This window comes from Cyprinus carpio, chromosome B3, assembly GCF_018340385.1.
Source record: "Cyprinus carpio isolate SPL01 chromosome B3, ASM1834038v1, whole genome shotgun sequence".
NCBI lineage: Eukaryota > Metazoa > Chordata > Actinopteri > Cypriniformes > Cyprinidae > Cyprinus > Cyprinus carpio.
The window spans coordinates 17,017,692-17,125,202 of record NC_056599.1 but is presented as its reverse complement, the minus strand read 5'-3'; the positions used below and the strand labels follow the sequence as shown (position 1 = coordinate 17,125,202).

Below are 107,511 nucleotides of genomic sequence, written 5' to 3'. Positions count from 1 at the left end.
AATAGTCCTTTCAAACTTCACGTGTGAAATTGCGTACACGGCACACGGTCTGTTTGCACGTGTGTACGTGAGTGCGTTCCAAACACATCGAGTCGACAAACGGACGAGGCAGACAGCCCCTCTTTCATAGGAAATGAGGCCCTTTGACCTTTGCCATTCAGTCTGTCTGGAAATGCCGAGCCTGGAATCGATCAACACCCCCTTGCCCAGAAATGCACTCACCACCTCCACTCTTCTGCCCGCTCCCTCGATTCCTCCTTCCCCCTTCCATTTTTCTCTTTCTCTCCAATCGGCAGCCCCCTGTTCCCGCTCACTCTCAGCTCCTGCTCCCTTCCCCCCACCATCAGATAATAGACCCCACAGAGCTCATGCTATACTGTGCTCGCTTCCCTGTGCATATGACCAGATCTCCACTGGCCGCAGTGCTCACGCAAAACTTCCCCCCAGAGCCTGTGAGTGCACAGTCCCGTATGGCCAACAAATATTTAAAATTTGCTAAATGTAGGCTGGAAAAAAGCATGGCTGTTTTAGCACAAACCTTCAAATGACATATATTTAGCATATGTGTGTGTGTGTGTGTGTGTGTGTGTGTGTGTATGTGTGTGTGTATACTATATATATGCAGTACAAGTATACAGTATATACAGTGTGTGTGTGTGTGTGTGTGTGTGTGTGTGTGTGTGTATGATAAGTTTATTTGCAAAAACAGATAAGTTTATAAAAATTTTCAAAAATCATGTTTTTATTATGTTTTTATTGTCTTTTGTTGTGTTAGTTAGCTGTATTTCTTTGTTATTTTTTTAACTTAATCATGAAAAAACATAATTTAGAAAATAGTAAAAAATGGAGTTATCTGTTTTTGCAAATGAACTCTTCATATAAAATAGTAAAATGAAATGGATATATATATATTATCTATTTTATATATAATATATAATATATATAATATTCATATATATATACACACACACACACACACACACACACACACACACACACACACATACCACATATATATATATATATATATATATATATATATATATATATACACACATATACACATACATACATACATGTAAACATACTTTAGACATTGTTCTTTTATGTATCTGCAAAAAAAAAAAGTTTTGCTGTATGGGATGGATTGTTGATTTGCTGATGTGCATTAATGAGGTTAACATAATGAAAATGGAGAAAATGTAATTAACTAAAACTTATTAAAAACATTTGTATCAATACGGTTGTGTAAATATATTTTATACATATCTTTTTTTTTTCTTTTATATATGTGTCTGAATTTTTTTTTGCTTTATGGCATGGGTCATTGATTTGTTGATCATAATGTGGTTAACATAATGAAAACTACTTGGGGTGGGAATGTTAACAAAAATGTCAACTTTTAGTGTGCATGTCCAAAACCACACAATTCCAGCAGTATCTGATGTGTGTGTCAGGCGAGTCACAGTGAACATTCAACGCTGTCGGTGAGTTTGCAACTGAGAGAAACCATCGAGTGTTGAGTGTACCCTGCCCCTCGAACGTACTCCAGCCACACAGACCTTCAGTGTGCCAGTGACTACATGTGAGTCCATTTTGTTGCTGAGCTGGCCAAGATGGCTGCTGTAGCGTCTCTGAAGCTGTCCCAGCTGATCAGTCAAGCGAGAGACTGTATTCTGCATCTACTGTCACAGCTCTGGGTCCTGATTCACATTCATTGCTGTCGGTGGGTTTTATCTCTTCGACTCGCCGGACAATGAATGAGAACTATGGCCCCTCCTGCACTTAAGACGAAACTATGGGTTGTGAAAATAAGGACTGTTAATCTTGTCCATTATTAGACGTGTCACTCAACACATGTACATCAAAGAAAGTCAATAAACAGGATCTGAAATGATACTTGGGAATCAGTTGTTGTCTTTTAAATGCATGTTGTGTGAGTTAATTTACTAATCATCCACTCATCCTCACGTTCCAAAATTGTATGGAACACAAAAGAAGATATTATTCTGTATTATTCAAAATATCATCTTTCAAAGAAAGTCATAAAGGTTTGGAATAACATGAGAATGAAAAACATGACATAATTGTTATTTTTCGGGTTAACTCTCCATCTCTGAATACTACAGAGTATGTCTTCTTTTCAAAAGACTTGTATGTTCATGGTGCCAGTGGTTTGGAAACCACAGTGTCAAAGGAAAACCCTAGAGCCAGCAAACCGGCTCACTGACCAATGTGACCCACGCAGACAAAGACAGAGTCAACATTACTCACAGCACAGTGTTCTTCCTCGGGCACAGTGTGCATGCAGCTAAAAATGGTCTGGCGAATCTAAGAGGTGGCTCACCAGGGAAACTGTCATGACTCTACAGAGGATATACAAGCGTACTGAACTCCTCAAAAGAAAAGCTTTGAATTTTGAGACTAAATAAAGGAGCTCTTGAGGACCCGTGTGCTATTATTAGGTTCCCTGTGCGCAAAGAGAGTACAGGATTTAATGAATGAGCCCATATGTTTTAGGGTTCTGTGCAGAGCTGTTCCCACACTGTGAACAAGAGCTTCACTTTACCTCCCAGCAGCAAGCCATTAGAGAACTACAGCTATGAGCAAGATGGAATCGCAATCTTCAACCAATTACCACCACAATTGCCCTACCCAAACAATAATACATTTATGCCGCATGCTGTGTTACATCAGAACATAACGACATATAGCTGTGAGTCTTTGACCCAGTGCATTGTGCCGGCCAGTAGGGTCAGCAGCCAATTAGAGTGTGACTCCAGTAATTGGGTTGGCTGGACTGGACCAAAGGCATTGTGAGGGAAACTGATTGGAGCAGCCAGCTGTCTGATCTGATTGAAGACTCCACTGTAATCAGCAGCGCAGGACTCTCCACTGCACTCTCAAGAGACTGTTCTCTGCCAGTCAGAAATATATCAAACTTACACTTCTTAGCACTATACAGATCTGTGTATTGTTGTTGAATTCCCTCTGAATTCATTCATTTCTTTGTTACAAATAGTCTTTGTCTAGCTTACAAGCAGCTCCTTCAAAAAAGAATGCAGTTGCATATATATATATATATATATATATATATATATATATATATATATATATATATATATATGCATTTCATAGTCTTTTTATTTCTGTATACTCCATTGTTAATTCTTATTATGTCAAGTGTATTCTCTTGTATTCCCTTAGTTCATCTTTGTAGTTAGTACACTAGCAAGATAGTCTATTTTACTCATTTTTGACTGCTAGCTCACATTCACTTTCAGGTGTTATGCCCAAAATCTCAAAATCCAATCAATAACCATGTCATAGAACCAAGTCTTGTCTTAAATTTCTTTTATTTTTTCATAAACTGTTACACTTGATTTATAAGTCACAACATGGACCAAAAGATCTGTTGCAACTTTTGTTTCATCACATCTTTAAGGCTGCTCCAAAATCACAGCAGAAATGTTTGCTCAATAGAAATTCCCAGAATGCACTGGTAAAAAACAAGATAAAGACAAATAAAAGAAGTCAAAGCCTCTTAAAAAAAGCCTTTAAAGATACTGTTTTTACTAAAAATCATTTAATAATCATTTAAAAACAGTATTTTTTTATTTGCCTTTTGTTTTATTTTCTTTATTTTTTATCTATATTATGCAATTTATTACTTGTCAATGCCATTAAACTGTACAATATCATTTTTGCTTAATTAAAAAAAATGCACCAAAACCATGTTTCATAATGACTCTGTAAATTTTAACTGCAACAATTAGCATGCATGTGTTCTATAAAGCAATGTTTTCAATAAACACCAGCTACGCTTTAATACAAAAACCTCACCAACAATGTTAAGTAGATCTGAGCCTCTGCTAGTGCCTATTCATGTTAACTGTATCCTCATTCATACCAGAGTGAACAGAATGAAACACACCCATAAATTTAAAATAAACATATTTTCTCCTCCAAACACAGTTCTCATTATCTTCCTTCATATCTTCATGTTTTGTACACTCTCCACTAGTTATTATATAATTTCTATTCTCTCTGGCAATCTCCAGGTACTTTGTTACCTCTGCTTTCACCCACATTTCCCGGGTCAATGCCGCTATCATCCTGTGAGCATTAGACACTTGGGAGAGAGGTGAATGCAGGTCAGAAACACTTTGTCTTGTCATCACACGCATCCATATCTCAGACAGCGTCGAAAAGCACTCCTGTCAGTAAATACTTTTCTGGTGTGCCACTTGTTATTAGCAGCTGAACACAGACAATATAGAAAGAACATAAATACCCTCAGAGCTTACTGTGTTTAAAAAAAAAATTAACTTAGAGGAAACTTCACAATGTCTATGAACTTTGCTGCACAAAGATATAATCAAGAGATCTACAGTCCCAACACAAAGAGTGCACACAGTGTATGGGCTGTGACTGGGTTTCAACTGCAATGAAGGTACAAGGCTCGAGGAATTTGAGCCTCCTGTGAATTCTAGCCGCAAATCCTCTCGGCCACCCCATATAGAAACATATGTCAACAACAAGGGACTGTCTAAAATTGGAGCCATCATTTCAACTTAGCACGGGGTGAGAGTAAAGCCAGCAAACAATAAACATTCATAAGATGGTTTCATAGTGACTGAGCACCACATGAAAGCCTAAGTGAGAGAGAGAGAGAGAGAGAGAGAGAGAGAGAGAGAGAGAGAGAGAGAGAGGACAAAAAGCGCGTCACTCTTTAAACTGTGCGAACACAAAAACAGTTTTTGAAAAGGCGATTGGAAACATTTCAAGAGACTGTGCTGCTCTGACACAAAGCTTCTGCAATTTTGAGCAACACACTGAGGCACAATCGCACACAGGCGGATGACAGATTTGTATTCATTATCATGGCAACAGAGTGGTGGCGAAGAGAGAGAGAAGTTGAGACCACGATCTGGGCAGGCCTGCAGGGCTGTTACTTCTGCCTGCGCTGATGATGAACAGTCACTCGGTCATCTCCAGTCTGCACACGCACCAGAGACCTGCATCACAACACGGTGCGGGCATCCGTCGCATGCACGCAGTCATAATTCATCCCACTGGCAGCTTGCAGGGGTCATCACAACATAAAGCGCCGCACAAATGAAACATTTTGTGATGCTGGAAGATGTGCATTAGAAACCAATTCCTTCAGAAGGACTGCTCTCTCTTCACTCCAGAGGGAACACCCATTTGTCTTGTGGTCAAAAGATAAGAACTGCTCACTGCTTTAAAATACAGGTGTATGGGCAGAGCAGGCAGAAATATAGCAGGTATTTAATCACAGAGATAAGATAGGAGCCTTCACAAGAATAAACAAATGGCTTTATGAAAATTGTGATCTTAATCAATAAAAGCCTCTAAATTGGTCTGAAGCAGATCTAATACAGTGGCACAGTGGTGGAGTAGCAATGAAAAAATATAAAAGATATGGTCTGTGTATAACTTAACACCAATCTTTTTGACTGGTATATTGTCAAATTTTACTTAATTTTACTAAACTATCTAGTTTTGTAAAATTTTTTAAAGGTGTGCTGCTAAACAATTCACACAAACCCAACCCAATAAAATGAGAAAATGCAACAATTTTACCTTTCGGTGAAATGTTGGTGAATTCATACTTTTTTAAATTTGTACGAGAACACAGTAAAAAGTATTGCTGAAGGTCCACCCCTAAACCTAATCGTCAGTGAGACATAAGCAGATTGTACAAAAAATACAAATGAGATTATAATTTCATATGAATTCAGCACAAACTCACCACAATGTAAAATAGTTACGAATTTCCATAAGAGTGTGTTGAGAGTATGTCCTAAACAGGTAGGACAATTAAATAACACTTAATTTAGCCATTGTATATCTTCCAGTACAACATATGCAAATGATTAGTGATTATAATGATTTAGTCAGGGTAGACTCTAATCACTATGTAATTTTACAGCCATGAAAACAGCACTGTGAGGGACTAAAACTCAATTTGTTCAGTAGTTTGTGCTGGGTTTACCTTGGAAATGTTGGAAATATGTCATGCCATTAAAAGATCATAATTTAAATAAATATTTCAGCATTTATTATAAATACTTACATTTATATTTTCCCTTTTAAAAATCATATATACTTCAACAACAACAATATCAGAAGCTCAAGCTATGATTTGTCTCGTTATACATTACATCACCCCATTACCTCATCTCAATAACAGAATAGCATAATAAAACAAACCAGAACAGAACATCCACTTCATTACCTAAACATATTTACAATTAATGCTTCTGTCAGGAGCTTCACTGTTTGTGCGTCACCTTTCCCTATCATTACAGGGGAAATTAAAGCCTCTGTGGCATGTGTAGTGGAGGAGAGAGGCACTGAATGCTGAAAAGCAAGCATTTTTCTCCTTGAGAGAAAATTATATGTTTGCCGCTTCTCTCTTGTTGGAAAAAAGCCTGAGTATTTAGGGTTTAGATCTCAATTTTATTTCCAGTCTCCATTGTACTTTATAAGGTGCAGTGTGATCATGATAATAATGTGTTAGATTTTCAAATGAAGATGCTCAAGGGGGTGGAAAAAAAATGAGAAAAATACAAGACTCGGGGCTTGTACAAAGTACTGATTTTATGGTAATATTAGAAACCTCCAATAAAAAAAAGGTCTGAATTTCTCATAAAGTGCATATTGAACCGTGCCATTCCAGCTCATTATAATAAATGTTTCTAAGCATTGCAGTCTAATTATGTATTTATGTCCGCAGGCAGGATTCAATAAAAAGAGAGAGGGCAAGACTTCATACACTAAACAGATGTAAACACGCTATCTCAGCCACCCACATCTAAATCTTACGGGGGTGTGGTTTGATAGATTCACAGTAAGCTCTCTTATTCGTCTTCACTGTGCTATTGCTTTGATAATGCTGTATTTTGGGCCTAAGTCCAACTCCGAGAAACATCTCTGCAATTATATATGAATACATCATGTAAGCCAGGACAATGTACAATCAGTTAGTCAATTTTGCAAAATAAACCCCAACAATGTGATCAAAACATACACTATAAAAAAGTAGATAAATAATAGATAAATAAATAAAAATCCTCTGAGGTCATTTTCACTCCAGTCGATAACTAAGACGTGAGATGCCATCTGGATTTGTATGAAACAGAAAGTGAGTCTGCAGTGTGATACTAGAAACAAGAAAGTATCACTGGTTATGAGCTACATATGAATGTGCAGACACATTTACTGTTGTTCAGCCAATTTTCACAGACAAAATCTAGTCATTTCAAAAGAAACTACTCGATCAGGAATTTTGTGTAAGAGTAAAATTCTGATTTGACCGGTTGACCACCACAAGCTTGCTTGGTTTGAAAGTTACTTCAAGATCTGTGCTTTATACATCACTACACTATTGTCAACCTTTTTGTCTAATTTCACACTAATGTGGCCGCACCTTGCATCTATGATTTTTCCCGACATTGCACACTGTGATATAGCTACAGCACCATCATGGGGTGGATATACTGAATATTTGATATATTTGCAAAGTTTTGTGACAATCAACTTGTAACTGAATATACCTGATGAAAAACAATGTTGAACATTTACCCCGAGAAGCCTTGGACATTGCTTACTGGGCACAGGAACATAGATCCCTAATCGAAAAAGAAATATAATTGCTACTGTGGTCCTATTATAAATTTTTCTTTCTATGTTTTTTTCTTACCCATTCTGAAAAGAGAAAATAATAAGCCAGTGAAAAGGATATTTGTCTTACTGATATACCAGCATTAAACAACACATCCACAAGCCAATCTGATTGTGAGCTTAGTCAACCCTGACAACACCCTGCTGCCAACCACAGTCTGGTTGTGTTTTGGTTATGCTGTCACGAAGACTCAGTTTCTAAACCGAAGAAATGTCACAAACATTCAGAGCTGGTGACACCACTCATTCACATCATAGCTCAATATGATCTATTACATTAAAACAATGCCATTCATGATGAAAAGCACTCAGCCACTTCATAAATGTGATGTCTCTCAGTCAGGTTTGATTTACAGTTGGCTATAGATTAAACATTTCCAAAGACTGGAAGTGAATTAGCTATTGATCCCTCACTGGGCTGGGTCACATATAGTGCTCGAACTGTGAAGTTTTAACTGGTGGAAGAAATCTAATTACTGTATCCTATTAAGGTTAAGAAAGGTAATGATGTAGATGAGTTTCTTCAGATTTCAACCGACGTGTGCTCTTGCAGGCTTTCATGATATGACAGGCATTTTGTTCTTCCTGTTTTTATGTGCCTCGTATTTGGACGCCTCACAAAAGGAGAATTTAAACTGGCTGCTGTCCAAACTAAACAGACTGGAGACACCGCACTACTACCTGACAGCCAAGGTACCACCTGTTTGTCACGGCCAGCACACATACTCCCACCCCTTTCATCCTCTCGTTCTCTCTCTTTTCCTCTCTATCTCTCGCCGAGCTTTTGGCGTGCATTCTGGATGGGCATCTTGGAGCATCTGTGCCTGCCTGAGGCACTGGACTGTGGTAGATGTGGGTCAGAGCTGTAAATCCTGTGTGGTCTTGTACCAAACAGCCATTGTAACTTCAGGAGACGAAGCAAAGCTAGATGCCAAGCGTTGCTGATGGATCGCAGGAGCCGCCTGCAAAATAATAAGTCAATAATGAAGGTCATAAGTCAACTTAATGGTTTGTCTCGTGCTTGGCCCCCCCTTTCAGAAATGAAATCCACAGCGGAGGCATCCAAGTGAGGAAATTCCAGTTCATTACCGCCACCTCCTGGTCATTTTTAGACACTTTACTGATATAATAATACACATGCATGTCTCATAGTCGCACTTTTACCCCATGAAAAACATAAGATAAAGTGGCTTCCTCAATTGCCAAAACTAGTAATCCAGAAGCACTGGATCTCTATTTGAGCTTTTATGGGTGCACTTGGCATAATAAAAAGTGAGGGCTGTGAGAAAAGAGAACGTGGAGAGCCTGCAGTTGAAACAGTATCTCACGCTGAGGAGCTTTGAGGGCCGAGGGCTGTTAAATGAGGAGGGAGATAATGAGAGAGAGGCAGCAGCATGGTAATCAGCAGGCCTCAATTTCCTCACTGATGCTCCAGATTAGCCCAGCCTCACAGGCTCCCTTAGGCATGTTTCATCTTCTCTCTTGCCTCAGAGAACACTTTGGATGAAAGGCAGAGCTTCTCCATCCAGTCTGCTGATGAACCCATGCTGAGGCCACTGCGCAACACGCTGCTGATAATCAAGAGGTTTTTTTTCTCTTCTCAATTCATTATCTTTTCCATTGCTCTCTGGTTCATTAGCCACACTTTATGCTCAAAAATAATTGTGTATGTAGCGTGTTCCCTGTGTTTTATGTCTTCAAATACACACCATTGATTTTAACTTCTACAGTTTCCACAGTCTTACTAAAAGCAGATGAAAACCAGGTTTTATTACTGTTTGTGTCCTTGAAGGATCTATGTTGAATATGATCAACCACAAGTTGGCAGGCATCTTCAATCAAAATACTGGCAATTAACAATAAACATATTTTATTTTACTGTTTAAAGCTTTGAGGTTGGTAAAAAAAAGTCATGCTTTTGAAAGATTTCCCGTGTGCTTGCCAAGGTTGAATTTATCTGATCAGAAAACTACATTAAAAACAGAAATATTGAGTAATATTGTTTAATTACTTGTCTATTTTAATATATATTTAAATATATTTTATTCCTGCGATGTCAAAGCCGAATCATTACTCCAGTCTTAGTGTCACATGATCCTTCAGAAATCATTATGATTTGCTGAGTTCTTATTATCATCAATGTTGAAAATTGTACTGCTTAATATTTTGTGGAAACCGTGATATATTTTCAGGATTGTTTGATGAATAGAACGTTCAAAGAACAACATTTACTTGAAATAGAAATCTTTTTTATCACTATGAATGTCTTTATTGTGACTTTTTAAAATCAATTTAATGTATCAGTATTAGTAAAGTATTAATTTCTTCCTAAAAAAAACTGACTTCAAACTTTTAATAATAAATAATAAATAAAATATTTTTATATTTTGATAAGCTGTGACATTATACTTGAAGTTTGTTGATGGAAAATGACTTTTACGTCGATCAAGGAAATTGAACATTTGGATCCCCCTTGTGGCCTTTTGTGTAATAAATATTACTATTCTGGAAAAAAAAAATTAAACGCGCGTTCTCAAGTGCAGAAATCTACTGGTTGTTGATAATCACTTTTAGTTTGGTTTTAAACAATTTTTCTAACCTGGAGGCATTATGAAGCAGCAAACTGATCTATGTGCCCTGAGAGGTGGATGTAAGGCATGCAAAAAAAAAAATAAAAAATAACTAAATAACTAAATAAATAAATAATTGTTTTGAATGTGGCCAGGGATGTGTGACAGTGACATGATTTTGACCACAGCAAACAGCAGTAATTCGTCTCTGCCATAAAGCTATTGTTGAGCAATAATTTTAAACACAACCCTCAGGATCCCTGAATTGTTACATATTAACAATATTTAGGAAATATAAATTATGTAAATGGATTACTTGTACCAGGAATTTTGTACCATATTAGCCCTGGACCATATTAGTAAACATTAACTGAACTTTTGTTTGCTAAAAAGGGATTGAACTGGAAGCAAATTCATGTTATAACTATCATGATAAGATACATAAACTGAATGGCATTTATGAACACGTTTATGAATACTGATTTGCTCTGTGCTCTTGTCTCTGCTCACAGGTGGTGATATTCAGTGCCAGAGGAGGTTGCCCTGGATACAGACAAAATAATCTCTGCATGCTTGCCTGCAAAGCACTATGGGACACTTCATGTTTCTTGTCCCTCTGTCTGTTAATATGACCTGAAGTGTGGAGAGCTCTGTCTGGTATGCCTTAGATGGCTGCGATGGTGCAGACATGACAAATCAGAAAATACTGAACAGGAGAATAGAGTCCTTCAGATGGTTTTCGGTGGGAGTCGGGAGTGTGATTGAGAGAAATCATTTGTCATAGCCAGAAAACCTCTGTGAGGGCTGTGCCAAGAATGACCGTCTGGGATTGTCTACCTTTGTACTTTCTCCTTTTAACACCAATCAAATAAACGTTTGTAAACGAGAGCTTAGTATGGCTCAGAAATACACGGCACAAAAACACCCCCTTCTTTTGTTTCGTATCAAAGCAGTGCTGCTGGTGACAGGTTCAAAGATTTGAAGTTCAGTTCTCTGATGTGTTTTTTTAAACCATGAGTAGGCTGTTTTTGAGTTGTCTATTGTAGTCTGGTGGCCTGAACTATGTACTGTAAATGAACAGAGCTGCAATACAAGAAGAGCTATCGACTCCTTGCCATTCACACTGCACTGGTAATTATGACAGAAATTAAAGGGGCTCGGGTAAAGACCCTATTCTCTATGTTGCACATGATAAATAATTAAATTAATTCAGTATAATTGAATACAGTAACTATATCCTGCATAAATGTGTATCTGTAAATATTTTTAGCGTTAATAAGAAAAAACAATATGTAAACACAAATTCCATAACATCAATATATGAAATTAAATTCATTTTATATCAGTCCGTTTCTTTGTTTGAGGTCGACCTTAAATTCAATGCAACCCATGAGATATATTTATCGTCATAACAAAATCCTTCAGTGGGTTCCCTCTAATCGTGCACTATCCTGCAAGTGTTGACTCAGTAGTTTCCATTCATCCCACAGCATCACACTACAGAGGGTGTACGTCACCTGCACCCAAAGCACACCCTATTCAGCAAAGTGGTGTGCTTTTAAATTACTGGGAACCATTTGCCTGATAAAAGAAAATAAACAAGGAATTGTAGGCCTAATTGTTCTGTGTATGATTGGTTGCGTTTTTTTTTTTTTTTTTTTTTTTTTTGAGTGAGATCATTGGATTGAACTTGAAATAGCCCACCTGTATGATGCACTTAGTTCCCTTACAAAAATGATAGTAAAAGTGTAAAAAAAAACGTGTGTGTTTTTGGCATATTGATTCGTATAACCAAAGTTTTACAAGTAGGTACCATGTTTAAACTATGGCTAGTGTAGCGGAACCATAGTTAATTTGTGGTTACCGTGGTTTAACTACACCAAGGTTTTTTTTTTTTTTTTTTTTTGTAGTGAAACCATGGTTACATTTCCGATGAAGACTGAAAGTTAATCATCTCCGCGCGTTCACTACGGCGCTCCCTAGACCCCTAGAGGAGGTTACTATAGCAACACGCTACTGACGCGCTTTTCCTTGGGAAAAGCCTAACATTTGGCAACACAAGATAACCTGTTGTAATTACCTATAGTTTTAAATATACCAAACATCTAAATCGACCGTTCGCGAAATGTGCGCGTGGTACAAGACGAACACACGTAGACGACGTAGAAGCCAGTGAATAATCTGCACACTGCTCGTAAATAGCAGGCAATCCATGACACAGTATCGCTCCTCGGGGCGCGCTCTAATAGAGTTGGGACACCCAGCCCTTCCCTTGAGATCTGTGCAGCGGCGACGGCACTCATCCTGCACACCACGATCAAGTGAGCAAAAGACGCGACTCGTAAACCTGGTGCGAGCGACAACTGAGCGTTGGATGCGGAGATCTCCGTCGCGCTAGGATGCGGTAACCGCTGCAGGCGGCGCTTGCGCTTCGATGGAGCTGGGTTTGAGAGAACCGGTGGAGCAGACACGGGGATTATTACTTTAGCCAGAGGGGCAGAGGTTTAATACTTCCTGGATTAACTCTGCCGTAATCGGCGCGGGCTGCAGTGGAGCAACGCCGGTGCGCCCGTTTAAACGCGTTTCTTAACATAGACCGAGGGGGACTCTGACAGGTGAACGAGGCTATATATCAAGATTTAACCGTTTTTTATTTACCTCAACCCATAAATCCTCAAAGTGGTTTTCTCTGAAGAAGTAGGCTACTGTGTTTTGGGAGGTGGGATGGTCTGCCTGCTCTGACTCTCGAGGACAGATCTGCCCCGCATTCACCGAGAGCTGGTTCATATGGGCGAAGCGAGGAGTCGGTCCCCTTCGTGTTGGACATGGGCTCGCTGTCAAGATAACGGGGTGTCCGATCCAGAGCGGGAGAAACGATGGGCCGAGCTGTTCGATCAGCTGGATCTAAATAAAGATGGGAGGATCGATGTGAATGAGCTGCGCTCCGGACTGACCGCCTGGGGGATCAGTGAGGTGGACGAGGTGCGTCGCTTTCTTTGGGAAGTTGATCGCTGTTCACCATAAACATGTTCATTTCTGGGAGATGAGCTGTAAGGTGCGGCGGATTGCAAATATGAAACCCAAACATATCAGGTCTAATTTTTGGTAAGACCACCCCTTACGAAAATTAACCATAGTTTTACTACAAAAAAAAAAACAAAAAAAAAACTTTATTATTGTTAGATCATGGTAACCACAAATTAACCATGATCTTGCTACACTAACCATATAGTTTAACCATGGTATTTGTACTAAAATGCGCCAAAGACATGGTTACTAAACTTTTACTATAATAAAACCATGGTTAATTTTCACATCATGAACTTATAAAGCGTGTGGTTTTTGTACTGCTTACTCTTAGCAAGATGAAACTCACCCCAGTCGTGTCTGCGACCAAGGACAAATGATCCTGTGTAATTTATTTAAGAGTTAGACTTCTCTTTCCACTCTGCAATAGTGACAAACCTCCAGACTAAAAAAAAGTCTAATTTCGTTGCTTGTGAAGGGAGTCTGGGGTGAGATGTGACTTCAGTGGTCTAACCCAGTGCTTTGCACTGAAAACTGGATATAACTTCTGACATCACAAAATATATCATCGTATATATCACCAATATATTAAATTAATCACATTACAGCAATATATTTACAAAAAACAAGCTGCTTTGTCATTATTATTCTAAGGGGCCTCACTTCGGAAATTGTGTTGGACTCCAGGGCCTTCGAGTCAAAAAGTTTGAGAACCACTGGTTTAGCCAAACTCCATCCTTCACTATACATGTGTAATTATTTTAAATCTGCTTTTATAACTTATTTTGTGAGCGTGTTAATTAAGGTTAAATTAACATCTCTCAGGAGGTTCTTTTGTTAATGTCATACAATAATGCGGTCACACTTTATTTGAAGGTCTAATTCTTACTATTAACAAACCTTTAACTACGACTTTTTCCTCAGTAAACTCCTAATTTGCTCCAAATCAATCACTAATAAAAAGCTTAGGGATGTCGAATGTGGTCATGCAGAATATGTGCTTTCATAAAAACAAATAAACAACAGTGAGAATTGGTCTCTATACTAAAGTGTTACCAGTAATGTTATAATACATCTCTATACTAAAGTGTTACCAGTAATGTTTTTATACAAGTTTAAGTTCAAGTATTATGCTATAGCTGCCCAGATGCAGAGAGTTGCAATTGTAACACTTGTAGCTCTACTGGACTGCATAGAACATTGCACAGAATAAAACATGCACACTGTCTGTTATGTTTTTAGAGATTATTAGCATATACAGTATAACAATTATTTGTGGTTGTAAATTTGATCCACATAGTAAAATTGATTAGTGAAATCCCCTGCTATTTTAGAAAGTGATGTCACAGGTGCTGCAATCATAAACTGCAGAAATAAATCTGCACCACTGGTTTAAACTACAGTGGAGGACTGTAAGTGCTACTGAGGAACTGCAAGTGTACTTGATCTGCAGTTTTTTGTATAGTCTGTATATTTGTACTAGTTCCACTAAATAATCTTTACAAATCTGCAGTAAAGCCTCATATAGTATGATGATTGAGACCTTATCTAATTCTATGCATTATTCTATAATGCAATTTAACAGACATTTTTATTTAACTTGCAGCATGTTAGCACACGAAAAAACAAACAAACAAACAAAAAAACAGTTTAACGACATTTACATTTTTAGTCATGTTGTAAACATACTCCTTCCTGCAGAAGCAACTTACAAGACTTACTTCAGCAGGTAGCTAAGGATGAAACCATGAAAGTGCCATTATGAACGTAACTTGGAGACTTAAAACAACATTATGTGACAGTGGTATGTCTGTGCAGTTGGGTTGTGTGACTGTTAGTCATGTGCTGTGATGCAAGAGGAGAGATTAGCTCTAGTTCACAATGTGTTTGCGATTGGAGTCGCCAGACTGCTGGCAGGGCTTTGCACACAAACAGAAACCTTGCATCTGTAAGCTTAGAGCAATGCCTTCTCTCTCTCCGTTTTGTTTTCTGTTAGTCTCTCTTTGTTCCTCATTCTACACAGGCATGGCTACAGTTAAATAAAGTGCACATATAACTCCTCCAGCCCTCACATTCGTGCCCTTAAACGTGCACTTTTCACTTCCTCCACCCCTTAGATTGTACGTGTGAGTGACACCAATCATGACGGCCAGCTGGACTTTGAGGAGTTCACACAGTATCTGCGCATGCACGAAAAAGAGCTCAGACTCATGTTCCGCAGCCTGGACCGCAACAACGATGGTCTGGATGATCTTTTCACAAATTATAATCTTACAACTGTAACTTCAACCTCACAATAGTTCCTGGAAAATGCATATTTCCAATTTGCATGATTGCTTTTAAAGTGTTTGTGAGAGTCATCAGAACCTTTGTGGTTCTCTGTTTTGTAGTGTGTGTCATACTATCATTCAGTTTAGGGTCAAGCAGCTTTCTTTTGTTAGAGAAATTAATATTTTTATTGAGCAAGGATGCATTGAAGTGATCAAGAAGGACGGTAGAGACATTTATAATTTTATAATGTTACAAAATGACTTCTATTTGATAATAAATGCTGTTCTTTTGAACCTTTTTATTCATCATTGAAACCCCAAAAAGATTATACTGTTTCCCACAAAAATATTAAGCAGCACAACTGTTTGTAACATTGATAGATTTCTAGAGGATAATGTGACATGAATAAGGACTGAAGTAATGATGCTGAAAATTCAGCTTTGCATCACAGGAATAAATTACATTCAAAATATATTCAAGTAGAAAACAGTTGTTTCAAATAGTAATAATATTTTACAATGTTTACGTTCAGTAAATGCAACCATGGTGAGCATAAGAGACGTCTGTCAAAAACATTCAAAAACTTAGTGACCCTAAACTTTTGAACAATAGTGTATCCTTTGCTGCCCATGTACAGAATAAGCATTGGAGTATTTTATGATTTTAGGTCACATAGATGTTGGAGAAATTCAGCTCTCCTTGCGCAGCCTTGGAGTGAATGTATCCACAGAGCAAGCCTCCAGAATCCTGCAGAGGTAAGAGCACTTCAGCTTTTCACAAAACACTGTGTTTTTTCATTTTTTAGTGCTTAATCAATGTCATATACACACTTACCTCCCACTCTGGCTGTGCTTTCAAAGGAGTTTGAGATGTTGCTGTGAAGCACCCACATGTTGAGTCACACATATAGTTTCAATGGGCATAGAAAACGCTTGTTTTAACTATTTTATGTTCTCTTTGTGTGCCAGCATAGACAGAGATGGCACTATGACCATTGACTGGAACGAGTGGCGGGACCACTTCCTGTTTAACCCCTTGCACAACATGGAGGACATCGCCCACTACTGGAAACACTCTCTGGTCTACTTCCAGCTCTTTTCAGAAATTAGATTGTAGGCCTGATATTCATAGCAATTTAGGAATGTAAACTTTAGCTGTCCTTTGAGTCTAAAATGTATGCGTTTCAGATGTTGGACATTGGAGAACATCACACTGCCCCATAAGATCTCACAGAAAAAGAGCCGCTCACATGTGTTGGTGTGGAGACAGCTAGTGGCCGGGGCAATGGCAGGAGCCGTATCACGAACGGGAACTGCTCCTCTCGACCGTCTTAAGGTTATTCTTCAGGTTCGGTCAACTCTTAAAAGTATTTGATTGAAGATTTATTGTTTCAATCAGTTATTGTTGTATCAAATAAACTCAACAGAAATAAATAAATCTTACGTTTGCAGTTCTGTTGCGTAAAGTACAATACTCATAATTGAAAGTGGATTTTTCAACAGGTCCGTGGCTCCAGTGGTATGAGTTTGTTTGGTGGCTTGCGGGGAATGGTGCAGGAAGGAGGACTGAGGTCCCTTTGGAGAGGCAACGGCATCAATGTCCTCAAAATTGCACCAGAGTCAGCTATCAAATTCATGGCTTATGAGCAGGTAAACAAACCAGAATCCAGTAGCCACTCTGTTTTTAACTAGGCCTGAGTGGCAGACTGTCTAATGCAAGTTAACTATAATAAATGTCTTGTGTAGATCAAATGGCTGATCAGAGGCAGTAAGGAGGGTGGCTCTCTAAGAGTTCAGGAACGCTTCATTGCTGGATCACTGGCAGGAGCTACAGCTCAGACTATCATCTACCCCATGGAGGTGAGAGAGGAAGAGGAAGTGAGAGACTTTTTAGCTCTATATAATGTAACAACTCATACCACTTATTCCATTCATACTGTAAAGCGAAAACTGGCTTTCTAAAAGCCCATTAGAAATTCCTGAGGGAATCCTTGGCAGATTAGCCTTCTGGGTTGGCCTACAAATTGACGTCATTACTAAATAGCTCTATAAAGATAAGACCTGAAGAATTCAGTCGCCTTAGTTTTGTACTTATCGTCTTTTTTATCATAAGCACTTCTACAGATATTGTATAAAGTAGATGGATATAAACAGAAAGATCTGTTTATATCCAGATCTTTTGCAGTTTCTGTTCATCAAAAAACAAAAAAATAAAAATAAAAAAATAAATCATGGTATCGACAAAAATATTAAATATTTTTATTATTATTTTTAACATTGATAAAAAGAAATATTTCTGAAGGATCATGTGACACTGAAAACTGGAGTAATAACTGCTGAAAATTCAGCTTTGTATCACAGGAATAAATTGCATTTTTAAAACATAGAAAACAGTTATTTTAAATTGTGATTTTATTTCACAATATTAATGTTTTTACTGTATTTTTGATCTAATAAATGCAGCCTTAATGAGCACAAGAGACTTCATTAAAAAAAATAAAAAAAATAAATGAAAATCAAACGGAATCCCAACTTATAGAATGGTAGTGTAGACATAATATAGTATAACAGATATGTCCAAGTGCATTATGTTGATTATTACAGAAAATATTTTTTAACTTGTGTTTTGCATTTTTATGGGTAAAAAATAGGTTGAGTAAGACACTTACAATAGCAAGGTAATAAATAATAATAAAAATAATAATAATAAAAGCATAACTACAATACAATACAATACTACAATGCATAATGTTGATGTCTAGAAAGATGATTTGGATTATCAAATGAAATCTTGTATTGGACCTGGAACATTCCTTTAGTGATCTTGCTCATATAATGCCTGGCTGTAGAAGTATCTGTTATCTCAAGTAATGCTCATAGCTGCTAACGTAGAGTACAAACACCAGAGAGTCAAGTAACAGGGGAAGTTATTTAACAAAAGTTGTTCCTAATTGCTGTTTGCCTGTTAACACACATTGTTCTAAATGCACAAAAAAAGAGTCAAAAATGAACTGGGCCTGCTTGACAAATACACATACAAATTGTCTTTCTATTCCTGGTAGGTTTAAATTCAGAAAACCAGCTTCTTTTCTGGCTTCTAATATGTATTTAATGAGGCAGATCAGCATCACATTTTGGAGGCCAAGTCCTGCATTTATTTATGCTGGAAGGAGCTGCTGCAGCTTGAAGTTACCAGTGACCTCCAAACGTACAGTATATTGCTCTATACTCTTAATTTTTTTTTTTTATCTTTATTTTGTTACTCTATTCCTCCTTACTTACCAGGTGTTGAAGACGCGTCTGACCCTGCGGAAGACAGGACAATATTCTGGCATGGCAGACTGTGCCAAACAGATACTGTGTAAAGAAGGAGTGCGCACGTTCTACAAAGGCTATGTGCCCAACACACTTGGCATCATCCCGTATGCTGGCATTGATCTGGCTGTGTATGAGGTAGGCTGTGTGTGTATTTTAACACATTTAAATGTTTGTGGATCCCTGCTGTCACTGTCAAGCTGTGGGAATTCATCATTCTCAGTTGCTATGGTTGGTTAAATGAGATGTTATGTATTTATGTTGTTGTGTTCTATGGTCTCCTACAACTCACAGATCTTTTCAGGTAAATCTGTTAACCCCATTTCATTCTTTCCCATGTGGTAAAAAAAGCTATCATTTTATTTGGCCAAGGATACATTGAATTGATTAAAAGTGAACGTTAATACAGTTATAATGTTACAAAATATTTATATTTTAAATAAATGATGTTTTTAACATTCTGTTCATTATAAAATCCTAAAAAAAGTACCATGGTTTTCACAAAAATATTAAGCAGCGCAAGGCAGCAAATTAGAACGAATTTTTGAAGGATCATGTGACACTGAATTCAATGAAATGAAATAAATTAAAGTATACTAAAGTAATATACTTAATATACTAAAGTACATTATTGTAAAATATACAAAAAAGGAAAAAGTAATAATATAAAATAGTAATAATAGTTCACAATATTGTTTCTTTTTTATTTGTATTTATTAAATTTTTTACCAAAGTAATACAGCCTTGGTTATCATAAGAGACTTCTTTTGAAAACACTGAAAAATATTACTGACCCCTTTTGAAAGATGGTATATACTGTACACAGCATGACTTCTGTCAAATTGCATATATATTTGTGTAGATCTTCACTTCAAATGCCAGAATATATTACAAAAAAAAATCTTATTTTAAAATACATTTTGAGTAAATACAAAATGCATTTTTAAAAGGAAAGATATATATATCTTACAGATGTTTGTGTGTGTGTGTGTGTGTGTGTGTGTGTGTGTGTGTGTGTGTGTGTTCTGGACAATATAAATATTTTTAGATTGAAAATATTTTCTTAAAAATTGCCAAAAATATGAGGAACTATAGTTAACTAAAACGTATAGAAAATAAATGTATGCAAATATGGTATAACATCTATATTAAAACATTTTTTTTTTGTATATTTGGAAAAATATTAAAAAATCTATCTATATTGCTCTTTTCTGTCTGTTTTATTGACAGACTCTAAAGAACGCTTGGCTACAGCGGTACTGCATGGACTCGGCTGATCCTGGCGTCCTGGTGCTTCTTGGATGTGGCACTGTGTCCAGCACCTGTGGGCAGCTGGCTAGTTACCCGCTGGCTTTAATCCGCACACGCATGCAGGCTCAGGGTGAGCGAGACGAAACAGATTCACAGAATACTTATTATGTATCATTCTGCTTATTTTCTGATCCTTTAAGAAGCACAATATGTTCACAACAATGAAAACACACACACAAAAATGATATTATAACCTCACTCCTTCTTCCTTTCTTCCTAAAAGCCTCAGCAGATGGCACTCCTCAGCTGTCAATGGTTGGCCAGTTCAAGCACATTGTGTCCCATGAAGGCGTTCCTGGACTTTACCGTGGCATTGCCCCCAATTTCCTCAAAGTCATTCCTGCTGTTAGCATCTCTTATGTGGTTTATGAGCATATGAAGAAAGCACTGGGAGTGGGATCTTAAACTAAGACAGAATCAGAGTGAAAAAGAAAAAGAGAACCTGTATTAAAAAGAGGACGATGAAGCTTCTGAACCTCGTAAAAAGAGCCTTTGGGAGGCACAGAGGACCCCTAGAGAACAGAGTAAGGAAGACGTAGTCAATGAATGACCTAAAAACCTCTACATTGTACGCAATCACATTCCCATGGCAATTTATATTTTAATAGGATGGAAAGATAATTTTGGGCTGAGGTTGTGTTCTGGCAGCTCGGAAATTTCAGGTTTACTGTATTACATCTATTTACCTGCAGTTCCACATAAACAACTTCTTATCTGCAAAGGTGAACACCTTCATTTTGCAAGGAATATAATGTTATTTCTGTGGTGATAAATGTGGGGTAATTGTGTAAAGAAAGATACCTAAAGACAGGGAGTGATGGTGACATGTTGGGCCTATTGCAGTATTTGTAGGAGGATTAACAAAGGTGTTTTATTATTATTTTTTTTTATGATAACCAAAGTGTCCCTCCTAAAAGTGACCAAAATGTTGAAGAAGATGTTTTAATGTACACATGGGAATGGGATATTTTAAATAGCCTCTTCTGGCTGATGTTTGATGATTTATAAAGCATGTTTCAGCAGGGATTTACACTGTTTTACAGCTCATGTATTTTTGTAAAGGTCAGTGAGAGGTAAGCGTGTTATTTGCTACACTTTAACGATCAAAGGATTTGCACTCTTCAAATGATTGTTGAATTCATATCTTAAACTGACTTGTGATGGTCTTTTATGACATCTCTGCTGCTTTGCTACTTATTTACAGTTTTAGTCTTTTCAGATATTCCAGTCTTCATTGTTAAAGTGTAGAGTGAAACACAGGATTTAGTGTTAAAATGAAGTAAATGGTATAAAAAACTACCTTGAACAACTTGCAAATGGGGCAACAACAAGGGTTTTAGATCGAAAGGGGAGTTTATTATATTAAATTTGGATACTTTGTGTTTATTAAGGAATGTGCTGTGGTGAATGCTAAAAAAATGTGTCTGAAAGTGATTTTTTAATCTATACACGAGGGGCTTTTGAGCCACAGGTAGTGCATGACGTCAGTGATTTAAGTGGTTTGGCAATATGCATGTTTTATGTGTTTCGAAAGCTCTAATCCGTATAAGAAATATGCAAAGCACGGTTATATTTAAAGCTGACAAGAAATGTGTGTTTAACATAAATCATGACTGCTGTTACCCGACTCTGTTTATCAGAAACATATTATACTTTTTTTTTCTTTTTTTTTTCTCAAATAATTGAACTGGTTAGTTGCATCTAATGCAGATTTAGTTGACACTGAATATAAAAATGCCTGCCTTTAATTTTGAATATGAAATATGATTTTTAATATAAATACTGTTTGAATGTAGTTATTTGAGATATGTATTTATAGCCTATCTTAGAAAAATAAACACCTCAAAATATTAACTGAATTAACTTAAATTACTTTTATTTCTTTAATGCATGAATGCATTCAATTAAAATAATTTGTGTGCCTTGACATGCTGTATTCACTTTATAAGATGTGCATGCTGTTTTTATTGAGGCAATGCTTTCTTTAAATATAACAGAGAATAAATAAATTTAAGGCTATTAATGATAAAAAGAAAATTGCAATCTTTGAATCTTGGGTTGCCAAAAAAAAAACAAGAAAAAAAAAAAAAGAACTTTGATTTATCTTACTGGTTTTCTCACATCAGACTTGTTTTTAATAAAGCATTAAACATGCTGAGCTTTAAAGTTAAAATGTGGTTCTAAAAAAAAAAAAAAAAAAAAAAAAAAAAAAAAAACATAAAATTTTACTTATATTTGACTTTATCTAAACCAATATTTGTTATCAGATAATGTCATCACAATCAAAAGGCTATTAAAACAGATAACACTGATTAAATAATGCCAATAAACAACAGTGAGGTCAACTCTGAACTATATATTTATGTTTTATATCCTTCCTATTTTGTTAAAGGGTGACTAAGCGATGAGAAGGAAAGTGAAATAAGGATTAACGTGCAGTTATGCAGAATTATAAATGAATGAATGAATGACTGAATTAAGTAAATTATTTTGTTGTTGTTGTTTTGTTTTTAACCATTGCTATCATTTAAAGACCAACCAGATTCCAAGTTGTGCACCTCCTGTCCAGATGGAGGCGGTATTCCTTGTGATGCGTTGTCAGTGCGTGGAAAAAGCCGTCGTCATGTCCTTTTTACTCCATTTTAGTTTTGCTAATGTTTTGGTAGGCGTCGGTGTGCTGTTCGCGGAATAAGCTGGTAAATAAATCATGGGGAGAAAAAAGAAGAAGCAGTTGAAGCCCTGGTGTTGGTATCCTTCTTTAAAAGCGATCGTACCGTTGTTTAATATTGTTCGAATTGTTTAGTAGTAGGGAATGCCCACTTCCTGTTTACGCATTGCTAATGTATTGTTTCTCTGATATGAAGGCCGCGTCTCAGCATACTGAGCTGTCTCTCTGTACATCATAGAACCGTTCGAAAGCGTGTGTTCTGTTTGAACGTTCGCGAAGAGAACACCTAACGTCACTTAATGAATCAGATTTAAGTAAAAATTATTTGATTGTCTCTCTATAGATGTGGATTAGTTTTACGCTTCCACTAACAAAATAGACCACTATGTTGGCAGCGTTAAACAAGAAAATATCCAGTAACGTTAGTTAAAAAAAAAAAACTAAAAATAAAGAAATTTCTCACTCAATAACTCACTGATTTTTTTTTCTCTGCAGAACTAGGATTCCCAATGTCTTTTTAAACACATCATAATTTTTAAAAGAAATTGACGTAAAATAATAACGTTTTGTTATTTCGTAAAAATGTAATGAATAAACTTCATGAGCATTTTATTGAATATACAAATTTCTCTGAAGTTTGTCTCCGTTAGAAGTTGTGATTGTGGAAAAAAAAAAATCTTATTCTTAATCCTTGTTCAGCAAATCAGTAAAAAATAGAAATGTCATGGGGCCTTTGGATATTTTGGGGCAGGGCGGGGGGAGTTTGAGAACCACCTTACTAGGGTTTATTCTATATAGTAAAAGAAATGTGTAAAAACTAGTTTTAAGTTTTAAGCATCCTTATGCTGACAGTGTTGTTCATTTCTGTCCCTTCTGCTGTTCTTGGTGTTTTGTTATGATTTTTTTCTTGTTTATATGACTTTAACTGCAAACTCAGGTATTGCAACAGGGATTTTGATGATGAAAAGATTCTCATTCAACATCAGAAGGCCAAGCACTTTAAGTGTCATATATGTCACAAGAAGTTATATACTGGTCCTGGTCTGGCCATCCACTGCATGCAGGTATGTAGTAATTTTATATACTGTGTGTGTGTGCATGTATATAAGTTTTATTTTCCGTATGTTCAAATCTGTTTTTGTTTGATTTATTTAGTTCACAAAGAAACCATTGACGGTGTCCCTAATGCAATACCGGGAAGGATTGACATAGAGTTGGAGATTTATGGAATGGAGGGTATTCCAGAGAAAGACATGGAGGAGAGGAGACGGGTGCTTGAACAAAAAACACAGGGTAGAACATTTAATTTCCTGTTTACTCATCTGGGCTGCGTTTCCTAAAAGCACCATAAGCTTTAGTATATCATAGACCCATTGAAACCAGTGGAGCTATGATCAACTTAGACTTACAATGGTTTTGGGAAACGCAGCCCTGTTCTTTTTGTAGCCCAAGGAAACCCATAGTTACTGTATTCTCCTTTTTTTTTGGAAACAGAAAATCAGAAGAAAAAACAGCAAGACGACTCAGATGATGATGATGATGATGAAGAGGCTGGTCCCTCCTTCCAGCAGCCAGCAGCAGCCGTACAGCCTCAGGCAGCCTATGCCCCTATGACCCAGCCAGGAATGACCCCTGTCCCAGCGCCAGGGATGCCACCTGGAAGCTACTCAGGTGTGCTTTCTAATAATACAAAACACACCGTTTAAGATGTTATGCAGAGTATGCTTATTATGTGTCTCTTAAATGGTTTCTCTCAAAGGAATGCCCCCAATGATGCCTGGTATCCCCCCGATGATGCCAGGGATGCCTCCTGTCATGCCCGGGATGCCTCCAGGGTAAATGTTAATAGAATTGGAATAGTTAATGTTTTGTGATTAATCCATGCTTATTGCATTAAAAATGTCCTTCCGGTTGTTTTTAACTAATAGCATGATGCCAATGAGAGGGATGATGCCACCTGCACATGGAATGCCCCCAATGATGCCAGGCATGCCACCAGGTGCCGGAACCTTCCATCTCATTACATATATTTATTTATTTATCTTTCTTTAATATTTGTTCATAATTCTGTCATTGTTTTGCTCAGGAATACCTCCTCCCATGGGACATCACCCTGGCATGCCCCACATGGCTCAGGCCCCTCCAACCACCACCCGGCCGGCTGTGCCTGCCACAACAGTGCCCACGCCACAGCCAAGTGTCTCCAAGCCACTGTTTCCCAGTGCAGGACAGGTACGATGCCCTTTCTCCACACATTAAACAGCTTAGTATATGAACTTTTTGCCACTAAGAATTTGCTAGTAAATATCACAAATAACAAAGAAAAGGCAAGCATCACATTGAATTAAATGTTACACTAAATTAAATGTTACAACATAAACCTCAAACATAAAATAAGATAAATAAACCAAAAAAAACAAAGAAAAGATATTAAAAAATTTAAATAAAACTAAGTATGAAAATGTTTGAATAAGACTGTCTCCTCAAATAGATTCAGAATACATGAATGCATAAGTGCCATAATGTACATGTTCACCAGAGCCCTTTCATAATAAGATCTCTGTTTACATGCGTGTTACTTGTTATGAACATGTATGTTTAATTATGTCTTATGATCTCGTCAATGGAGGAGAATATGTACTAAATATTTGCTAAAGCTAAGCTTTACTGACATATTTTTCAGCTTTCCTTTTACGTATGTCAGTAAAGCAGAAACAATGGTTATGCTCTCAGTAGCTCTGGTGACATTATAGCATAGCAAGTTTTGTCTTTTAATACATAAATGCACATGAAATGTAAATAGCAGATTGAAAACATTAGTGTTCAAGTAAAAAGAACATTCAGAATCAGAAATTAGACTGATTAGAATTAATGCATGTAAAGAAACCTATTGTTGTCACTTCGTGCCACTGACATTGATGCTTTCAGGGTTGCAGATGTGGTCCTAATACAGAGGTTTTAAGTTCAAATGATCTAAGAGCTGCTTGTGAAGTGCTGTTTTATCACCAGAGATTAGCCATTGGTTTCCCACAAGTGTATTCATTATTATATTGTTAAGTCATTGAATTTCTGATGCATATATAAAGTGTTGCTTTTACATTACATTTACATTTATGCATTTAGCAGACGCTTTTATCCAAAGCGACTTACAGTGCATTTAGGCTAACATTTTTTACCTAACACGTGTTCCCTGGGAATCAAACCCACAACCTTTTGCACTGTTAACGCAATCCTCTACCACTGAGCCACCTTTTATTTACATTTAAAAAATAAAATTGATATCGATTATTATTTATGTTGGACCAATGAAAATGTTGGCAGACAAAAAAAGAAAAGGAAAAACTGAACTACTATCCTGACTGGACCAGCAGTTAAAAACCTCTGTTTAACCCTCTGAAGACCTATAAAGACCCATGAAACCAGCTTATGAAAACTGAATCATGGGCTGTATTAATGGATGAACTTTTAACACTTGAGGATCCATTAAAAAAACCTTAGAGCTGGTAGTTTGAGAGCATCATTATAAACAAACTGAGGTTCAGTGTTAAGTGTGTTGATGATCGTTTTGGTGAGCAGCAGTCATGTCCAGGGTCTTTATTGTGTGCTCTCTCTTCATACTGCAGATGGGGACTCGAGCTCCAAGCACAAGCTCAGGCTCCTCCAGTCTGGACAGTTTGTCAGCATCCTCTAAACCGCTGTCCCAAGTATGCAGTAGCTTGCTGACTCGGTGAAAGAGCTGCTTCATAAAACTATTGATGGCATGTAACAGCAGACAGACCTCAGACTGCCTCCTAGAGTAATTGACTGTGCTCTAGAGGACATCTGTAGTGCTTCGAAATAGATTGATTTCATCTGAGGCTGAGAAATGACAGTCTGCTTAATTATCTCAGTCTGTTTCTCTCTCCATTAGTTTTTGGTTGTGTAAAACCCACCTTCATAATCACGTTGTCACTGTATGTAGGCCCTTGATCGTGATCCACCTAAAGTCTAACAAACCTAGCTTTGTTGGGGATGCACTGATGTCAAAATTATAATTCTGATCAGACTAAATGTTAAAAAAAAGCTAATAACTGAAATCAATAGTTTTTATGTATGTGAATTTACATCCCACTATTAGAATGTACTACATTTAATATATAGTGTTATGAAAGTATTAGTGTTTTTAAATGTTGACTTTAAGTGAGTATTGGACAGCACTGGTAATAATTTGTATGCACGATTAACTGATTCATTATTTCTAGATAAAGTAAATAACAAAACATCAAATCAAGTGTTATATTGGCCAGAATTAGTTGAATTACTGAGTGTGTCTAATTGGTCTCTCTCTGCAGGTCCAGCAGGTTGGTTCTGGTGTAGCGGTGAACTCCTCTGCACCACCTTCTGCTGCTCCCAAACCAACATTCCCAGCTTACACCCAGTCCTCCGCCGCTGCTGCGGCCAACACCAGCAGCACTGTGGCCAAACTGGGCACCCCAGTCACAAGTAAGCCTGCCACCCTCACCACCACCAGTGCAACCAGTAAGTTGATCCACCCTGATGAAGATATATCACTGGTAAGTGAACATGTTTCTGTGATCTTAACCCTATCCATAAAAAAAATATCAGCTCAGCAACGGAACATTCCATCATTTCATAAAACAAAAGCACCATTATTACAAACCCACAACTTCCGACTGTCACTTTTCTTCTGCGGAACATAAATTTGAATAATTTAGTCAATGCCACTAAACCAACACTAGATCACACTGACGTCACAAAATCTTTTGTTCCACAGAAGAAATAAAGCAAGCAAAGAAGCCCATATTTATGTCTTACCAGCTTGTGTGTTTTGTGTTATGTGTTTGACAGGAGGAGTTGCGAGCACAGCTGCCTCGCTACCAGTGTAAAGTCCCCAGTGCAGGACAGGCCCACGTGACTTCCCCACCAGTTGCACCGATGGGGGGCGTGTTGCCCCCTCAGCAGGGCATTCCTGCACAGCAGCCAGGTGTTAGGCATCCCATGCAAGGTAGAGTGCATTTGAGGGCTTTCAGATTGTTGGAATGCCCCCTGTATTTCAAAATAAGAGAGGACATGTCTTGTTACACTACTGTTTATAAATTTGGGGGCAGTGAGATTTTTAACACTTTCATTCAGCAAGGAGAATCCTGAAAAAAGACCATTTCCATTCAACTATTAAACAGCACAACTGTTATCAACATAAGAAATGTTTCTTGAGCAGCAAATCAGCATATTAATGATTTCTGAACAGTGTTAATTTCGTTGATGAATTATTTTAGTCATAAGTAAGCAGCGCTTCAGACTGCTTCAGTGCAGGTTGTAATCAATGAATAGTGCACATTTATGCCTAGCTAAGAGTCATGGTGTATTTCAAGCTTTTTTCATGTTCATTATTGATATTTTGGGTATATTCAGGTGCATCTCAATAAATTAGAATGTTGTGGAAAAGTTCATTTATTTCAGTAATTCAACTCAAATTGTGAAACTTGTGTATTAAATAAATTCAAAGCACACAGACTGAAGTAGTTTACGTCTTTGGTTCTTTTAATTGTGTAATGATTTTGGCTCACATTTAACAAAAACCCACCAATTCACTATCTCAACAAATTAGAATATGGTGACATGCGAATCAGCTAATCAACTCAAAACACCTGCAAAGGTTTCCTGAGCCTTCAAAATGGTCTCTCAGTTTGGTTCACTAGGCTACACAATCACAGGGAAGAATGCTGATCTGACAGTTGTCCCAGAAGACAATCATTGACACCCTTCACAAGGAGGGTAAGCCACAAACATTCATTGCAATAGAAGCTGGCTGTTCACAGAGTGCTGTATCCAAGCATGTTAACAGAAGGATGAGTGGAAGGAAAAAGTGTGGAAGAAAAAGATGCACAACCAACCGCACAGAGAACCGCCTTATGAGGATTGTCAAGCAAAATCGATTCAAGAATTTGAGTGAACTTCACAAGGAATGGATTGAGGCTGGGGTCAAGGCATCAAGAGCCACCACACACAGACGTCTCAAGGAATTTGGCTACAGTTGTGGTATTCCTCTTGTTAAGCCACTCCTGAACCACAGACAACGTCAGAGGCCTCTTACCTGGGCTAAGGAGAAGAAGAACTGGACTGTTGCCCAGTGGTCCAAAGTCCTCTTTTCAGAAGAGAGCAAGTTTTGTATTTCATTTGGAAACCAAGGTCCTAGAGTCTGGAGGAAGGGTGGAGAAGCTCATAGCCCAAGTTGCTTGAAGTCCAGTGTTAAGTTTCCACAGTTTGTGATGATTTGGGGTGCAATGTCATCTGCTGGTGTTTGGTCCATTGTGTTTTTTGAAAACCAAAGTCACTGCACCCGTGTTTACCAAGAAACTTTGGAGAACTTCATGCTTCCATCTGCTGACCAGCTTTTTGAAGATGCTGATTTCATTTTCCAGCAGGATTTGGCACCTGCCCACACTGCCAAAAGCAAACTGATCACCTCCATTCCACGCCGAATTGAGGCAGTAATTAAAGCAAAAGGAGCCCCTACCAAGTATTGAGTACATGTACAGTAACATGAAAATACTTTCCAGAAAGCCAACAATTCACTAAAAATGCTTTTTTTTTTTTTTTTTGTCTTGTGAAGTATTCTCATTTGTTGAGATTGGTGGGTTTTTGTTAAATGTGAGCCAAAATCATCACAATTAAAAGAACCAAAGACTTAAACTACTTCTTCAACTGACATTAAATTTATGTAATACATAAGTTTCACAATTTGAGTTGAATTACTGAAATAATTTCAGTTTTCCACAACATTCTAATTTGAGATGCACCTGTAAATTGTATTTAATTTAACTGAATTGCCATTTATACATCTAAACTTGTTTCATTTAGTTTGAGCTTTAGCTTAACCTGATGCACTAAAATAACCAAAACAGAAATAAAAAAATAATAATGCATTACAGTTTAACTAAACCCTTTAGAATTAGTCGACTAAAGTTGTATGATATCGACCAAAACTAGACTAAAGCTAAAACAATTCAGATGGGTAAAATTTGACTAAAACTAAATGGCATTTTTATAAAAAGACTATGACTAAAACTAAATCAAATTTTGCTGTCAAAAAGAACAGTTTCTGGGGGATCATGTGACACTGAAGTCTGGAGTAATGATGCTGAAAATTCAGCTTTGCATCACATGAATAAATTATATTTTAAATATACTAAAATAGAAACCAGGTTTTTTTTTAAATAGTAATAATCTTACTGTTGTTGCTATATTTTTGATCAAATAGACGCAGCTTTGATGAGCATAAGAGACTCCTGTCTTTCAAAAATAATGAAACCGTCTTACCAACCAACCAACTTTAGAACAGTAGTGTATATTAATGAAAAATAACAGCGAAAAAGAGAGAAAACCATCAGTTTCAAATGCAGCTAATCAATTTCCTCTCATGTAGGGCCATTCGGTGCTCCGCCGCAGGGAGTGCCTGGATACGTCCCAGGAGGAATGCCTCCTTACGGACAAGCCCCACCCATGGTCCCTCCCTACCAGGCCGCTCCCCCTCGGCCCGCCCTAGGCATGAGACCTCCTGTAATGTCTCCTGGAGGCCGATACTGAAGCGTCACCACTGGTCTTCATTAGGTTTGGTGATTCAACCATTTTGCCATCTAGTGGCGTGCTTTACAATCCAGATCAGTAACCGTAACCCTTCTTGCAATGAGGAGATGGAGTAAACAAACAGTGTAACGCATGGGACAATTTGATTTTACCAAGTCTATTATTTGGACCTACCCTTTGTTGCAGATCATACAGTCTGGCTTTTTTCTCATGTTTTGTTTAGGTTTTTAGAAGTGAAGTGTAGTAAATATGGTTCGTATTAATTTGAAGCGGCTGGAGTTTCGTACAGCACCTTTATCAAGGCAAGTCACTGTAAATATACTACTACTGTACTAAAAGTGTGAAGCCTTCGCAGCACCCTTAGGTGCTGTTGGACGTCCCGTCCCCAGCGTTGCTTGGTGAGGGCTTCAGATAGCAGTCAATGTTGGATTGATTTTTCTAAATCTGCTTGTCCACATTTACAGTGTTCTCTCTATAGGGCCAATAACAAAAGACCCCTGTGAATGCTGTCTGTACTGTTCCACTGTTAATTGTAATAAACTATTGAAATCTAACGGCTGTTTTTTTCATTAGCAAGTAAAGGACAACCTCACAAGGTTTGTACTACAAATGCTCAACGTGATGGCTGTTTATTTGTATGAAAGCTGTGTGATTGCAGTGTTTGTGGATGAGAGGGGAACTGAAGCATTTGCATTTCCTTTCATATACAAGTTTGGATTTAAAGGGGTCAAATCATGAGGGATCAAGTTTTCCTTGATCTTTTGAGATAAATGAGTTTACTACCATCATGTCAACTTGATTTAACCATTGCAACACAAAACGTCCTCCTCAGTCCAAAAAAGACCATCATCATAACATCTCACAATTTCATTGAACAACAGACAAACTAACAATATAAGAGTTTGTGCTGCAGCAGAAAGAGACTCGGTGATAAATGATCATGGAATAAACAAAGTATGACTAAAAATAACGTAGTGGACCCCTTTAAATTTTCAGCTTCTTATGCAAGGACATATGGCTGCCAGACGAAAAGAAAAACAACCATTCAGATAGCAGTTTCCTGAAAATCACAGTCTTGAGAGACTGAAATAAGGCTTGTGATCCTGAGAATCATTTATGTCCAGGCTGAGGCTCATTACTTGTGGTTTTCAGGAAGAGGCAGGTAAGAAGGTGACTGTAGTTCACTGTGGTTGTTGTCCTAAACTGAGGATTTCTCTTCTCCTTGTAGCGATGCCATGGGACTGGCTGAGGCAGAGTCTCAGTGTTGCCCTGCACAGGCTGAGGCAAGTCTCACATTTTCTCTCTTTCCTACCTGTAATCAAACTGCCGTTTCGAAACACCCACACCTTTACCTAAGAATAGCAGCACAAACACATATATCTGCTGGGATTAAACTGCACCTTTTACACACACAAACCTGCAGTTAAACTGCACCTTTTACACACACAAACCTGCAGAGTAGGAGCTGCTCCAGCCAGCCACCAGGCCCAGGGTGTTTCCGCCCCATGTGGACGAGGGCTTGGTGTTGGTCAGGCCTGGAGGTGGCCGTGTGGGAGCCGTCGTGTTTCGGGGTCCTTGTGGGACTTTCCAAAGCTCGTGAGAGAGAGAAGCCTGGGTGTGCGAGATGGGCCCCGAAGACCAAGTGGACTTCATGTCAGACAGCTTTCCTGTAGATCAGAGATATAAATGTGTGAAAAAGGGCAGAGGAGGAAACACTAAAAGAGTATCCCAACTGACATCTTATCTCCTGTTTCTAATTCTGTGCGCCCCAGAATTAGTCAAACAAGTGGTGAAAGGTGTTCTCACTGCAGTCACAGTCACTGGGGTGCCACCGCAAACAGGAAAAAGTGGGCAAAGGGCCATGTGTTACACTGGAAGAGTTTATTTCTCACAAATTAAAGAATGCCTTCTCACCACTTCCACCTCACAAATATCACATATAGCCAGTGACCATGCTGTACAAAGGGACAGTGTGTGACTAATAGCACTGAGGGGATGTACAGATGAATGTAGGCGGGACAGAGCTCTCTACGGGGGACAGGACCACATTTGGCCCCGTTTACTCCTGGTATTAACATGCGTTTTTCATCGATCCGATCACAAGTGGACAACGCTAAATACAAGTGTAAACTGGGTGTAAAATGTTTTGAACTTGTCCACTTTCCACCACATCCAGAGTTGGTCAAAAATGCATTTGATCAGATTGCTGTTGTAGTGTAGACGCGCATGTGGTCGAATGTGTTCAAGCAGCTGCTAAAGACTGCCTACTGACCGAACACGTAATCATTGTGGGACGTGTTGCTGGGAAGCACACTTGTTAAATGAGATTTAAACGCCAGGTTGAACTATAAAGTTTATTTCGAAGCACTAGAGAAACACAATGATCCTCGTGGTTGGACATCCAGTGAGACCCGGTGCCTCAGCTCAGTCTGGGCTGAAGAGGCGGTACAAAGAAAACTTGGCGACTCGCATCGTAACCGTGCAGTTTTTGAGACTATTACAAAAAAATGTCAGAAAGCAGTTACAAGTGATCATGGCAGCAGTGTCAGTGAAAAATAAAGTACTTAAAGCTTGCTTACAGGAGGGCAAAAGACACCAAGGCAATTAATGACTCAAAGGTGACGAGATGTTGATCAGGATGCAGGAGAGACAGCATGCCCACGAGGAGAAACTTTCTGGGATGATGATGCAGTCCATCACATCACTGGTCTCAGCACCTTATCCCTGTTACCCATCCCACCCTACAAATCATTTCACTATCCAGCATTTACAAGTGAACTGGCTCACGCACACCACTTCAGACATGCTGCACTGCAGCACACCTGTTTTCAGATCTCCTCAACCGGACAACAGATAAAAAAAAAAAAAAAAAAAAAAAAAAAACCACTACTCTATAAGACACTACATATCTATGTTTTTGCTAAACGTGTGCAGTGATAAATATAGGTGGATTTGTATTTCTCTATTTCTAAAATGTTAACTTTATTTTATATTTTTATCAATAAATATTTGTGATTTATTTGTTTGCTTACATTGTGCACTGATACAGATATGTTGATTTTAATTTTAAACTTCTAAATTCTTAACATGTCTTTATTCTATACTTTTTTATATATAAATATACTATCTTCGAGATCTGTGTGCTGTTTGTGGTTTACTTCTCAGTGTTGTTTACCTGTTGTTGCCTAATATCTTAAGAAAAGGTGACTGACAACAATCACCTGACTGTAGCCTTCTAGTAACCCTTCAGACCTTGATTAGCTTGTTCAGGTGTGTTTGATTTGGGTTGAAGCAAAACTCAACAAAAACTCTCCAGCTCCACGACTCTCCAGGACTGAAAAGATTATCATAAACCACTGGGATAGACCCTTCCATGGTGTAATTTACACATTAAAAACACTGCATAGCCAGAACATACACATTAAGTTTATGGCCAATTAAAAGATGATCATAAATTCATGAGGACCATGTCTCACATCTTGTTCATACCTCTCATATGAATATGTCAATATAGATATTGACAAACAAGATATGTCAAAGAAGTACATTAGACATAAATAAATGGGGTCTTGACAAATCAAATAAAACAGACCCTTTTATGCAACTTTATTGTCATGGGTAACATAAAACAGTAACAAGACAAAAAAATTCAGTAAAGTTAAATTTAATTTCTTATTTAACTGTAGTGTTCAACAAACTCAGTAGTTACAACTCTGTCTGGAGAAATAACGTGAAAGTGCCTCTCTAACATGCAATGGCTGTTCTCCTCTCTCACGTGGCATTGGAAAGCCAGGTGCCTTCAGTTCAACAGTCTCCTTCACATCCTGCATCCAAGCATCCAAAAAACTGTCAGTGTGCAATGCACACAAGTTGTGTAGGACACAGCAGCAAACATCACCTTCCCTTCAGCTGCCCAAATGCACATTCCACAGTCATGTGTGCATGGCTCAAACGGTAGCTGAAATGCCTCTGTTCTCTAGACAGATTACCAGTGTCTGGAAATCCCTTCATCAACCAGCTCAAGAGTGGGTATGCTGGGTCTCCAAGAAGCATACTGGGGACATTTACACCCTCAATTTCCTGTGTGTCCTAACAAACCAACAAACAAACAAACCAAAAAAGCAAACACATAAGTTACAATACTCAGAAAGCCTGAAACACCGCATAAGCTATGTAGCATGTGCACAATTAAAATAATACAGTCTTACTGCTGCAAACAGTTTGCCATTCTCTGCAAGGTGAAACAGGGTGGAGTTCTGTAGCACTGCCAGGTCATCCCACACTGATATTGGCAAACCTGTTCATAATGTGACAGACAGTTATTTTAACTTGCTTACATATAAACAGCTGCATAACGCAGCAGCTAAAACAAAGCCGATTAATTACTGTATGCATACAGAGTTGCACTCACAGTGAATTGTGATCGACGACAGCCTGTAATATGATGGAATAGCTCCCTTTTCTGTTGAAATAGTCCTTAGTATCTTCAAAAGGAGAGGTGACAGGTGATCCATCAATTGCTCCTGCACACTGAGGAAAACCCCATCTGTTCTTTAAGCCTTCAACGATTGCCTGAAGCTTCTCTCCTTTAGGCAAATTAATAAACTGGCTTTGCATTTTGTGTAGCTACACACACCTCCCACACAATGTGGTGCACAGTGGCTTTGCCAAGACCAAACAACTTGGCCAAAGTTCGGAAATATGTGCCAGTCGCAAGATACCAAAGAGTAACTGTAATCCTCAGCTCTTTAGAAACAGTCAGACGTAAATGACTTTGTCTTCAGTACAATAGCAGCTGCAGTTTCTCACACAGAACATTAAATGTGTGTCATCGCATACAAAAATGTTCAAGCCACTGGTCATCAGTAAACATACCGAGCACAATATTCTTCCACCAGTCTTGACTTCTGGCCCAAGTCCACATCGTTCGGCGAGGTCTTGTGGCTAACACTGCAGAAACAAAAGCTGCTGCTCTCTTCGTCTTTTTCCGACGTCTCATTTTGCGAGTATACAACAGTTGTGTGAGCTTATTTTGTCCGCTGGATTGAAATAAATGAAAAAGCCCATACATAAACATGCACAGCACATTGTGGAGCATCTTGGTTTGATAACAACACAAATAGCTGGACTGTGCGTTTAACCCTCCCACTGTAGTTCCAACGAAAGCAGAGGGACCTGCCCAATAGACCCTCCCCTCGATGGAATCAGGACAGAAGTGGTCGAAATTGGACAAAAGAGATTAATTTAAATGCCAGGGGTAAATGATAATGTGTCTCCTTTGTCCACTTGCGGATCGACGAAAACGCATGTTAATACCAGGTGTATATATAGGGCCTTTGAGTTGGATGCACTAGATATACAGGAATGCGACCACCATTTGGGGCCCCATGCTAGGTTGAACAGTAAGCAGTAAGAAAAAAGTGTGATGAGCAGGACTGAGGGCAGGAAGGGGTTTCTGGGAGTTGTACCTGTGCTGTCTGCCTCGGGGGAGGACAGACTGAAAGAGCTAGTGACTGGCCAGTCGCTGGAGGGAGGCAGAGCCTCACCCTGTGAGGAAGTTGGGGTGGAACCTACGATGTGTCCCAAACAAAGCAGGCAAGTATTCAAAGTGGAAATCAGAAAAATAATATACGTAGAAAATACAAAGAAAAGAAAACGAAAGAAAAAAAAAACCTACGGCATTCTTAGTGGTTGTATTATGTGAAAAACAAAGACATTCTAAATAAAAAGCAATACTGCAATACGCAATACCTTTTATTCAGAATATATACAAATATTTAACTAGGCATGGTGTTATGGGATTTATTCAGGCTTTGTGCTTCCAGTGTCATCTGACAGATCATTTCTTTGAGGTGAGAAAGAGATTTGTCCTCTTACCTCCACTTCTGTCTCTCAGCAGGTAGCGGTTCACATCCTGAATGTTGGTATTGATGGTGGGCCCACTGGGAACGCTCCCTGGGGTCACATTGGGGTCAGTCTCAGGGTCAATATTCTGCAGGCCTTTCCAGGGCACTCCTGGACAAAACTCTGGGGGATTTCATACAAATCAGATCAGTTTGAGACATTGTCTGATACACACATTAAAAATGAGAGATTGTCTTTGCATTATATAACATTTATTCAATCTAGGGACTGATTTCATCAGCTGAAACAGTTTGACCTAAAATATTTACTTGAAGCCCCATTGAGATTCCAAGTTAATATTTTAATAATTTAACAACATGTTTGTATGTTCACAGTTCTCTGATGTCAGCTAATGATCACATGACATGCAGGTAAACTAATAAAACATTTGAACTTTTTTTCTTTTTGATTGTTTTTATATAAACATTTTAAAAATGTATTTGAATTTTAATGTTTTTATTATTTGAAAATGTTTTCGAATGCTGCAAAACCTCAGTTTTGGAAACCTTGAACCAATCAAAGTCATTAATTAAAAAAATATATATATAACAACAGAAAACCTTAAAATATTTTTAATATTAAAATAATTTTCACATTATTACATTCAAAAAATATATATTTTGTCAAACAGTGGATTACGTCCATATTTAATTTATTGAACTACACCTCATTTTAAAATGTTATTAAATTTTTTTTGCAGATGCTACTTGGTTTGATATTGTTTTAATCTAGTACAATGACATTCAGTTGTTTTATAAGTGTACAGCTTTCATAAGCCTACTAGTCCAAAGAGATTTAAGAGATGCCAGTTAGTCACCTGGAGGCCAGTTGACATTAGTCCCATTGGAGATCTTGTCATTGGTGTTCTTCCCCTGACCCCAGCTATCATGAGGTGCCAGGGGGCTGGCAGGAGACTCGGAGCTGGGAATCAGATTGTAGGGACTGTAGGAACCATCCAGAGAGGGCTTACTTGGGGGACCCAGACTAGGGCCTGCAGAGATGGCACCTGTATAATATTGGTGATATGGAAAATCATCCGAATCAGGCCTGATATTAACTACATACCACATGTTCCAGGATGACTATAAAAGTGATGTTTACCATGCTTGCTGAAGTTGGCCTCCATTGGAGAGGAGTTGCCAGAGAGGTTCTCCATGGAGTGTGGGTGTGTCCACTGTGACAGGCGTGACTGAGGCTGAGGAGAGTCCTTCATGGACAGGCCACCCACCTCCATGCAGTTTACATTCATGTTAGGGTTTAATCCAGCTACAGAGTAGCACAAGAATCAGTGGGGTTGAGAAAATAACCTGACTTTTTGAATTATTTGTTAGTGAATGAGGGTTTTTAAAAATCATTATGATTCAGACCTATTTTCCAATAAATCATTTGGTTTGATTTGTGAACCGGTTTGACAGACTTATTGAAAAGAATATATATATATATATAAGAATATAAAGAATATATATATATATATATAAATAGAATATAAATATATACAGATTTGCTCACAAACCAGTTCATCTCATCAATAACAACATTTTAGAGCCAACTTGAAAAAAATATATTCACTATAGGGATATGCATGAAGTTTTTCAAGACTTTAAAAATTCTGTGGTAATTCCAGGTTTACTAGGATTGTGGGAACAATGTATAGAAGAATATTTGGATCTTCACTAGTCTGAGCAGAAAGTGTTGGTACAGTAACTCACAAACAGGGTATGGTGAGAAGGAGTTTGGAGAAGACTGCGGCTCTTTGGTCTGAAGGTCGGAAACAGAGAGGCTGGAGGCTTGGGGATGGGCTGGAAATGAGTCCAGAGATGATTTGCCTGCGCTGGGATGCAGACCCAGGTGTGAGGAGGGTGGCTGCTGCTGCTGCTGCTGTTGTTGTTTCATCAGCAGAGCCTGAGCCAGCTGCCTCTGGTGCTGCTGGATCTGTTGCTGCATGTTATTGATTGTACGTGCAACCTGTGAGAAGACATGCTTGTGAACATAGAACACCTTTATAGAAATGTGATAACTGAACTTAAAAGCAAACACACAAATAAACAAACAGTATAGGTTGACCCTAAGCTGTGGGAAGGAACTGCTCACTTGCTGCTCTTGCTGTCGGATGGGGCCAGAAACACTGCGCTGTGCCTGCAACATCTGCTGCTGAATTTGTAAACGCTGGTACGCCTGCAAGATCAAAGTGACAAGTTGTCATTACAATGAAAAATAAGGAGTGAAATTGAAGCTTTCCGACAAACAAAACAGATTCTTTAATTACAGATCAATAAGATGTCGAAAGACTGGCACTTACCAGTTGCAGCTGATAAAGTTGGTTCAACAGGGTCATATGCTGAGGGTTAATTGGTGAGGTTAAAAGTGCAGGGTTGAGACCAATGTTTTTTGCTGCAAACTGTAAAAGCTGTGCTTGAACCTGTCAGTAAACAAAATTGTCAGATTTCATCACTCCCACATGTAATCAAGTGGTGAAAAACTATGTGTCACCAAATGAAGCCAGTGTCGCAATAAGGTGCTAGACCACACGCGACTGCGTCTGTTTGCACACCTGAGGGCTGAAAAACTGAGGCACTTGAGCGCGTAGACTAGGCTGGGATGAGTTGAGAGGTGGCACTGACGGCTGGGGAAGGGGCTGCTGCTGCAGGGCCCGGGCTTGTGCTGCTCCGCTACTACCAAACACTCCACTCTGCATCTACACAAACACACATAAAACAACTCATTCAGAATTGGACTTTGAGGACATGATCAAATGTGTCATCCCCTCATACTGCCAGTTTAACAGTCAAGATATCAGATTCTTGACAGCCAGATGGTCGATGATTAACACAATGCTGAAATACAAAATACACATAGATCCTCATAAGCTGCTTTTCCACTGTCGGGCCAGTGCGAGCCAGTGCTTTAAAAGGGCCGTGCGGGGCTAATAGCCTCAGGCCTGTAGCACTTTACACGCCTCTCGGGAACAACGTCACGCAACCCCATCATTTTACCGACAAAGAGAAGTGAAAAAAAGAAAACTAATAAGAAGTAAGTCACTGGAACTAGCGTGATCACAAAACGAACGTGATAAAAGCGGCCGTTTGTTTGCATGCTTTGTTAAATATTTAAATCCAAAAGCATCTGTGTTTTTGATCATCAATTAATTCATCAGGATTTAAAATTAGTCACACAGAAATAAAGCGTTATGAACATAGTCTGCTTATTCAGTCGAGTCGGTTTCTGTTTATTTGTAGTCACATACATCACATTTAGAAAGAATTATAATTTCTATATTTTTTTAAAAGCTCCCAAACAAAAACTTTATTATATTTTGATGACATGCTACGCGGAGCTAAACTCTCGAGACGAGACTTATGACAGATAAAATATGTTAATAAATAAATACACAAATGATATAGAAAAAAAAAATCACATCTCTTATCTCCAAAAGCTCTAATATATAACATTTACCTACTATGGTAACGTTAATGGCTAGGGCATAGTCTTTTGCATTGCTTATAAATATTTCTGACCTTGTATGGTGATTATAATCCACATCAGATCAAGTTATTTCAAACATTCGCTGCTGACTGGAAGTGAGTTTTGAGTTCAACTTATTTTAAAAAGTTTTTAATGCTGGTGTTATAGCTGTAGCTTTATGAAATGATCCGCGGTGCTGACGCACTCCAGATGTGGAGAAACTCCGCCTTTGTTCATAACCACTCCTCTAGCCCCAGCTGGCCCTCTTTGGCCCAAGGTTTTCTTCGGGCCAAAAAACCCTGGCCGTTGGCCCCGAGGAAGCACCGACGAGGCACGATCAAGCACCGGAAGTGACAGTGGAAACGCTACTGGACCTGGCACGCACTAGCACGCCCGCTTTTGACCCGACAGTGGAAACGGCTATTGACCCACCTGTCTGTTGTTCAAGTTTTGCATCGCAACTCCAAGGCTCTGGCCAGGGAGTGCAGCACTACCCAATGGGAGCTTCAGGCTCGGAGAAGGCATAAACGGTGAGGTTTGGGCATCATCTGCTAGCCCAGCATCCTAAGGAGCAGATAACAAAATAATTGAACAAATAAATAAGACAAACAAAATCCAGCACAATGTGAAGTCTTCTAGATGCAATAACTAAAATGTACTGACTTGTAATCGTGAGAAGCACATACCTTGTCCAAGAAGGGGGGACGATCTGAGGAGGATTCTTTGGAGATGACTGAAGGCCTGCAGCCCATTGGTTTATTGATTAGGCCATTGTTATAGTCAGAGATTCCCATCCCCCGTTTATCTAGTTCGGTCTTCTTCTCCAACAGGGCACCTACCACACAAATAATATTTGAATATAATATTCTAGCAAAGAAGCTCTAAAGGAACTGAAGATTTTGCAGGTATAACACCTACTCATGGCCTGATCCAAGTTCATGTTGTTGCTCTTGAGAGCCTCTTCTGCAGGGTCTCTCTGTAAAGGCAAATAAAAAAAACACACAGTACACACCATTTGTATTAATCCTTATTACAAAAATTGATTTTAATAATCTGATTCATTTGAGCAATTGGATAATGGATAATGTACAAACAGGCAGTCAGTATCGTAAAACTAACCCCAGGGACAACAGTCAAATATACAGAGGGAGAAATGCTCTTTTATGAAAGATAAGCAGTACTCACAGGGAAGCCCATGTCAGTCAGCTGCTTGATGAGACGATTCATTATCCAAGTATCATCCGGTTTGTTTGGGACTTTTCCCTTTAAAGAAAATCACAGATAGATGAGCTGCAGCATGACACCTACATTAAACTTAAGTAGGTGGTTTTTTGTTTGTTTGTTTGTTTGTTTTTTTACCTTTGGTGGGCCCTTTTTGGGTGGGTTGCCCCAGGAGCTGCAGGAGGAGTTGCTCTCTTGAGATGCAGTGCTGTTCCACATGTCACCCTCATCCTGCTCCCACTGCCCTGCAGACAGGCCCATGTCCTCTCCACCACCCCAGCCATCTTGCATAGATTTAGGGGCTGTAGGAACAAAATCACACATTATTGAAAGTGTCCATAGTAGAAACACAGATAAACATTTGCAATTGGTTATGTTTACAAACTACAGAAATAACTAATTTGTCCTTACTGAGATACCAAAACATGTATAATCCTGTAGTGCATTATTTACAACAACAGGGGGCCCTGTTGTTACACATTTCAAAGCTCTGATATGCCACCTGACCATCATTGACTTCCAACACAATTCTACTGCAACCGAATAACTGCATGTGATTTTTTTTTTTAAATCACAAAATCATGCAACTAAAAATATTTTTACTCAATAAATAAATGTACATTCATAAAACCAACCAGGTTTGCAGGGGGCAGATCCAGGGGGTCCATTGCCTCGACCATAGATCTCAGGGCCATTATCACCCCAGCCACCTTGGGGTTTACCCCATGCTGAAGTGCCATTGTCCACACTTGCTGCAGGGGCGGCTGACTCTCCCCATGAGGGCTCAGGTTTTGAATGGACATTTGTCATCTCGCCCCATCCTGCAAAGAAATACAACAAAACTCAGGACAAGTGCGCCTTTAGTTTTCACTGCATTATAAGCCATATACTACATGCCATTGAGGTTGGCAACATGTAGTATATACAGTCTGGTCTGAAAGTTTATTTTCTATTTTTATTTTTTTTTTCTCTACAAATAATATTATTAGCATAACAATTGGAGTACAAAGTTGAATGAAAAAAATAAGATGAATTTCACAATTTATTTATTTTGAGATTTTTATTTTAATTAAAACTTTTTGCAAAAACAAGTCACTTTGTAGGCTCCTCTGTCTTAAAATGGAATAATAAGCAGTAATACTAAATGTCTGTTTAGTTATCGGATCAAGGGAGTTCTGAGGATGCCATGTTAAATACAGCTTTGGCAGAGGGATTGCAAAGCTACACACAAACAGCAGAGGGCGTCAGGTTTGTTCCAAGTATCTTGCTGAGGCCTAGTGATACTCCCCACAGATGGTGACCCAACTCTAATTACACACTTCCTCCTGGCTCAAACACTATGCTGAACTACACTCGCAGACAAAATGTAAACACTATTCTGTTTACGTGAACATTTCTATTTGTTCTGCTTGTGTGTTCTCTTAGCAAAATCTGTCAGTTTTTTTCTTCACTTATTAATTATCAAACAACAGTAGAGTGATACATTTTTACCAGGTAAAGGTCATTGACAGTGTATTATAAAAAAGTCTTGTTTCTTACCTGGATTCATAAGGGTTGTTCTATTGTGAGGTGGTCCTGTTTGATGTGGGCCAGCGTTATCAGGGGAAATGTGATTATTGTTTGAATTTGGCCCTCCATGGCTGTGGGTCTGCATGGGAGGCTGGTTATGGTGGGGATGATGATGATGGTTGTTGGGTACATTGTTGGCATTGCCAGGTCCTGGTTTGCCTTGTGTCCCAGGGTTATTCCTGTCCCAGAGATTGACTGTCTTGTTGTAACTGCTTGGATCACCCCAAGCTGAGGTACCGTCATCGATCTCCATCTTACGTCGGATGGAGTGTGGAGAGGGCTCCTCCCATCCAGTGGGCTCTCCAATGTGGTCAGGTTTAGCACCTCCACCATTTCCTCCTCCCCATCCAGAGCCACTCTGCTTTACAGAGTTAGGACCTCCCCAAGAACCCATGCTTCCACTGCCACTATTGCCATTGGTGCCCTCCTGGGGCTTGTTATTCCATCCTTGTGATGGCACACTGGAGTGTTGTGCATCTCCCCAGTTTCCTCCTACTCCTGGAGTAGGCTTTCCCCATCCTCTGGAGCTCTCGTTCCAGCCGGTACCCTCTCCCTCCCAGGTAGAGCTGGAGGGACCATTTTTCTTTCCATCTCCAGGTTCACCCCATTCTCCTCCAGGCCCGCTTTCTCCACCAGGTCCATTGCACCATCCGTGAGAAGTTTTGGGCACATCAGTCCAGCCCTGTGGTTTGGCTTTAGCTTGACTGTCTTCCCATGTAGGAGACTTTTCCTCTGAACCCCAAGTCTGACCACTTTTCTGCAGGTTGCCAGCTGTTCTTCCAGTTGGGTTGCCCCAGCTTCCAGGACCACTGGAAGGTTTCTTGTTGCTGGTAGGATCTCCCCAACTAGAGCTAGCTTGGGGTGATGGCATGGCTGTGCCCCATCCAGGTGCAGCTCCAGTACTGGGGCAGGGGCCCTCATTCTTCCCCCCAGAATCAGGTCTGGATGTAGTGCCAGAGTTTGGGTTGCCACTGCCAGAAGTTGGTGTTGGTCCTACATTGGCTGCATTTGAGGACGAGCCCCAGGCTTCAGTTCCGATGTCATTCTTACAGTTGGAGCGTGCAGCTTCTTCGGTCTCCCAAGCGGTGTGCTGACGCACTGGTGTTTGTCCCCAGCCTGTGTTACACAGAACCCGAGGGTCCATATCCTGGGCAGGCAGAACAGGGGGAGCCTCATCTGATGATGAGCGGACCCTCCGGTGAGGATGACATTCTGTGCTGTCACTGCTTCCCTCGCTGGCTGGGGCATTGGCCCCACGGACCCAAGAGTTTAGCGGCTGCTCTTGGGTGGGAGAGCCTGAGGAATCCCATCCTTTGGCTTCACTGTTGGAATGCTTACCCCAGTCTCCAGTTGAGGCAGCTTGTCCCCATCCAGAAGTGCCCGAGGCCCCTCCTTGTCCCCAGCTGCTCCCTGAGTCCCAACCAGAGTCTTTTGAGCCACCACCAGACTTGGCATCTCCATTACCCCAAACAGGTTCTTCATCCCCGTTGACCTGTGAGGCTCCTCCTGGATTTTGAACAAACGAGCCCATGCCTGCAGGTCCAACCCCCCAGTTAGGCAGGCTGTGGCCAGGACTTCTGGGCTCTTGCTTAGTGTGATTTGGTCCATCAGTGTTAAGGTTCTGAGGTTCAGAGCTGAAAGACACATTCGTGGATGGGGTGGAGTGTGGCTCTGAGGAGTCACTGGGCACAATGCTACCCCATGTGGTGCTGCCATTGCCACTGCCACCATTACCTGCAGAATTTCCATTGGCACCACCTATACTGCCACTGCTGCTAGGGCCCTGACTGGGCAGAGTGCCCGGTGGGCTACAGAGATTAGGAGGAGGAAGGTTGCTTTCTCCAGAGCTGCCACCACCCATGCCGGCCCCTTTATGTCCCAGAACTGGCCAGGCAGAAGGGTTGGCGTTTGGGTTCAAGTTCAAGTTAAAGTTAGAAGAGCCCCAACCCCTGGCTCCCACTGATGTGCTGGAGACTTCATTCTTCCCTTCTCCTCCACTGGCAGGAGACGGGCCAGAGCCCCAGCCTCTGCTGGCCCCACCCTGACTAGAGAGTAGACCTCCTGAGTGGCTGGCATTGGCTTTGCTGGGGTGATTGGCGGAGAAATGGCCTTGCTGGCCAGCTCCTGTGGCCATGCTCATGCTGCTGATGTCACTGATACTTTCAGTGTCCAAGGGGCATCCTGCAGGGGCGTGGCTTTCTTTGCATGAAATGGAAGGCCACGCCTCCGTATCGCGCTCGTCAATAATCAGTGGATCCCAGCCGCTGCAGCTGTTGGTAGAGGCTGTAGTGGCACTGCAATTGGGGGATATATTCTCATACTGGGCTGCCAGGCCACTCTGTGGGGGCAGCTCTACACACAAAGAAAGAGAAAAAGAAAGAGAAACTATTGAAATAATGTGCATATGACCTATATTAATTTCATTCACTCATATGACCACTCAACACAATTTAGCTTTCATACATGTTATGATAAAATACATTATATGTATAAATGCAATTAGATGAAAAATTCATCTGAAACATTCATCTAAATGACCATTTACTGCAAGATCTGGCTAGATCGATTAAAACATCTTTTTTCTTAGCATGCTTTAAGAAAAATTATGCTTTACATCAGCATGGTAGATATCATAACTTACATAAATAAAAATGTAGAATATAACCTAATAAAAATGCAGCAGTAACAACATGTGTTGGTTCACATGTATATGCTAGCCTGGAGTCATTATTTTTCATTGCTTTCACTGCAAAGCCTTGCTTCTCACAACCACAACCATCTCCCTCTGCTGGACTAACAGATTACAACCACAGACTTTGCTTTCAAAGAAATTATGTTCGTTCCAAATATGACACATTGATAACAACATTGAAAACAGCACAAATGCCCACATATGGATACCAGGATCCTGTTGTGTTAATTAGTTGGCAATGCTGCCCAGCCCCTTGGCACTCGCTCAACTCTGTTGTTGTTGTTTTTGTGTGGCTTTACATGTGCAGGCACGGCTCAGTCTGTGTCAGATCTGCGCAAAGCGGTAGTGCCTGTGCACACCAGGCTTTCTGTCACCAGCCACGGAAAAAAAGCACTTTTAACTAAAGATGAAACAAGGAGTCTAATGAAAGTATTTCCAACACAAACACTGTCCTTCTGTAGAGCCACTGCGTAGTAAAGGACGCCATTTTATCAAATCTGAACTGAAGCCAAAAAAGCTTAGAGCTGCCATCAACATCTTACAGTGTCTCGCTGAAGAAAGCTTATCAGATGAGCACAGCAAACCTCTGCCCTGCATTAATCTCTAGCATGCAATGCAATAGCTTTAGGTATTTGCATTTTATTTGCAGTTATATGAATGCTACGCTTCCAGATCAAACAGCAGCAGTACAGCAGAGAGCATAGCAAGGGAAAAGCCTGTTATCAGCGCATGGAGGATCGTACTATGAGGTTTCAGGGGGTAGGGTTGCAGAGAAGTGGAAAAGTACCTGAAGAGAGATGTCGCCCGACCATCCTGAGAGAAGTGCTAGGCTGCGTGCAGAGTGCTGGCCATCCCTGTTACAATATGTCTGCTGCTCGCAGGCTTCTGAGGCTCATATTTGAAATGCTGCCAAGGAGCTGCAGTTCAGTACGCGAGCGACCGCCCCGTTCATCCCACACGGCTTCGGCAGGATCCGATCTCTGTTCCCTCACCCGGGCTTTATTTATATCTACCTCTATTCCTGATTTGGAGAGGAGACTCTCGTGAGGGAGGGGAAACGGGGTTGCATGGGAGTTGAAGGTTAAAGCCAAGAGCATTCCATTGTGCCATTAGGAGGGAGGAAAAACAAAAAAAGAGGGTTTCCTTTTCTTGTGTGCCCCTCTTCTCTTTCATGCTTTCAAACTGTCACAAAACATTTAGCCAAGACCATTCAGACTGCAATTAGCACCGCTGCTCACAATAGAGCGAGCTGAATAGATGCACAAAAGCAAGCCAGCCTCAGAGCATAGGCTGCACTGCAAGGACTGTGCAAACACAGAACACACTCACACACACACCGCTCCCTGTCATACTGGCTAATTTCAAGGATGCAGTTTTCTTGTAATATTAAAAGTACAGTGGGTGTGTGAAGTTGAAGTTCTGCATATCAGAGGTGCGGTCCCAAGTTTAGAGGAAAACAACACTTGAATGGCTGAATGGGAAACAGGATAAACACACCAAATGAGGCTCACATGGAGGTGGGCAGGTGGCCAAGGGCTAAATTTCTGCGCAGAGTCTGCCTGTGCTTTAATGATGCAGAGGAGAGAGAAAGACGACCGGAAAGCATGCATGCTGGGAGGAAAGAAGGGATGGCTCCAGTACTGGAGAGATGGAAACACTGAAAACGAGATGAACGCTTACAAAAGCACACTAGCTCTTGGCATCAAGAAAGGCATTGTTTACAAATGATCCCAGCACCTCCCATACACACAATACACCAAAGTCCAAAGAGAACAGACTCTTATTATACTCCAACTCAAAGCCAGGTTTTTCAGCCAAATATGCAATGACGTAATCAAAGTCTCATTATTAATTATTCCCTTGCTTGCAAATGATCCTTTTATGAAAACCTCAAACAAGTAAATCTAAATGCTGGCTTTGGGTTTCCCTACCTAAACAGTTATTGGTTGGTTTCATTTGTGTCTTTATGTAGTAACTCTTAATAAGCCTGATGATACATGGAGCAACTTTTTTTGAGGAATGTTTCTCATCAGCCTAAGAGTCAGAGTGCCAGAGTAATGTACAGGCAGCAAGAAGGAGTTTACCATCCCTTGTTGGAGACAAATTAGTCCAGACTATTGCTGGACCAATTTCTGCCCAGTGAATATTGAGCACTACAAACATCCAAGGACACAGCAACACCAACTATACTCAGATTTTTCTAAAACAGCAGAACATGCTTGGAAACACTGAAGAACATCCTTTACAATCATTATATGGCTTCAGTTAAGATAGCTTATCCCCTAATGAATTAAATAGTTTGTTATAGGGCTGCACGATTAATTGAATGTGATTGTCATGTGTATTTTGTCAGTAAAGCCGGTTCTGTGATTAGTAGTAAATCTCCAGCACGTGCTTTCAGATGGAGCAGCATTTACTACACAGAGCCGTAGTTCACTGAAAAGCTACGCAAAATCGTGTCCATAAATCGTAGACGATTTTTTTGGGCGATTATAAAATTTAAGAAATCGTTCTGCGATTATGGAAGCTTTTTGTGTAGCTTGTCAGTGAACTACAACTGTGTAGTAAATGCTGCTCCATCTGAAAGCACATCAAAATACCACATTTAATAACATGTTTTTACTCCAAACTAACTTCATAACGTAAGTCGAGTGTTTGAAATAATTCCTTCTGTGAGATGATGTGGCTTCTTACACAGAATAAGGCACGCAACATATTTCATAGTATTCTAAGCAGTGATAAAGGTCTAATAAATGTTGATTAGCATTGCATGATTATATACTTTATTATAATAAAAATTATAATAAGACAAACTCAGATAAACCATATATGTGACCCTGGACCACAAAACCAGTCTTAAGTCCCTGGGGTATATTTGTAGCAATAGCCAAAAAAAAAAAAAAACATTGTTATGGGTCAAAATTATCTATTTTTCTTTTATGCCAAAAATCATTAGGATATTAAGTAAAGATCATGTTCCATGAAGATATTTTGTAAATTTCCTACTGTCAAAAAAAAAAAAATTTGATTAGTAATATGCATTGCTAAGAATTCATTTGGACAACTTTAAAGGCAGTATTTAGATTTCTCTGCACCCTCAGATTCCAGATTTTCAAATAGTGGTATTTCGGCCAAATATTGTCCGATCCTAATAAACTATATATCAATGGAAAGCTTATTTATTCAGATTTCCGATTATGTATAAATCTCAATTTCGAAAAATTTACACTTAAGACTGGTTTTGTGGTCCTGGGTCACATATTGTTGTAGTCATGTGTTTATTAGTCACATTGAATTAACGAAAGCAGTTAAATCTTCCATTTATTCAGCAACCGTTATAGGCATTTCCTGGGTTACTTCTGCGAGACGTATTTGGAGTTTCAGCGAGAGAGCGACCTCTGGCCTTTAGATGGATATTCAATGCTGATTACAGAACCGTGCCTCCCTGAAAGATACGCATGACAATCTCAGCTTCTGCCTAATCGCGATTTATCTATAGAGTTTTCTTTTTATTTCACTTAGTAATTTAAGTACTTATTATTTCAGTTATTTAGAAACTTTTAGTTAGTTGCCTAGGCAACATTTCTAATTATTTTATTTACGTTTAGGCTATATAACATTTATCTTATCTCAGCTGAATTTCAATTAACAAAAGTGTTTTTAAACATTCTTAAGATAGACATTCACAACTAATACATTGGAATGTTTAGATCTGCACCTCTTTCGGCACAACTTTTAATCATATATTTCTAAAAAAAATTAAAAAATAACAATAGGAGACATTTAGTTAAGATAACAATGCAGAGTTAAATATTGCAATGTATTTTACTAGTTTTTCAGAGATAAATCTCAAGTCTCTCAACCCCTGCTTTCTATTTCATACCACTGAAATCTGCCTCACTGTTTCAATTAAAAAATGTATCCTGTATGAACAGAAGCATAAACTATATCCAAGAAAACAGCACCCTATGCTGCCTATGTTTGTATATGCATTTATGTACAAATAAACCGCAGTGGTACCGTGGGGCGAAGAACAAGGGGCTTTGCTTACGTTGCCATTTGTCAGTTGCAAAGATGCTTGGAGGGAGAATGTGGGGAGGAGCTAGCATACACAAGGGTCTTATGCAACAACCATCAGTCTAGATGTACTACACCACACTCCTACTCATTCACGGCAGGATGTGACATCAGGAACAGGCAGACATTGGCAGCAGACAGCAGGGGGCGACTTCAACAGATGATAGCATAAGTAAAACAGGCATATGAACCCAACAACTAATCAAGAAAAGAAAGAAATAAATAAATATTGCATAATTAGAGCATGTTATTGTTATAGTTTGCTGACAAATCCTATTTTCTGCATTTCAATGCCTGTATCTGCAAACCAAAGAAAATGAGAGTTAATCATTTTGGCATAAAAGCAAACTAGTCTGCCAGAATCTTTTTTCTAACTTTGGGAAAAGAGAGAGGCTTCACGCCATTGTACTTGGGGAAGTCCTCATTATTATTCCCTGAACTGGGCCCTCTCAGCCTGGTCAACTTTACTTCCTGGTCACCATAGTGTTGGCATTGACAGGATGCATGTAAGTGTGTGTGTGGGTGTGACAGGAAAAGAGAAAGAGCAAAAGTTTTTGTGGCTGGGACCAGTGCCAACACTCAGGCCTGTTTGGTGGCTCGGGGGAAGAGAATACAGGACTCACTGAGGCAAACAGGCCCATAATGAGCTGATAATTCCCCTTCAACAGCAGGCCTGGAAGTTGTAATGAACTCCACAGAGCAGCTGGCCATACTGAGCAATGTAAACCTTGAAATGAGATGCAGAAACAAATACACTAGACCTTAAAGGTGAAGTGCGTAATAGGGTTGGGCCGATAGACGAGGCCATAGTCCATCGCCAATGGCTAATAGACATCATAAATGTTGCGCCAGCATCGTGCCCCCCCCCCCTTTTGAATGCATGATCGCTTTTTAGTTTCACTATTACTTTCGAGATTCCCAATCGCACGTACTTATACTATGGAGTGGCAGTACTACTTACCACACATTTTACAAGATTATATGTTTGTCAGTAATACTGAGGATCTACAAATCATTCGCCGTTGTCCTCAGTCATCTCTCCTTACACCATGTCTACACCGGACATGCCAGTTGTTGTGTGGCGCCACGATTTAAATAATGAATCCTGCATGTTCTGCGTGTCTCTGTTAATGAATGGCGCAGAAGCGCAGTTTTGTTTATTACACACATACTGAAGCGCGCGTAACGCTCGCTGTGTTTTCAGCATCTACGGTCTCTCTAAATGGGGATGTAAACACATGAACAACAACTCCAGAACTGCTCTGAGAGTCACTTCATGAGCATTTGACCGTTTGATTTGACTAGCGTCATATCACATACACAGAACTGTAAAGGTATTCACGGCAACCCGTCAAAATAAAAGTCCGGTTAGATTTGAAGTCTATTTTCCAGTAGCATGTACAGCCTACGACTACTACTAAAATGAAACAAACATCATTTAAGGAATAATCAAACTTCTTTCTTCTTCAGGTTTTAATTTTGATAGTAAATCCCCTTTGTTTGCTAAAAAATAATGTTTGCTTAATTTTCAATAATTAAAAGATAAATGAAATTAAATTTTTTATGCCTTCAATTGATAACCAGAAAAACACAGAATTTCTGAGGGGAAAAAAAAAATTCATAAGGCTACTTTAAGAAAAAAATTTAATAAATTAAGTTGTTTTATGCATTCAAATAATTAGACATGATAAAACAGAATTCGGTAACAATAAAAAATATCGTAAGAAAAAATAACATATTTCATAGACCCCTAACCCCTAAACGTAATTTTTGTTAAACTTTTAATAATTTGATGTGAAAATGTATCGTTAGTTGCTTTCCCTTATAAGGATTCAAGCTTCAGGCACACCCCCAACTCCAATCCCAACATCTCTAGCATCAACAAACACTACTGCAAAATAAGACTGTATTCAGATACACTAATTGTTTGAAAGGATGCCCCCTAAGCCCTCTAATCCAGCATACTGAGCTCTACCCTGGCCTGAAAGACACTGAATACTGCTGACGCAAGCTGCTGTCTGATGAATCACACAACAAGGATGGAAATGATGTGATAAGAGACTTTATAAGGCTGAGATGCTCCACCAATACATTTATGAATGAAAGAAATCACAACACTCAATATGACGATGTTCCTGCCTTACAGTTTGTTTAGATTTAGAATGCACATGTACTTGTATGGCCAAGCTTACGTGTTTGTGCTTATAAATATGGCTACTGAGAAAACTGACTGGTCTTAATCGACTTCAATTTAATTGTAACCATTCGCCAAAAAAAATGTTGTTTTGACATTCTAAAAATAATTATCTATTATAACTACTCTAAAATGCTGATTTGGTGCTCAAGAAACATTTCTTATTATTAATGTTGAAAACTGTTGTGCTGCCTAAAGTTTTTGTGGAAAACTGGATACTGAAAAAAATAAAAATAAAAAAACAAACATCTGTAAAATTTTAAATTATAAATGTTTTACTATCACTTTTGATCAATTTAACGCATCCTTGCTAAATAAACAATACTTTTCGTGAAAATTCTTACTGACCCCAAACTTTTGAAAAGTTTAGTATCTATAGCTGTTCTAGAATTCTCCAATATTTTTACATAGAAGAATGACACAAAATAGCACATAGAAAATAGCACACAAAAGAGCAAAAGAGATGAGCTAAATGAATACAGCCTCTGTGCTGTTGCTGCTGCTGCTGGCTTGAAGCAGAGCTGTGGGTCATTCGGCTGCATTCCAGCGGCTTCCTGTAAAAACACACACTCACACAGAAAGCTGGGAGCTCTTATTACTCGTTGGGCTCCCAATGTGCGTTAAATAACATCCAGCGGAACCACAGCTCAATACACATACAGACACAAAGAGAGAGAGAGAGAAAACTCAAACAGGAGAGAGAGAGAGAGAGAGAGAGAGAGAGAGAGAGAGAGAGAGAGAGAGAGAGAGAGAGAGAGAGGGAGAGAGAAGCAAGAATGAAAATAAATACAAATGTATGTGGACTTAAAAAAAAAACATCATAATGAATTTTGGGACTGGCATACATGCAATGCTGTTTTAACATAAATAAGCCAACTTAAATAATAATGCTATTATTGCTCCTTAACCCTTAGGGGTGCAAATCACTCTTCCAACATTTCTACTTCCTTAACGGCTCCATTATTAGCTAGTAGTTCTTTGAAGAACAATTATTTGGGAAAAAGAAATGCCACTGCATTACTAAATAATGAGGAAATTACAAAAATAAATAAAATAATTCTTGCAAAAGGTGTCTTTATTTACAGACTTTTCGATGACTTTAGTTTTTCATGAGGTAATGTATTAAATAAGAACACTAAACAAAAAAGTAGTAAACTTATTAAATTATTTTCATAAATTTGTACGATATAGTTTGTAAGTGGTTGATTCAATAAAAAGAACTGACTCAAAAGATTTACTCGTTTAGGAATTCGACTACATTAGTCACACTGTACTGTTTTGATTCACTAAAAAGAGAAGCCCATACGACTCATTTGTTCAGAATCAGACTACACTGATTGCGATTGTGTGGTTTTGCTTTACTACAAAGAAGTGTCTTCATTGAGTGCCTATGATTCCTAAAAATATGATCTAGGAAGACAGTTTGCTAGAAATTGGAACAGGGCTCTGGTCTTGCTGTTAACTAGGACTCCAGATCTGAGAAGAACACATGATTTCTTTAGACCACAAATAAGACCCAATCAAAACTCTGGGAGGAGAGAAGAACAGTCCATGAGCCATCCCATTTTTGTGCCATGCCAATCAAAGGAGACTCCTTCACACGCATTTACTGTAAGCTGTGAATCACCCCTGCCCACAGAGCTGATCGTCTGCCATCTCTCCCTTTTCTTTTCTAACTTGTTCTTTCGCTCTGCCACTGCAATCAAGCAGCCACTAACACACAGCATAAGACTGCCAAGTCCACGTACAAACTACAGCACTCTTGGAACACCCACACGCCTCCAAACACAGGAAGTAGCAAAGCACAACTCAGCAAGACTGTTTCTCTCCATCTAGCTTTCTTCGCTGCAAAACAGAGACAGCAAAAAAAAATAAAAAATACAGCATCCACAACTACCTACTGCACAAATGAATAAGCTACAACACTACATAACAAACCGACCCTGATTGTCAACAGGAGATTTAAACAAGACCCTGTCTGTGATGAACAAATTATGCTATTTACTATTGAACCACATCAATCTCTCCTCATCACCATAGCGCAATTTTGGAGAATATGAGCTGAACGCAGGCAGCGTACACTCTTCTGTGTCAGCCTCGCTGTACGGATGCGATGTTTTCATTCAAATCAAAGAGTAAATACACGTAGAAAATGTATCCTTGTGTCGCGGCTGACACAGAAGAGCGTACGCAGTTTGCGTTCAACGGATTGAGGAACAGAGGAGACGAATTGTGGAATGAAGTTGTTATTTTTGTTTTTTCGCTTACAAAAAGTATTCTCTTAGCTTCATAACGTTACAGTCTATGGGACAGTCACAAGCCTCTCGGTTTTCATTCAAAATATCTTAAATTGTGTTCCGAAGACGAACGAAGCTTTTACGGGTTTGGAACGAAGTGATTAATGACAACATTTTTCATTTTGGGGTGGTCTAACCCTTTAAGACCATTTTTTAAAAAACGTTTCCTTTTTTATTAAAATCTCTTTATTAGGGCTAAATTAAGATACAAATTTTCCAATACGATTCAAATTTCAATATCATTTTGATTTGGTTCTTGGATATATTTTTGGCTACATGAAGAATTTAAATTTGAATACATTTTTCAGAATTGAAATTGTTATGAATGAGCGTTGTTTACGTTCAGTAGACAGCATGTGCATGCTAAATGTAAACAGCACTCATTACGTTGATTATGTCCTGGTCTACTCTAAAATGGAAATTACAGTTGAACCCCTAATGTCACATTACTGATGTCCTTGCTACGTTTCTGTGTGTTGATCATGGTAATATCCTAGTTGTCTATGGAGGGTCAGAGAGCTCTCAGATTCCATCAAAAATATCTATATTTGTGTTCCAAAGATGAACGAAGGTCTTACGGGTTTGGAACAACGTGTAATTAATGAACAAAAACTAACCCTTTAAAAAACTAAAAAATTAAAAAAGGAAAAAAAAGGCACAACATCTGAAATTTAACATCAGAAATTGACATTGCTGCCGTTTGTTGTAATCGTTTCATATGATTGACAGGCTTCTTTAAGGGAATTCATGTACCAGACAACCTTATTGCCCAGCTCTTCTGCAGAGATGCCACTGCAAGTAGGAGAGCAAAAATTACAAGGTGCACAAAAAGATGTGCACAGATAAATCAATAATAAATTCTGCAATATTTAATAGTGACTTGAATATCAATCTCTCTTGCTCTTATCAACCGAGAAGATGGTTGCCAACCCCAGCAAACAAAAGACAGAACAATAGAAAGCAGCTTTACATTATCACATGTGAACGGGCTGATAGTCTGTACAAACCATCAAACACCCCCTGCCACAACCAGCTCTTCTACCTTCCTGCAATATTACATAACAAAACCACAAAACAGACCACCAACTATGGGTGTTAAGTGTTTTCTGGGCTGCAACCTGACTCAGCAGGCTGCCCTGTGAACATCATGGAGGCAAGGCTGACCTGGGTGGGTCTGGCAGGAGAAGGGCTGAGACGTAAGGTTGGTGGACACTGGCTGCACGAGAGCTGTACTTCCGGCGGGCAGAGGTTGGCCCCGCTTCAGTAGCTGCTTGTGTTCGTGTTGACGGAAACGAGGGGGCACCTCTCGAGGCGGGTAGCGAGGGGCTGCCGGCTGCTGCTGTTGGTTGCCGGAGGGTGCGCGCTTTCCATTGCCACCAGTGCTGCTGCTGGCTAAGGGCACAGACGGGTTGGTGGCGATGCTGGGGTTGATGGGGGGAGGAGGGGTGGGGCTGGGCTTGGCAGAGTCTGGCACTGTGGACATAGAGATGAAAGAATGAGAGAAAGAGAGAGAGACAGAGAGAGAAGGGGGAGAGGGAAGGATAAAGTTAATTTTAGCACATGCCATAATGAAAGCAAACAGGAAGTGTCTCTGGAGGGAAGACTATGAGAGGACTCGGGAGGGATGAGCGGGTGGCGAGACCATCGCGGATGTCGTTTGCCTGTCTCTACCTATCACAGCCGGTCTAGACGCACAGGGGCTCTCGGGGAGGGAGACGAAAGGAAACGAAAGTGCCATTTATCTTAACGCATCTGTGTTGTGAAGGAGGCAGAAACGGTTACACAATTAGCCATCAGAGAGCCTGATCCAGGCAGATCTCTGCCTGAGGCAGAGGCAAAGATGAAGCAGAGGAAGCGCAAACATCTGCATGAATGAGTGCCGGACTTACGTAACGCAGACGGGGGAGATGCTTATTCTGCTGGGGGAAAAACACTGTCTGGTGTTAGAGCAGAAGGAGCTTGGAGGAGAAAAAAAAACACTTGGGTTTCTAGGCTTTTATTGATTTTAGTAGCTTCAGAATTTTCAGGCAGAGTGACAGAGGGTGAAATATACATAAAAAAATTCATACAAAGATAGGTCTACACTGATGCACTGAAATTATTCACAGGAGGCCCTCATCGAACAGACCACGAAACTTCAAAAAACAGCTCTGCAACTGGTTAATAAAAATTGCTGGTTTGTAATAAAACACATTGGTGACCGCTCACCCTGCTTTTAAAAATGTCTAAGCCATGAATCAAACCAACCCACTTCAAGATTAATTACAACATTACAATCTTTGCTTTGAAGTATGTGAAAGTGTAAGTATATAAAAATAAGAAAAACAGACACAGGTACAAGACTGTGTACTTAATGACTTTATGAGGGAATGAACTACTCATCTAATAAAGCTTTGTGAATGACATAAATCAAATGATGGTATATACAAACTAGGGTTGTGCCGATAAATGATAGTCAGAGATATCGCCTGTGTCTGACGCCTCTAACGATATCAAGACGATGATTATTATTACAGTTATTCTTATGCTAGTATTATTATCGAATTAATATTAGGGCTTATTTGCTCCATTATATTTCTTTTTGCGTGTTTTTACAGTGTTATGCAAAGAGATTTATTGACCATGCAGTGTAACTAGCTTCACTGATTAGAACGGGAGTGTTTTTAAAGTGCATAAACTCGCGCTAGTCTTAAGTTCTTTGATAATGTAAAAGTTCTATGCTCATTTTCTGTAGCTGCTCTTGAAATAACTAAGGAAATGTAAGCATTAATATCAGTAACTTACAATGTTTTTATTCAATTCTGATCATGTTAAATACAAATTCAGTTATATTAAAAAAAACTGACGACATTAGGGCTGAACGATTAATTGCATTTGCGATAATATCGCGATATGAAAAAAGTAGATTTTTCAATCGCAAAGGCTGCGATTACGCTCGGTCATGTGACTCACGAGAGTAAAGAGATGTGTTTGACTGGACTTGAAGATCAATTGGTGTATGACATCAAAGTACGGTGAGAGAAAGCATAGGGAGACGTCCGCTCTCTTATAGTTCTCACAGTCACAGTTCTCTGATGACACACACCAATCAGTCTAATATGCTCTGCTTAAAGTCGAACACATCTAAGCAGTCTTCACAGGAAGCATGAAGTTAACACGCTACAGTGTCGCCAAGTTTTTCTCTTTTATTTTTTATCATGTTCAACCAATTTACTTTTTCCCTATTGTTGTCCCAACATGAATTTGGGATAACAATATATGAATTTTAGTTGTGTTAATGTAGCATTGTAAGAACCGGGAACAGGAGTTCCACAATCATGCTTTGCATGGGACTGGATAGGGAGAGTAAATTTTGAAATAGTGTTATTTTATGCAGTTTTAGCAAGATGAGAAAAGGGGAGATTACCACTTTGGTGAAGTGTAGTGCATGTGCTTGGGTTGAGGATCTGCTAACAAGAATTCAAGTTACTTTAAAAAGAAAAAAGCAGTAACTATGGGAATGCAACAAATACAACCAGTTTAAGCTTTTGGCTGCCAACACCTAACGTCATATGTTTAAAGTTATATTTAGCTTGCTAGTAAGTGTGATTGTTGACCCAGACATCTTTTTAATCACTCTGCACCTTCCGGAATGTACTACTTCATTCCTATTGGCTGAAAAAGAGGCTCATATACACTATAGATTATATATAGGAGATGCCCAATGTGATGCAGCCTTAATGCTACATGAAAACATGAATGCCCAACTAGCGTTAACATGTCCTTTCAATTTCTCCCTTTCTCTCTCCCTCGCCCGCACATCCCTCCCCCAGTCGCGGCCCCTTGCTCTCTTTCATGCCATGTTTGCTGCACAGACAATATCCAGTGGCGCAGTCGCAGTGCTAAGCTGGAATCAGTGACACCAATCCCTGATTAAGTCCAGCTCAGCCTGCCTGCCACGAGCTGGGCCGACCAATCACTACAGTTTCCCCGTCCTCCTCCGCTTTCCTCGCATCAGTCAGCACATTGTAATAGCCAATTATGAACGTGTTACAGGAAGCGTATGGACTTGGCTAATTTCTCTTGATTATGCTGGAAGTACCTGCATATTCTGTCTTTCACACTTTTGCCCCGGAGCCGTGAAAAATGAATGCAGTCAGGGCCTTTTGATGAAAGCTATTCTAGAAGCTTCTGTGGAAACTGTCAGCGCCGTCCAATCACAACAGAGCACTGGCTAGGGGAGGTTTGAGAGTGGAAGGGGAGGGAGATGCAATCAGCTCTCGAATGGGAGACGAGAAAAAAAAAAAAAAAAAAAAAAAGAGTGTGTATGTGTGCCTATGCATCTAAATCCAGCTCTCTGAGCACTGGACACAGATACACAACGCAAATCCTCAACCAATTATGCGGTTATGAGATCCACGTGAACTGAAACGCTTTAATTGCTAACCAGTTTACTAAGGCTTATTTTAAAGCTTTGTTGCTCTGATATACACTCTCACGTGTAAACGCATTAAAACTACTCGCCAGAGGGTTTCAAGGGTTCAAGGTAAGCTCTAGCAAACAATATTTGTGGCATAATGCTGATTACCACAAAATCTAATTTAATAATAATAAGAAAATGTATATACTACAAATAAATGAATAATAATAGCAACAATAATAATAATATACTACAAATAAATAATAATACTTTTTGTGTTTAAAAATAATAATACTTTTTATGTTTATATTATTTTTTAATGTTAATGTTTTTACATTTTTAGGTTTTTGCAAAAACAGCCATAGCGGTTAACTTACAATGCAAGCACACATCTACACAGTAAACAGCAAAACATCTTTCACATGATAAGTATACTCGACAACTTTTTACATGAATTGCAGTGATGAATAACTAATTCACCAGCCCTACAAGAGCAATGATTAGACAATTTTCAACTAAAAAATACATTTATTTTTATGACTGCATAATTCATGTGTTCCACATTTCTGCTTTGACACCCCTTATTGTGCAAGTGCATGACCCCATGTACTTTCACTGTAAGTGCCTTACTGCTACCAAAAAAAAAAAGAGAGAAAAGAAATGATTGTCTGTGGTAATGGACATTATTCCATTAATGCTGTCGATATACATTAACTTATTGATCCTGGAAAATTCTTTTAATCACCATTCTTCTACAGTATACAACCGCAGCAGTGAGCCAATGCAACTTGATCCGACATGCAAAAGCTCATCCACTAACATTGTTTTATCAAACAAACAGGCACTTAGATAAATCATACCAAAAAAAATGGGATGCTGTCTCAACAAAAACCCAGGCACTGTTCTAGAGCAGGAAGAAAAGACCGACAGGAAAAAAGCAAACATCAGCTTTTTATGGAGGCCGCATTAGATATTAAACTTGTCTGTTTGCGAAACAGCTCAAACACACACTGCATTCCCAGTGAATTAAGAAGCACTTCATTACAAATAGAAAAAGAAAAAAAGCATTATACATCAGCCCGAGGGAGTATTTTCCATCTCACGGTGTGCCACAGATCTTTCTCACTTTCACAAAGACATCTTCATTTACTGACTGATGGGAAATTAAATCCTGCATTAAACGTTCAGTTCTGCGACTACACAGGAGAGATGAAAGCATTAAAGGTTCGAGAATGGTGTAACATGTCATGGTAGGCTGAAATTACAAGACCTAAGCCCAGTCTAAGTACAGAGGAGACACCTTAAATGTAATTACAGCACGCTGACTGCGCCTCCTACTACAGACACGCACTCCGCACATGCTGCTACAGCATAATGACAGGCTTTCCAAGATGAACCGTGACTTCAAACGGAGGCCAGAAAACACTGAGTGGGTTTATTTTGATTAAAAACACTTTCTGGCCCTGTTTTCAGACTGTGAGTGAGTTACGAGACAAGACAAAAGGCATTGTGATGTGGAGATGTGAATCAGACCTCACAGAGAACAGGGTTTTGAGGTCAATATAATTGAACGTCACTTACTCTCAAAGGCATGTTAGTGGCCATCTGTGGAGGAGAGCACAGGCAGAGTTTGTACTACCAAATCATTTTCTGTCACTTTGACAGACTCGGTTGTAAATGTTTTGCTATGATCTATTTTAAACCGTCCTTGTTTTCCAGAAAATTATATAGTGTTTATAAAACATAGGCTACATTGAAAGCTAAGGAACTAAAATCATCTACGACTGTTAAGCATGAGTTTGGAGAAAACAGAAAGTTCTATTCATTCAGTCATTAAACTCAAGTTTCCACAACATTAAGAAAAATGTGTAGTATTTTTAATGTGACAATAACATCACCTGTTATGGTTCCCACACGTTCTGACCATGGCTCCCCTAGTGAAAACTAAATATACTAAAACATACATGAAATAAACACTTTACCTACTACACATTTACATATTATGTACTTAAAATATATACTTACAGTATACTAAACTGGAACAACTAATTATATAGTTAGTGCAGTTTAATTGTGCGGAAGTCCAACCAAAGTATATCTGATTGTGCTAAAGTGAAACTATTGCAAGTATACTTCAGGTACACTTTAAATATCTTCCATATAAATAAAAAAACAAACAAAACACAACAAAATCCACATCAAAAACAAAATTAAAACATAATATAAAGAAAAACACAAAAAAATGTGCATTGTGCACAGGTAGTACTCAAAATAAAGTTTAATTGTAACTTTTATATCCGTAATACTTAGTATGAAATAAATTTATTCAGGCTAGGGTGAAGGGGTTTTGTTTTTTTTTTTTTACTAGGCTTCCTTTTTTTTTTTTTTTTTTTTTTTTTTTTTTTATATTCTGATATTCTGTGGCTTGATAGGGTTTACATAAGAGATTTCAAAAACATCATCATCAACCTGATTAAATATTTTGGAGCTTGGCATAATTAGAAAATGTTCATAAAAAGTACTAAACAATACAAGTTATGAGATTATTCCTAAATTAACTGATTTTTGCAGGTCTGGAATTAGCACTTTGAAAATCAGGCTAGGGTGAAGGGGTGAATTAAAATTAGAAATAACACGATTTTTAAGTATTTTAACTTATTTTAATGCTTGTTTTGCCTTTAAATCCTATTAAATTGTCTTGAGGCCCCCTTAGAGGCTTGCTGTCACTTATCTGATCACCTACAGAAACCTTTGACTTTTCCAAACCTAAAAATCACACCTGTAAAATTCTCCGATAGCTCTGGGTTTTCCAGGAATGTGGAAACCCCATTCTGTGGAAGGAGCTCTTGCCTTTTTCTTTTTATTCTGTTGTCGAAATGTAAACCAAACAAACAGATAAATCTTACAATCAATCACTCTCACTTAATTCTTAATCTCATGTATCAATTCTTCTATGTTTCTTCAAATCAATTTTCATTATTTTCCACAATTCTTTTCCAGAATTACTAAGCTATTCACATTCCTTCCTCAAGTACAGAAACGTATCAGTTATCTTATTTTTTCATCTGTCAAAATGACAGTAAGCATTTCGGATTGTCTTTCAACGTTTTTTAAGTTCAGTGAATGAGGGAGCATTTTCTTCAGTGTACAGAGGGTATATCTGTGCATGTCCTCTGGAGCCAGACACATGAGCCACTCTCCTTTGGGTGGCACTTATTACACAGACACCTTGTGATGCCGTGTGCATCCCCAGGTCCCAGACTATGCTTGTTGCTATGGAGATACACACCTTGCAGTTGTTTTTTCTCTGCGCCTCTCCCAGATCTCATCACAGCAGAGCATCTGTCACTTTCTCACAACACAAACACACCTCACTTAGGCTGCTGCAGGACTCACAGAATGTAATAAACTGACAGGTCAAAATACAGGTATGAGTGAGCAGATGTTAACAGATAATACAGTTTTTAAAGGAGGCAGCTTTATGTGCAGTTAACCAGGAGGTTAGCAAAGGAAATGATGGGTAATGCTATTCATGATAACTGCTATGTAAGGTGCTATGTAATTTGAAAGGCTATGGGGACATAGTATTTTGTGCTTTGTCAGCGAGAGAAGATGCAATAACCAAACACATCCTTCTGAGTGATTATATACAGCAACAATAATAATAATAATAAAAGAAATTGGATACAATAACTCAATTAAATGGATCTCTCAGAATAAAGGCCAGTGATCAGCTTACAATATCAAGTTTCTTAAATAATATATTTAAAGCAATATAACCACACAGCATAGCCTTTTTATAAGCTAATTAAGCGAATTAATTACTTTACAAATTATATGTACACTATCGTTCAAAAGATTGGGGCCTTTTTTTTTGTTGTTGGTAGTATTAGTTTAAAAAACAGCTTCATATTATTTACATGTTAAAATCAAAAGACTCAAAACATTAATAAATTGTTAGCATGACTAGATAAGACACGACTTAAGCTACTGCAAAATAGCCGATATGAGGAAACTGAGTTTTCCGATCGGGTGTCAGATATACCACGATATATATATCAGAATATCAACAAGCAGGCCGCATAAAAATGGCTTGAGGTCTGCATGTGGTCTGCGTGTTGACTAGCACTGCGTTAGCACAAGCGAATAATCTTTTGTTTTTACAGTATCAAACCCTAGATGTCAAACAAAATAGGCAGCTCGTGGTCAGTGAGTTCAATACCCTGCAGCAGTGAGATTAGCTCTAATACGATCTACACAACCGAGAGTGACGTGTGACCCGACCCTGCCAACAGACACATTTCAAAGGCTTCACGCATAAGATCAGGAATCAGTGGAAGCCACTGCAGGGAAATCACCATAACGCTCGCCTATCATGCTAATCTCATCGTTTTCCATGTTTAACCTTGCAGGAACGAGAAGAGTCTGGAGATCTTAATTAGCAGCGTTTAAATATGCAGCTGTATTTAAGTCCTGCGGTTTCTAACAGAGAGATAAAAAGATCCGCATGAGAGGAAGACTGGGAGCTGCTCTACATGAAAACTGGAGCGACTGGGGATGTGCCTCATGGGACGAGCACAGAGCAGAGAGAAATCCTTACCATAGTCACCCCTCAATTAACTGCACTTCATATGGACACCCCCCCCCACACTCCCAGCACATGCACTAAACATGAGCAGACTGTCATATCCCTGACACTGTACGAATGCATTATTGTTATAGTATTGCACACAAGTCTCAAGGTACTTTACAATGCCCCTCATCTCTCTAAAGAAACAATGGGAAGTCATTCAGATTAATTAGTTAGTTTTACTGAATTGGGTTAACAAAAAGATTTGAGTCAACCGCACTACATAGAGATTTCTGGGATCAGAATCTTAATATCTTGTCAGTTTTGAAAGAAATTAATATTTTTATTCAGCAAGCATGCATTATAATGATCAAAAGTGGCAGCAAGGACGTTTATAATGTTACAAAATATTTTTATTTCAAATAAATGCAAAGAATCCTGTAAAAAATGTATAATGGTTTCTACAAAATAAGCATATTAAAATGATTTCTAAAAGATCATGTGACGCTGAAGACTGGAGTAATGACTGCTGAAAATTGTCAATGGTAATGGCATATTAAAGTAGAAAACTGTTATATTAAACCAACACATAGATGTATACATTTAAGAAATATATTTATATATAATATAAATCATAGAAATATGATTTGTATTAAATAAAAATATGAATGCCCAACTTAGTTTATTTCATTGGTTGTATTTAAGATTCTTATTTTTTTCATGACTGATAAACACTGCTCTGATTTTCTCTGAGAGTTATAAAAATATTATATAATAGTGTCCTCTTAAATGGCTTAAATGTAACTGGTTAAAAACCAAAAACATTTAGTAGCTTGCTACTTTATAAAGAGGCTCATAAAGACTGTAGTTTAAATACTTTAAATTATGACTAGCTTTGGCGCAAAGTAACTTTCCCAACATTGCGTCATGACAATGAGGTCACAAATTGCACTAGGGAATCTGCTATCTCTGGACTGAGGCCACTCCTTAAACCAAAGCAATTTGCACAAGCCTCTGATCTGGGATGAAGTACCACTAACTGCTAAACACTGAGGAACCTGCCGCGTCTGACACCCTAGGCTGGAATTAGTCCAGGCCGGGTCTTATAAGCCAGAGCTTTATGATCAAAGTAACGTGCGTGAAGAGAGCAGGTACAGCCTGTGGAGCAGATACCCGAGCTTGGCTCACTGGACCTGTGCTACCGGTATGTATGTGTCTGCGTTCTTTCACTCCACATTCCACTAAACTGTTTGATATTCAGACAGAAACGCTATGAAGACAGACAGCTCTATTATAAGCCATTCTGTGCTTTTCCCTCAATCCCTTTGTTCTTCTATTACTGCTATAGTGGGGCTTTTACACAGAAAGTAATCAGCCACATTTCAAAACACACACTCAAGGACAGTATGCTTATAGAAGAGTCATTTTTAAAGGGAGATCGAGCTCGGGTGAACACACACACATACGGCAGGCAAAAAGACAAGATGGCGGTAGGCTGCACTGCCTGAGGCAGGCTATAAATACTGACCCAGTCAAAGAACGTCTCTGTCTCTCCACACACAAACACACACCACCTCCAGCAGTTCAAACACATACATACACACACACAAACACACACCGAATCAGAAAACCACCAAAGCTGTTTTCGACCATGCAAGAAATTGAGCAACGGCAGCCTGTTTCACACTTGTGTCCTGATCAGTTACAATATGATAAAATAACATGAGATTAAAATGTTCGCTCCTGTGTTAACCTATGCACAACAAGCAGCGTGGCATTTTGTCGATTGCTTGGTTTCCATTTCTGTCCTGTCACACTTGGTAGCCCCGACCACAGTCAAATCTTAATCTTAGTCAAAGTTAAACTGGCATTTGACAAAAAAAAAAACATGCACCTGAAAATACAATTACATTTTGATGGACAGATGAAACAAAAGGCCTAAATTTGTCAGATTAGCTGATTGATCTGGTACTCTACTTGTAGTAAATGTCAATTTTCAATTAAAAAAATGCAATCAGGCAGAGTAAGCTGTGCTATCCATTCATGCACACATACATGCAGCCGTGCAAAGACTTAAAGAAAAGAAAGCAGGAGGGCATCAGCATATTGGTGAGGATTTGCATCACCATATGTGGGATGTTGTAAAAATAGTGACCTATGTAAAAGCGTACCGATTCAACCAGTGGCTTTGTTTCTCTATGCAAATAAACAGAGCTTCTTTTAAGAGCGCGATGCTTCTCAGAGAAAGACTGACTCTCCTGTGACGCTGCTGACTTACATGTGAACGTGGAGGGTCTGCAAACTTTCTTTTTGAAATTCAAACTGTCTGTTGTTACATAGAAGAGACTTTGACAAGTTGAACAACATTTTACAGGACATTAACAGGCTCAGCACATAGATGTGTTTCCATGATTTGTACAAGACAACAAGCACACAATCAAAAACTCTTGCAAATTAGAATATGGTGACATGCCAATCAGCTAATCAACTCAAAACACCTGCAAAGGTTTCCTGAGCCTTCAAAATGGCCTCTCAGTTTGGTTCACTAGGCTACACAATCACGGGGAAGACTGCTGATCTGACAGTTGTCCAGAAGACAATCATTGACACCCTTCACAAGGGTAAGCCACAAACAATCACTGCCAAAGAAGCTGGCTGATCACAGAGTGCTGTATCCAAGCATGTTAACAGAAGGTTGAGTGGAAGGAAAAAGTGTGGAAGAACAAGATAACAACAACCGAGAGAACTGCAGCCTTATGAGGATTGTCAAACAAAATCAATTCAAGAATTTGAGTGAACTTCACAAGGAATGGACTGAGGCTGGGGTCAAGGCATCAAGAGCCACCACACACAGACGTGTCAAGGAATTTGGCTACAGTTGTCATATACCTCTTGTTAAACCACTCCTGAACCACAGACAACGTCAGAGGCCTCTTACCTGGGCTAAGGAGAAGAAGAACTGGACTGTTGCCCAGTGGTCCAAACTCCTCTTTTCAGAAGAGAGCAAGTTTTGTATTTCATTTGGAAACCAAGGTCCTAGAGTCTGGAGGAAGGGAGGAGAAGCTCATAACCCAAGTTGCTTGAAGTCCAGTGTTAAGTTTCCACAGTCTGTGATGATTTGGGGGTGCAATGTCATCTGCTGATGTTGGTCCATTGTGTTTTTTGAAAACCAAATTCACTGCACCCGTTTACCAAGAAATTTTCGGAGCACTTCATGCTTCCTTCTGCTGACCAGCTTTTTGAAGATGCTGATTTCATTTTCCAGCAGGATTTGGCACCTTCCCACACTGCCAAAAAAACACCAAAAGTTGGTTAAATGACCATGGTGTTGGTGTGCTTGACTGGCCAGCAAACTCACCAGACCTGAACCCCACTGAGAATCTATGGGTTATTGTCAAGAGCAAAATGAGAAACAAGAGACCAAAAAATAGAGACGAGCTGAAGGCCACTGTCAAAGAAACCTGGGCTTCCATACCACCTCAGCAGTGCCACAAACTGATCACCTCCATTCCACGCCGAATTGAGGCAGTAATTAAAGCAAAAGGAGCCCCAACCAAGTATTGAAAACATGTACAGTACATGAACATACTTTCCAGAAAGCCAACAATTCACTAAAAAATGTTTTTTTATTGGTCTTATGAAGTATTATAATTTGTTGAGATAGTGAATTGGTGGATTTTTGTTAAATGTGAGCCAAAATCATAACAATTAAAAGAACCAAAGACTTAAACTACTTCAGTCTGTGTGCACTAAATTTATTTAATACACGAGTTTCACAATTTGAGTTTGAATTACTAAAATAAATGAACTTTTCCATGAGATTCTAATTTATTGAGATGCACCTGTATGACAGCCTCTGAACTTGGTACTAATACTAATCTTATATACAGGTACTGGACTAAAAATACATTCATCAGTCATCGCTTCCAAAATTAATTCAACGGGCATTCTTGTTCGCTATAAATTAATTACAACAAAAAAAGAACATTTTATCATAAACAAAAACATGAACAACAATATCACATTGATCACAGAAATTCCAAAATGACATTTCCCTTACATTCAACTTCCAAAAGTGGATTCATCTTTGCCGTGTTACATTCATTTAGTTGACTAGTGCTATATGCTGTATTAACAAAAACATAAATGGCATTAATAAAAACACTAACACTGACAAGCTACGCAATATCGCATTCATAATCGAATGATCGAATGATGAATTCATCTAATGAATGCGATATAGCGTAGCTTGTCAGTGATCTAAGACTCTGTGTATTAAATGCATCTAAATAATTTCCATCTGAAAGCACGTGATGGAGATTTGCCGGTTACTACTAATCACAGAACAGACTTTACTGACGAGATGCGCATGACAATCACATGCGATTTTTATCATGCAGCCCTTGTTTGTTGATCACAAATTACAAAGTTGATGAGGAAAATTAGGATGTCAGGTGTATTCAGAATGCTGCCATTACTGTCTAGAGTGCGTGAAATGGTGGCACTGTGATTGGTTGTTACTGTTTAGAGTGTGTGGAAAGTGGTGTTGATCGCTGTGATGGTTGTTACGTTTAGAGTGTGTGGAATGGTGCGCTGTGATTGGTTAAGCAGATATATCCCATTCTGCAGAGAAGGGAAACTGGCGTTTGTCGCAGTTTGGAATAAAGGCAGAAAACATGACCTAATAACTCGGCGGATATCGCATTTTGCATAAAATTTTAAATTGACTTTTCAATACCGACCAGATACAATACTGATTTTGGCGGAAGCTCATGAATTAAGTACAATTAATAAAACATATAACAAATAAAATGAATCACAATGCTTTTTCAATAACAAAGGCACAAAACTGAAATGGGACCTCAGCTTTTGCACAAGCCCACTGCTGGGGGAAAAGTGGCACTTTATTTGGTGCCTATGTTACTGCCAAGAGATGTTTTAGTAACAACAAAATGGATTTCTAAAAAGCAAGTTCAGAGCTTGAAAAAAACCATCCAAAAAGCATGCTTCACTAGGCCATGAGTCATCCCTCTGCTCACTGCCCTGCATGCAACACAGTGTGTAGCGGCTAGCCTCTCAGATGAGCTGTCTGTGCTCGTACAGTGGATGCCAAGGTCTCAGGGATCAAACTCCTCCTTACGAACGGAGGAACTCAAGGACGAACAGCCAGACTGAGTCATTAGCAGTAATTAACTGTGCCCTAACTCTGCAAATATGGAATAGGAAAAAGCTGTAATGAGCAGGTCCTTAAAGCAGCCAGCAGCAGGTGTTAACTGACAAACAACCTGTGTGAGCTGTTCAGCCTGACGTAGGCCTGCTGGGTAATGGACCCTGCTAGAACAGCCCCTGACTGCCATATCTAACAGACTAAACAATGTTTACACAAAGAATGATAATTACTGCGATATTAGCATCCACACACAACAGACAACAAAGTTCTGTTTACTATAAAGCCACGCTGCAGGCCTGTCGTCAGCCTGTTTAAAATCAGGTTATTCTGATTGGCTGTCAATGTTTTTAGCATTCATTGGATGGAGAAAAAAATAATTCTGAAGTGATCCCAACTATATTCCTCTGTGTCATTAAGAAAACTTTATAGTTATCGTAACAGTTAACAATGTGAATGGGCTGCACTACAAACACGGCTGTCTGAACAACAAAAATACTGTTTTTGTACATGCTTTCATGATGTTTAGGAGTAAGTCAATCTTAAATCAATAAATTGACATTAAAATAGTGGCACAACAGTCTCAGCAAAATAATGTAAACATATTACTTACAAAATTAAAATATTCTGCAACTCTCAGTAACTAACTACAAGATATTGTTTATCAGTATGTGAGTTTCCTGAGAAGTACCCAAGTGTTGCTACCACCATGCCCCTACTAGTTGAGATACAATTAGAGATACATGCACGTCTCATGGTCGACACTAAAAAAGATAAGTAAAAATGTTAATGGATATGGCTCTGCTGAAAAGTATAATATAGACTTGTGATTGAGACTGAGCTGCTTTCTTGCTACTGTGTGATTCCAACAAAAATCTTTTTTAGAAGCTTTCAAGATTTGATGACATGAAGAGTGCAAACCATCGCAAAATCCAGCAATTAGTGTACACAAACCATTATTTCTAAGTGACAGATCCAAACTCTGAGAAGATAAACAGTACCCACTCAAGCACATTTTTAAAAATATAATACATATGTAAAAATTCAATACATTTTACAGTATCACAACTAAAACGGACATGTCAAGCATGTCAGAGCACACTAAAAATCATCTCAGAGTTTACGCTTATTTAGACAACCACCTTCATTACTGAAGAGCAGGGTTTGTTAAAGACAACCAAAAGTATAAAATAACTGAGCAAGATAGAAAGTACCTGTGGCTGAAGTGGTGCCTGAACAAAAAATAAATAAATAAAAAAAAGAGCAGAAACAACTAGGGATGTAACAAATAACTGCGAGCTGGTTGAAAATCGATTCAAATATGTGATGATTCTTATCAGTTTTTTTGAGATTTCTAAACAAATCACGATTCAATTAGGGGTAGGAGTTTATGGAGTTTATTTTGAATGTATGTCTGAGGGGAACTTACTGTCTTTAGAAAAGTTTTAGACTTTTTTTTTATATTTTCATCTTGTATAACACATATTAAAGGGATACTCCACCCCAAAATAAAATTTTTGTCATTAATCAATTACTCCCATTTCATTCCAAACCCTTCAAAGCTCAGTTCGTCTTCGGAATGCAATTTAAGATATTTTGGATGAAAACCGGGAGGGCCTGTGACTGTCCCATAGACTTCCAAATAAATAACAGTGACAAGGTCCATAAAAGGAATGAAAGTACGGTGCAGCCATATGGTGATATGGAGAGACACAGAGGAGACTGTGAATGAAGAAGTCGTTATTTTTGTTTTCTTCACTTACAAAAAGTGTTCCAGTCATTTCACTATAACCTCGATTGCACGTCTGATGACAGATGGATTATTCTGACGATGACTTTCATACCTTGTATAGACCCTGACACTGTTATTTACTTGGTACTCTAGGGGACAGTCCACAGGCCTCCCGGTTTTCATTCAAACATATCTTAAATTGTGTTCCGAAGACATATGGAGCTTTTAAGGGTTTTGGAACAACCATGGGGGTAAGTGATTAACGACAAAATTTTTACATATGGGGTGGAGAATCCTTTAAAGTCATAAGTGCAGCGCTGCTTTGTTTTACAGCGGAAACCAAGGAAACGCTTTAACCTTCTGGCAGAGAGTGAATCTGCATCTCATTCAGCTTCGTTTGCTGTTCTGTTCATGCAGATATTTTTTAATGTCTAGTTTTCACCAAAACTGACAGTTCAATCCATTCTGTTTTTGCCTTCAAATTTTGAAAATTAATACAGTTCTAATTTAGATTAAAAACTGCTCATGTTGTTTGGATCATGAAGAAACATGGCAGGGGTTGGTTGCCTCTCATTTTTAAATGGAAAGAGCACAGACAAAGCCTTATTTTTGTTTATATGAAGAGATTTATTTTATTTGTGCTATTTATTTGATTTGGAGCTTGGTTTTTTTAAAAATATATTTGAATTTTGTTATTTCCAGCCGCTGAGATGCTTTTATCCCAAAGCGATTAGAAATTGGAAAGGACAACCGAAGCCACTCCAAGAACCCCAACAAGAGCAATAACGTGCTATCTTAGTATATTATATAGGTTTATATTTAAATTTCATAAAGAACCGTGCAACCATTTCGTCCCAAGCAATAATAAAAGGACACATTTAATTTCTAATTTGTCCTTACAATCTCATTGGTGTAAAAAAATACCTAATGTGAATTGTGAATGGGCATGGAATGGAATCGAATCGTGAAATCAAAAATCGTGAATCGAATTCGAGTTAGTGAATCTTTACATCTCTATGAAACAACCAGAAAAATCCTTAAAAAAAACTTATAGCAGCAAACCTGATTAGTACCATGAGATTTGTGTGTTATGAGACGGAGTTTAAGCCAATGATTAGGAAAGTGAAGAGGAGAGAAGACATAGCTTGGGAGAAAAAGGAGAGTGTGAAAGGGGGGTGGTTGTTTTTTTTGTTTCAGTTGCCTGAATCTCTGCCGAGGCCTTTGAGTTTCTCTGCGGCCTAAAACAAAGAGACGTGAGCTGACAGGAAACTTAAGCATGGTTCTCACTCCTTCTTTCACACGGTTCCATCTCTCTCTTCCTCCACTGACACAGATACCTAAGCAGCTTTCCATCAACCCTTTGTTTCTTCAGTGTTTCTAATTTTTCCCTCCCTCTCTCTCTTCATTCCACAAAAATTACTCAGTCGGTTGGCAAGAGCCACTTCCCTGTGAATTTCTCCAGGGGTGTGGTGTGTGCAGTGCCCAAGTGCCTTTTTTTGTTTTGCCTCTCTTGTAAAAGAAAAGATGTTTTGGAACGAGTCGTGTTTTTTAAGTGCCATAAACTTTCGCAGCTAGTCCTTAAGGTCTTTGTAATGTAAATTCTTTGCTCATCTTCTTGTAGCTGCTGTTCAAATAACTAAGGAATGTAAGCATTAATATCAGTACCTTACAATGTTTTTATTCAATTCTGATCATGTTAAAATACAAATTCATTTATAAAAAAAACTGACGACATTAGGCTGAACCGCTTAATTTGCGGTGTGTGGTGCAAGCATCTCGGGGTGCGCGATAATGAAAAAAGTAGCTTTTTCAAATCGCAAAGGCTGTGATTTCGCGCGGTCCACTGACACACGAAGTAAAACAGGTGTGTTTGACGTGGACTTGAAGAGCCATTGGTGTATGACATCAAAGTACGGTGAGAGCAAGGCATAGTGAGAAGGGAGACGTCCGCTCTCTTTGTAGTTCTCACAGTCACAGTTCTCTGATTCCACCCACCAATCCGTCCGAATATGCTCGGCTTAAAAGTCCGAACACATCTACAGTAAACGTCTTCACAGGAAGCATTCAAAGTTAACACGCTAACATTGTCGGCCAGTGTGTTTCTCCTTTTTTTTTTTATCATGTTTCAACACCAATTTACTTTTTTCCCTATTGTTGTCCCAACATGATTGTGGGACAACAGAGAATGATGATTATTTAGTTGTGTTAATGTAGCATTGTAAGACCGGGAAACAGGAGTTCCCCCCACAATCATGCTTTGCATGGGACTGGCATAGGAGTGTAAATTTGGAAATAAGTGTTATTTTAATTTTAATGCATTTTTTTAGCAAGATGAGAAAAGGGGAGATTACCACTTTGGGGAAGTGTAAGTGCATTGTGCGTGGGTTTTGGGATCTGGGCGAACAAGAAATTCAAGTTACTGTAAAAGAGAAAAAAGCAGTAACTAGGGGAAATGCAACCAATAACAACCATTGTCAAGCTTTTTGGCTCCATACACCTAACGTCATATGTTTAAAGTTAACTATTTAGCTTGCTAGTAAGTGTGATTTGTTGACCCCAGACATCTTTTTAATCACTCTTGGCACCTTCCGGAAGGTACTGCTTCATTCCTATTGGCTGAAAAAAGGCTCTAATAACAACTATAGATTATATTTTATAAAGGGATGCCCAATGTGACGCAGCCTTAAATGACTACAGGGAACACCATGAATGCCCAACTAGCGTTTAACTTTCCTTTCATTTTCTCCCCTTTCCCTCCTCCCTCACCCACGACATCCCTCCCCCAATCGCCGGCCCCTTTGCTCTCTTTCATGCCATTGTTTTGCTGCACAGACAATATCAAAGTGGCGCAGTCGCAGTGCTAAGCTGGAATCAGTGACTACCAAAATCCCTGATTAAGTCCAGCTCAGCCTGCCTGCCACGAGCTGGGCCGAGCCAATCCCTACAGTTTCCTCCCCATCCTCCTCCGCTTTTCCTCGCATCAGTCCAGCACATTGTAATAGCCATTAGAACCTGTTACAGGAAGCGTATGGACTTGGCTAATTTCTCTTGATTATGCTGGAAGTACCTGCATATTCTGTCTTTCACACACTTTTGCCCCGGAGCCGTGAAATGAATGCAGTCAGGGCCTTTGATGAGAAGCTATTCTAGAAGCTTCTGGTGGGAAATGTCAGCGCCGTCCAATCACAACAGAGCACTGGCTAGGGGAGGTTTGAGAGTGAAGGGGAGGAGATGCAATCAGCTCTCGAATGGGAGACGAGAAAAAAAAAAAAAAGAAAAAAAAAAGAGTGTGTATGTGTGCATATGCATCTAAATCCAGCTCTCTGAGCACTGGGACACAGATACACAACGCAAATCCTCAACCAATTATGCGGTTATGAGATCCACGTGAACTTGAAACGCTTTTAATTGCTAACCAGTTTACTAAGGCTTATTTTAAAGCTTTGTTGCTCTGATATACACATCTCACGTGTAACGCATTAAAACTACTCGCCAGAGGGTTTCAAGGGTTCAAGGTAAGCTCTCGCAAACAATAGATTTGTGGCATAATGCTGGATTACCACAAAATCTAATTTAATAATAATAAGAAACTGTATATACTACAAATAAATGAATAATAATAGCAACATAATAATAATAAATATACAAGCAAACCCAATAATACAAATAAAAATAAATAATACTTTTTGTGTTTAAAATAATATCCTTTTTATGTTTTTTATTTTTTTAATGTTTTAATGTTTTTACATTTTTAGGTTTTTGCAAAAACAGCCATAGCGGTTAACTTACAATGCAAGCACACATCTACACAGTAACCAGCAAACCATCTTGCACATTATAAGTATACTCGACAACTTTTTACATGAATTGCAGTGATGATATAACCTAATTCACCAGCCTACAAGTAGCAATGATTAGACCATTTTCAAACTAAAAAATACATTTAGTTTTTATGACTGCATAATTCATGTGTTCCCACATTTCTGCTTTGACACCCCTTATTGGTGCAAGTGCATGACCCCATGTACTTTCACTGTAAGTGCCTTACTGCTACCAAAAAAAAAAAAAGAGAGAAAAGACATGATTTGTCTGTGGTATGGGGACATTATTCCATTAATGGCTGTCGATATACATTAACTTATTGACCTGGAAAATTCTTTTAATCACCATTCTTCTACAGTATACATACCGCAGCAGTGAGCCAATGCAACTTGATCCGACATTGTTTTTGGGCAAAAGATCATCCACTAACATTGTTTTATCAAACAAACAGGCACTTAGATAAATCATACCAAAAAAATGGGATGCTGTCTCAACAAAATCCCAGGCACTGTTCTAGTAGCAGGAAGAAAGGACCGACCAGGAAAAAAGCAAAACCTCAGCTTTTTATGGAGGCCGCATTAGATATTAAAAACTCGTCTGTTTGCGAAAACAGCTCAAACGCACACCTGCATTCCCCAGTGAATTAAGAAGCACTCATTAACAAATAGAAAAAGAAAAAAAAAAAAACGCATTATACACCAGCCCGAGGAGTATTTTCCATCTCACCGTGGTGTGGCCACAGATCTTTCTCACTTTCACAAAGACATCTTCATTTACTGACTGATGGGAAATTAAATCCTGCATTTAAACGTTCAGTTCTGCGACTACACAGGAGAGATGAAAGCATTAAAGGTTCAGAATGGTTGTAACATGTTCAGGGGTAGGCTGAAATTACAAGACCTAAGCCCAGTCTAAGTACAGAGGAGACACCTTAAATTGTAATTACAGCACGCTGACTGCGCCTCCTACTACAGACAACGCACTCCGCACATGCTGCTACAGCATAATGACAGGCTTTCCAAGATGAACCGTGACTTTCAAACGGAGGCCAGAAAAAAGCTGAGTGGGTTATTTTGATTAAAAACACTTTCTGGCCCTGTTTTCAGACTGTGAGTGAGTTACGAGACAAGACAAAAGGCATTGTGATGTGGAGATGTGAATCAGACCTCACAGAGAAACAGGTTTTTGAGGTCAATATAATTGAACGTCACTTACTCTCAAAGGCATGTTAGTGGCCATCTGTGGAGGAGAGCACAGGCAGAGTTTGTACTACCAAATCATTTTCTGTCACTTTGACAGACTCGGTTGTAAATGTTTTGCTATGATCTATTTTAAACCGTCCTTGTTTTTCCAGAAAATTATATAGTGTTTATAAAACATAGGCTACATTGAAAGCTAAGGAACTAAAAATCATCTACGACTGTTAAGCATGAGTTTGGAGAAAAACAGAAAGTTCTATTCATTCAGTCATTAAACTCAAGTTTCCACAACATTAAGAAAAAATGTTGTAGTATTTTTAATGTGACAATAACATCACCTGTTTATGGTTCCCACACGTTCTGACCATGGCTCCCCTAGTGAAAACTAAATATACTAAAACATACATGAAATAAACACTTTACCTACTACACATTTACATATTATGTACTTAAAAATATACTTTACAGTATACTAAACTGGAACAACTAATTATATAGTTAGTGCAGTTTAATTGTGGCGGAAGTCCAACCAAAGTATATCTGATTGTGCTAAAGTGAAACTATTGCAAGTATACTTCAGGTACACTTTAAATATCTTGCATTTAAAGACCGATATTATTCAAAGATCACACAATCCTCATCAATAGTGACATTAAAACATATTTTAGGCTTAATATAAAAAAATGTGCATTGTGCACAAGTAGTACTCAAAATAAAGTTTAATTTTATAAAAAGTTTCCTGTACAGATTTCAATTTTTTTTTTTTTTTTTTTATACAGATTTCAATTTTTTTTTTTTTTTTTTAACTAGGCTTCCTGATATTCTGTGGCTTGATAGGGTTTACATAAGAGATTTCAAAAACATCATCATCAACCTGATTAAATATTTTGGAGCTTGGCATAATTAGAAAATGTTCATAAAAAGTACTAAACAATACAAGTTATGAGATTATTCCTAAATTAACTGATTTTTGCAGGTCTGGAATTAGCACTTTGAAAATCAGGCTAGGGTGAAGGGGTGAATTAAAATTAGAAATAACACGATTTTTAAGTATTTTAACTTATTTTTAATTTTCTTGTTTTGCCATTAAAGCATAAACAATTGTCTTGAGGCCCCCTTAGAGGCTTGCTGTCACTTATCTGATCACCTACAGAAACCTTTGACTTATCCAAACCTAAAAATCACACCTGTAAAATTCTCTGATAGCTCTGGGTTTTCCAGGAATGTGGAAACCACATTCTGTGGAAGGAGCTCTTGCCTTTTTTGCTTTTGTATTCTGTTGTCGAAATGTAACCAAACAAACAGATAAATCTTACAATCAATCACTCTCACTTAATTCTTAATCTCATGTATCAATTCTTCTATGTTTCTTCAAATCAATTTCCATTATTTTCCACAATTCTTTTCCAGAATTACTAAGCTATTCACATTCCTTCCTCAAGTACAGAAAATCATCAAAAATGACAGTAAGCTCATTGCATTTCGGATTCGTTCTTTCAACGTTTTTTAAGTTCAGTGAATGAGGGAGCATTTTCTTCAGTGTACAGAGGGTATATCTGTGCATGTCCTCTGGAGCCAGACACATGAGCCACTCTCCTTTGGGTGGCACTTATTACACAGACACCTTGTGATGCCGTGTGCATCCCCAGGTCCCAGACTATTGCTTGTTGCTATGGAGATACACACCTTGCAGTTGTTTTTTTCTCTGCGCCTCTCCCAGATCTCATCACAGCAGAGCATCTGTCACTTTCTCACAACACAAAAACACACCTCACTTAGGCTGCTGCAGGACTCACAGAATGTAATAAACTGACAGGTCAAAATACAGGTATGAGTGAGCAGATGTTAACAGATAATACAGTTTTAAAGGAGGCAGCTTTATGTGCAGTTAACCAGGAGGTTAGCAAAGGAAATGATGGGTAATGCTATTCATGATAACTGCTATGTAAGGTGCTATGTAATTTGAAAGGCTATGGGGACATAGTATTTTGTGCTTTGTCAGCGAGAGAAAGATGCAATAACCAAACCATCCTTCTGAGTGATTATATACAGCAACAATAATAATAATAAAAAAAATTGGATACAATAACTCAATTAAATGGATCTCTCAGAACAAATTATATGTACACTATCGTTCAAAAAAGTTTTTTAAATAATTTATTTAAAGCAATATTAACCACACAGCATAGCCTTTTTATAAGCTAATTAATTACTTTACAAATTATATGTACACTATCGTTCAAAAGATTGGGGCCTTTTTTTTGTTGTTGGTAGTATTAGTTTAAAAACAGCTTCATATTATTTACATGTTAAAATCAAAAGACTCAAAACATTAATAAATTGTTAGCATGACTAGATAAGACACGACTTAAGCTACTGCAAAATAGCCGATATGAGGAAACTGAGTTTTTCCGATCGGGTGTCAGATATACCACGATATATATATCAGAATATCAACAAGCAGGCCGCATAAAAATGGCTTGAGGTCTGCATGTGGTCTGCATGTTGACTAGCACTGCGGCACAACAAGCGAATAATCTTTTGTTTTTACAGTATCAAACGCTAGATGTCAAAACAAATAGGCAGCTCGTGGTCAGTGAGTTCAATACCCTGCAGCAGTGAGATTAGCTCTAATACGATCTACACAACCGAGAGTGACGTGTGACCCGACCCTGCCAACAGACACATTTCAAAGGCTTCACGCATAAGATCAGGAATCAGTGGAAGCCACTGCAGGGAAATCACCATAACGCTCGCCTATCATGCTAATCTCACCGTTTTCCATGTTTAACCTTGCAGGAAACGAGAAGAGTCTGGAGATCTTAATTAGCAGCGTTTAAATATGCAGCTGTATTTAAGTCCTGCGGTTTCTAACAGAGAGATAAAAAGATCCGCATGAGAGGAAGACTGGGAGCTGCTCTACATGAAAACTGGAGCGACTGGGGATGTGCCTCATGGGACGAGCACAGAGCAGAGAGAAATCCTTACCATAGTCACCTCTCAATTAACTGCACTTCATATGGACACCCCCCCCCCACTCCCAGCACATGCACTAAACATGAGCAGACTGTCATATCCCTGACACTGTACGAATGCATTATTGTTATAGTATTGCACACAAGTCTCAAGGTACTTTACAATGCCCCTCATCTCTCTAAAGAAACAATGGGAAGTCATTCAGATTAATTAGTTAGTTTTACTGAATTGGTTAACAAAAAGATTTGAGTCACCGCACTACATAGAGATTTCTGGGATCAGAATCTTAATATCTTGTCAGTTTTGAAAGAAATTAATATTTTTATTCAGCAAGCATGCATTATAATGATCAAAAGTGGCAGCAAGGACATTTATAATGTTACAAAAGATTTTTATTTCAAATAAATGCAAAGAATCCTGTAAAAAATGTATAATGGTTTCTACCAAAATAAGCATATTAAAATGATTTCTAAAATATCATGTGACGCTGAAGACTGGAGTAATGACTGCTGAAAATTGTCAATGGTAATGGCATATTAAAGTAGAAAACTGTTATATTAAACCAACACATAGATGTATACATTTAAGAAATATATTTATATATAATATAAATCATAGAAATATGATTTATATTACATAAAAATATGAATGCCCTACTTAGTTTATTTCATTGGTTGTATTTAAGATTCTTATTTTTTTTCATGACTGATAAACACTGCTCTGATTTTCTCTGAGAGTTATAAAAATATTATATAATAGTGTCCTCTTAAATGGCTTAAATGTAGCTGGTTAAAAACCAAAAACATTTAGTAGCTTGCAATTGTAGCTTGCTACTTTATAAAGAGGCTCATAAAGACTGTAGTTTAAATACTTTAAATTATGACTAGCTTTGCCGCAAAGTAACTTTCCCAACATTGCGTCATGACAATGAGGTCACAAATTGCACTAGGGAATCTGCTATCTCTGGACTGAGGCCACTTCTTAAACCAAAGCAATTTGCACAAGCCTCTGATCTGGGATGAAGTACCACTAACTGCTAAACACTGAGGAACCTGCCGCGTCTGACACCCTAGGCTGGAATTAGTCCAGGCCGGGTCTTATAAGCCAGAGCTTTATGATCAAAGTAACGTGCGTGAAGAGAGCAGGTACAGCCTGTGGAGCAGATACCCGAGCTTGGCTCACTGGACCTGTGCTACCGGTATGTATGTGTCTGCGTTCTTTCACTCCACATTCCACTAAACTGTTTGATATTCAGACAGAAACGCTATGAAGACAGACAGCTCTATTATAAGCCATTCTGTGCTTTTCCCTCAATCCCTTTGTTCTTCTATTACTGCTATAGTGGGGCCTTTTACACAGAAAGTAATCAGCCACATTTCAAAACACACACTCAAGGACAGTATGCTTATAGAAGAGTCATTTTTAAAGGGAGATCGAGCTCGGGTGAACACACACACATACGGCAGGCAAAAGACAAGAAAGGCGGTAGGCTGCACTGCCTGAGGCAGGCTATAAATACTGACCCAGTCAAAGAACGTCTCTGTCTCGCCACACACAAACACAAACATACCTCCAGCAGTTCAAACACATACATACACACACAAACACACACCGAATCAGAAAACCACCAAAGCTGTTTTCGACCATGCAAGAAATTGAGCAACGGCAGCCTGTTTCACACTTGTGTCCTCAGTTACAATATGATAAAATAACATGAGATAAAATGTTCTCTCCTGTGTTAACCTATGCACAAAAAGCAGCGTGGCATTTTGTCGATTGCTTGGTTTCCATTTCTGTCCTGTCACACTTGGTAAAGCCCCGACCACAGTCAAATCTTAATCTTAGTCAAAGTTAAACTGGCATTTGACAAAAAAAAAAACATGCACCTGAAAATACAATTACATTTTGATGGACAGATGAAACAAAAGGCCTAAATTTTGTCAGATAAGCTGATTGATCTGGTACTCTACTTGTAGTAAATGTCAATTTTCAATTAAAAAAATGCAATCAGGCAGAGTAAGCTGTGCTATCCATTCATGCACACATACATGCAGCCGTGCAAAGACTTAAAGAAAAGAAAGCAGGAGGGCATCAGCATATTGGTGAGGATTGCATCACCATATGTGGGATGTTGTAAAAATAGTGACCTATGTAAAAGCGTACCGATTCAACCAGTGGCTTTGTTTCTCTATGCAAATAAACAGAGCTTCTTTTAAGAGCGCGATGCTTCTCAGAGAAAGACTGACTCTCCTGTGACGCTGCGGACTTACATGTGAACGTGGAGGGTCTGCAAACTTTCTTTTTGAAATTCAAACTGTCTGTTGTTACATAGAACATTTTACAGGACATTAACATGCTCAGCACATAGATGTGTTTCCATGATTTGTACAAGACAACAAACACACAATCAAAAACTCTTGCAAATTAGAATATGGTGACATGCCAATCAGCTAATCAACTCAAAACACCTGCAAAGGTTTCCTGAGCCTTCAAAATGGCCTCTCAGTTTTGGTTCACTAGGCTACACAATCACGGGGAAGACTGCTGATCTGACAGTTGTCCAGAAGACAATCATTGACACCCTTCACAAGGAGGGTAAGCCACAAACAATCACTGCCAAAGAAGCTGGCTGTTCACAGAGTGCTGTATCCAAGCATGTTAACAGAAAGATGAGTGGAAGGAAAAAGTGTGGAAGAAAAAGATGCACAACCAACCGAGAGAACAACAGCCTTATGAGGATTGTCAAACAAAATCAATTCAAAAATTTGAGTGAACTTCACAAGGAATGGACTGAGGCTGGGGTCAAGGCATCAAGAGCCACCACACACAGAAGTGTCAAGGAATTTGGCTACAGTTGTCATAATCCTCTTGTTAAGCCACTCCTGAATCACAGACAACGTCTGAGACCTGGGCTAAGGAGAAGAAGAACTGGACTGTTGCCCAGTGGTCCAAAATCCTCTTTTCAGAAGAGAGCAAGTTTTGTATTTCATTTGGAAACCAAGGTCCTAGAGTCTGGAGGAAGGGTGGAGAAGCTCATAGCCCAAGTTGCTTGAAGTCCAGTGTTAAGTTTTCCACAGTCTGTGATGATTTGGGGTGCAGTGTCATCTGCTGGTGTTGGTCCATTGTGTTTTTTGAAAGTCTCTGCACCCATTTACCAAGAAATTTTTCGAGCACTTCATGCTTCCTTCTGCTGACCAGCTTTTTGAAGATGCTGATTTCATTTTCCAGCAGGATTTGGCACCTTCCCACACTGCCAAAAACACCAAAAGTTGGTTAAATGACCATAGTGTTGGGTGTGCTTGACTGGCCAGCAAACTCACCAGACCTGAACCCCAGAGAGAATCTATGGGGTATTGTCAAGAGCAAAATGAGAAACAAGAGACCAAAAAATAGAGATGAGCTGAAGGCCACTGTCAAAGAAACCTGGGCTTCTATACCACCTCAGCAGTGCCACAAACTGATCACCTCCATCCCACGCCGAATTGAGGCAGTAATTAAAGGCAAAAGGAGCCCCTACCAAGTATTGAATACATGTACAGTACATGAACATACTTTCCAGAAAGCCAACAATTCACTAAAAATGTTTTTTATTGGTCTTATGAAGTATTCTAATTTGTTGAGATAGTGAATTGGTGGATTTTTGTTAAATGTGAGCCAAAATCATAACAATTAAAAGAACCAAAGACTTAAACTACTTCAGTCTGTGTGCACTAAATTTATTTAATACACGAGTTTCACAATTTGAGTTGAATTACTGAAATAAGAACCATGAGGTTCTAATTTATTGAGATGCACCTGTATGACAGCCTCTGAACTTGGTACTAATACTAATCTTATATACAGGTACTGGACTAAAAATACATTCATCAGTCATCGCTTCCAAAATTAATTCAACGGGCATTCTTGTTCGCTATCAATTAATTACAACAAAAAAAGAACATTTTATCATAAACAAAAACATGAACAACAATATCACATTGATCACAGAAATTCCAAAATGACATTTCCCTTACATTCAACTTCCAAAAGTGGATTCATCTTTGCCGTGTTACATTCATTTAGTTGACTAGTGCTATATGCTGTATTAACAAAAACATAAATGGCATTAATTAAAACACTAACACTGACAAGCTACGCAATATCGCATTCATAATCGAATGATCGAATGATGAATTCATCTAATGAATGCGATATAGCGTAGCTTGTCAGTGATCTAAGACTCTGTGTATTAAATGCATCTAAATAATTTCCATCTGAAAGCACGTGATGGAGATTTGCCGGTACTATTAATCACAGAACTGACTTTACTGACGAGATGCGCATGACAATCACATGCGATTTATCATGCAGCCCTTGTTTGTTGATCACAAATTACAAAGTTGATGAGGAAAATTAGGATGTCAGGTGTATTCAGAATGCTGCCATTACTGTCTAGAGTGCGTGAAATGGTGCGCTGTGATTGGTTGTTACTGTTTAGAGTGTGTGGAATGGTGCGCTGTGATTGGTTGTTACTGTTTAGAGTGTGTGGAATGGTGCGCTGTGATTGGTTAAGCAGATATATCCCATTCTGCAGAGAAGGTAAACTGGCGTTTGTAGCAGTTTGGAATAAAGGGAGAAAACATGACCTAATAACTCGGCGGATATCGCATTTTGCATAAAATTTTAAATTGACTTTTCAATACCGACCAGATACAATACTGATTTTGGCGGAAACTCATGAATTAAGTACAATTAATAAAACATATAACAAATAAAATGAATCACAATGCTTTTTCAATAACAAAGGCACAAAACTGAAATGGGACCTCAGCTTTTGCACAAGCCCACTGCTGGGGGAAAAGTGGCACTTTATTTGGTGCCTATGTTACTGCCAAGAGATGTTTTAGTAACAAAAAAATAAAAAAACAAAAAAAAAGTTGAGAGCTTGAAAAAAACCATCCAAAAAGCATGCTTCACTAGGCCATGAGTCATCCCTCTGCTCACTGCCCTGCATGCACACAGTGTGTAGCGGCTAGCCTCTCAGATGAGCTGTCTGTGTTCGTACAGTGGATGCCAAGGTCTCAGGGGATCAAACTCCTCCTTACGAACGGAGGAACTCAAGGACGAACAGCCAGACTGAGTCATTAGCAGTAATTAACTGTGCCCTAACTCTGCAAATATGGAATAGGAAAAAGCTGTAATGAGCAGGTCCTTAAAGCAGAGCAGGTGTTAACTGACAAACAACCTGTGTGAGCTGTTCAGCCTGACGTAGGCCTGCTGGGTAATGGACCCTGCTAGAACAGCCCCTGACTGCCATATCTAACAGACTAAACAATGTTTACACAAAGAATGATAATTACTGCGATATTAACATCCACACCAACAGACAACAAAGTTCTGTTTACTATAAAGCCACGCTGCAGGCCTGTCGTCAGCCTGTTTAAAATCAGGTTATTCTGATTGGCTGTCAATGTTTTTATTATTCATTAGATGGAGAAAAAAAATAATTCTGAAGTGATCCCAACTATATTCCTCTGTGTCATTAAGAAAACTTTATAGTTATCGTAACAGTTAACAATGTGAATGGGCTGCAATACAAACACGGCTGTCTGAACAACAAAAATACTGTTTTTGTACATGCTTTCATGATGTTTAGGAGTAAGTCAATCTTAAATCAATAAATTGACATTAAAATAGTGGCACAACAGTCTCAGCAAAATAATGTAAACATATTACTTACAAAATTAAAATATTCTGCAACTCTCAGTAACTAACTACAAGATATTGTTTATCAGTATGTGAGTTTCCTGAGAAGTACCCAAGTGTTGCTACCACCATGCCCTACTAGTTGAGATACAATTAGAGATACATGCACGTCTCATGGTCGACACTAAAAAAGATAAGTAAAAATGTTAATGGATATGGCTCTGCTGAAAAGTATAATATAGACTTGTGATTGAGACTGAGCTGTTTTCTTGCTACTGTGTGATTCCAACAAAAATCTTTTTTAGAAGCTTTCAAGATTTGATGACATGAAGAGTGCAAACCATCGCAAATCCAGCAATTAGTGTACACAAACCATTATTTTCTAAGTGACAGATCCAAACTCTGAGAAGATAAACAGTACCCACTCAAGCACATTTTTAAAAATATAATACATATGTAAAAATTCAATACATTTCACAGTATCATAACTCAATTCAAACCAAAACGGACATGTCAAGCATGTCAGAGCACACTAAAAATCATCTCAGAGTTTATGCTTATTTAGACAACCACCTTCATTACTGAAGAGCAGGGTTTGTTAAAGACAACCAAAAGTATAAAATAACTGAGCAAGATAGAAAGTACCTAATAAATAAAAACAGAGCAAACAAAAAATAAATAAATAAAAAAAAGAGCAGAAACAACTAGGGATGTAACAAATAACTGCGAGCTGGTTGAAAATCGATTCAAATATGTGACGATTCTTATCAGTTGAGATTCTAAACAAATCACGATTCAATTAGGGGTAGGAGTTTATGGAGTTTATTTTGAATGTATGTCTGAGGGGAACTTACTGTCTTTAGAAAAGTTTAGACTTTTTTTTATATTTTCATCTTGTATAACACATATTAAAGGGATACTCCACCCCAAAATAAAAATTTTGTCATTAATCACTAACCCCCATTTCGTTCCAAACCCTTCAAAGCTCAGTTCGTCTTCGGAATGCAATTTAAGATATTTTGGATGAAAACCGGGAGGCCTGTGACTGTCCCATAGACTGCCAAATAAATAACAGTGACAAGGTCCATAAAAGGAATGAAAGTACGGTGCAACATATGGTGATATGGAGAGACACAGAGGAGACTGTTGATGAAGAAGTCGTTATTTTTGTTTTCTTCACTTACAAAAAGTGTTCCAGTCATTTCATATAACCTCGATTGCACGTCTGATGACAGATGGAGTATTCTGACGATGACTTTCATACCTTGTATAGACCCTGACACTGTTATTTACTTGGTACTCTATGGGACAGTCACAGGCCTCCCGGTTTTCATTCAAAATATCTTAAATTGTGTTCCGAAGAGGGTTGCCACCCTTACCTTAAAATAACAAAACGTCCCTAATTTAAAAACGACAAAATTTTCATTATGGGGTGGAGAATCCCTTTAAAGTTCATAAGTGCAGCGCTGCTTTGTTTACAGCGGAAACCAAGGAAACGCTTTAACCTTCTGGCAGAGAGTGAATCTGCATCTCATTCAGCTCGTTTGCTGTTTCTGTTTCATGCAGATATTTTTTAATGTATAGTTTCACAAAACTGAAGTCAATCCATTCTGTTTTTGCTTCAAATTTTGAAATTATACAGTCTAATTTAGATTAAAAACTGCTCATGTTGCATGTATGAAGCTTCTTTGTTTGGATCATGATTAAAATGCAGTGGTTGCCTCTCATTTTAAATGGAAAGAGCACAGACAAAGCCTTATTTTGTTTATATGAAGAGATTTATTTTATTTGTGCTATTTATTTGATTTGGAGCTTGTTTTTAAAATTATATTTGAATTTTGTTATTTACAAAACGACTTAAAAAAAAGCAAAACAGAAACAATCAAAACCAAAAAAATAAAAACCAACAAAAGAGCAATAAAGTGCTATATTAGTATATTATATAGGTTTATATTTAAATTTCATAAAGAAACGTGCACCATTTCGTCCAAGCAATAATAAAAGGACACATTTAATTTATAATTTGTCTTAAATCTCATTTTGTAAAAAATAAAATAATGTGAATTGTGAATGGAATGGAATCGAATCGAATCGTGAAATCAAAATCGTGAATCGAATTGTGAGTTCAGTGAATCGTTACATCTCTAGAAACAACAGAAAAATCCTTAAAAATTAGCAGCAAACCTGATTAGTCCATGAGGTTTGTGTGTATGAGACGGAGTTAAGACGATGAGTTAGAAAGTGAAAGAGAAAGAAATAGCTTGGGAGAAAAAGGAGAGTTGAAAGGGGGGTGGTTGTTTTTTTGTTTCAGTTGCCTGAATATCTGCCGAGGCCTTTGAGTTTCTCTGCGGCTAAAACAAAGAGACTTGAGCTGACAGGAAACTTAAGCAGGTTCTCACTCTTCTTTCACACGGTTCCATCTCTCTCTTCCTCCACTGACACAGACACCTAAAGCAGCTTTCCATCAACCTTTTTTTCTTCAGTTGTTTCTCTTTTTTTCCCTCCCTCTCTCTCTTCATTCCACAAAAATACTCAGTCGGCTTGGCAAGAGCACTTCCCTGTGAATTTCTCCAGGTTGTGTGTGTGTGTGCATGTGCCCCTGTGTGGGGCCTCCTGGGCCTCTTTTGAAAAGAAAAAGATGGTTTGGCAGTCATCTACTGCTCACTCTGTACCAAAGCTTCTCCAGTCTCTCCAGAGCTTCACGCCTCAGAGCTCATCCTCACCTTTCTCTAATGACGCTAAACACTCTTTAGGTGACACCATGCTGAATATGAAATGTCCAACTAACACTCACAGAATATCACATATATACTTGTTACTAGAAGAAAGCACGGTCAGAATGGTCAACTAGTAGGTGAAAAAAAAGTGAGGTCAACTACTTTTTTTTTCTTTTGATATGGCTTTAATATTTTTAGTGGCAGTGCTTTAAAGGGAACACAACTTCACAGAGTGTTTGAATATGCTGAAAGAAGTTGTGTCGAGCCTTCAAACTTTAACACATTTCACGACAATGATTGTCAGTCTTCAAATCACTTGCTGTTATTAAAGCGTAGGTCTCTGTATTTATAATGACTGATGATTTTGTTTGCTAAAAGGTTGCATAATTCAGTCATTTTGTTTGCTGAATACCTGTCAGTTACCCCACTGAACAATTGAGATTAGCATCTATACATCTTTGAAAACACATCTGGCATCTGATAGACATGCCCTCAACCAGTCTATATATATACAGAGCTTCCTTAAAGGGATAGTTAACCCAAAATTGTCATTAGTTTGAATTGATATTTTGAAGAATGAAGCTGATATTTTGAAGAATGTTGGAAGCCAAACTATTTATTTCCATTGTAAATGGAAGAAAAAAAAAAACATTATCTTTTATGTCTACAGAAGAAAAAAAAAAGCCAAATGGTTTTGAAATAACTCCATAAGTGAGTAAATGATGATGACATCATCCTTTTAAGACCAACTTATTGTTTAAACAGCCGACTAACTTTAAAACTTTAATCAGCAAAACCTACTTTAACAAGGAAAACCATTTGGCACAGTTCTAACATCACTTTATCTATTTGTTTGTATCAAATTTGTCCGATTATAAGAGATCCGTCACACAGACGGTATCTTGGGTAAAGGATTTAGAAGGCTTAGACATAGAAAGGTCAACATCGATCCAGGAGGGTTATGCTATACTATCACCTTTCGACAAATCCTTCTCAACAAACAAGTGCTTTGGTCTATCTTACATTTCTTTACGCACAAGAAATCTAACACACGTCGAGCCACCCAGCAACCAGTCAGCCAAATTCAAGATCTAGCAGGAGGAAGGAAGAGACATATCCTTATCAGCTGAAGATAATGTGTGTCCTTAGGAACCGTGGCCCAAGAGGGGATAAAGAAAGATGTGAAACAAAGCAAAACCAGATTACATCTAATTAGCAGAACTCTGCGAATGCCCCTAGTGCACCCCGATTAAAGAAAAGAGAGATTCTCAGCGTTGACTCATGTGGTGATACAGAGATTCGGAGGATGAAAGTGTGAAAGAAGCACAAAGACGACTCAGTTGTCCAGAGTATTTTGCAATAGAAGGTCCCTGTGAGCATTAAATCAGCACTTCTTCCTGCGTCAAGTCTGATGTTTGAGAGTTCCAGCATTAGCAGATGCTCTAATGAGATTTATGACTGTCTATCCCTAACATGACATAAGCCCCTCTCCCATCTGCCCCACGACAGCCCTCAAAAAGCCCTTTCTGGTGTCTAAAATTGACTGCCTCATACCTCACCCTGCTCAATGAAGGGGGCGTAACCTGTCCAATGGGGCGAGGAGTCCTCAACCAAATACGTCAGCTCAGCACATACTTTCCACTCTTGCTCTCACTGTCTCTCTTCCAGTCTTGTCACTCTCCCTTCTCTTTTAATTTGGATAATGTCTTGGTTACATCATTGTTAAGCAGCAGATCTACTAACACAGGACAGATAACTTTGAATGATCAGGTGTTTCTTCATCTACAAGAACTTTTATGTCCTAGTGGTTGATTTTTTCCCCAGCTTTTTTCTTTTTGTAACACTAAACTTTTCTCCATCATTTAATTACAAATGCTAACAATGTATAGATTTTATAATTTTGCACTTGTCCCAGACAAAGATTTTATTCTAAAAAATCATCATGTTATTACCTGTTTAAAACTATGATAATCTACAAAAGGAGCAAAACAAATATTTTAAACAAATTAACAGTGTAAAAATGTATTGTTATGAAATGTTATGTCCATTAAAAAAATGGTAAATAAAAAGTTTAAAAATAAAAAAAAACAAGCAAATAAATAAATAAATAAATTATTTGTGTGCATTCATGATGAATAAAACATGAGCTGTGAAATCAGTCTTTGCAAGACAAAGTAGTTAGCTAAGGGATAGTTCACCCAAAAATGAAAATTCATTAATTACTCACCCTCATGTCGTTCTGAACCCATACAACCTCCACTCATCATCGGAACACATATTAAGATATTTTTGATGAAATCCGAGAGCTCTCTGACCCTCCATAGACAGCAACACAACTGACACATTCAAGGCCCAGAAAGACAGTAAGGACACTGTTATAGTCCATGTGACATCTGTGGACCAACCGCAATTTTATTAAGATACGAGAATACTTTTTGTGTGCAAAGGAACCAAAAATAATTACTTTATTCAACAATTTCTTCTCTTCCATAACAGTCTTCATTGTGCATTCACAACATGGACTATTTTAAGGATGTCCTTACTGCCTTCCTGGGCCTTAATGGTGTCAGTTGTGTTGCTGTCTATGCAGGGTCAGAAAGCTCTCAGATTTCATCAAAAAATATTAATTTGTGTTCAGAAGATGAATGAGTGTTTCATGAGTGTGAAACGACATGAGGGTGAACAATTAATGACAGAATTTTCATTTTTGGGTAAACTCTCTCTTTAAGGAATATAATCCTAATTTACTGCATGGCCAGTTACAACTGCTTTTAAATGTTTAAAATGCACGAAATCCTTTAGCAGTTACCAAACATGGGCGATTTGTCTCTACCAACTGTTGCACTGTCTTGTGCCAGTCATTCAGTTCGCCCACATACACTAAATAACTGCACAGAACCTACTCTTCACCTCTTCTCTACTCTCAAGTGATAAAGATACACTAGCCAGTTAGCATTTAAAATTTTGTTTTGCCACTCCAGTAGTGTTTGAGATGCATGTGGTATGAAAATATGTATATGGAGAAGATCCTTAAAAAAAAAAATGCTTCATGCTTATAGCAGCACTGCAAAGAGAATCATAACTGACCTTTGGTTTTCTGTTCAGCAGCCTGTAAAAGAAGAACAAAGGTAGACAGAGATGAACACTTTCACAGATCCAACGTACAAAAGCTTTATAACAAAGAAAGCATCTCTTCTGGAAGAACAAAACCGAGTTAAAGTGACTAGTGGAACACAAATCTTGGAAAACATCAGACTGATTATAACTGATAGATTTTCTATATAAGTATTATGCTAAATAGAGAACTAGCTTAATATTTGGTGCTTAATCAATACAAAGAGCAGCAGGATGTGGCCTGTGTATTAGTAAAACCAAGATGACTCCACGACGATGTCTAAGAAGTGAGCACCATAATAAGTATCAGTGTTTGAACAGAGCCTGTGAGCTGGTGTCCCGTTTGGTACCTGTGGTTTACATTGGTAAAGATGTCTCAGAAGATTATGATAGGCTCAGTAAGGTGTCCGTTAAGCAGCTTTTATAATAAGGATGCAAGCAAAAGACTCTACGTGAAAGCTTGTGGGTCACACAAAAGAAACTGACCTTTTTCTGAGCAGCTTCCTTCTTTTTCTTTTCCTCTTGCTTTTTCTTTTTCTTTTCTTCCATCAAATGGTTCTCCTCTTGTGTGACGTGTTTTGTGCCAAGGCTGTGGAAAATAGATCAGCTCTGAGTTATTTAGTCCCAGTCTTTAAAATAAAATACAGAAAACCGACAAAGTAACTCTAAAACACATTATAAACAAATATAATGCTCTACTCTTGATACATGATTTCAGGACAAAAATGTTTAGTGAAACATTTTTTTTCTAATGGCTGATTCATATCTTTCACATCACGTTACCACCCAAGGACAATTCAAGGTAACAGAGGACTAAATTCTCATGAATATAACAAAACATAAACAGAGAGAAATCATTTATTATAACAAAAACGTCAGATCCCTCAAACGAAACATCTTCAGTGTAACATTATCATTCTAATAACATGTCTTATTACATCCATGTTAAAAACAAAGTTTATTTAAAATAGAAATCTTCTGTAACATTATAAATGTCACTTTTGACCAGTTTAATGCATCCTTACCAACTACAAAAGTATTAACAAATAAAATAAAATGACAAAAAAAAAAAAATATTGAAGAAATAAAAACTTACTGAACCCAAACTTTTAAACAGTAGTGCAAGCCCACACATACCCCCAGAGTATGGAATGCCAAGTCTGCCAAAATAAAAAATATATATGGCGGCCCTATGGTGAGACACTATATCAAAACCTAAAACGCACCAGATTGATGAATTTAACTTTGAAATGTAAAGTCAATTCACCAGCTTTTTTCTTTTAGTTTGCACGCTGAACATGGGTTGGAGCTCTTAATTCTGAATTAACAAAACGAACCAGAAAGATAAACTTAAATATGTAAAATAAAAACAAAACAGGATTACAAAACCAGAGAGGGACCGAGGTCCACCCACCACAGTCTCGCAAAATCCTGTGGGAAACACTGGCGTAGCTGAAATAAAAATAAAAATGGATGAACAAACAAGTTTGCTCATGTAGAAAGGGAACCTAGAAATGTAATCAACTTAGTGTGGCTTTTCCGACTAAAACAAAGTCTGGTTTACTACCAATAAAACTAAACCACAAAAAGCTAAAATATTTTAACAAAAGACAAGCTGTTCTCTAATATTGCAGAAAAACACCAAACAGCTCAAAATAGAAAACTTTCTATTCCTATTCATTTGATAATACAAACCAACCTGCTTTAAGACAAAAAAAAAAAAAAAAAAGCAGAATCCAATCACTAGGCTTGTAAAATAAATTTGTATAAGAGCTGGTCTGAATCTTTGTTAACAATAGCCAGAGTCTTAACAAGAAATTCACAGGAAAAAATTATGTGCTTGGGATTCAGAGGAACACTACTTTTAGGAATAAAAACACTTGACTTTGAACTTTGTTCATTATATGCCACCTGTTTTCAGTAAACTCTGAGTGGATGAATCAGAGATAAACAAATGTGACATGAACCAGATGCACCAAGGCAAGACCGATGGAAACCTACGCACAGAGACCACCTCTTCTTCCCAGATAATCCCAATATGTTGTTGCAATACTGTTGCTCAGGCTGATAAACTACCGCTCAAACATTCAGGGACATTAAAGCGTTTTCTCATACACTCACAAATGCTGCATTTATTTGATCAGAATTCAGTAAAAATAGTAATATTATTAATATTATTGTTTTAAGTCTTCAGTGTCACGAAACTTAAGAAATCATTCTAATGTACTGATTTAGTGCTCAAGAAACATTTCCTATTATTATTATCATCAAAGTTTAAAACTGTTGTGCTGCTTAATATTTGTGTGCTAATACTTTTTTCAGGATTCCTTGATGACACTAACGAAAGCAGATAACCAACACTAACGAAAGCAGATAAAATGTTTGTCAATTTTATCTCCTGCTTTGATATTAATAAAAGACTTAATGAGTGCAGACAAACCTTTGTAATGTTTGAAGAAATATAATTTGCTGTGAGAGTGCGGTGATTTGCATTGATTAGGATACCTTGATGAACAAAGTTTTAAAAAAATAACATTTATATAAAAGGGTTTTTTTTGTAACAGTAAATGTTTTTACCTTCACTTATGATATCTAATGCAAATACTTTGCTAAATAAAAGTAGCAATCTAAATGAGCCCAAAAATCTGAACAGTAGTGTTAACATTATGAATGATAGTGTTTAACATTATTAAAAATCTTTATTGGATACTGGATATTCAATGTTACTTAAAAATAAAATAATTAAAATAATAACTACTCCATAAAACACTGTTAAATCTTAAAATGAATATACATTTTTCATACTGTACTATTGTTGGGCGATATGCTCAACTTTCATTTCGTCCTATCGTCAGCCTGTAAGATCACTGAAACAAATTAAACATGCAAATTTAATTATTTATTTACTTAGTTTCATTGCCAGAAAGTGAACCAAATCCAGCTTAAGGCTAAAAGAAGCCTAATGTTTTTAATATGACAGAATTTGTATTTAACATAATAACAATTTTATAGAAACATTGTAAGTTACTAATTATAATGCTTACATTTCCTCAGTTATTCGAAAGCAGCTACAAAAAAAACGAGCAAAGAACATTTACATTATCAAAGAACATCACAACTGACTTCAGTCTAGCATGAGTTTGTGCGCTTTAAAAACACCCCCGTTATAATCAGTGAAGCTAGTTATACTGCATGATCAATAAATCTCTTATACTTACATCTCATTTACACCTGCAATTTGTTGTTTATGATGAGAGAATTCGCGAGTCAGAATTCAGTCAGCGAGCGCGAACTGAACGACAGAACTCTGCTGTCTTAGCGATGACTCACCTGAACGCCTCTGATTGGCCATTGCATTCATAAACTCAACGGAATCGTGTGTGATTGGTTATAATGCGCAACACTATAAAAACGGAAAAAGAAATATGATTTTCATACTGATTTTGTGATGCATAAATTCACTTGCACCATTTATAGTGATCAAATTAGGTGACAGTTTTTTAAAGGTTTATTCAAACACAATGGTATAAAATTTATTACTGGCCATTTTAATGTAGATTTATATATATATATATATATATATATATATATATATATATATATATATATATATAATTAATCTCTTTATCAGCACATAATTATCATGTCTCAGTCTATACTGACCTTTGCTTTACCCGTGTGTGAATAACCGTTGATGACCAGGGGAATAATAAATGCGTTAAGTACACATCCCACAAATTAACTGTCTTCATTGTTGGCCCAATATGTATTTATAAGTGTTGCGGTCCAAGTCACAGTCAGTGTGACGTACTGTAGGAAATAGCGGTAGGTGGAGGAAGAAGAGAGGGGGATGAGCGAGTTGAAGAGACGGTGGAGATGCGATGGTAGGGGACGGTGGGGGGATGCTAGACGCTCTCCGGGCACAGAGCCAAAAAATGTCAACGCTGCAAGACAAACAAGAGAGCCGAGAGCCCTCGGAAACCCACTGGCTGGCAACAGCAGCCTATAGAGGAGGAAATCTTCAGCCCCTCCATCTGACACAATCACGCATTAGAAACTCATAACTTCTGAGCCATTTGAGAAGACCAGACCTGACATGCCAGTAAACCTCTGGATAGCACGAAAATCTCCTTTAGTCACCCAGCCACACTCAACAAATAACAGACAAAAGACGGGGTGAAAGAACATTTAGAGTCTGATTTTATTTCCGCAGGCAAATAAACAGCGGTGAAAATGTGGCGTGAAATCCTGTTTTATGAATTCCAGACCATGTGCCGGCACCTTTTTAATTCAGGAGAAGAAAACTTCCTACCAGCCTGCATGCCAATGAAAAACAGCGAAAGGTGATTTTTCATATGTTCAGCTCCTGGTGGACAAACAGACGCTAAAAATAGCTTTTCACTGGACTGACTCGCCGTTCATAGCAGTCCGGTGACTTTCATCTTCCTGCAAAGTCACTAGTGAAAGCACATTCACAAGCTCTGCTGACAATTTATTGCCCTAATAGATCACTCAAATGCCTGCCATAAAGACCCCTGTCATTACACTCAAATCACGTAGGTCTTTCAGTGATTGCACATTTGTCTCAATAAAATGCAAAACTTCCAACAGTTCAGCACGCTAATGGACTTAGCATAAGAGGCAACTCATTTAATGGAGGCTAAATTGAGAGTGATCAGTTCTGAGGTTATTAGTGATGCATCAGGTGGGGGGGGGGGGTGGGGGGTGTCAAGTGCATTTTAAGGGGGAAAAAATTGTCAAGTCAAATTTAGTGAGATTAGAACAAGCCCTGTAATCGGCCAGGGCTTTTCATCCTTCATTCTTTCAGTCTCCAGAGAGCTTGAGCTTGATGCTGAAACATTACAGCTCACCCAAAAATACTCACCCTCATGTCCTTCCAAACCTGTATGACTTTCTTTCTTCAGTGCATCACAAGATTTTTGGAAGACTGTTTATTTTTATTTATTTTTTTAATATTCAATGAAAGTCAATGGGGTCCAATGTTGTTTGGACCCCGACTTTCTACAAAATACCTAAACAAAATGTGTGAACTATCTCTCAATAATAGTCTCAGCCTCAGACGTGCCCACTGACCACCCACAATACATTCACTGACCATCTGATGCATAATGCACACAAAACTTTCATTCATCAAAAATACATTTTCTAGTGAAAAATAAATATATTAAAATATATTTATTTCACGCTATACTACAAATACATGTACATTTACATTTATGCATTTAGCAGACGCTTTTATCCAAAGCGACTTACAGTGCAATCAAGCTTCTGTGCAAGCATTTTTTTTTTTATATTTATGTACTAAATAAAAATCCCCTGCAACTGTAGCTAAAGTCTGCTAAATTGGAACAAATAATTTTGTGCTTAATGCACTTTAATTGAGCAGGAGCTGAGCTCATTGCCAAGTCTAAACACATTTCAACAGTTCAGGGAGACTGTTATCATGGCTTATTCTGAATAAGATTTATCTGAGCTGAGCTATTATTGTGGTATCCATCCATTTCAGAATTACCCGCCCCTAAACACCACAAACTGTGGCTCACTTTACATGTCGGTCAGAGGGTCTCTTCCTGTCTAAGTGGGTGTTTCTTGGTCAGAATAAGCCACAAATACTGAACACAGATGAATGTTATGATTACCTGGACTTTCAGTGGAGGGACTAAAACCTCTCAGGTTTTATTAAAATATCAGAATTTGTTATAAACATTAACCAACGTCTTTTTGGGCTTAGAATGACATGAGAGTGAGCAAATGACTTGAATTTTCATATCTCTTTAAGACATACTGAAAGGCTTGATGGGGAGAAAGGACTATACGCCTTTACAGTAACTGAGGGCTGCCATTTTGCATGCAACCAAGCAGGTGAAAAGTGGCAATCTACGTATAAAACATGCCTTTCTAAAAGGTTAATGAATTCACAGAACTGCTACAGTGAGTCTCAGAGAGGCAAACTCGCCTTTGAAAGACTCTTCTGAGAGGCCTTTTGGCCTGCAGTTTTCAATTAATCAAAGAAGAATGTAAAACTCAAGCCAAAAACACTTTTTGAAGGTTCAAAAACTCAACCTCCTTAAATCAAACCTGCATAAATAGAGAAAAAAAAACACACATTTACATTTATGCATTTAGCAGACGCTTTTATCCAAAGCGACTTGCAGTGCACAATCAGGCTAACATTTTTTTTTTTTTTTTTTACCTAACATATGTTCCCTGGGAATCGAACCCACAACCTTTTGCGCTGCTAACGCAATGCTCTACCACTGAGTCACAGGAACATTTTAAAAATCCTATTGCTTTTCATGTGAAAATGAAGTCTCAAGAGACTTAATTATATGAATTCTACAGGCTAATGTTATATAGGTATCAAAGGCAGATCTTTACATCTGTAGTTTTTGTCTTATTACAAGCAATTAGGGGTGGTTAATCTGTCTGATTTCCCGATTCGATTCGATTACGATTACGATTATTGAAGTCCCGATTCGATTACAGTCGATTTTCGATTATTAACGATTCTCGATTAGCGATTATTGATTTTCCATTTCACAACAGTAAACGAAAATACACTACAAAGTGATTGCAGTATTAAAAAAAAAAGTCAGCTACTGAATTACTTAACTCTCTTATTGAGTAACAACAACTCAAAGCACTTTCTGTGTCATGTAGTTATAACTTAAGAATTATTTGTATGTAGCTTATATTCTGTAGAACACAGAAATGAATACATCACATTGTGTTGTGACTCATCAAGTTGAACTAAACAATAACAAATAAATGAAAGGCTTATTTCCTTAAGTAAACAAAAAACAACAAAAAAAAAAAAATGTAAAACACTCAAAAACAAATACAAACTCTAAAAAAAGAGGAAGACTGCAGGTTGCAGTCGAAACATGTCAAGGTAAAGAAAAAGTTTTTTCTCCACCTGAACACCTTGTCTTTCTAGAAGAAAATTGTCCAATTTAATCATTAAGAAGACAAAATGAACATTTTTGAACAACTTACTGTAGCTTCAGCTTATATACTGTACTGTAGAACACAGTGACAAAATGCAACACACTAACTTGTGAGATGTTGAGAATCCACGATACGCAGCACCGGACGTTCACCGGCGGCGTGAGCACGGGAGTGGAGCTGGTCGCTGTGGACGGCCCGACGATGATCTCTCATCCCCAGTCGAGGTTTCAGGAAAACGGTCTGCCCGCGGACAACCGTAAACGCGAGAGAACGAGACGACACGTCGCCTGTGATCTGTGCGGGAAGGTCTTCCGAGACGTCTACCACCTCAACCGGCACAAACTGTCACATTCGGGCGAGAAACCGTACGCGTGTCCGGTGTGCGGGCTGCGCTTCAAACGCAAGGATAGGATGTCTTACGATCGTGGTGGATCGGTTGGTTGCTCGTTCCTGGTTCTTCCATTTTACACACCTGCTCTGGCTGCCGTTACACGCGCTTGCTAACTGGAACTGGGGCGCGTTCGTGACGTTCAACTCCCGGTATAACAATTTTTTACAAAATAAAATAAAAAAAAAAATAAAAAAAAAAAAATCGATTTTTGAAAATTTAATAATCGATTCATACTCGCCCATAACATACTCGCGATTAATCAATAATCAATTTTTTTCACCACCCCTACAAGCAATAGGACAAAAACTACAATAAATAAGAAATAGATTGTGTAAATGAGTTAGTCTTCACTGTGTAAGTTTTATCCATCTCTCTATATATCCACACACACACACAGACACACATACATATACACACACACTGTATATACGCATAATCATTAGCATTATTGCTCTATTAGCATCTGATGCGCGGCTTACGCACTCCTCTCACACAGAAAGAGACAGCGCGTGCATATAGCTCTGTTGTTTGTGTTTCAACGGCCTAAAATCAGTTGTTTTAAACTGCAGTGCTTAAAAATGCATGCAAACATTAAGTTTTCATGACCACATGCACAACAACATGACGTGAGCGCGCGCATGCTGTTATTCACGCGTCTGCCTGCATACCCGTGTAATGCATCTAAGACTGCCGTCATTTAAATAATGAAAACTATTGCCATAAACAATGTTTTTTGTGGCACCACGAAATAAATGATAGAGCACAATATGAATCGATAGACTTTTAATTTCGTCCATCCGATATATATCGTCATATTGCCCAGCCCTACAAGACGACGACGAAGTGCTGCTGTAGCCTCAAGTTATTACACATGCACCTGAATAATTATGTATGTAAATATGTATGTTACAATTATGAAAACATTTTTATAAATTGCTGACAGTACAATACTGGACAATGACACAATCTGCAGAATTTACACTTCAATTATGAAACTATTACAGTGTTTCCCAAACATTGATTTATTTGTGGCGCCCGCCACAGTATCAAAACTGACCACCACAAACAGATTTTCCAAAAGGCTTTGGCTTCGTTGAAAATCAAAACCCGGTGCGGGTGTTTTTATACCACTGTATTTTTGAAGGAAATTGTAATCTTCAGAAAATTTTGGATGTCATTTTCATTTCATCTTGGATGTAATGTCTGATAAAGCAGTGTTTGTGAGCGGAGCACTGCTTTGTGTACAGCTGTTACCGGGGAAACCTCGATCTCTACCCCTACCACATCCCCCCCTCATAGAAGAAAATTAAATATAATAAATATTCCCCAAATAAAATACAATAAAATTATAAACAAAACACTATCTTGGTATAAATAAATTCAACTGTATGACAGTTTCACTGCAATTCATGTTATAATGTTAGAATTAATTAGATGGGAAATAACACTATAATTTCTCCCAAAACACAAAGATGACTCAGAGACAGTCATGTTCTTGTACACCCCCAAAACAAAATCAAGACTTTGTAAAAGAGCATAACAGGACCCCTTTAATGTCTGTCAAGACACCAAGATGACTCAGAGACAGTCAAAGACAGTAAAAAGTACTTAGCATAACAGACAAAAGACCTCTGGTTCAATAACGCTCAAAAATAGTTTCAAGGTGGCTCAGAAGAAATGTGGCCATTCATAGGACACAATCATTCAGCTATAAACTGCAGAGTGATTCCTTAAGCATTACTAGTTTCATACCAGTGACTGTGAGAAGCTCAGATGGGAGTCTCTATTTTGGATTTGAATAGAAATGCTAAACTGATACATGTGCCAACAGAGCAATGTGGCATATCACCACCAAGTGTAGAAAATAGCAATAGCAACAAACTTGGAAATGTAAAACGTGCACACTGGAAAATGAAGTACACACAATGAAGAAGAAGAAGAAAACCACAGCTGCTCGCAGAATTTAGGCAAACAGATAAACACATGCAAGCTAATGCTCCCTTGAGTTTATTTGTCTGAAGAAATTGCCATGTTTTTACTTGAGCAAAACACTGTAATGTGGTATTTGTACAGGGAAGTTGTTTATTACAATTATGACAGTACGTTGATTCTATTTTTGAAACAAACAAAAGAGTTTTTGGTTTTTACAGAAACCAGTTAACTCTAACGTAGATCTAACCATTGAAATGAGAAGCAATCCATGGGTTTATCTGTGGCTACTTATGGTCTTGCTCAAAATGCCACAGTTACTATACAGGAAACGAGTTTCACAAGGGAATCCCACACCAGACTCAGCAACAACGACTCCACTTCAATAACCAACAGCTACAAACGACCAAACATGAAGGCACAGTAGTGCTGGTTAGGCTTCATGAGAACGAGCTGAGAGGAGCGATGTGACCTAAGCTTTATGGTAATCTGAGCATTAAGTGGCCTCTTTTTGTCCGACCCTTTTTCACTCTTGGAGAACACACAGCCCTTTTCAAAGGTCTGGCTCTGACAGGAGGGCCCCTGACCCTGCGAGGGGAGCCGAAACTCTCCCTGCCAAATTAGCAACTGCACCACATGGACAGCCAAGGGGACGTTTGACATTGGTGCTGTCCTCAGACGCTAAGCACGTTAGCCTGATCCTGTACTAACAAGAAGATCTATTCAGCGCCCTTACGAAAATGTGCCACGGGAACCACGGTGTCCGTCTTAATATCAGTTACCGTTACTACAACAAAACGGCATTGCCAAACACTGTCCATAAGAAAATAAACACTGACAGAAACATTCTGACAGCTTACGAGGTTTGAATCATACTCCTTATGAATTGACTACAATTTCACAGTAATACCAAGATAATAACTGACATCTGGCTACAAACTATCACCAGTTTCAGTCAACATACAGTTACTGTCAATTGCTATAAACACCATTTTGCCAATAAAACCTCTAGTATCCTTCCTTGGGAAAACACAAGCCTAGAATATAAATAAGAAATGTAAACAGTATTTTGTTTTAAGTAAAATAAAATAAAAAATTGAGGGATCTGAGTGTTTTATTCAAGGGCAAATGACAGAACAGAGAGCACACTGTGAATGAAAGAGCTTTAACTAAAAATAAAAGCAAATCAAAGGCGCAATATCTCCAATTCCACCCCCATGGAAATATAAACTCCACCACAGCGCTAGTTTCTTTATGGTTCATCGCCCAGGGTTTGAGTCAAAGCAGTAACATAACAATATTTCAAAACCTGGCGAGGTGCGTCAATGCGAGACAACATTTCTGAGCATCAAAACAACGTGACGGGACTCCCATCAAATACTGGACGCATGTTATTTACACAACACACCATTCGCGCGACAAACTCCCAAACGCAACGGGCAAATCACAGTTTGCTCACACTGTATGAATCTTCAATGCGACTGGAATCCGATAAGTAAGCTTATCTGTCGTCTGTTTAGAAAATGGGCCAATGTTGATGTTTGGAGGAGTAAACATTTGCACACGCAAGCTATTCCTAGCCATCAAAACAGAACAGAAAGCACACGTTATTAAATAAACCTGAGAGCTTTTAAACAGTGTAACTTATGTCAGGTGATTTCACAAACCCTGCGCCTCTTCGCAATGTCGCTGCTCGTCAGAAACAAAATTGCACAAAAGAAAATACTGACATGACGCATTGTCACCCTATATCAAAATAATAATCACACCCCGCTCACTGAAATAGTAGAACTGTTTTTAAAAACGCATCGTCTTACCTTTATTTCGCACACGGAGCAGCTGCGGTCTGCTGTTCGAATGCGATGCACGAGCTGCACGGTGGAGGAGGATGTTGTCGATACCCGTCCTGACACAGGTCAGATGTTATTCAGTCGCAGTCTGAGCTGCAATGGCGAGCCCGACTTTCCAGTTGAGGAATTCACCTCTCAATCTGCAGCGGAATTTATCCAGAGAGAAGGGAAAAAAACTCTAAAGCTCCAGTGCAAACAGTGAGAGGGACATTAAACCACAGTTTTGCACGTCAGGTTGATCAGCTGTAACATCTCGGCGATCCTTAGGAGCAGCTACACACGCGCACACCCACACAGACGCGCGCGCACTGGCAGTTTGAGCTTTTGTATGCTTTTGGATAGATATATATATAAAGTGCGTAAAGGGAATATTTCAGCATGCCTTTAGTTCGTTAATACGTATGTACACGAGTCCACGCGAGTAAATGTCCCGACGCTCAGAAGGTAGGGAAATTCCAATGCATCCATTTAAAGTGACACTGCACTGATGTGAAGCGTTCACTGGGTTTTCGTCTGTGGCGCTCCAGCAGCCATTTTGTTGAAACTGACAACAGCGTCTGGTCTCAAGTCTCCGTGGAGTAAAACAGGAAGTGCCCCCATTCCCCAGCGGCCCGTCACGTGACTTCAACTAACAAACAATCCAACCCCTCTGTTGAAATATCGCTCCACCTTTGCTGTTGCTATGACAGCGAGGGTCGAGGAACCACCTCCCTCCGCCTACATCGCGCACTGACGCACTTGTGTAGTTCTCATTGCATTAATCATTACACGGGCTTTCTCAGCGATACTTATAATACAGTATATAAAACGCAGTTGTTCTAGGGAGGGCTTGCATCCATTTTAGATACTAGGTTTAACATCCAGTCTCAAAGATGTTTTTGTTTTAGACATCTTTCCACTGGCAGGGGGCGCAATTTCAACAACCCACTTGACATCAGTTGAAAATCATCTCTTAATTATGACTGAAAATTAAAAACAAATGAATAGACAATGATTTAGTGCATTCCCAATTTATTTGCCCCTCGCTGACATGGGAAACTTACCGCTTTGCTCTCTCGTTGCTGGTCTATTGGGCTGCTGCTAGACACATCTTGACATGAGTTATCTTCTCCATGGCTCACCAGCTCCATGTTAAATGCACAGCTACAAGCAAACATGCGGTTTTTGCATTGCAAGCACATTTTTTCTCTTATGGAACAAACATCAAAAACAAAACAATAGCTGCTTTAAAATGCTGTGCACCATAGTTATTTGCAGAGTTTGATCATTGTTACATATAATGCATAAAATATTATGCAAACGACTGTAGGTGGATCATATCACATAAAAGAGACACAATTTCACATCCAGCCACTCACACACACTTAATAAGAATGTGTATTTATGCACCACTTATCCACCAATTTTATCTGCAACCCAGTTGTCTTTAATCTTGGAAAGACTGATATATTTATATATTATATTATCATATATAAGTAGGTGAAAACATGACTATTTTAATATTTTATCTGCAACCCAGTTGTCTTTAATCTTGGAAAGACTGATATATTGTCTGCTGAAAATTAATGGTTTAGAATTTTTTTTTTTCCCCAAAAACTGTTGTAACCATACCCATTTTGTACATACAATATGTAATAGTTTTTTTTTTCTCCCATAACTCATGTTTTTACACAAATGTGTTAACTTACCCCAACACTGGTCTTCTCAACTAAGTTTTCTTTTCTTTTATAAAGTTTTACATAAGTATATGTTTCTTACACAAATGCATCGATTCACTTCAAAAGGCCTTCATTAACCCAGAGCTGTGTGGAGTACTTTTTATTATGGATAGATGCACTTTTTTGGGCTTCAAAATCTTGGGGGTAGAGCCATTATAAAGCTTGTAAAGTTTTTAATAGAACTCCAAATGTATTCATCTGAAAGAAGAAAGTCATATACACCTTGGTTGACTTGAGGGTGACTCACGCGGTAATTTAAATTTTTGGGTGAACTATCCCTATAAAGAAACTGTTCTTAGAGCTGTATGATTCCACGATTTGGGACACATCACCCAGTGTTACCAAGCATGACTTTCATAGTTTAACTATTCAGTCTATTTCATGCTGCAATATGGGTTTTAAAGATTTTTGCTATGCAAGTATGGTCTCCACCCAAATTTCTGAGTGCATTTTTAACACTGCAATGCTGATCCCCCTCTGTCCCGCTCCTTACAGCTTTATCACAGCATGTACTGAGGAAGACAAATATGATCAGAGAGCTGGCCAAACATTTCACTGAGCAATGAGCCAAAATCCAACCTCACTAAAGACTCATCTCTCTCGCTCTCATTAGCATTCATCCACCCAGTGACAGGCAGTGCGCTTCTGTTGGCCAGATAAATATGAGGGGATGGCTGGGTCACTTTAGGTAGTTAAAAGACAAGGGCTTGCCGATAAAGACGTGCTGACAGACCTTCAAGGGGCCAATTAAATAACAATCCGCCCTAATGTCATCTGCATATGGATTACGGCTGGGATATGTAATGCAGTGGCAGTGGAGAAGCGTGATTACTGAGTGCATTTAATGATGAAGTATGTATAAAGGACATAAAAGCTCAGCTTGGCAGGGAGAGCTAATCACAGCTCATGGCAATTAATCTTGCTTGTCGTGATAATTCAGGTCCATTATTCTCCACGTCACCTTTTCAGCATAGAAGCAGCATCACAGAGTTGCAAAACGGGCAACCCAGACTCACCCAGACAATGAAAAGTGTGTCGAGTCTCGTCTTTGGGAGCAAGTTAAGGCAATAATATAATAACCTTTAGTGTGTGCATGTATTGGGAATGTGTGTTGATTTACAGTCCGATGACATGGGTGCCACAATTATGGGCAGGACATCTCTGGGCTGGATTAATTTCCCTTGAGACCTTTGTAATGGATAAGGCTAGGAGATGGAGCTGGACCAGGCATCTTAGGCAGCATCACAAATCACAACGTCCAAGTGAAATTTAGAAATTAGCACATTCTCTGACATAACTGTCACATTCAAAGAGGAATATTGGTAAATCATGTCCAAAGAAACCACATAAACTATACAAAACAATGGTGACTGGTCATTTATAAATTTATTAACCATAATCAGGACAACATGCAATATGCATGGAATTTGTGTTATTTTAGTACCATTTATACTGTTGTAGCATTAATTTGGAATGATCTTTTATTTTTATTTTAATTTAGGTTTATTTGATTTGTTTATTTGATTTCATATTTCAATTAATGAAAATTATTTGTAATCATTTTAGAGAATAAGTTCTGCACATTCCCTAAACCTTGTGTGTTTGTTGATTAGATTTTTTAATAATTTAAATATGCTATCCAATAAACATTTAGTACTTTCAGCTCTGTTTAGCATATTTTACCAAGTTTACATTCATCTGTGTAATTACACAGATAAAATACAAATTGTTATATTTAGAAGTACAGATTTTTCTCCTAAATCACCACAGAAAGGGTACAAAAAAAAAAAAACTCCACAAATTCCATTATCCATCTCAGTTCTTCAGCTTACATGTTAATGTTTATTTTAGGTACACCAGCACTGGTTGGCTTTACTTGTGTTATAATCACACACGCTTGTTGAACAAGCATTAGACCTTTGTGGTTTCCATGGCATTAGGGGAGCTATGTAGAGAGGTTAATCAGATTTATAGCACACATAACCATAATTGGCTGCCCTTATAGATTCAAATTAGCAATTAACTAAAAGCAGTCTGTGTTGCACTTTCATTGAAAACCTGTGAATGTGCTGCTATAAAGGGCTGCACGATTATGACAAAGCATTCAGAGCTTCCTCTAAAACAGACTTACCCACAGATCTTTGGAATACTTAATTCTGATTGGTCCATTGTGGCATTTAGCAATCTCAGATTTATTTTAAATTCACCATGGATTCATGACAATAGCAGTGCTATATTAGACCAGTCATTGTAGTAACTGAAACTGGCCCTACTTTCATGTCTCTTGTACAAAACCGCAATCTGGTCTCGTTTTATACATCACTTTAGTTATCAGCAGTTATAACAATGACCTCAGAGGACTTCAGCATTAATATTACTGTAATATTGCAGCAGTGTTTGTTTTATTTCTCGGTTGATTATTTTGAATAATGTAATTGACATTTTTAAGATCATTTCATTTTGCATTAATGCCTGGCTGACACTATTCCTTATAACTGTATTCAGATATTATGCTATTAGACTATTTATACTCATACACTGTGTATTTTAAATCTTTCTCTGCAGTGAAGGAGCAAAGCAGATCAATACAGTCTTTAAAATCAATCAGATTCTAAGATGCATTTAGTTTCTTTAAAAAGTAGAACCATCAGCACTCAAAACAAATCTGTTCATATTAACAAATATAATTTGGTCCTAGTTCATAAACGACAGAAGCAAACCCTCCAGTCACATTCATCAATATAATGATGAAGAGCCCTGCCAATAGCACACGACAGAGAAAACACCTCAGTTGTGCATTGACATGAGCTGCAGTGACAGCTGTCATGCTGTGTTTATAATACATACATGTGTCAAGGGAAGCTTCATTCAGATACATGTAGCTTGGATGCTGTATTTCCATGAGACTGGAATCTGCCATAAGAGCAAGTTGTCTGAAATCAGCACAACCTTTCAGGCTTTCAGCAGGGAAACAGTGTACAAAGAGAGCAAAGATTAATCACAACAGCTTTTCAAACATACAGAGAACCAGAGTGAAAATGAAATTTTTGAATTCAGTTGCTGAAATATGCACTGTCATACTTGAAATTTTGATGGAGCCTTTGCTCAGCAATGGGAACAATTGGTTATTTTGACTGCATAATTCCTCAGCCTTTCTTCACCATTATCTCTGTCATTATTCAGTTGTTGTTATGTACAACAGAAGATGAGTTCTTTGAGCTCGAAAGGCAGATGATGCACAGAGAAAGAGCATGACCATAGCTCTTTCTGATCAAAACACACATAGTAAAAGGGGAGGGGGGCATACTTTTCGCCATTTCGTATTCATTACACTTTATTGATGGAGATGGATAGGATAGTGTGTGTACTGTAACGTGATGCAGAGAGAGACATGCTGGGATATACAGTGGGGTCCCAATTTTCCTAATTAAATGCAACATGCCATTACAAATGATAAAATATTTAGCATAACAATTAGAGTAAGAAGCTTAACTGAAATGTTTTCAATTCCTTAGTATTTTGATTTACTAACTGATGATGATCTTGTTTTCAATCAAGATTTGAGAATGACCCAGAAAACATTTTGTGCTTCAATGGGAGCAAAAAGAATTTCAATGTCACAATAATCTAGAGCCACATAATCAATGTCAAAAAATCTGATTTGTGACCTAGTAATATTGCAGCATCTTAAAATGCACGGTTAATTTTAAGGTATATTATTATTATTAATTATTTTCATGTTTAGATCATCTAAAAAAAAGATTTTCAACTTTTGGACCATATATTTTCATAGTTACGTTTCAATTTAGAAAAGCAAAATTTGTGTTCTTCTTGATAAAGAACCGTGTTTTCAGTTATTTGAGAAGTAAAATAAATACAATTTCTAGAGGAGACCCCCAGGGTTTTGTTTTAGGACCTTTGCTGTTTTCATGTTACCTTTATTAAGCATATGATTGTCTTAATTTTACAGTTTCTTTGTTGATTTTTTTTTTTAAATCTTAAAACGTTCTATTTTTTCCAGACTTCGAATCCGTGATTAAATTTTTGAACCCCACTTTGTCTGATCTAAAGTGACCTAAAAATATTCTAAATTGATCTTGTTTGTGGGGACAAAGTAAACTTGTGTAATTAATGTGGTAAATAAATAAATGAATCCATTAAAACACTAGAACCAGTAACACAGGATACACACAAACAACTCACCCCATTCACATATGAACACATGCACATTATTACATAGCAGAAAGAAGCAGAGTGCTAGGTGTAGGTTAGTAATGAAAGAAGCAGAGTGCTAGGTGTAGGTTAGTAATGAGGATGCCACAGTTGCATGCCTACAGCTCCCCTTTTCCCCTTCCCCGATGCCCAGCATCACAGTGATGAATGCATCCCTCCACTCAATGACTCCCAAGGTCACAGAAACAGAGTAGTAGAGTACAGCCTCTGTACCATGCGACATGCTCCCAATCCACTCAGGTAACAGCAGCATAACTCACTCTTACGGCCAGACATCAGGTTCACACCTCCCACCTTGCTCTAATCTCAAATGTAATCAAACTGGCTTTAATGCAGTGTTCTCAAGCTGGAGTGTGTTTTGAAGACTGAAGGACATTTACAGTTCACATATAAAGTAGATTGAAATATCTGAGATTACACTGGATATCTGGGATACTGTCATTTCAACCTTGAAATTAACAAAAAGTTAAGAGTCACAATCATGTAAGAGTGCTTGAAAATCGACTTAATATTTCACTTGTAACAAATTCTGCTAACAATCTGAATCTGATAATCTGATTTGTACAAAAAAATTATTAAATATTAGTCATATTATTTGGCAATTAAAAATGTATAAGAAAAATAATACAATTATATAAACTTTTTTTATCATCATTAATTTGTATTATGCATGTAATGCCCATCTCACATCACAATGATAACTTTAAAAATGTGTTTCATGTGGTAACATCTAAATTATTTTAAGTTATAAAATATTAGCCTATTCCATTACTGAATCAACATAAATATATTAGGTTACACCAACAAAATTAAATGTAAGGGATGAGCTCAAGGTAACAACTGCATGTTACCACAACTGCATTTGCCATTAAAGATTTCAATAACTCAAAACACACTCAAAGGCACATGAACACATTAGTATGTAAGCATGCAAAAAAAAAAAAACCACTGAACAAATTTGATCATAAATGACAGCAGTGAAAACAATATCTCACTAATGCAATCTGACAGCAATTTGAATGAAAACAAGCTTTTCAGGCAACGTCATTAGCAGTTTATTGTTGCATATGCCATGCAGTATTGTTCTCAGACCTCTGCAGCCTTATTACAGAGGTCTGCCATTCAAAGGCATTCCCGTGTGTCTCAGACTGCAGGCCAAGCAATCT

General features: G+C 38.4%; 2 protein-coding genes and 1 pseudogene across 11 annotated transcripts; 2 read left to right on the top strand and 1 right to left on the bottom strand.

The window, feature by feature from the left end:
* The first annotated feature begins 12,237 nt into the window (after nt 1–12,237).
* On the top strand, nt 12,238–22,050 carry LOC109084198 (annotated as a pseudogene).
* A 748-nt stretch (nt 22,051–22,798) lies between these two features.
* On the top strand, nt 22,799–31,012 carry LOC109084190 (BUB3-interacting and GLEBS motif-containing protein ZNF207). Of its 3 annotated transcripts, XM_019098882.2 has the most exons (12): nt 22,799–22,951; nt 23,809–23,935; nt 24,026–24,164; nt 24,366–24,542; nt 24,631–24,706; nt 24,800–24,870; nt 24,958–25,103; nt 26,495–26,575; nt 27,203–27,424; nt 27,720–27,876; nt 30,298–30,482; nt 30,682–31,012. In XM_019098882.2, exons 1-11 carry the CDS (start codon nt 22,911–22,913, stop codon nt 30,456–30,458), a joined length of 1,398 nt encoding a protein of 465 aa, XP_018954427.2. In that variant the 5' UTR covers nt 22,799–22,910; the 3' UTR covers nt 30,459–30,482; nt 30,682–31,012. The 3 variants fall into 3 exon arrangements, with proteins under 3 accessions (XP_018954427.2, XP_018954425.2, XP_018954428.2); XM_019098880.2 differs by having other exon boundaries at nt 30,298–31,012; XM_019098883.2 differs by lacking the exon at nt 26,495–26,575 and having other exon boundaries at nt 30,298–31,012.
* Nucleotides 31,013–31,785: 773 nt separating this feature from the next.
* Nucleotides 31,786–101,030, bottom strand: LOC109061217 (trinucleotide repeat-containing gene 6C protein-like). Of its 8 annotated transcripts, XR_006154183.1 has the most exons (22): nt 100,362–101,029; nt 89,742–89,844; nt 89,229–89,250; nt 55,039–55,347; nt 42,585–44,966; nt 41,681–41,866; nt 41,184–41,347; nt 41,010–41,087; nt 40,743–40,800; nt 40,511–40,659; nt 40,257–40,388; nt 38,914–39,057; nt 38,662–38,781; nt 38,454–38,537; nt 38,072–38,327; nt 37,464–37,628; nt 37,180–37,368; nt 36,336–36,485; nt 35,927–36,028; nt 34,870–35,497; nt 34,667–34,755; nt 34,282–34,547 (listed from the first exon to the last, which is right to left on the bottom strand). XR_006154183.1 is itself a non-coding variant. In XM_042719999.1 (21 exons), the coding sequence occupies exons 2-21, from the start codon at nt 89,802–89,804 to the stop codon at nt 31,862–31,864; spliced, it is 4,983 nt and encodes a 1,660-aa protein (XP_042575933.1). In that variant the 5' UTR covers nt 89,805–89,844; nt 100,362–101,029; the 3' UTR covers nt 31,786–31,861. The 8 variants fall into 8 exon arrangements, 5 of the variants coding, with proteins under 5 accessions (XP_042575933.1, XP_042575937.1, XP_042575935.1 ...); XM_042719999.1 differs by lacking the exons at nt 34,282–34,547; nt 34,667–34,755; nt 34,870–35,497 and adding exons at nt 31,786–31,875; nt 31,910–32,125; XR_006154182.1 differs by having other exon boundaries at nt 34,870–36,028; nt 100,362–101,030.
* Nucleotides 101,031–107,511: the final 6,481 nt, after the last annotated feature.

Bases quoted from the DNA above. Each gene is read 5' to 3' on its own strand.
- LOC109084190 (XM_019098882.2), top strand. From the start codon at position 22,911: ATGGGGAGAAAAAAGAAGAAGCAGTTGAAGCCCTGGTGTTG. The intron at 24,543-24,630 runs GTGTGCTTTCTA...TTTCTCTCAAAG, and splicing joins GCCACCTGGAAGCTACTCAG to GAATGCCCCCAATGATGCCT. The intron at 27,425-27,719 runs GTAAGTGAACAT...TGTGTTTGACAG, and splicing joins CTGATGAAGATATATCACTG to GAGGAGTTGCGAGCACAGCT.
- LOC109061217 (XM_042719999.1), bottom strand. From the start codon at position 89,804: ATGGAAGAAAAGAAAAAGAAAAAGCAAGAGGAAAAGAAAAAGAAGGAA. The intron at 41,867-42,584 runs GTAAGAAACAAG...ATTTCTTTGCAG, and splicing joins AACAACCCTTATGAATCCAG to GATGGGGCGAGATGACAAAT. The intron at 40,801-41,009 runs GTGAGTACTGCT...TTGCCTTTACAG, and splicing joins TGACTGACATGGGCTTCCCT to AGAGACCCTGCAGAAGAGGC.